Source organism: Lissotriton vulgaris, chromosome 4_1 (genome assembly GCF_964263255.1).
Source record: "Lissotriton vulgaris chromosome 4_1, aLisVul1.2, whole genome shotgun sequence".
NCBI lineage: Eukaryota > Metazoa > Chordata > Amphibia > Caudata > Salamandridae > Lissotriton > Lissotriton vulgaris.
The window spans coordinates 1,609,013,736-1,609,157,914 of NC_141691.1; positions in this window are offsets into that span (position 1 = coordinate 1,609,013,736).

Here is a 144,179-nt window from a genome sequence, read left to right on the forward strand (position 1 = left end):
TGAAACAAATAGGGAATGCATTGACGAAACCTAGGATCTTCTGCATACAATCGTAAAGTCCGGTATTCAGACGCAGGAATTTGATGAGGCTGCTCATCATATCTTCCTCCTTGACCTGTTGGAAATAGCTGTGGGAAACACCGAGCTTCTAAACTTTCCTCCCAAACACTAATGGGACTCCCTTTGGCTTGTTTCATTTGAAACAACTCAATTGCATTCCCCATGACTTCCTTGGAATGCAAAGGATGAACACTATAATGTTCCTATATTTCTTCACTTTTAGAGGCCTCTACTTTCTCAATTTGGCCAGCACACAAATCGCTATCCTCTTCATCACTTACTTCCTCTTCTGCAACATATACATTTATATAGTACTTATTATTTTTCTTCAAATACAATGTTGCCTTTTTGACTTTCCTAACATCCACTAAATCTTGCCATATTTTCTTATTCTTTGTCGGAACCCCATTAACCAAGATAACCAGAGGTTCCTCTTCCACTTTTTCTACTCCAATTGTGTTAATGTTTTTGTTCAAATCTAGAGGCAAATAAACAACTCTTCCCTTTAATCCTCTCTGTAAATCTGATGGAGGCCACTTCCCTGTCTTTGGCTCCATTCTTACAATAGCCTGAAAGGGATGGATACTTTGAATCAAAATAGATTCATAAGTATTTAAATCCTTCAATTCAGAAGGAACCTCAACCAATTCCAGATTATTATGAACCGCCCTAGCAGGCATCTGGTTTTGGTTTAATTTGTTACAACAATAAGTACATACACGTTGATCCAATCCCAAATCAAAATAATTTTCTACCATCAAGTATGTGGCAAAATCCTTCCATTCACTATTATTTTCCCTTTCACTTTTTGCATATAAATCCACTAACTTAGTCTGATTCTTATAATAAGTGCGTCGACAACACACACAGGTGAAATTAGGCCTCTCACTTGATTTCATCTGAAACGTGGCAATTTCCTTCTGAAATTTATCTGTACTAGAAACCTGTACATTATCTTCAACATTACACTCTACTTCTGGGTCAATTTGAACATTCTCATCTTTACTACCAAAGTAACAAAACTCAATTTCTTCACAAATATTCTTGACATCTATTTCAGAACCATGCAAAAGAGCAGCACATAATTGTTTAAGCATAATTGCTGGACTCTTAGCATAATACAACATTCTCACTAATTTTCTCACTTTATTATGATGCACTGCTAGCAACCTGAAATGATGAAAAACACTCTGGCATACTCTCCTGGAAAGACAAGCCAGTGAATGACCACGCAAACCTGTCATTTGTCTCATTTGTCTCACTCTGCAAGGATCTAAATCTTGCAACAACTTCATTTTCTGCTTCAAACTTTTCTTATTAAATGTCCGTATAAAATCACAAAACACTGCAAATAGAACTACACTTCCAAATGTACACAGGACCCTTAGGACGTCTTCCTAAAACCTCATTACCTAACACCTCGTCTGTCTCTGTTGTCACAAGTTTTTCTTTTTCAACTGGACAACCATCCTTCACTTCATAAGCTCGACCACTGGTGTCAACTGCAAACACCAAATCATTATCCTGAAAATAACTCTCCTCATTAAAAAATGCCTCACAACTTGAACTATGCATCCATTCTCCGGAAAAAACTTCACAAAAGTTACTACGATTTACTACTCTCTTCCATCTACTATTTGATTTGAAATCAGAAATTACCTTGTTTAGTTTCCTAATTCTATTGATTATCAAAATAAACAACTTTCGCTTAATTTCAAAAGCATGATCAATTATTTTCTCTACATTTTTCTTCTTCTTATAAAATGCCACTTTCTGTTGGCCTTTCTTAATATTTTTTAATAAATTAACTATTATCCTGTTGCGGAACATTCGTTTTCGAATGTCCCTAAACTGTTGTTTCCTTCTACTATCATGCACAGAGTTATCTCTTCCTCTACCAGTAACATTTTTGATGGGTCTTTCCTTTCCATTTAAATTGCTATTCTTTTTCAGGACTGAAACATTTTTGGGAGAAATACTTTTTTTACTACAAATATTTCTTATGAATGATTTCGTGCTCTTACCCGGAGCTTTCTTGGTGATTTCACGAGTATTTTGGGTAGAGGACTGCTGCAATAATACATGATCTTGCTGTCTTTGACGTTTTCTCGCCTTTCTAATTCGATTCTTAGTTGGCATTTTTCAAATTTAAAAATGATGTGCAGTTGAATCTGTGGAAAAATATAATAAAAAATGTTATTAACCACTATTACCAAACAGTAAATGAATGACAGTCATCAAAAACTTAACACCCTACTTATTATATAACATAGCAAATCTTTTGCACCACCACTGCGTCACAAAAATGACACACAGTGGTATAAAACAGGCATACAACAATCATAAATCTCTCCCTAACATTTTAAATGATTTATTCAGGTTGACGATAAAGTGTGGCCTATCTAGAGGTTTGTTTGGGCCCAGATCTTTGGACTGGGGTAAATGGGTGTCATTGATCCGCATTCGGTCCATCACCTGTTTTGTTTCTTTGAGGTGAGGCCAACACATGGTTGCAGATGAGATTTTCACTTGTTTAAGAAAACAAAGGAGATAATACATGTGAAGGCCTAGCAATGAAGTAAGTCATGTCCACTTCACTCTTGAACAAAGGGCAGACATCTTTTGAATCTGTGGTCACACCTAAACTTCATCTGCACAATGTCATTCATAAACTTAGGAAACACTAGTGATGTAATTGAAAAATGTGAAGTTTCTTTTCCTCATTTCAGAATTACATCACCTGTGTTTCCTTATTGACTTAAAATGTCCTTAATGCACATGAAACCGTTTTTTAGATTGCCCTTGCACCATTTTAGGGTCATTTTGAACATGGCTATGTTACTCCCATAATCAAAATCTAAATTTGCCAACCACAGGTGGGAGCGAATTTACAAGAAACTTGCCCCATGAGGAACGCTTTCCATTTAAAAAGGGAAAAATAACATCATAGACACTCAAATGCCTTATAAATATGACCCAAAACAACATATGAAGCTCTAGCAGTACATATCTAGAAATGTAATTGATTTCAAAAAATCGTTTTTAAACACAGCATATAAATCAATTGTATACCTGCATTCAAGAGGAAATGACTGAAAATGTCCTTGAGACACATGAAAGCGTTTTATTGAATGCCCTTGCACCATTTTTGGGACATTATTAACATGGCTATGTAACTCCCATAATCAAAATCTAAATTTGCCAAGCACAGGTGGGATCGTATTTACAACAAACTTGCCCCATGAAGAACGCTTTCCATTTAAAAAGGGAAAAATAACATCATAGACACTCAAATGCCTTATAAATATGACCCAAACAACCTATGAAGCCCTAGCAGTACATATCCAGAAATGTAATTGATTTCAAAAAAATCATTTTTAAACACAGCAAATAAATCAATTGTATACCTACATTCAAGAGGAAATGATTAAAAATGTCCTTGAAACACACGAAAGCATTTTTAGGAATGCCCTTGCACCATTTTTGGGACATTATTAACATGGCTATGTTACTCCCATAATCAAAATCTAAATTTGCCAACCACAGGTGGAAGCGTATTTACAAGAAACTTGCCCCATGAGGAACGCTTTCCATTTAAAAAGGGAAAAATAACATCATAGACACTCAAATGCCTTATAAATATGACCCAAAACAACCTATGAAGCTCTAGCAGTACATATCCAGAAATGTAATTGATTTCAAAAAAACGTTTTTAAACACAGCATATAAATCAATTGTATACCTGCATTCAAGAGGAAATGACTGAAAATGTCCTTGAGACACATGAAAGCGTTTTATTGAATGCCCTTGCACCATTTTTGGGACATTATTAACATGGCTATGTAACTCCCATAATCAAAATCTAAATTTGCCAAGCACAGGTGGGAGCGTATTTACAACAAACTTGCCCCATGAGGAACGCTTTCCATTTAAAAAGGGAAAAATAACATCATAGACACTCAAATGCCTTATAAATATGACCCAAAACAACCTATGAAGCTCTAGCAGTACATATCCAGAAATGTAATTGATTTCAAAAAATCGTTTTTAAACACAGCATATAAATCAATTGTATACCTGCATTCAAGAGGAAATGACTGAAAATGTCCTTGAGACACATGAAAGCGTTTTATTGAATGCCCTTGCACCATTTTTGGGACATTATTAACATGGCTATGTAACTCCCATAATCAAAATCTAAATTTGCAAAGCACAGGTGGGAGCGTATTTACAACAAACTTGCCCCATGAAGAACGCTTTCCATTTAAAAAGGGAAAAATAACATCATAGACACTCAAATGCCTTATAAATATGACCCAAACAACCTATGAAGCTCTAGCAGAACATATCCAGAAATGTAATTGTTTTCAAAAATCGTTTTTAAACACAACATATCTGTTTCAGCTTACATGAGAGACCATGGAATGGGCTCCATGTACAACAATAACTTGTGTTACTGCATGCCAGATTGCTACACAAAATATGCAATTAAAATTTCTCAAAGAAACAAAATCTATTTGTATATCACTTGAGACAAAGCCACATTTTAAAAACACAGCTTTCTTCATCATTTTCTCCTTAAATCATACTACTCTCTATCTACATTAAATAAATCTTTTCTCACCTTAGCAAATACTTTTTGAGTTTCAAAACAGTCTCAGAAATACACCAAATTGTCTTCAGCAGAACAAAGAGGATGCACTCCAGAGGCTGCAGCTATTGAAAGCACAGAAATACAGATATTCATTACACATATCTCTCATATTAGCCAATCATAACTCTTCCCTCACTTTTTTCAAATCAAAACCCTTCCCCCCTCTGCCCTCTCTGCCTTTTTTGCTTAGCAACCACCTCCTGAAAGACCTCTCATGTTTGCAAGTTCACACAACAATGTTTCAATTGAACTCTGAACTCTCAGTGCACCTGCGTATCCAGTGCAATCTTTCATTAAATGTTTTTTCCTTGACCATTCAAATTACATCTTTCAAAGAACACATCCATGCACCCTAACTTTCTGTTTTCAGAAATGGAAATCCACCAATCACTGCTAATGAATCATTAGCACTGAAACTCCACAGTTTTTTTTCTTTACAAACTCCTACTGTTTCAATTGCCCTTTCATTACCACACTTCATCTGACTGCAGCACAACCTTCTCTCACCATGTTTAAAGTCTGGATTGTTGGACATAGTTACATCCACTGGGCTCAAAGGTATGCTGAGAACAGAAATTTACCTAACCTCAATTTACAAGATGTGGAAATTAAGTGGTTGGGCCAAAGAGGATTAAAATGTCACCAATTGATACCATTGGTGAAAACCTTTATGCATTTGCCAAAACCTGACCTGTTAATTGTGCACTGTGGAGGTAATGATTTGGGCACTTTGACTGGGGTAGGTCTGGAAATGCTTTTAAAGGACACCTTTGAGCAATTAATGGCACTTTTTCCTCAAACTGCCTTGGTATATTCCAATATATGCCAAAGACAGAAATGGAGGTGGTCCAACCAATTTTGTCCACAAATTGAGAAAGCGAGGAAGCATGTAAACAAATCTGTTTCAGCTTACATGAGAGACCATGGAATGGGCTCCTTGTACAACAATAACTTGCATTACTACATGCAAGATATCTACAGAGGAGATGGAGTTCACTTCTCAGATGAGGGCAACAGAATTTTCATTCTGAATTTAAGACTGTGCATTGGTACCTACTTATAAGTACCTAAATGTACCATAAACCCAAAAGCTCTTCTCAGAGCTACCCTTCATCTGATCACTCACAATTATTATTTTTTTCTAACTTTTTTCACTAATTTTCCACAAAATACGCTCCCCGGGGCGCTACCCGGTTTGCGAACCGAAAGCTAACCTCGCGGAATTTTTTAAAAAAATGTTTTTTTCCGCACATATAAGCCTCCTCAGCCACCCTCAGAAAACCTAGGGGGTCAAGATAAGTCTACCATGACCCCTTCTACCCATTCTAAACATTATTTGCCCTCCATCTTGTATCTTAATGCGACGAAACACAAAATGGTGGACTCCCGTGACGCTTAAAGTTCGCGAACCGAGCCGCTTCCCGGGAAGCGGTCCAAAAAAAGGTGGGAAAGTAATTTACAGAAAAACGACCAGAGACACTCTCACCAAATATAGATTAGCTCATACTACATAACAATCCCTTTCATTTTCACAAATTTGATTGAAATTCCATTTAGCCATTTAGCCTGTAGACCTCTCTAAGTACCGTGAGGTAAATTACTTCACAAAACACATCTGAAGTGTTGGAATTGACAACCAATGAAAATGTTACTTTCATTTTCTACTTTTATTACCTGACATTTGATTGGTTATATACCTGAATATATATAAAGGAAGAGAAGGAAACACAGCCATTTTGACTACTACTTCTTGTTGTATATATCATTTGGAATATCAGTAATCACTTCAACTTGTTTCTAAAGGTAAGTTGTTATTTTTAAAACTGAAGTATATTGTGCACTATAAGTAAATATGGTAAACTTTTTCAGATAGTTATATACTATCCCTCTGTAGTAGTTATAGATTTAGATAGACTTCTCTGTTATAGTTATGGATGGACTTAGACTTCTCTTGTATAAATATAAATTTACTTACGTTAAATCACATACACTTTTTTATATTCCTACTTCCACTCTGATACTATACACTGCCCAAAGATAAATTCACTGATAAAAAATGCCTATCTAAAATTATTCCCAACAGTGCCCTATCTCTACTAATATATATTTTTTTAATCCAATTTTCAGGCAAAATGGAAGGCGAAAACCAAGTTTCTTTTGAAATGGACCTGCAATTGACATGGAATTTATGGATGATACTTTGGATAAAGAACTGCTGCAATGTGTCCAAGCAGTAGATGACCTCCTTGAAAATGAGGACATTTTACAACCTCACAGATTGCAAACAATATTCCAAGAAAATAATGACATTTCAGACACTGAAATGTTAGAAAGTTTAATAAATTATGAAAAACAATCAAAATAAAAAAAATACTTTAAAAATAAAGAAAACAACAAAAACAACAAAAACAACAAACAATTAACATACAGTATTAGAAAAGTCTATCATTCTTTTATCCTTATGGTACGCTGCCCAGAACACTTCCCGGTTCGCGAACTTGCCGCTCACCACTCCTGGGCCCTTTTAAAACCTCCACATAAAACCTAGGGGGTCAACGAGGATCTACTATGCCCCCTTATGGTAATTTCCCCCTTTGTTTTGGCCTCCTCTTGTCTCTCGATCCTACCGAGAGACAAGATGGCGGCCGCTCCGGACTGTTTAGAATGTTGACAGACACCGGAGAGCCAATCAGCTTCGCTTCGCAAAGTTCCGATACGCGAAAAGTTTGCGAACCGGAGTGCTGCCCGGAGCGCTGTTACAGATATATATCTTGTTTTAAACGTTAATTTCTCAAAATCCACTGAAGCACATATATTGAGACCTAGCAAAGGCACATCGGGCTAACATTCCCTACAATTTTGCCAAGTTTCGTGGAAATCCATTCAGCCGTTCGGGCTAAAAGTGAGGCCAACCGCCCTATGGAAATTAACATGGGAAAAACGCGTTTTGGGACCCCCCTTTTATCTCAGCCCCCCCTTGCCGAACACCCCCCAAATTTCCAGGAGCTGCTCAGAAACAAAATGTGCCATTTTCCTGAACATTTCAGCCGATTCCGTCCACAAACGCCAAAGTTATTAGACATAGAATTTTCAGAAATCCCATAGGGAAAAAATCCTAACTATATATACCTACTGGCGACCGCCAGTAGGTAATATATATATATATATATATATATATATATATATATATATATATATATATATATATATTCACAGAAAAAACCATAGGTTATAGTGGATATATAGTTAGGAATTTGCATTTACAAAACCTTGAAAATTCAATGAAAAAACCATTGGTTTTAGGCCATATATAGTTAGGGATTTGCATTTACAAAACCTTATTTTACTCGCATAAAACCATTGAAATTCCATATATAGTTAGATGCGCTAACTATATATCGCGCACCCGCAATCCACTGCTGATGATGTCACATATTACATCATTCATGACATGGTCAGTGACATCACTGATGACATCACCGATGACAACTCAAATGACATCACTGATCACAACATCCAGTGACTGTATGTTTCTGTAAAGTTAAAATATGTCTTACATATTGAAGAATGAGTGGATGTATAAGTGTCTGGATGAAGGATTTAGTAGGTGCATGACTGACTGTATGAGTAAGTGATTAAATGTGTCTCACTGAGTGCATAGGTTAGTGATTAAACTGTATTAATTTGTGTATCATTATATCTGTTGTTCTGTAAACTGCTGCATGTGTTGATCAGTAGCTATATAAATAACTATATGGGTTATTCATTGGTTGCTCAAGTATTTGTATGGGAGACTGAGTATGTGTGTGGGTGGCTGGGAGGTGTGTGATTCTGTGCATAGATGTGTAAGCAGTTGATTCACTAGGTGTATCAGTTCAAGAGTGCATGTGGAAACAGCTATATGGGCGGTTGACTGTGTGCATGAGTGTATTGGTGAGTGAATGGATATCTCAGTGCTACATGTCAAAGTAAGTACATATGTAAAACACAGTACATGTGAGAGTTAACATATATAAATAACTGTGCATAACAGCCAGTGAATGTGTGAGTGGCTGTATGGATCATTGTGAACATGTATCAAGGATTGTATAAGAGAGTAAATATGTATTAGAATATGTTTCAATAAGTAAGGTGTGTATAACTGTATAGTTGAGGAATTGGAGGTGTGTTTGATTCTTTGCATGACTGTCTAGGTGTATGAGTAACTCCATGGATGAGTGACAGTCTGTGAGTGTCTGTTTTCACTGAGTGTATCTAAGGATATATCAGAGTCTGTAGAGGTTCATCGTATTAACACATGAATGATGTCATCTGTGATGTTGTCAGTGATGTCATTTGAGTTGTCATCAGTGATGTCATCAGTGATGTCATTTGAGATGTCATCAGTGATGTCATTTGAGTTGTCATCAGTGATGTCATCAGTGATGTCACTGACCATGTCATGAATGATGTAATATGTGACATCATCAGCAGTGGATTGCGGGTGCGCGATATATAGTTAGCACATCTAACTATATATGGAATTTCAATAGTTTTATGCGAGTAAAATAAGGTTTTGTAAATGCAAATCCCTAACTATATATGGCCTAAAACCAATGGTTTTTTCATTGAATTTTCAAGGTTTTGTAAATGCAAATTCCTAACTATATATCCACTATAACCTATGTTTTTTTCTGTGAATTTCATTGGTTTTTTAATAGCAAATATGAAAAGCTTTAAAATGTCAAGTACGTAATAGATAAAAACATTTTCGTATTTATGCACGCTGATGTGCTTTGAACGCTGCACCCCCCCCCTCCCCTCTTTTCTCTTAGTAGTACTCTCTCTTTGCAGATAGTGAACGGTAGTTAACGCAGGCCTTTGCCCCCGTTGTAATCCGTCGTGCCTGCTTGTCTCTCCATTTGATTGATTGTTATCCAAGCATTTACTGTTTTAGAATTGGTTCTCTTTGGATCATTCTCTATTTACAAACAAGCACAAAGTCGCAATACTCTGTTTAGTCTTTGCAGATAGTGAAAAATCATGTAAAAAAATAAAAGTAATCGAGCAAAATCAGTAGGCCACTAATTGGATCTCTTTTTGACCTCGCTAAAATAGAAATATTAGGAACAACCCTTCATGAGAAATACGAAAATAGTGAGATGAACTGAGCTCCACACCATGAGGGCTGCAAGACAGCTCGTCTCCGTCACCCACCCCGCCCAAAATAACGACAAACCCTATGCAAATATTAAAAATATAGACAACACACCAGCAAAGAAACAGGGTAAAACATTTTATTAAATAACTATTTACATAACTATTTTATACTTTTTATTGCCCGATCCGGCTAGCTCAATCGATCGAGCATGAAACTCATGCACTCTGATAGCAAGCGTTGCTACTGATGCTATGCAGACCAAAACTGGTTTTCAGTTTGTACATTTTTCTAGATTTTTCAATCCAAGGTTGGTTCACTTTGTAGAACAATGGCTTCAGATTTTCAACATACGGTGTGGTGGCGCGGACTGGGAGGGGGCGCTTCGCTCCTGCCCCCTCCCCAAGTAAGATTTTCATACGTGAAAGTACGTTAATGGTTTTGGTCCCTGAGTTGCTTCAATGTCACTGCCATTCTCAAATGGCATAAGTTCTGGATGTTGGGTGCCATAGTTAAGAGTTCTGAGCAGTGCTTCTAACACTGTCTGAAGCTTATTTCCACCTACTGCAGCTTCACTATTCTCAAAGTAAGTGAGTGTCGTTTGTGGACCTGACTGCATTAGAAAACAATGTGATATGTTACCTTCCTAAACAGCTTGACGGAGGCCCCTGAGGGGCGGTGTGATGGCCATGGACTCGGAGAAGACGCTTGGCTCTGACACCCTCCCTAAGTCTTATAGCACTGGTGTAGCCTGAGATCGCCCCTGACGTAGGCGGCCGGCTCCCGGGGTCCGGCGGAACTTTTTGCCTTTTGATGACTCTTCAATTCTGGACCTTGTCCCACAATCCGTTTGACCTGAAGACACGCTGTAGTGGGGCGCCCCTTTACCGTTTCAGTTGCCATTCCGCCCGCTTTTGCTACACTGTGCCTCTTCCGCCATTCAGCTGTTTACCGCCCGCTCTTACGACTACAGCGTCTCGCTCATCATGTAGTTGAGTTGCTCCCGCTCTTGCGGTGCAGCGATAGGCGGCTGCCAGAGGACTCTCAAAATGGCGGCCGGCTCTTCGGTTTTGGGCCTGGTCCACTAAAATGGCCCTGGGACACCTTTGAACTCGGACGCTTCCCTGATAGGGCTTGGGTCCCATTCTCGAAAGCGTCCCCTCAGCCGTGAAGATTCTACAAAAGTCTTGGGGGCCTCCGACTCCCGCAGGCTTCTGGTGGGGAGCGGCTGCCATGATTGCTCGTGGAATGGCCACGACGGAGCTACGAGATGGTAGTGCTCTCATGCTGACGCCAGCTTTAGTCTGAAACATCCAGACACACTGTAGACTACCAATTCGATCAGTTCCGGTAGCGCCCCAACATGACCCGGAAGAGAAGAACTTGCCCTCCCCTCTTTGACTGATGGTTCTTGTTGCCTGTCCCCTCTCTTATCATTTAACAGAACTTTTTGGACTGCTGAAAGGGGTTGTGTTCCGAACGCTGGTTGGTGGAGACATTTTGACTATATTCTTGACCTACGTTGTCGCGTAATGCGTTATATGACACGCCGCGTTAGCGCACCGGAAGTGATCCGAGGCGCGGCGCGCAGCGCGTAACGTAAGCATAACAGGTCATGTGACTTGTTAATAAAACTTTTCATTGGTTCATTTTACTTTTGTTATTTTAATGATGAAAAGCTTGGTCATATGACCTAAAAATTACGCTTTTTATTGTTTTCGAACATTATGTTTTTTTTAAACATATGTTATAATATTCCAGGCTAATGTACTTTCCCGGAAAATTTACAACTGTCCTGCAAGTAAAATATATTCCTTTTTCGAGAAAAAGGGCGTTTCTTCCTTCCATGACGGAGCCGTTGAGTAAAAGAGATTCGGCCTGCTGTCTTAGTCGCCGATACGCCTGATTATCAGATTCTTATCGATCACTTTATGTTGCAGAAATGAAAAACACAACTGCCCTTGACCATTTATCTTTACTGCGTTCCTACATATTATACCTTTTATCCGTCATGTAATTGGACTGCTTTATTTCACTTGCCTTTTACTGATTCGAAAACAGTGACTAAAAGTAAAAACTTTACCAATGTAAATACTACTACCGTGTATTGTTTTAAAAACCTTTATTGTGAAAATGTCAGTATACAAATACGGGCCTATAACCACGTGGGCCGGCCACGGAGCAAACTGAAATCGTATATGATGAGGAGACATGTACACTGTAGAGGAACGTAACGAGCGGGCCATTAGGTTGCAAGAACAAAGGTGTCTAACAGTTGCGGAATCGGTGGACGTACATTTTGTAATTAAAATACGACATGGCCACGTACAATAACATTTTCTAGATATACATTTGCGGGCAAGGAGTTACGAGTCCCATTTATACCGGCGCCATTTTGGGCGAGGCCGGGCAGGTCCAAGATATAGTCAAAATGTCTCCACCAACCATCGGCCAGACCAGAACCCCTTTCGGCCCTTTATGCTACAAGATGGTGACTTCCATTCAGAAAATATTGTTGGCAGCATTTTGAAAGGAAACAGAAACAGCCGTTCTCCTAGTGAGTTTCACATTGTTTCATTTAGGAAGAATGTTGAAGAGTAGTATGTGGAAAATCTGAAGCCATTTTTCTACAAACTCTCAATCAGACTTGGATAGAAAAAAAAATCCTGAAGAATGTACAAACTGAAAACCAATTTTTGTCTGTATAGCATCAACAGCAACGCTTGAGTCAGCTTTGTGTCAAGCCGCCATTTTCATTCAATCAATAGCGTCCCCCTGCACACATTCAGGGACCTGGTCGTGTCTTCAGATGAAACGGATTGTAGGAAAAGAAGCAGAAAGGAAAAGGAAAAAAGTTCCGCCGGACCTCGGGAGCCGGCCGCCTATGTCATGTGCGACCTGTCGCCACACCAGGGCAATAGTGAAGCTGCAGCAGGTGCAAATAAGCTTCAGACAGTCTTACAAGCACTGCTCAGAACTCTCAACTGAGGCACTCAACATCCAGGACTTGCCATTCGGATCTTGGCGCCTTGTGCTGGTTCCGACCTATTCACACATCGGTCCACTACTGACATCACCTCATAAGCCAACGGGGCACCCCACGCCGACTTTCGGCGCAGCATTGTAGGATGGCCACACCAGTGCGGCAACTTGCTGGACACAACCTCGGTGCCATCCGGATCTCGGCACGTTCGACTCACTGTACCGCAAGAGTGACCGCAACTCAGCTGGACACGCCACGCCGTCTTTCGGCGCAGCATTGTAGGATGGCCAAACCAGTGCGGCAATTTGCTGGACACCACCTCGGTGCCATCCGGATCTCGGCGCGTTCGAGTCACTGTACCGCAAGAGTGACCGCAACTCAGCTGGACACGCCGTCTTTCGGCGCAGCATTGTAGGATGGCCACACCAGTGCGGCAATTTGCTGGACACCACCTCGGTGCCATCCGGATCTCGGCGCGTTCGAGTCACTGTACCGCAAGAGTGACCGCAACTCACAACTCAGCTGGACACGCCGTCTTTCGGCGCAGCATTGTAGGATAGCCACACCAGTGCAGCAACTTGCTGGACACTAACTCGGTGCCATCCGGATCTCGGCGCGTTGTGCTGCCTTCGGCCTATTCGCACATCGGTCCGCTACTGACGCCGCCTCACGTGCCAACGGATTTTCTACGCTTTTTGTAGCCCTATGCCGCATAACAGGTCATGTGACTTGTTTATAAAACTTTTCATTGGATCATTTTACTTTTGGTTTCCTAAAGATGGAAGGCTTGGTCATATGACCTAAAAATAACACTTTTCATTGGTTTAGAACATTTTTTTTTCCCAAACGATGAAAGCCCCACCTTGTTTCTGGATCATTCAGACTGAAGCTGGCGTCAGCATGAGAGCACCACCATCTCGTGGCTCCGTCGTGGTCATTCCGCGAGCAATCATGGCAGCCGCTCCCCACCGGAAGCCTGCGGGAGTCGGGGGCCCCCAAGACTTTTGTAGAATCTTCACGGCTGAGGGGACGCTTTTCGAGAATGGAGCCCAAGCCCTAGCAGGCAAGCGTCCGAGTTCCAAGGTGTCCCAGGGCCATTTCAGTGGACCAGGCCCAAAACCGAAGAGCCGTCCGCCATTTTGAGAGTCATGTGGCAGGCGCCTATCGCTGCACTGCAAGAGTGGGAGCAACTCAACAACATGGTGAGCGAGACGCTGTAGCCGCAAGAGCGGGCGCAACTCAGCTGGATGGCCGCCACCTGGGGAGGCCCGTTCACGCCGCCTCCCCCACACCCCCCCCCCCGGGCCGCCGCACGCAAATTTTCGGAGCAGCATTGTAGGATACCAAAACCAGTGCGGCAGTTTACTGGACATCACCTGGGTGCCATCAACATCTCAGCGCGTTCTGCTGCCTTGGGACTATTCGCACAACAGACCGCTACTGACGAGGCCTCCCCCCGCCCCACCCGGGACGCCCCACGCCAATTTTCGGAGCAGCATTGTAGGATCCCAAAACCAGTGCGGCACCCAGGCAACATCACCTGGGTGCCGTCCAGAACTCTGCACGTTGTGCTGCCTTGGGACTATTCGCACAAAAGACAGCTTCTGACCATTGTTGCTTTTTTGGGTGAAAAATGTTTAAATGTTTTTACAGTTTTTGTTCCGTTCATTATAGTTAAATGTTAATAAAGTTTTAAAATCTAACTTTGTTGGAGTGCTACATATGTTTAAAAAATCGGGTGAATGGGGCCTTGAATCGGGTTATTGTCATGTGTGGGCTTTGCAAGTGTACTGCTACAAGATCGGACATTTCAAACTCAAATGCACGTTCTTTTTCTTACCTTTCCGAAGCATGGAGCGCAATAGCAGGCAGAGAAAGGGTGATGCACGTTTTTGAACACTGCCTGGCCTGGCAAGTTGCTGGCAGTGCCCCCCCCGCCCGCTCCTGAAAGAGGGCACACACACACCGCCGCCCCGAGTACTTCACAAATCTTTAAAAGACCATGCGCTTGTTCATGAGGCTTAAATGGTTTATCACCCCTTCTAGAACCCCTGCATCGACCCTCTGACGTTTCCTGGAAAAATTAGCAGTTAACACAATACCAAGCCCTGTCAGCTGAAACCCCCGAGAAATCATGGGGCATATTATCAAGGGGGTTTATTTCCGCTTTTTGGGCTTTAAAAGCCCAAAAAACAAGAGATAAAATTATCTCCCTATTACCAAGCTGTCGCTAACACCAGTTAGTGACAGCTAAAAGGAGATAGCGACCATCTTGGGCCCCGCTTTGCATATCAGTGATATTTATCACTAATGACATGCAAAGTGGGCGTGCCAAGATTTTAGCGACTGGAAACAGTCCCTAACCATCGCTATCTCCTATTACCAACTTTTGGAGATATTCGCGCTAAGCGCGAATATCTCCAAAACCTAACACCTGCCCTAAGCAGTTTTAGCCATGTTATCCAATGGGAAGTGGATAACATGGCTAAGAGCATTTGCTGGATAATGCATGAATATCGCGGACTTTTCAACGATATTCATGCATTGCGGCCGTTTTTTTATCGCATTTGCGATAAACCTTGCTAATAGCAAGGTTTATGTGCGATAAAATTCGCCGATGTGCGGCGATAATTTTTGTCTCTAAACAAGTTAGAGACAAAAATTATCGCTAGTTGTTGGTAATATGCCCCCGGGTTTTTGCTTGCAGGAATCGGGAGGCGGGAGACTAGCACTGAAATCAGTAGTCTCACGCCTGAATCGGGAGGGTTGGCATGTCTGGATACTCTACAGCTGGGGCCATAAACTACATCCGCAGGGCTAGGTGATAGCCTAGGTCCGGCCTGGACAATCGGACACAGAGGAAGAGGAGTGTCAGAGGGTGCGGTAGTGAATAGGGTGAAAGGGAGGTGTCGGGCGGGCACAGGGTGTGATTCTCAGAGAAGAGCAGCGCAGATGGGGGGAAGTATATAGCCATGTTATCCAATGGGAAGTGGATAACATGGCTAAGAGCATTTGCTGGATAATGCATGAATATCGCTGACTTTTCAACGATATTCATGCATTGCGACCGTTTTTTATCGCATTTGCGATAAACCTTGCTAATAGCAAAGTTTATGTGCGATAAAATTCGCCGATGTGCGGCGATAATTTTGGTCTCTAAACAAGTTAGAGACAAAAATTATCGCTAGTTGTTGGTAATATGCCCCCGGGTTTTTGCTTGCAGGAATCGGAAGGCAGGAGACTAGCACTGAAATCAGTAGTCTCACCCTTGAATCGGGAGGGTTGGCATGTCTGGATACTCTACAGCTGGGGCCATAAACTACATCCGCAGGGCTAGGTGATAGCCTAGGTCCGACCTGGACAATCGGACACAGAGGAAGAGGAGTGTCAGAGGGTGCGGTAGTGAATAGGGTGAAAGGGAGGTGTCGGGCAGGCACAGGGTGTGATTCTCAGAGAAGAGCAGCGCAGATGGGGGGAAGTATATGGCCCATGCATGAGAGAAAGAGCGGGGGTGACCAGTGCGTGGGGGAGATGCTTGCGAGGGTGGGGAGCCATGCTGAGGATCGGCGGCGTGCAGAGAGTGGCCCTGGTCAAGGCATCTAAAATGGCTGCCGTGCACGACAAAATTGTGGCATTGGACAAAAACGCAAGATGGCGCAGACAATGTTTATCAATAAGGATTCATTTATAACAAAATATTTACTCGCAGTGACAAAATGGTGGTCAACACTTCCTGATTTCCATCGAATCGAACGTTAACACACGTCACGCAGCAAAAAAAAAAAAAAAATCACGCACAGAGCAGTTTTTAGCCATGTTATCCAATGGAAGGTGGATAACATGGCTAAGAGCATTTGCTGGATAATGCATGAATATCGCTGACTTTTCAGCGATATTCATGCATTGTGGCCGATGTGCGGCGATAATTTTTGTCTCTAAACAATTAAAACGAAGCACAAAATGGCGAATTCTCGTTTCGCTACCAGTTTGCGGCCCAGTTCGCGGCCCGTGAAGCGCTTCTACCGTGAAAAATCATTTTTTTTTTATTTTCCCCACGGGACCCTTTAATAACCCCAACAACATTCCTAGGGGGTCAAGGGGGGTATACCTTGCCCCCTTTCAATAAATTCCCCCTTCGTTTTTCACCTCTTCTTCTCTCTCGATCCTACCGAGAGATAAGATGGCGGCCGCTCCGGACTGTTTAGAATGTTGACAGACACCGGAGAGCCAATCAGCTTTCTGCTCGCAAAGTTCCGTTTCGCGAAAAGTAAGCGGACCGGATCGCTGCCCGGAGCGCTGTTACAGATATATATCTTGTTTTGAACGTTAATTTCTCAAAAACTACTGGAGCACATATATTGAGACCTAGCAAAGGCACATCGGGCTAACAGTCCCTACAATTTTGCCAAGTTTCGTGCAAATCCATTCAGCCGTTCGAGCTAAAAGTGAGTCCAACCGCCCTATGGAAAAATGAATGGGAAAAACGCGTTTGGCACCCCCCTTTTTTCTCGGCCCCCCCTTGACGAAACCCCACCAAATTTTCAGGGGCTGCTCAGAAACAAAATGTGCCATTTTCCTGAATTTCAGCCGATTCCGTCCACAAACGCCAAAGTTATTAGACATAGAATTTTCAAAAATCCCATAGGGAAAAAATCCTAACTATATATACCTACTGGCGAACGCCAGTAGGTAATATATATATATATATATAAATTCAGGTCCACATCCTTCGCAACGCCAGGACACCAAGACCGCGGTGCAGTTCAGGGGCAAAGGTAACCCTGTGTAAATATTATGGGTCCACAATGCGTAGCAGCGCTACGCTTCTGCACTCCCCTCGAGAAACCAAAGATCACAAATTCATTCCAAAGTGCGCTTTTCCAACTTCATTTATTCAATCAATTGCAGCATCGTGATGGAACACGGATAGTTTCAAAAACAATGAGCAAACAATAAATAAAGTTTCACGTGATTAATTGACAAAATAAACAACAGACTCAATGCTTAGCTTTCGCGGCCATCTTGGAGTGGAGTATGCTTACATAGAACAAATGGCCACGAATGTTCATAAGTGCATTTCAACCTGTTTTTAGCATATTTAAACTTATACATTCATTGCGTTTTTTAACGTTCACCCGTTGTGTCAAAGAAACTTTAACCAAAATTAACGCTAAACTAGCGTTTCAAATTCAAATAGCATTATAGCTCAATCAGATACTTGGAACACATTGCATTTTGCTCCCTCAAGTGAGTTGTCATTTCTTATGGTCAGAAATTGACATTTGTATCTAACCCCAGTGAGAATATATATTGTCTCATGTCACATAATGCTGTTCCCATCTCAAGTGAGTATGGTTACATGAAACTGAAACATCTGGGTAAATAGAGTCTTTCAATAAATCAAGGTATAAGTTATAAAATTATAAGGTGTAGAGTCCCAAGTGAGATTATGGAAGAGTGCGTATTCTCGAACCATTCCAAATGTCAATGCCTCAGTAGGATTTCTTCCTGTGCACCTTTACAATACCTATAGTTGAAAAACAAAGAATAGGCCCATCAAAATCATGGAAAATTAAAGCAAACCAAGAGGTTTAGCAAAAAATTATAGCAATGAGTCAACAACTACTGAAATAAATAGTGAAACAAAATTGAACAATTCATACGAATTACTTTAAAAACAGCAGTAGGCACAGTATAGACTTAGACCTCAATACATGATAATTTACTGAATTAACAAGATCACATCTTGAACAGATTTCTAGAACTATACGAGGAGTACAACCTGTATACTAGTCGCCTAGGTGCCATTTCATTTCTTCCTCAGAGTTCAAGCCTCTGGGAATCAGGGTATCTAGCTCTAGAATGTACCTGTTCTCCATCTGTCTTAGCTTGCAGATTTTGTCACCACCTCTTTTCATGGCAGGGAGTTTGTCAATTACGAAAAACTTCAACAAATTTCTATTGAATTTGTGATCTTTGGTTTCTCGAGGGGAGTGCAGAAGCGTAGCGCTGCTACGCATTGTGGACCCATAATATATATATATATAAGGGGGCCACGAGGGAGAAGTCACGAACCCTCGAGATGGAGATGGGATGCAGGATGAGGACCCGTTCACGTGCTGGGGCTCATTCTGAGCCTTGAAACAACAGAAAGCAAGTGCGCCATAACATGGTTACAGAATACGAACACTTCAACTCCCAGAATGCCTCACATTGTCTTATTCGAGCAGCCCCATAGTGGGCGTGTCAAGAAGCATATTAATCGAGGAGAATGTTCGCTGGAGCACATACCTTGCGCATAGCCTCTGAGGAAAATTAAATTCGAAATGCATCAGGCTACAACAAGGCTGTTTTAATCACTGGCTAACTGAACTGGTCTATACCTTTAACGAAGGCTGGTAACCTTCCATCCTACCTCGTGTGCGACTCACAATGGGTTACCACTCACAACGGAAACTATAGGCGGCTGCCCAGCTGCCGAGCAACGCACCACCCCTTAATCGAAGGGGGCCACGAGGGAGAAGTCACGAACCCTCGAGATGGAGATGGGATGCAGGATGAGGACCCGTTCACGTGCTGGGGCTCATTCTGAGCCTTGAAACAACAGAAAGCAAGTGCGCCATAACATGGTTACAGAATACGAACACTTCAACTCCCAGAATGCCTCACATTGTCTCATTCGAGCAGCCCCATAGTGGGCGTGTCAAGAAGCATATTAATCGAGGAGAATGTTCGCTGGAGCACATACCTTGCGCATAGCCTCTGAGGAAGATTAAATTCGAAATGCATCAGGCTACAACAAGGCTGTTTTAATCACTGGCTAACTGAACTGGTCTATACCTTTAACGAAGGCTGGTAACCTTCCATCCTACCTCGTGTGCGACTCACAATGGGTTACCACTCACAACGGAAACTATAGGCGGCTGCCCAGCTGCCGAGCAACGCACCACCCCTTAATCGAAGGGGGCCACGAGGGAGAAGTCACGAACCCTCGAGATGGAGATGGCATGCAGGATGAGGACCCGTTCACGTGCTGGGGCTCATTCTGAGCCTTGAAACAACAGAAAGCAAGTGCGCCATAACATGTTTACAGAATACGAACACTTCAACTCCCAGAATGCCTCACATTGTCTCATTCGAGCAGCCCCATAGTGGGCGTGTCAAGAAGCATATTAATTGAGGAGAATGTTCGCTGGAGCACATACCTTGCGCATAGCCTCTGAGGAAGATTACATTCGAAATGCATCAGGCTACAACAAGGCTGTTTTAATCACTGGCTAACTGAACTGGTCTATACCTTTAACGAAGGCTGGTAACCTTCCATCCTACCTCGTGTGCGACTCACAATGGGTTACCACTCACAACGGAAACTATAGGCGGCTGCCCAGCTGCCGAGCAACGCACCACCCCTTAATCGAAGGGGGCCACGAGGGAGAAGTCACGAACCCTCGAGATGGAGATGGGATGCAGGATGAGGACCCGTTCACGTGCTGGGGCTCATTCTGAGCCTTGAAACAACAGAAAGCAAGTGCGCCATAACATGGTTACAGAATACGAACACTTCAACTCCCAGAATGCCTCACATTGTCTCATTCGAGCAGCCCCATAGTGGGCGTGTCAAGAAGCATATTAATTGAGGAGAATGTTCGCTGGAGCACATACCTTGCGCATAGCCTCTGAGGAAGATTAAATTCGAAATGCATCAGGCTACAACAAGGCTGTTTTAATCACTGGCTAACTGAACTGGTCTATACCTTTAACGAAGGCTGGTAACCTTCCATCCTACCTCGTGTGCGACTCACAATGGGTTACCACTCACAACGGAAACTATAGGCGGCTGCCCAGCTGCCGAGCAACGCACCACCCCTTAATCGAAGGGGGCCACGAGGGAGAAGTCACGAACCCTCGAGATGGAGATGGGATGCAGGATGAGGACCCGTTCACGTGCTGGGGCTCATTCTGAGCCTTGAAACAACAGAAGGCAAGTGCGCCATAACATGGTTACAGAATACGAACACTTCAACTCCCAGAATGCCTCACATTGTCTCATTCGAGCAGCCCCATAGTGGGCGTGTCAAGAAGCATATTAATCGAGGAGAATGTTCGCTGGAGCACATACCTTGCGCATAGCCTCTGAGGAAGATTAAATTCGAAATGCATCAGGCTACAACAAGGCTGTTTTAATCACTGGCTAACTGAACTGGTCTATACCTTTAACGAAGGCTGGTAACCTTCCATCCTACCTCGTGTGCGACTCACAATGGGTTACCACTCACAACGGAAACTATAGGCGGCTGCCCAGCTGCCGAGCAACGCACCACCCCTTAATCGAAGGGAGCCACGAGGGAGAAGTCACGAACCCTCGAGATGGAGATGGGATGCAGGATGAGGACCCGTTCACGTGCTGGGGCTCATTCTGAGCCTTGAAACAACAGAAAGCAAGTGCGCCATAACATGGTTACAGAATACGAACACTTCAACTCCCAGAATGCCTCACATTGTCTCATTCGAGCAGCCCCATAGTGGGCGTGTCAAGAAGCATATTAATCGAGGAGAATGTTCGCTGGAGCACATACCTTGCGCATAGCCTCTGAGGAAGATTAAATTCGAAATGCATCAGGCTACAACAAGGCTGTTTTAATCACTGGCTAACTGAACTGGTCTATACCTTTAACGAAGGCTGGTAACCTTCCATCCTACCTCGTGTGCGACTCACAATGGGTTACCACTCACAACGGAAACTATAGGCGGCTGCCCAGCTGCCGAGCAACGCACCACCCCTTAATCGAAGGGGGCCACGAGGGAGAAGTCACGAACCCTCGAGATGGAGATGGGATGCAGGATGAGGACCCGTTCACGTGCTGGGGCTCATTCTGAGCCTTGAAACAACAGAAAGCAAGTGCGCCATAACATGGTTACAGAATACGAACACTTCAACTCCCAGAATGCCTCACATTGTCTCATTCGAGCAGCCCCATAGTGGGCGTGTCAAGAAGCATATTAATCGAGGAGAATGTTCGCTGGAGCACATACCTTGCGCATAGCCTCTGAGGAAGATTAAATTCGAAATGCATCAGGCTACAACAAGGCTGTTTTAATCACTGGCTAACTGAACTGGTCTATACCTTTAACGAAGGCTGGTAACCTTCCATCCTACCTCGTGTGCGACTCACAATGGGTTACCACTCACAACGGAAACTATAGGCGGCTGCCCAGCTGCCGAGCAACGCACCACCCCTTAATCGAAGGGGGCCACGAGGGAGAAGTCACGAACCCTCGAGATGGAGATGGGATGCAGGATGAGGACCCGTTCACGTGCTGGGGCTCATTCTGAGCCTTGAAACAACAGAAAGCAAGTGCGCCATAACATGGTTACAGAATACGAACACTTCAACTCCCAGAATGCCTCACATTGTCTCATTCGAGCAGCCCCATAGTGGGCGTGTCAAGAAGCATATTAATCGAGGAGAATGTTCGCTGGAGCACATACCTTGCGCATAGCCTCTGAGGAAGATTAAATTCAAAATGCATCAGGCTACAACAAGGCTGTTTTAATCACTGGCTAACTGAACTGGTCTATACCTTTAACGAAGGCTGGTAACCTTCCATCCTACCTCGTGTGCGACTCACAATGGGTTACCACTCACAACGGAAACTATAGGCGGCTGCCCAGCTGCCGAGCAACGCACCACCCCTTAATCGAAGGGGGCCACGAGGGAGAAGTCACGAACCCTCGAGATGGAGATGGGATGCAGAATGAGGACCCGTTCACGTGCTGGGGCTCATTCTGAGCCTTGAAACAACAGAAAGCAAGTGCGCCATAACATGGTTACAGAATACGAACACTTCAACTCCCAGAATGCCTCACATTGTCTCATTCGAGCAGCCCCATAGTGGGCGTGTCAAGAAGCATATTAATCGAGGAGAATGTTCGCTGGAGCACATACCTTGCGCATAGCCTCTGAGGAAGATTAAATTCAAAATGCATCAGGCTACAACAAGGCTGTTTTAATCACTGGCTAACTGAACTGGTCTATACCTTTAACGAAGGCTGGTAACCTTCCATCCTACCTCGTGTGCGACTCACAATGGGTTACCACTCACAACGGAAACTATAGGCGGCTGCCCAGCTGCCGAGCAACGCACCACCCCTTAATCGAAGGGGGCCACGAGGGAGAAGTCACGAACCCTCGAGATGGAGATGGGATGCAGGATGAGGACCCGTTCACGTGCTGGGGCTCATTCTGAGCCTTGAAACAACAGAAAGCAAGTGCGCCATAACATGGTTACAGAATACGAACACTTCAACTCCCAGAATGCCTCACATTGTCTCATTCGAGCAGCCCCATAGTGGGCGTGTCAAGAAGCATATTAATCGAGGAGAATGTTCGCTGGAGCACATACCTTGCGCATAGCCTCTGAGGAAGATTAAATTCGAAATGCATCAGGCTACAACAAGGCTGTTTTAATCACTGGCTAACTGAACTGGTCTATACCTTTAACGAAGGCTGGTAACCTTCCATCCTACCTCGTGTGCGACTCACAATGGGTTACCACTCACAACGGAAACTATAGGCGGCTGCCCAGCTGCCGAGCAACGCACCACCCCTTAATCGAAGGGGGCCACGAGGGAGAAGTCACGAACCCTCGAGATGGAGATGGGATGCAGGATGAGGACCCGTTCACGTGCTGGGGCTCATTCTGAGCCTTGAAACAACAGAAAGCAAGTGCGCCATAACATGGTTACAGAATACGAACACTTCAACTCCCAGAATGCCTCACATTGTCTCATTCGAGCAGCCCCATAGTGGGCGTGTCAAGAAGCATATTAATCGAGGAGAATGTTCACTGGAGCACATACCTTGCGCATAGCCTCTGAGGAAGATTAAATTCGAAATGCATCAGGCTACAACAAGGCTGTTTTAATCACTGGCTAACTGAACTGGTCTATACCTTTAACGAAGGCTGGTAACCTTCCATCCTACCTCGTGTGCGACTCACAATGGGTTACCACTCACAACGGAAACTATAGGCGGCTGCCCAGCTGCCGAGCAACACACCACCCCTTAATCGAAGGGGGCCACGAGGGAGAAGTCACGAACCCTCGAGATGGAGATGGGATGCAGGATGAGGACCCGTTCACGTGCTGGGGCTCATTCTGAGCCTTGAAACAACAGAAAGCAAGTGCGCCATAACATGGTTACAGAATACGAACACTTCAACTCCCAGAATGCCTCACATTGTCTCATTCGAGCAGCCCCATAGTGGGCGTGTCAAGAAGCATATTAATCGAGGAGAATGTTCGCTGGAGCACATACCTTGCGCATAGCCTCTGAGGAAGATTAAATTCGAAATGCATCAGGCTACAACAAGGCTGTTTTAATCACTGGCTAACTGAACTGGTCTATACCTTTAACGAAGGCTGGTAACCTTCCATCCTACCTCGTGTGCGACTAACAATGGGTTACCACTCACAACGGAAACTATAGGCGGCTGCCCAGCTGCCGAGCAACGCACCACCCCTTAATCGAAGGGGGCCACGAGGGAGAAGTCACGAACCCTCGAGATGGAGATGGGATGCAGGATGAGGACCCGTTCACGTGCTGGGGCTCATTCTGAGCCTTGAAACAACAGAAAGCAAGTGCGCCATAACATGGTTACAGAATACGAACACTTCAACTCCCAGAATGCCTCACATTGTCTCATTCGAGCAGCCCCATAGTGGGCGTGTCAAGAAGCATATTAATCGAGGAGAATGTTCGCTGGAGCACATACCTTGCGCATAGCCTCTGAGGAAGATTAAATTCGAAATGCATCAGGCTACAACAAGGCTGTTTTAATCACTGGCTAACTGAACTGGTCTATACCTTTAACGAAGGCTGGTAACCTTCCATCCTACCTCGTGTGCGACTCACAATGGGTTACCACTCACAACGGAAACTATAGGCGGCTGCCCAGCTGCCGATCAACGCACCACCCCTTAATCGAAGGGGGCCACGAGGGAGAAGTCACGAACCCTCGAGATGGAGATGGGATGCAGGATGAGGACCCGTTCACGTGCTGGGGCTCATTCTGAGCCTTGAAACAACAGAAAGCAAGTGCGCCATAACATGGTTACAGAATACGAACACTTCAACTCCCAGAATGCCTCACATTGTCTCATTCGAGCAGCCCCATAGTGGGCGTGTCAAGAAGCATATTAATTGAGGAGAATGTTCGCTGGAGCACATACCTTGCGCATAGCCTCTGAGGAAGATTAAATGCGAAATGCATCAGGCTACAACAAGGCTGTTTTAATCACTGGCTAACTGAACTGGTCTATACCTTTAACGAAGGCTGGTAACCTTCCATCCTACCTCGTGTGCGACTCACAATGGGTTACCACTCACAACGGAAACTATAGGCGGCTGCCCAGCTGCCGAGCAACGCACCACCCCTTAATCGAAGGGGGCCACGAGGGAGAAGTCACAAACCCTCGAGATGGAGATGGGATGCAGGATGAGGACCCGTTCACGTGCTGGGGCTCATTCTGAGCCTTGAAACAACAGAAAGCAAGTGCGCCATAACATGGTTACAGAATACGAACACTTCAACTCCCAGAATGCCTCACATTGTCTCATTCGAGCAGCCCCATAGTCGGCGTGTCAAGAAGCATATTAATCGAGGAGAATGTTCGCTGGAGCACATACCTTGCGCATAGCCTCTGAGGAAGATTAAATTCGAAATGCATCAGGCTACAACAAGGCTGTTTTAATCACTGGCTAACTGAACTGGTCTATACCTTTAACGAAGGCTGGTAACCTTCCATCCTACCTCGTGTGCGACTCACAATGGGTTACCACTCACAACGGAAACTATAGGCAGCTGCCGAGCAACGCACCACCCCTTAATCGAAGGGGGCCACGAGGGAGAAGTCACGAACCCTCGAGATGGAGATGGGATGCAGGATGAGGACCCGTTCACGTGCTGGGGCTCATTCTGAGCCTTGAAACAACAGAAAGCAAGTGCGCCATAACATGGTTACAGAATACGAACACTTCAACTCCCAGAATGCCTCACATTGTCTCATTCGAGCAGCCCCATAGTGGGCGTGTCAAGAAGCATATTAATCTAGGAGAATGTTAGCTGGAGCACATACCTTGCGCATAGCCTCTGAGGAAGATTAAATTCGAAATGCATCAGGCTACAACAAGGCTGTTTTAATCACTGGCTAACTGAACTGGTCTATACCTTTAACGAAGGCTGGTAACCTTCCATCCTACCGCGTGTGCGACTCACAATGGGTTACCACTCACAACGGAAACTATAGGCGGCTGCCCAGCTGCCGAGCAACGCACCACCCCTTAATCGAAGGGGGCCACGAGGGAGAAGTCACGAACCCTCGAGATGGAGATGGGATGCAGGATGAGGACCCGTTCACGTGCTGGGGCTCATTCTGAGCCTTGAAACAACAGAAAGCAAGTGCGCCATAACATGGTTACAGAATACGAACACTTCAACTCCCAGAATGCCTCACATTGTCTCATTCGAGCAGCCCCATAGTGGGCGTGTCAAGAAGCATATTAATCGAGGAGAATGTTCGCTGGAGCACATACCTTGCGCATAGCCTCTGAGGAAGATTAAATTCGAAATGCATCAGGCTACAACAAGGCTGTTTTAATCACTGGCTAACTGAACTGGTCTATACCTTTAACGAAGGCTGGTAACCTTCCATCCTACCTCGTGTGCGACTCACAATGGGTTACCACTCACAACGGAAACTATAGGCGGCTGCCCAGCTGCCGATCAACGCACCACCCCTTAATCGAAGGGGGCCCTGAGGGAGAAGTCACGAACCCTCGAGATGGAGATGGGATGCAGGATGAGGACCCGTTCACGTGCTGGGGCTCATTCTGAGCCTTGAAACAACAGAAAGCAAGTGCGCCATAACATGGTTACAGAATACGAACACTTCAACTCCCAGAATGCCTCACATTGTCTCATTCGAGCAGCCCCATAGTGGGCGTGTCAAGAAGCATATTAATTGAGGAGAATGTTCGCTGGAGCACATACCTTGCGCATAGCCTCTGAGGAAGATTAAATGCGAAATGCATCAGGCTACAACAAGGCTGTTTTAATCACTGGCTAACTGAACTGGTCTATACCTTTAACGAAGGCTGGTAACCTTCCATCCTACCTCGTGTGCGACTCACAATGGGTTACCACTCACAACGGAAACTATAGGCGGCTGCCCAGCTGCCGAGCAACGCACCACCCCTTAATCGAAGGGGGCCACGAGGGAGAAGTCACAAACCCTCGAGATGGAGATGGGATGCAGGATGAGGACCCGTTCACGTGCTGGGGCTCATTCTGAGCCTTGAAACAACAGAAAGCAAGTGCGCCATAACATGGTTACAGAATACGAACACTTCAACTCCCAGAATGCCTCACATTGTCTCATTCGAGCAGCCCCATAGTCGGCGTGTCAAGAAGCATATTAATCGAGGAGAATGTTCGCTGGAGCACATACCTTGCGCATAGCCTCTGAGGAAGATTAAATTCGAAATGCATCAGGCTACAACAAGGCTGTTTTAATCACTGGCTAACTGAACTGGTCTATACCTTTAACGAAGGCTGGTAACCTTCCATCCTACCTCGTGTGCGACTCACAATGGGTTACCACTCACAACGGAAACTATAGGCAGCTGCCGAGCAACGCACCACCCCTTAATCGAAGGGGGCCACGAGGGAGAAGTCACGAACCCTCGAGATGGAGATGGGATGCAGGATGAGGACCCGTTCACGTGCTGGGGCTCATTCTGAGCCTTGAAACAACAGAAAGCAAGTGCGCCATAACATGGTTACAGAATACGAACACTTCAACTCCCAGAATGCCTCACATTGTCTCATTCGAGCAGCCCCATAGTGGGCGTGTCAAGAAGCATATTAATTGAGGAGAATGTTCGCTGGAGCACATACCTTGCGCATAGCCTCTGAGGAAGATTAAATTCGAAATGCATCAGGCTACAACAAGGCTGTTTTAATCACTGGCTAACTGAACTGGTCTATACCTTTAACGAAGGCTGGTAACCTTCCATCCTACCGCGTGTGCGACTCACAATGGGTTACCACTCACAACGGAAACTATAGGCGGCTGCCCAGCTGCCGAGCAACGCACCACCCCTTAATCGAAGGGGGCCACGAGGGAGAAGTCACGAACCCTCGAGATGGAGATGGGATGCAGGATGAGGACCCGTTCACGTGCTGGGGCTCATTCTGAGCCTTGAAACAACAGAAAGCAAGTGCGCCATAACATGGTTACAGAATACGAACACTTCAACTCCCAGAATGCCTCACATTGTCTCATTCGAGCAGCCCCATAGTGGGCGTGTCAAGAAGCATATTAATCGAGGAGAATGTTCGCTGGAGCACATACCTTGCGCATAGCCTCTGAGGAAGATTAAATTCGAAATGCATCAGGCTACAACAAGGCTGTTTTAATCACTGGCTAACTGAACTGGTCTATACCTTTAGCGAAGGCTGGTAACCTTCCATCCTACCTCGTGTGCGACTCACAATGGGTTACCACTCACAACGGAAAATATATATATATATATATATATATATATATATATATATATATATATATATATATATATATATATATATATATATATATATATATATATATATATATATATATATATATAAAAACAATGTTCCTGTTTCACCAATCCACTGTGAAAAAAGATCCGGTAAGGACCTCTTGACGTGACTTTTCCTTTTAAATCAGGCAAAAAGAAGCAGCAACGATGTTATCCAGTGAAAAGTAAGTATTTATTTCACACAGATGAAATAAAGAGACATGGTGTTGTCCATGACGCATTTCACTCCTAAAAGGAGCTTGTTCACATAACACCCCCGGGGAGTGACCACAATTTATATTAAGTGCACTGGTGATTCGATTTAGACAGAAAAAGTGCAGGTATAAAAATAAAGGAAAGACTAAAGTGAACGCCATATTGCATAAGTCACAGTAATGCCTAAAACAATTTACCCTTATGGACTCAAAGAGTGCTGTACATTAATTTGCTCGATATCAAAAGACATTTTCGACAAGTGTCATAATCTAAATACATTAAAGAGTCTGTAGAGAATGGGCTGAAATTCGACCAATGTCTAAATCTTATCTACAATTAGTAATGTCCATCCTCAATAAATTTAATTAATACAAAAATATATACAATATATATAGATTGAATTCATGACTCATATAAATGTAGAGAATGAGTGTCAGAAAATGATTGACAAGTGTCAAAATCAAAAGGACATTATGATAAAATACAACAAGTGGGCAAATACTCAATAAGTATTATAAGTCTTATCCACATTGGGAATGTTCATCATCAATAATTCTCATTATAATCCAAATATCAATGTAGTCCAAAGGGAATTTTTCTTTAGAACAGATAATGTTGGTTGGCAGTAGAAAATCATGTTGCAAAATATGGCCTAAAATTAAACAAAATATACAAATATAAAAAAGACATGATTTAAACGTGCTGAATCATAAATAAACAGTGTGTTCTTAAAAATAATTATCAAGAGTAGCAGCAGAGAAACTTTGAAAACAAAACCTTAATGTTGCTAATTAATAGATTAACACTAAATTGCAAAATACTGAACACTGCAAAACTGGAGTGCAACTCAATGCGTCAAAAACAGTTCAAATTTAAGAATGTAAATAGATAAAAATACCCAATGTACAACCGCAACAAACAATGGTCATAAAAATAAATTGAGAGCTCTAGATTAATAAACAGACGGTTTATTGCGGTTATTTAAAGATATGATTGAACACAGATTCAAATAGGATGCCCATAGATTACAGTATTAGATGATTTATAAAAAAGACATGTAAATCATCTGTAAGATTCAGACCATTGGGAGCTCTGGTATCGAGTAAGAGAATAAAGTGTCATTCTTTCTGTCTTAACAAACGCTCACGATCACCGCCCCGGCCAGGGACTGGTACTGAGCATAAGACAGTGTATTAGATGATTTATAAAAAGACATGTAAATCTTCTGTAAGATTCAGACCATTGGGAGCTCTGGTATCGAGTAAGAGAATAAAGTGTGATTCTTTCTTTCTTAACAAACGCTCATGATCACCGCCCCGGCCGGGGACTGGTACTGAGCATAAGACAGTGTACTCTAGATCTTTGTGATTCCATGACTTGTCACGATGCTGCACTTTAAATAAATATTAAATTTTGGAAAAGCGCACTTTGCTGAGGATATCTTGATTCCTGGTCTTTCAAGGGGAGTGCATTTTTATGTAGTTTTGCTACGTTCTGTGGACCTGCATACAACGAAGGGGGACCTTTGCCCCTAAATGCACCGCTGTCACGGTGTCCCGGCGTTACAAAGGATGTGGATCTTATATATATATATATATATATATATACATATATGTAAATAGAACAAAGCAATCCTACATGCGCCGCCAACATAAATGAGGCACGGACTACAAAGATATGTGCTTCATCATATAGAGTTTATTTATGTACACATGGCGATATGATGCGTTTCGGCGACAGTGAAGTGGACTTGATCACATAACATAACGCGCTGCGAGCAAAGCTATTTGACTCTTCAACACACCACGTGATGCCTGGAAAATGGGGACATGGAAAGCAGACTAGTCCAAAATGGAACTCGTGAAACTTTACAATTCAAATTTTAAAGAGGAAATAAATGCAGGGACATATTTTAAACATTCGATAATAAAAGGGGGTCTTGTTCAAATATTAAAAATGCAATTCGCTCAAATGCAAAGAATCTGTGCAGTGATTTGTTATTTTTGCTCTCAACAAGCAACTTGCAATATCATAGAGACTAATATATATATATACATATATATATATATATATATATATATATGGCGAGAATGAGACAAGGCGTCTGTGCATAAATATCACGATTGATGCTTACAGTCATGGTGAACATAAAAACTCACCTTTGGAGTAGTAATTTTATTTCCTGAGCTCCCCGGCAGCTGGTATGAGCAAAGCAAGCTGCGCGAGGTTTACATTGAGCAAGTGTCCAGTAGTGGTGTGGCAGCAAATTGTGCGGCCCTTAAGAATCTGCCAAAATATTAAGGCAGAGAAACATGTCGGTGTTAGGTAATGGTTTGCTAGAATAGATACCAGCCTTTTTAATTCAACAGATAACACCCATTTTTCAACAAACTTGCGGAGGGGTGTACCTGTTGATTTTAAGCACTTTTGTTTGTCACAAGCAGATTTCCTCTGCTTCCACGTTTTCTTGCACTTCTTGGTCTGTTGTTTTGGACACATTTTCTTTTGAACCGAATGATGACCAATGATGAGATAGGGGCCCAGTCTGGAGTTTATATACCAGTTGCCCCATTGGTGGTGCTCCCATGAGGTATTTTTCGGCTCATCGCACATTTTTTGATCCCTATGTGTTGCACACTTGGCATTTATTTGGGTTCCAGACAGATGTTTGGGTTGGCTCTATGTGACTGTCAAATAATTTTTGGCCATTAGGTTTCCCTTTTATGATTCATAAATCTGGACGCTGTGCAGTACAATATCCCCGTATAAAATATAAAACATAGGAGAGCATAACGGTGATCAGGACTTTTTGACTGTTCCGTTATAAATATTACTGACATAACCCACGTCCGTAAGACAGGGTTTCTGTTGTTGATGAGTTTCTCGAGTGGGGGGCTGCCCTGTCCGTTTTTCCCTCTAAGCTCCGTTTTGTTATAGACCCTTGATATGTCAGCCAGTCTGTCCCACCACTTGGACGGACATGAGACTGGTCAAAAATTCCCGCACCATGGCAGGGGCTATGTGTTCGCCCAATATTAAGACCCGGTCAGCTAGTAATGCCAAGGCGGGGTTGTCCCAACAATCTCAGGGTCTGACAACTAAACGGAAACGCACTGGTGCACAAGCACAAACATCTGGGAAGAAGTCAAAAACTGGGAAAGCAAATTTGCCTAATAACTCCTTGATCCAAAGCCCTCCTCATAACTCTGTAAGTACACAACTAGTCAACGAGGAAGATATCCTTCAACCATGTGACGGAGATAAAGCACTGAGTGAGATGGGACCATCATTTTGGGCAAAGCTGGAACGCCTCCTTAAGAAGGCCTGCATCCCACTATGTGATAGACTGGACTCAATTGAACCTAGACTCGTGTGCCTTGAACTGTCATTTGCCTCATCGCAGGCTAGGGAGGGAAAGCGAGCCACTGGGCCAATTAGCAAGCAAACAGGTGACCCAGGGCCAATTGCAATTGTAGTAGATACTGACTCTAATGTATTTCGTAAAGAGAGTGACAGTGGTAACCTGACAGGTCCACATGCACATTGCCCTGTACCTGCCCCCATTAACCTGATAACGGCAGAATGATCCATAGAAAAGGATAGGACACTGCAAAGAGACACCAGTAGGCCTGTAACTCACCAGCAAGTTTTGCACAAAAACCCCTCTACCCAAAGTGTAGCTAGTCTACCAACCATAGAACTCCCTCCAGAATCATCCCCTTATGTGGTGGTTTTGGCGGGGGTTCCTCCACTAAGCCAGGGCATGGGGGAAACGTACATAGAGTTAAAGAATAAGTGTATTTTCTGGCTCAACAACAACCGTCCATTGCCATCCCATGTATGTGCGGAAATCCTCTTTGCCAGAAGAGTGGGATGGGTGGGGAAAAAGCCAAAGTCGGTGGTGGGGGACTGCATAGTTTCAATTTTAGGAATAGGAGGGCTGTTGAATATATTTGTGACTGGCCCCAAGGGGACTCATCATCTGCAATCCAATCGCTACCCCTGTCTTATTTTTATGTGACAGCACATTCTTGGTGTGGGGAAAAACTCCCAAATGGGGGGCTAAAGAAATGATGCATACCAGGGAACATAATGCTATCTAATAGGTTCGATGGGCTATCTGGCTTGGAAGATTGCGATTGACAGCAATCAGTCAGTCAGTCAGTCAGTCAATCACTTTTATTCGATTTTTTAAAAATCACAAAAAGACACAAGATGCAGATCATCAAAAAGGCAATAGAATACAACAATAAAATATATACAAAGATATATCATGTTTAAAATAAACATATTTCATAGGTTCAATAAAAGCAGTACATGTAAACATTTCTTACATCGTCAAAAAATTATCATGATGACAATTATTTATCATAATCTTAAAATATAAAGCACCGGCATTTGCTAAAATAATTCAGTGAAAATGTGTCCTTGCCGTGCTTTATTATGCTTGTTGTTTATGCGGACTCCTGCCACTAAAAAGTTTGCTACATGGAAGGTTATGCGTGCACTAGGCAAAAGTTGTAAAAACAAGAGTGCTGGCCTGACCTGTAAGAAGCCAGCCTCTCGAAGAATTGGTAGTAGATATTTTTTCCTGATTAGTGCATAATGATCGCAAAACATAATAAAATGTAAAGTGTCCTGTAACGAAAAATTATCGCAATCACAAGGACTTGCGTTAACAGGAGTATCCCATGTAGCATAGGAGCCCAACAAAAAGTGTATCAAATTTAAACAAAATCTGGTTAAAAGAAAACGATGAAATGGTTTGGTAACAAAAACCAGGTAGGGTTCAAGGCCTGGGACGGTGATGAGGGCATAATTTCTTCTGACAAGCGTTTTTTTCATCTCTATCTCCTCCCGCTCTGCCATAAATGAGTTTGTCAATGTGGATTTTATCATCGTGACATTCTCTTTTTTAATATTATCAGGAGAATAAAAAAGATCTATGCGCCCCACATATGATAACATAGATTTTACATAGGCCAGCCATGGGATTTTTTGGGCTCCGTCCAGGGCCAGACAATCTTTAAGGATCTGATGGTTTAAAGAAATGTCCTCGTTAAGCCAGGTTTTTAGCCAACAGATAACAGGGGCAGATTTTATTTGATCTATGACGAACCCAATGCCTAACTCTGAATGAATGGAGAAGGTGGGAGTGGACTGGGGGACAGAGAGCAGTGATCTAAGGAATCTATTCTCCGCCTTTTGGATGGTATCTGGTTTTGTATATCCCCAGATTGAGGATCCATAGGTGGCTATTGCCAGACATTTGGCTTTGTACACTTTAAGAATAGCCTCCATTGGTCGTGACCCCATTCTTTTAATGAAACTCAGAAGGGCTGCAGCGGATCTAGCAACTGCATTTGTTTAAGACTTATGTTGAGCGCCCCAGGTTCCTTTATCATCGAAAATCACGCCCAAGTAGGTAAAAGAGGAGACCCTCAGTACTTCTTTCCCTATGCAAGAGAAGGTTATAGGTTTTCTTTTTCCTGCCCTTTAGTCCCACAATCATGACCTGGGATTTTTGGGTGTTTATTTTCAGGTCTAATGAGGTCATGAAATCACCAAAAGAGGCCAGTAATTTATCAAGGGCCACACCCGTTCGGGCCAAAAGGACTGCGTCATCCGCGTACAGGAGGACCAGGATGCTGGTCTCTCCTGCACGCGGGACGTCAACTGCCGAGGTGGTAAGCGCAGGCTCAAGTGCATTTATGTATAAAGTGAATAGGAGAGGGGCAAGGATACACCCTTGCCTCACCCCCTTCTCAGATTTAAAAGAGCTGGTGCATCTTCCCTCTTGGGTGACTCTAACAGATGCCTGTAACCCTTGATGGAGATCTGCCAAGAACCCACCAACGCTTGCTCGATTCCCATATCCAAAAGGACTCCCCATAGCCTTGACCTGTTAACCAGGTCAAATGCTGAGGAGAGGTCCATAAAGGCCATATACAGGGCCCCTTCTTTCACTATGGTATATTTGCTAATGATCAAGTGCAAATTTAAACATTGATCCAGAGTGCTCCTTTTGGACCTAAAACCATACTGGGTATTCAACAGGGTTCCTCTACCTTCTAACCAAGTTGTTATCCTGCCCAAAATGACTCTGCCCAGGATCTTAACAGCAGAGTCTATTAGGGAAATAGGTCTATAACAAGTTGGGTCGCCCCTTTGACCATTTTTAAAAATTGGTATGATTATAGACCTTGCCCAGGATTGAGGAAAGTTGTTTTCTCTTGCACAGTTAAAAACATTTGTCAAAATCTTGGCCCAAAATTTAGGTGCGGATTTATATAGGTCCGCAGGGACCCCATCAGGGCCCGGCGCCTTATTCTTGAGTGTTTCATTTATGGCTTTTTCTACATTCTCCTCCTCAAATGCTTGAATTAGCTCTGAGCGAGGATGGGGAAGAAGCTCCTGTAAATAGCCAGAGGTAGGCTGGCTGTAGATGTTACCAAAGTGGGATAACCACTGCTCATCCGGGATGACACATTCTACGCCGTGGTTCTCCACCCCTGAGAAATAGGGCTGATTAATCACCTCCCAGAATTTGGAACTATCCCGTAAAACTTCATCCAATTGCAGGTCATTCCAAGCTTGATCTTTAATCTGTTTTTTCCGGGCGTAGATTGCCTGTTTGTAATTCTTCCTGAGTTGGGCTATATGTATTTTATTTCTTGGTGTCTCCTTTAGTCCCTTTAAAAGGGCGGAGTGAGCCTTGGAGCAGTTAGTGTCAAACCACCGTTTTCCTCTCTGCCCCCCTGGTTTTACTTTAAGCATTAAGTCATTATTTACTTGTTCGATTCACAAAAGGGGGTGGTGATGAACAGAGTGTCTGAATTGAGCAGACCACTCTTACCCAGTCCAAAGATCAGGGCTTGATCATCACCGTTATTTATCACACTGCCCCATCCCAGCTCAGAACCTGGCTATATGCAAATCAGTCTGTCCCTGGCCCAGTGCATCATGGGAACAGGGCAGACTAAACTACCAAGCCAATTCTTTACCAGAAAGGAGACAAGCTACCGGGGACCGGTTTCTGGCATTTCAGCCGTCTTCGGCCCGGCTTGCTTGAATCCTGATGGAGCAGTGAGAAAGGGACTCATGTCTGAGTATACCCTGCCACACCTTTAGTGGCCAAAATCGATTCACAAAAGGGGGTGGTGATGAACAGAGTGTCTGAATTGAGCAGACCACTCTTACCCAGTCCAAAGATCAGGGCTTGATCCATCACCGTTATTTATCTCACTGCCCCATCCCAGCTCAGAACCTGGCTATATGCAAATCAGTCTGTCCCTGGCCCAGTGCATCATGGGAACAGGGCAGACTAAACTACCAAGCCAATTCTTTACCAGAAAGGAGACAAGCTACCGGGGACCGGTTTCTGGCATTTCAGCCGTCTTCGGCCCGGCTTGCTTGAATCCTGATGGAGCAGTGAGAAAGGGACTCATGTCTGAGTATACCCTGCCACACCTATAGTGGCCAAAATCGATTCACAAAAGGGGGTGGTGATGAACAGAGTGTCTGAATTGAGCAGACCACTCTTACCCAGTCCAAAGATCAGGGCTTGATCCATCACCGTTATTTATCTCACTGCCCCATCCCAGCTCAGAACCTGGCTATATGCAAATCAGTCTGTCCCTGGCCCAGTGCATCATGGGAACAGGGCAGACTAAACTACCAAGCCAATTCTTTACCAGAAAGGAGACAAGCTACCGGGGACCGGTTTCTGGCATTTCAGCCGTCTTCGGCCCGGCTTGCTTGAATCCTGATGGAGCAGTGAGAAAGGGACTCATGTCTGAGTATACCCTGCCACACCTATAGTGGCCAAAATTGATTCACAAAAGGGGGTGGTGATGAACAGAGTGTCTGAATTGAGCAGACCACTCTTACCCAGTCCAAAGATCAGGGTTTGATCCATCACCGTTATTTATCTCACTGCCCCATCCCAGCTCAGAACCTGGCTATATGCAAATCAGTCTGTCCCTGGCCCAGTGCATCATGGGAACAGGGCAGACTAAACTACCAAGCCAATTCTTTACCAGAAAGGAGACAAGCTACCGGGGACCGGTTTCTGGCATTTCAGCCGTCTTCGGCCCGGCTTGGTGGAATCCTGATGGAGCAGTGAGAAAGGGACTCATGTCTGAGTATACCCTGCCACACCTATAGTGGCCAAAATCGATTCACAAAAGGGGGTGGTGATGAACAGAGTGTCTGAATTGAGCAGACCACTCTTACCCAGTCCAAAGATCAGGGCTTGATCCATCACCGTTATTTATCTCACTGCCCCATCCCAGCTCAGAACCTGGCTATATGCAAATCAGTCTGTCCCTGGCCCAGTGCATCATGGGAACAGGGCAGACTAAACTACCAAGCCAATTCTTTACCAGAAAGGAGACAAGCTACCGGGGACCGGTTTCTGGCATTTCAGCCGTCTTTGGCCCGGCTTGCTTGAATCCTGATGGAGCAGTGAGAAAGGGACTCATGTCTGAGTATACCCTGCCACACCTATAGTGGCCAAAATCGATTCACAAAAGGGGGTGGTGATGAACAGAGTGTCTGAATTGAGCAGACCACTCTTACCCAGTCCAAAGATCAGGGCTTGATCCATCACCGTTATTTATCTCACTGCCCCATCCCAGCTCAGAACCTGGCTATATGCAAATCAGTCTGTCCCTGGCCCAGTGCCTCATGGGAACAGGGCAGACTAAACTACCAAGCCAATTCTTTACCAGAAAGGAGACAAGCTACCGGGGACCGGTTTCTGGCATTTCAGCCGTCTTCGGCCCGGCTTGCTTGAATCCTGATGGAGCAGTGAGAAAGGGACTCATGTCTGAGTATACCCTGCCACACCTATAGTGGCCAAAATCGAAGACGGCTGTAATGCCAGAAACCGGTCCCCGGGAGCTTGTTTCCTTCCCAGTGTAAGAATTGGCTTTTGTAGTTTGGTTTGCCCTGTTCCCATCATGCACTGGGACAGGAATAGACTAATTTGCATACAGCCAGGTTCTGAAACTGGGATGGTGCAGTGAGCTAAAAAACGGTGTTGGATCTAGCCCTGATCTCTTGACTGGGTGAGAGCTTTCTGCTTAATTCAGAGACTCTGTCCCTCACCACCCCTTGTTGTAAATAATTTTGTCCACCCTAAGCGTGGAAGGGTATTCTCAGATGTGAGACCCTTGCTCATTGCACCATCAGGATTCAAGCAAACCGGGCCGAAGACGGCTGTAATGCCAGAAACCGGTCCCCGGGAGCTTGTTTCCTTCCCAGTGTAAGAATTGGCTTTTGTAGTTTGGTTTGCCCTGTTCCCATCATGCACTGGGACAGGAACAGACTAATTTGCATACAGCCAGGTTCTGAAACTGGGATGGTGCAGTGAGCTAAAAAACGGTGTTGGATCTAGCCCTGATCTCTTGACTGGGTGAGAGCTTTCTGCTTAATTCAGAGACTCTGTCCCTCACCACCCCTTGTTGTAAATAATTTTGTCCACCCTAAGCGTGGAAGGGTATTCTCAGATGTGAGACCCTTGCTCATTGCACCATCAGGATTCAAGCAAACCGGCCGAAGACGGCTGTAATGCCAGAAACCGGTCCCCGGGCGCTTGTTTCCTTCCCAGTGTAAGAATTGGCTTTTGTAGTTTGGTTTGCCCTGTTCCCATCATGCACTGGGACAGGAACAGACTAATTTGCATACAGCCAGGTTCTGAAACTGGGATGGTGCAGTGAGCTAAAAAACGGTGTTGGATCTAGCCCTGATCTCTTGACTGGGTGAGAGCTTTCTGCTTAATTCAGAGACTCTGTCCCTCACCACCCCTTGTTGTAAATTATTATTTACTTGTTGGCATATTGAATTAAAGGCCTCAACTATTCTACTGTTAGAGGCATCAGGGTCTAAGCAAATACCGACCTCCTCTTCAACCTTTGCTAGTACCTCTTTTAAGAAAGTGACCGGGGTCACTTTAGACCATTTCAGCCTTCTACCCTGATCTTTGGTTATCAAATCAGTCGCACATCGCGTCTCAAAATCTTTAAAATCTAGTAACCCCACCTGAGCAACCTCCAATATCACGGGGTTATGATCACTAAAAATAGAGTCTACTGCCCTATAACTTACAATGAAAGACAAAATAAAGGATGATACAAAAATAAAATCTATGACCAAACCTGTGCCTTTCCCTTTAAACGTTAGAGGTCTAGGGCCTACTGGGCAGCAACTTGATTCGTAAAGATTAAAGGAGGCCAAAAGGTTCTCCAGGGCTTCCCCATGTTTAGTGTGTTCAAAATGCAAGAGGAGCGAAAAGGGCGGCCCCCCTTTGTTTTCCAAGATGCAATCCAGGCGGCAGGGATGTATATTAAAATCGCCCATGAGGGTAACCTCGAAACTGTTGTTGATTATTCTATAATTATCTAGAAATTCCTCAAGGGAATCTATAAGTTGATTTGTACTGACAAATTCTGGGGAGTTATAAAAATTAATAAATAAAATAGTGAATGAGTTCGTCACTAACAGTTCTACTGCTAGACAGTGAGGGGAGCCCGTCTCTAGCTGTTTAGCTTTCCCTTTCAAATTGAGTGAAATTAGTATGGATAGTGTAGTAAAGGAAGATGCAGAGTCCACTGTAGATATAGGTTCCTTTAATGTAAGTTCCTTCCAAGATATAAAGTACAGAAGTTGGTAAGAAGAACCCTACCAGGAGCTAGCTGTTAGCAGCTCAGCCTAAGATGACTAACTGCCACAGTCAGGTAGATAGAGACACAGTGAGCCATAGAGTCACCCAGGCATTCTATTATGTCACAGATGACATAGGACAGTCTAACTAGTGAAGAGCATTAGAGAGGACATTTACTACACATCCTCTTCCCTTATGGAATAGAAACAGAACAGAGAACACAATTGGCAAAATACCTCAAATGCAACATCAGCAGAAAAGAACAAGAATGAACTAACGAGATGTACATAGCATGAGGTATCATTAGCAGAAATGTGTAAATTGTAAAACTATATGCCTCTTCTCACTCCCTTAACAAACCAGAGCAGCTAAGCAAAGTGGTCACACTCATAACCTCCCTACGCACATGGGTACACCCTGTAACAAAAATGAGTGTAGACGGTGACTCTAGAGACACATAGGGGTAAAAGTTCACTCCAGACAAAAAGAGAGCAAACCCCTTAAATCAGCAAAGAAACAGACTATGCAAAGGACTAGAGCCCCCCCTGATAAAGACGTGCTGACACAAAAGATATGATAAACTCACAGCACAAAGTCTAATCAACAAGAAACCCTGGCCACGAGTCACATGAAGATAGACTTAGACCAGAACATAGTGCACGAACAGTCTCCACCAAAAGTAGGGAACAACACAGAGTAGAAACCCTGAGATTAAAAAGAAATACAACCCCCCCTAAATAGGGTACACCACAGGAAAATAAACCTGGGAACAAAAATAAGGCTAAACGGGCGTGGACTACCCGCAAACACCACCACGTGGGGCATGGACTACCCACTAACACACAAACTCCCCTGTGAAGGTTACACCACAGGACAACACCTGGGAACCAAAATGGGACATGGGCTACACGCACACACCACTACCACAAAAAGCTAATAGAAATGGGCTTTGACTACCCACAGACACAACCTCCCCTATGTAGGGTACACCGCAGGACAATACCTGGGAACCAAAATGGGACATGGACTACCCACCCAGACAACCTCCCCTATGTAGGGTACACCACAGGACAATACCTGGGAACCAAAATTGGGCATGGACTACCCACACAGACAACCTCCCCTATGTAGGGTACACCACAGGACAATACCTGGAAACAAAATGGGGCATGGACTACCCACACAGACATCTTCCCCTATGTAGGGTACACCACAGGACAATACCTGGGAACCAAAATGGGGCATGGACTACCCACACAGACAACCTCCCCTAAGTAGGGTACACCACAGGACAAAAAAAACCAACTTCCCCTATGTAGGGTACACCACAGGACAATACCTGGGAACCAAAATGGGGCATGGACTACCCACACAGACCACCACCACAGGAATGGCATTGACAACCCACTCAAACACACAACCTCCCCTATGTAGGGTACACCACAGGACTACATTCCTGGGAACAAATGGGGCAAGGACTACCACCAAGCATATGACACAGACTTAAAGAACCCAAAAAGAGACAGGGGCATTGACTACCCACACACAGACCACCTAGGGTACAATTGAAGAAACCAACCTTAAAAATATGGATGAAAATTGACTACCCACAACTCAGCAAGATCCAACCAGGACATGACCTAACACAGAATACAGAGTTAGGATAAAAGCATCACAAATTCACCACACACCACTTTCAAAATAAAGCTATATTGAATAATGAGCAATGGCAAATTAGCTGCAAGAAACAAATAAATAACACTTGCTCCGGTGAGCGACCTCTCACCCGGGGTCATTGTACTCTGCTCCCTGCAGACGCTGTGGACTCACATCAGCCAAGAAGAATGTGAAGAAGTCCAAGAGTAAAGTCCCTTCCACTCCGTTGCTCCACACTTCCCTTAAACACAACATCATGGTCAGCACCATGAAGAGAATGCAGAGATTTTCAAATATACACAGGTGTGTATATCACCGAAGGAAAAACAAACGCGCTGAGTCTTGTGCATTGACTACAAACGCTAGGAGTTGTATAGCGCTACGAGTTGCTATAGCGACTTAAACAACCCAATGTGTATCGTCGTGGAAAAGCTACTCAAATTCCAAGGTTGAGAACAGCTGGGTCATAGTTCTGAAGCAGCAGACTTATTTAAACGCTCACGCAAAGAAATGCGTCACGGATCGGTTACTCTTCTTGAGCAGTGTAGTCATGGCAACCAAGAATGGCTTCTCGTGCGTTGCGCGCTGACGCGTGTATGAAAGCTGCCAGGAGACTGGTGAAAACAACTTGCGCGTCAGAAAAGAAGAGAAGCGCTGTAATTGGCTGTGGGCTGAAGCGTCACGAAGAAGTTCACCAACACCCTCTGTACGTTCCAGTACGTCATCAGAAGAAAGGAGGAGAGGGTAGAACAACACGGACAGAGGCACGAAGAGACTGGAGAAGAACGAGGTTCTCCAACGGAAACACAGAGTGACAGCTGAAGCGCTTGTAACGGGTAGGCTACAGAGATAGTAAAATAAAGTCACCTGTGAAGCTTGGCACGATCTTTACTGCGCACAGCAAATCAGTCTCTCAGCATCACGGCAATCATGTAAAACCGTGCACAAAACAGGTCTCTGTGTCACAATGTTGTTGGAGGCCCGAACCAATTAACACCCCGACTTGTAATACTTCCTCCACGTAATTGCTTGCCCAGACACACAGTAGACCAACTGAAACAGTTCACTCACTTGATGGTAATGTCCCACAGGTTGTAGGTTGACCATACAGGTGCAGATACCACATTAAACACACGTCCAGGGTGCAGGCTGTCCAGGTGTGATAAGACACTGGTGGGGTCGGCTGGGCGTTACCTTCTGTGTGAAAATGAAATGTCTTTGAAAGTGTTGAATTCTTGAGTTCCTTCCTCTAGCTTGTTTAGTTCCTTAAGTAGTCTTTATCTTTAGGTCACGCGTAGGTTCATCCTTCTAAGAATCGTCGCCAAAATGTAGTAAAGGAAGATGCAGAGTCCACTGTAGATATAGGTTCCTTTAATGTAAGTTCCTTCCAAGATATAAAGTACAGAAGTTGGTAAGAAGAACCCCACCAGGAGCTAGCTGTTAGCAGCTCAGCCTAAGATGACCAACTGCCACAGTCAGTTAGATAGAGACACAGTGAGCCAGAGAGTCACCCAGGCATTCTATTATGTCACAGATGACATAGGACAGTCTAACTAGTGAAGAGCATTAGAGAGGACATTTACTACAGATAGACCGCCCTTTGCTCTCCCTGCCACACTTGGTATAGCAGGAATACTGAAGTGGGCATACCCATCTAAGGCAAGAGCGTGGCTGTGTCCCAGGTTTCTTGAAAAGATATTATATCAACTGATGAAACAAAGCCCAGCCAATTCTCTTCTTCGATCTTAGATCTAAAACCGGCAATGTTCCAGCTGAGGATTCTACATGAATTCTTTCTGATCGGAAGAGACGTGTGATTAATATCTCATGGCTTATGAGGTCAATCAGAGTTGTCTAGATGTGTCAGTGGTGTAAAGCGATTAGATAATGAGACACCCCCAGTCTGTTTGTCATCAGAAATCAGTCTAGGTATCATGATTGGGGGTGGGTGCTGGAAGGTAGAAGTGGGGGCACCACTCTTGGGATACATGGCAAAGTGACATGGTCCTAATGTCGGTGTATGTCTTTTTCCTGATGCCCTTTGGGAGCAGGAGCGTGGCTTCTTGTTCCCCCACGGAGGATAGAAATACCCTAAAGGGAGGGGTCTAATATCGTTGTTTCCAATGGGGGACCCATCCCAGAGTAGTTTTTCGGCAACATCTCTCCCTGAGAAGTTGACAACGATACAGTCTCCATTAATATTCTTCGCCCCGTGTCCTACCCACCCCACCCTTCTAGCCATAATGATGGAGGGGGATATGTCATATTCGCCACTTGAGTATTGTTTGCACCATTCCCTAGTTTTGTCTAAGAGGTCCCTAGTGGACTCTCTCTCATTTTGGTGTAAGAGTGGGACCCCGGTTATTACTGCCACAAAAGGTGCCGCATCTGGAGGAAGGTGCAACCTAGGAGTACTAGGAGTACTAGAATTAGGTGTGGTGTGAGGGGGATTAGGACGTACAGCAATATTCTTGTGTGTTGCTAGGATGGGGTTTGATCGTGTTGATGGAATACTAGTACCGGGCCTGTCCACTTTCAGGGCTGGGGTTGGTAACACATGTTTGGGTGACGGGCTTACATTCCTGGGGCAGTCTTTCGTCCCTGAGCATTCCATAGACTCTATGTTATTGTTCTCGAGAGACTTGTAGTCAGTAGCAGAGAGTCGTTCTCGATTACGAAAATCATTGATAAATGAGTCTATTTTCTCGCACCTCTTTAGCAAGCCAGCCAAGCAAGTGTTCAAACAGTCAACAATGTCTTTGCCAATTTCTTCCAGGATTGGCTCTAGTCGGGCATTAATCAATTCTTCCAGTTTATCCCCCAGAAGTGAGCAAATGTCATGGACATGATCCTGATGGAGGGAGACATGATTAACTTTCCCCCCGCTTTTCTTAGGCTTCTGTTTAACCATATTTGTTGATGCATTTAAACTGTGACTCTCTATGCTATGTGCCGGAAGGTCATGAGTCACAGGTTCACGTATAGGTGGTGCCTCGATCAAAATACTTTCTGTCGTTGCCTCTGTGGGTACAGGTGGGAGATCTGGGATGGGTAGATCATTAGCCTTTCCCATTTCCAGTTCCTTTTCAGCAGTAGCTATTTTTTGATTAATAGCACCAATCGCTGATGTAAGGTAAGAAATGATTGTATCCGCTTTACAATGGACCTTAGCATCTTTAGCCCCTTGCCCTTCATTTCCCAAAAGTTTGCGCTTACCCATTAGTGTAATTAAGAGGGGTGGCCCTGCCCGGCCTCTTCTGGCCCCTGATGGCCACAGATGGCCCGCCCTCTGCCCGGGCTCAGCCCGGTGTCGCCCGCGCGCGTCTGTGACGCGGAGGAAGCTGTCTGAATTTGAGCGCCTCCAGTCACGCTCTACAGGAAGTGGGCGGTGTCCTCCCAAAGCAGGCTGGGAGATGTAGTCTCAACCCTGCTCCGCTGCTGAGCGTTGCCACCAGCTCGGTGTCGGGGGAAACCACAGCGTCAGGGACCCAGCGTTGTTGGACTGCCCAAGATGGTCCAGTAGGGCAGGTAAGCTTTCTCGCCTCTCGTTGTGTGCTCACTCGCGTTAATCAACGACCCCCGCTCCACCGAGGGAGCTGTCTGAATTTGAGTGCCTCCAGTCACGCTCTACAGGAAGTGGGGGGTGTCCTCCCAAAGCAGGCTGGGAGCTGTAGTCTCAACCCCGCTCCGCTGCCGAGCGTTGCCACCAGCTCGGCATCGGGGGGAACCACAGCGTCAGGGACCCAGTGTTGTTGGACTGCCCAAGATGGTCCAGTAGGGCAGTTAAGCTTTCTCGCCTCTCGTTCTGTGCTCACTCGCGTTAATCAACGACCATACGATTGCGATCAGAAGGCTAGTAAAATAGTTCATAATGAGGGTGACGAAGTTAAGAGCAAAGATATGAACAGACATAAATATTGAGTCTCAAGTACAAACATGTAGAATTATGAGCTGGAATATAGCTGGATAGAGAAGTAAATGTAGGAATATGATCTGGCTGGGGGAGATAAAGTCATATGACATAATGGCATTTCAAGAAACCTGGGACATACAAAATAACTTTAATATAGATGGGTATTCGCACTTTTGCATTCCAGCTAAACAGGGCCCGGCAGGCAGAGCTAAGGGAGGCCTAGCATTTTTTTTTTCCCTGAAATTGAACGGCTCTCTAAAACAGCTTGATGCGGGTTGTCATAACTGTCTGGTAGTGGAGCTATCACTGCCACAAACAGCGAAATTGTTATTTCTTAACTTTTATAATTCATTTGAGAGCGATTTTTTAAATCCATTTCTAACCTGCTTAGAGGATTTTTTAGTATCATATAGAGCTAAATATCCGAGCTCTGAGGTCATTCTCATGGGTGATTTTAACATTCAATAATGAGGTCAAGCGTGTGTTTTTGATAATTCTGAAGGACCCCCGTGTTCAGTTCACACGCATTTTGAAAACACCAAGCAAGGGGAGGCCCTGGATAATCTTCTGGCCACCAAAAATCTCTTTGAATTTGGATGTGCCTTGGGAGGTCCAAGGGCCCCTACTTTTAAAGGAAAAGATTTGGGTACAGTTATAGATTACATATTCATGTCAGTTCTAGTTTTGACCAGAGTGCTAATATATAAGGTGGGGACCTCTGTTTTCAGCGATCATAACCCTGTGATATTAGAGGTGGTCCTGGGGGCCCACCTAAGATTTAAAGAAACAAAGATCGTGGGTGTGAGGTGATACCAAATGATCAGGGCAGGAAACTAAAATGGACAAAAGTTGTCCCAGAAACCTTTATGGTGGAAGTCCTGTCTAAAGTAGAAAGTGAGGTTGCTATTTGTATGGATACTGCTGCGCCAAGTACAATGATAGTGGGGGCTTTTGATGCTATCTGTAACCAAATTAACATCAATCTGACGACTAAAAATCGCCCTATAATTAATAAAGAAAAAAGATGGTTTGACAGCTCTTGTTCTAAGGCACACTCAGCTCTGCTTAAAGCCCTGAAAGTATGCCCTAGGAATAGGGAGCAGATTGAAAAATTAAGGAAGACCTACAAACGGGCAATTATGGACAGGAAAAACCAGATCAAAGAAGATGCCTGGGATAAACCTCTGTCTCCGGAGGTTCAGAGGGATAGTGGGAAATTTTGGTTGACTATTAATGAGTCCTTTTTCTCTGGTGAGGAGAATTCCCCACTTGACTGTAACATCCCTGATGACCGGTGGATAGCTCACTTTGAGAACATTTATGATCTTCAGATTGTAGAGAGTTTGCAAGAGGCGATTTTGAATTTAGAATTAGCCCCCGCAGTGGTGTTTCAAGAGATAGAAGTGGAAAGAGCAATTGAGGGGACTAGGAAGAATAAGGCGCCGGGCCCGGATGGGGTCCCAGCAGACCTTTTTAAAAGTTTCCCTAAATTCTGGGCCAAGATACTGACAAACGTTTTTAATGCCTCAGGTGCGAATTTATCCCCGGCATTCTGGTCTAAATCAATTATTATTCCGGTTTTTAAAAAGGAACAAAGAGGAGATCCATCATGTTACAGGCCTATCTCCCTGATAGACTCCGCTGTGAAAATCTTAGGCAGAGTAATCCTGGTGAAAATGACAGAGTGGTTACAGGGGAGAGGGGTCTTGTCTAACGCCCAGTACGGTTTTAGAACTAAAAGAAGTACATTGAATCAATGTCTTAATTTGCAGCTTCTTATTAGCAAATACGCTATAGCTAAAAAGGGATCCCTCTATATGGGATTTATGGATCTCTCAACAGCTTTCGACCTGGTAAACAGGTCGAAGCTGTGGCAAATTTTACTGAACATAGGCATTGACCCTGCTTTAGTTAAATTTTTAGCTGACCTTCACTGCGGCCTATTAGCCACTGTTAGAGTCACCCAGGAAGGGAGATGCACTAGTTATTTTAAATCTGAACGAGGGGTCAGGCAGGGGTGCATATTAGCACCCCTCCTTTTCACGCTTTGCATAAATGCATTAGAACCTGCCCTGAAGGGAGCAACACTAGACGTCCAGCGTGTAGGAGAAACTGTTATCCCAGTTCTTCTTTACACGGATGACGCTGTTTTATTGGCTCGCACTGGTGTTGGATTAAATAAATTGCTAGATATGTTCGGCAAATTTATGGAGTCATTAGATCTGAAAATAAATGCTAAAAAATCCCATGTAATGATAGTGGGGGAACAAAGCAGAAAGAAAAAAATTAAAACCTTTTTCTGTGGTAGAGATGAGGTTAAAAGGGTCCCCATTTTTACCTATCTAGGGCTCCTATTTGATGATAAAGGGTCCTGGGGTCCACAACTGAAACACCGAAGAAATGTATTTGCTAGATCTACCTCCGCCCTTATGGGCTTTACAAAACGATTAGGGCCAGACCCATGGAAGCTATTTTGAAGATGTACAAGGCCAAGTGTCTAGCCATAGCGACTTATGGCTCAGAGATCTGGGGATATAGCTCACAAGATCATCATATTCAAGTGGTAGAAAATAAATTTCTAAGAACCTTATTATCTGTACCACAGTCTACCCCTACTTTTTCTATCCACGCGGAGATGGGGCTGGGTTATGTCTCTGACACATTGAAAATAGCCCCACTGACATGTTGGCTTAAGACCTGGCTTAACCAGGAGATCTCACTGAACCATATGATGCTAAAAGATTGTCTAGCTCTAGATAACCTTGGTAAAATTCCGTGGCTGGCATACATTGAAACTATATTAAAAAAATTTGTACGACCTGGCGTTTTTCTGGCCCCTGAAACTGTAAAGAAAGAAGACGTAGACCTGATTAAAACTGTCATGTAAATTTTCTTACAACCAAAAGGGAGGAACTAGAGTTGAGAAAACCTATGGTAAGAGTGAATGTTGGTTTAGTGAGCTCACCTGGTATTGAGCCTTATTAACACGCCCTTTTCCTAAATGCGGAACACCAGATAACGCCGACCCCTGTAAGTGCGACAATTTCTCCATACAAGATACCCTACATTTTGTTATGTTTTGCGGGTATTACGCAGACATCAGGAAAAAGTACTTGTTACCTGTGTTAAGGGAAGCAGGGTTTGCGCAGGTTAGGCCTGCACTTCTTTATTTGCAACTGTCAAGTAGTGCACTGATTATATTTCATGTCGCAAATTTTCTAGTGGCAGCAGAGCGGATTAATAAGATTAAGAAAAGAGTAGGTTTTACCGGTGCTGTAGTGTGTTTATGAATATATGCGTGGATCATTTTAAGATTATTATATGTAGAACTGTTAAGCTACTTTTATACACAGTATTAAGAAGGATCTATAAGGAAAGTTTAATGTACATATATGTGTGGAATTTTTCTTCTGTAATAACCGTACTGAGATGGATTTATAATGAAATTTTAATGTATACGAATGTGTGATTTTTTTTTTTTTGTAATGTAACTTATGCTGGATTTGCACAGATATGTAATAATTGTACCTGTGTCTTTTTATGATCTTAACTTATCGAATAAAAGTATCTGACTGACTGACTGTATGTGTGACTGTGAGAGTGGCTGTATGGATGAGTGTGTGCTTGTGTCAGTGACTGTATAAGTGAGTGAGTATGTGTTAGTATCTGTAAGAATAATTGAGTGGGTTTGTGCATAACTGTATAGGTGAGTAAATGGCTGTGCGATTGACTCCATAGGTGAGTGAGTAGATGTGTCAGTAGCTCTATGTGTGATTGACTGTGTGTGAGTGGCTGTATGAGTGGATATATCAGTGGCTGTGTTAGTGAGTGAGTTAGTGTATGTGTGCCTGTGTGGGTGATTGAGTAGATATGTGTGTGGTCTTATGAATAAGAGAGTGGGTGTGTAAGTACGGGTATGGATATGTCAATGTATTTGAGAATGTTAACATGGAAGTTAAAGTGGGTGTATGGAAGGTTATATTGGAGTGTGAGTGGGTATGTTAGAGATTCTGTTGATGATGTCATCAGTGATATCATTTGAGATGTCATCAGTGATATCGCTGACCATGTGTGGAGAAGTGTGGCTCGATGGTTAGAGCGGCAGACCTTGATGCAGAGGGCTGGCCAGGGACCAGGGTTCGATTCCCGCCTCGGCGAGATTGGGCTTAAATTCCTCTGACCGGATATTCTCGCCTCAGTGCCGAATCTAAGCATGGGCCCCACGCTGCAACTCTGGGCAATAGCTTGCTTAGTCTCCACAACGGCCCCCGATACACAAGGGATGCCTGGTTTCACCATGGGATGCCCAGGAGTGGACACCTCACAAGGAAAAGCCAGGAGGGGTTCCCTTGTGGTAGGAGTACAAGCGCCGGGATGCTTACGGGTTACTGTTCGCGCTATACAAATACAACACATTTACATTTACATTTACATGTCATGAGTGATGTAATATGTGAGGTCATCAGGAGTGCATTGTGGGGGAGTGAGTTATAGCTCAGATAACTATAACTGCTGGATTTCTCTGGTTTTGTGCATCTGAAATCTGAGCCGAATCCTTACATCCCTGTAACCTTTATTTTTTTCAGTGTCTATCTAATGTTTTTTATTCTATTTTCTAACTATAACAGCCCTGTAACCTTTCTTATTCCTAACTATAACTTACCAGTAACCTTTGTTATTTCCAGTGAATTTCTATGGTTTTTAAGTAGCAATGGTGTTTGTAGAATGTTGTGGAAAAGGGTTGTGGCCTCTGACCAGCTCTCAGGAATCCCATTGTGTAGAACCTACTGAAAGTACCAGGAGGACTTCTTGGTCCTCAAGGTCCCTTAGCATCCCAGAGAACTGTATTCCCCAACAAGTAGTGTGCCAGGATATTTGCTTGCAGAGTTGTGTAGAAATGGGGCGTGGCATCTGAAGACCTCTTAGCAAACTGGCTGTGTGTTACTTGCTGGAGGTAACAGGAGGAGGTAAACGCACCCCCAACCATTACAATGCCAGGGGGTGCGTTTGCAGAGTGGTGGAGAAAGGACGTCCTTGATGATTGCACAGGTAGTGCCTGTGGTATTCTATAAGTGCCATTGCCAAGAATACACTGCAAATACCGGATGTTTTGACAAAGTGTAAAACACATATATAGACATATTTTACATAAGGTTTCAGTGTAGCTATTTAGTAATATACTAATTTAACCGAATCGCTGCAGCGGCTTTTCCCGCTGTGTGCGGCAATTTACGAAAAGCCGCGTTACGTCACGAGCTCAGCTAGTCATCCGCACACGACTACCGTGGCTGATGACGAGCTGAGCTCGTCATCAGCAGAGAAGCGGTTAAATAGAACACCATAATAAGGCCTATGCATTTGCAAAAAGAAATAGGTAGTGGGGAATGTTTTCATGATTAACTGGCAAGGGAATGTGTCAAACAAAATGTATTTAATAGTATACCTCTCTAGGAGCAACGGATGTGGAACTTGCCCCATCTCTCCTTTTCCCCACTACCAGTCTGAAATGCTTCAACTAATTGTACTGTAAACTATGTGGTTTTTATGATTAATTAACAAAATTTGAATAAAGATAGTTATCTATCTACTAATTTAACTTTTCCCTTTGTATACATTTGTCAAAATAACGACATCAAAAATGCATTTTCCTTCTTCACAGCAACACCGAAGGTGGCAATGATATCAGTAGGCAAAAATACAAATGACAAAATGTAAAAAGAGATATTTAAAAATATTCTACACAACGTTTGAGGCTTGCTCTTTAGTAACATGTTTGTTTAACTTTATTTTAACAACACATTTAACAAAAACAACAATTTCAAAAAATAACTTTAAACATCTGATCTCACAAATAGAACATAATCAGAAAACACCCATAAACTACCCAATCTTCCCCAAACTCAAAAGGAATCAATAACTGCTCCAAAATTAGCACAATGCACACTCTGTGAAAACAACCACTCCAGAGAGCCAAATAAAAAATATTCATGTGGAATGACGTCCATGTTCTATCATCTTAAAACCTAACATAGAAAACATCTCTAACTGGCAATCAAGTAGAGGGAAGCTTGAGGACCATCAACATTTGTAGCACCAGCAACAACAATTTCTGGCCAGAAAGTCCCTTCGGAGGTTCAGACTACTGCAACATATATGGCTCCAGAGTTTTCATGAATGGCCATGTATTGCATGGACTGTAGTGTTGTTATAACTGCTGGTGAGCATTGTGTTACAGCTATTCACAATGCTGCAAAAAATCATACAAGCTAATTTTTTCCCCTTTTATATTTTGTGCACATTTCTCAGTGCACGTTTTTTAAATTATTCCTGTCCCAGTTGCCTTACCATAAATAAGAACAGAAAATATTTACAACTTACCAAAATCACTCAAAAATAACATTTCAAAAACAAAACAGAAAATCATGTCACCGGGAAATAAAGGAATGTCAGTAGGATAATACACTTTTCAACTAAAACAATAAGACCATGTCCATTTATCTATCTTGAACATTCTTTAAGAGGAATTCATAGTAAGCAGATTTGCGCAATGCACAGTATTTCATAAGATATTGTCAAGGGTTACAAATAAAAAATATTCTTGCAGGACTACGTCCATGATTTACCATCTAAAAACATACCAAAGCAATAGTGCAAAAGCACAGAGAAAGCAACGGACAGCTGACAGACCCTCCACTTCAATAGCAGCCACAACCAAACTGGTACAGAGAGTCCATTCAGAGGTCTAATCTCAATTACAGGATTTGGCTCCACAGTTCTTCTGGATGGCATCATACTGCATGGATTGTGGAGTTGTGGTGAGTGCTGGAGAGCAGTCTATAACATCCCTTTACAATGCTAAAAAGAATCATAAATGTTGATTTTTTTCATTTTTGTCCCTTCACAGTTTTTCTGCATTATCGGGTATTTTAATATCTTACAAAATTGGCATATAATATCTATGTATTGTTCATTTTATTATCTTCTAATTTATTGTTACACTACTTACATATAACTTGCCCTATAGACAAGTTAAAGTGTTCCTCTGCAAATAAATACATAGCTACATTTTGCCAGTTGTCATTATTTACTTTTACACTTTTTATATATAAGTCAACATTCTGTGTTTAAATCGTCTATTGAGTGCATCGACAACATACACAAACATACTCTGTTTTTTAGACCACACTGTGATACATTTTGAAATCTCTTCTTTAAAACTATCAACTGTAATATATGCGTCCTATTCTATACCTGCTCCTCTTAATACCTCTTCATTTCTCCAAGAATACTGCTCAGGACCAAAGAAACGAAACTGCACATCATCACAAACCTTTTCTATGTCTGCCACAGTACCATACAAAAGTGCCCTATTCATTTCTTTAAACATAAAGCAGGAGTTTTCACATAGTACAGCCTCCTAACTAAAGTTCACATTGCTGATTGGTGTTGCCTGTGTAGTTCAATGAGTAAATAATTAGTCCTTGCGTGATCGGAAGAGCGCATGTGTAGTGCCTGGTTGATTGAATAAGTCTAGTTATCAAACAACAATTCTCACCTTTTGAAAGCACAAAACCTTTTCCTAATGGCATACCTACATCATTTCGCAAATATTTCTTGTCTTTAAAACATATATTCAGAATTTCTAAAGGAAAGTTACATGCCAAGTGAAGCTAGCACATAAACTTTCAAAAGACATTCTTCACTATTACCCGTCCCCAATTATAAACAGAGCATGTTGAAAGAAATGCACCACTATATACATGAACTTTTCAACAGCCTTGAAAAACATAGATCATCATGCAATAATAATAATAATAACAATAATAATAATAATAATAATAATAATAATAATAATAATCTTTATTTGGATAAAAAGATATATCCTTAAAAGAGCGCAACCATAATTCAGACAACAGTACACATTATTAAGAAAAACCAAACCAAAACAACAACAATGGTTAAAAGAGAATCTTCCAAATAGCGTTGAGCGGATTCTTGTTGCATATGGGTGATTAAAAAGCGCAGTCAGCGTAGGTTTAAACGAGACATTAAAACAGAAGAGGAATGTGATACCAACAATTAGCAATGTTGGGCTTGTAAAAGCAATCAGATGTTCTGCAAATAGATAAAGATTATGACAAAATAAAATCAGACATAACTCAGCAGCAACATATCAATAGCAGCAGGTTGTGGCAGAATGCGGTCCAAAATAAAACGGATTTAGCAACTTGGAAATAAAGTGCAATATAATTTAAACTCTTGCTTAAATGGAAGAAGCATGCATAAAGATATGATATGCAGAGCGTATGTAGGTTGTGAGGCCTATGTTTAAAGCTATGTTTTCAGGGTTTAGTGCTGCAATGATTGCCTGTCTACAGGACCGAATACCCAACCTGTTCCACTCCGTTTTCAATTTGCGTCTGCGCTGTGGCATAATGGTGGGGCAGAGGCAGACCACGTGCTCCAAGGTTTCAGCCATCTTGCCGCACCCTCTACACAATAAAACTTCTGACGTACGACGCCAAGAGGGCAGGTCTTTTAAAAATTGCCAGTCACCCAGTCTAATAGCCATAAAGCTAAGTTTTAAATAGAGGGAGTAAGTACAGGACAGGTAGACAGCAGGAGATAGCCGCCCATAAGACTTCATAACTGCCCATGCATGTCTGCGTTTGGCAAAATGGGCTTTGTCAAAGATAAGAGAGCTTGTTCTGACACATCTCTTAATGCTGGTTTTAAATGCTGTTATGCTAGGGTTGAGGGCCTATAGGTCGCACGCTGACATTTCGCAGATGGAGTCCTTGAAAAGGCGACCGTACGAGCCCCCTGGGTTTCGCGGAGATGTCTAGCCAAACCAGTGACTCTAATGAGCCTGTGTGTGCTTGTCTAAGTTTGTGGAAGAGGTTTAAATACGAGCCGATGTTAGAGACTTGATAATTTAGTAAGCCCAATTCTAGTCTGATCTGGGCAGCAGATGCATTTTTTGGCAAATGGAGGACTTTTTTATAAATTTTAGTCACATGTTGGTTTAGGTTGGTGTTTAAATTACCCCTAAAAATCTCAATGCCATATGACAAGGACGGCCCAATTTTTGCTCTCCTGACCTCCAACAAAGGTGATAAACTTGGGCCGGCCAGGTTTTTTGAGAGCTTAAAGAGGGTCACCTGTAGGATCATGGCTTTTGCTGATATCTCACTACGCTGTTTGAAAAAGTTACCCCTAGAGTCAAAGTTAAACCCTAAGTACTTGTAGGTGCCACCTATCGCAAGGCTCGCATTGTTGTGCAACCAGCCAGTGTCGACTTTACGTTTTCTTCCAAAAATGACCACTTGGATTTTCTTTAGGTTAACCTCTAATTTGTTCGCGGTGGTGTAGTTATATAATTTGTCCAAGAGCCTTGGCAACCCCACCCGTGTGAGGCTAAAGAGAACCAGGTCGTCGGCATACAGGAGATTGCTTATTGGCGAACCACCCATCTCGGGTAGGTGACTGTTTATTTCATTTAGAGCCGCTGACAAGTCTGCTATGAACAGATTAAAAAGAAGAGGGGCCAGCACACATCCCTGTTTGACACCTCTAGTTGTCATGATTTTCCGAGAGAGATGTGTTCCGGACCTCAACTTCACTTGAACCCATGTGCCTGAGTGTAATTGAATGATTGCCTCCAAAAGTTTGTCTGGGATCCCCCATTTTTTAGCTTTTCCCATAGGACTTCCCTGGGAACCCGGTAGAAAACGGCTTTAAAATCAACAAAACAACAAAAAACAGCCCTAGATGTTGAACATGCTTTGTCAACAATTATGGACAATGTCAATAAGTTAGTTAGGGTGCCATATTTGGTTGTGAAACCGGTTTGATTCATTGGAATCAGGTTGTTCTGTTCCGCCCATGATCTCAGCTCCATCAAATGAATGCCTGCGTAATGCTTGGCCTCAATGTCTAAGAGAGCAATTAGTCTGTAATTGTTTGGGGAGGCGTGGGAGCCTGATTGGTAGATTGGATGGATTATTGCGCCACGCCAAGAATCCGGAATATTTGAAGTTCTTAATGCGAAGTTGAAGAGGTTAGATAGGTAACCCGAACAGAGAACAATATTTGATTTAACATGGTTCTCTGGTAGGACGTTTGGGCCCGGGCTCCATCTGATCTTTCTTTTAACAGTACTTTAGTAACCGTTTCTTGGGTGATCTGCATGACATCGCTATGGGGGGTCTAAACAGCCAATGGGCCTACTCCAGCTCTTACGCTGGCTTATTTCCATCGGGTTAGGAGAGCATGTTTCTAGAGACACTGTGCCCTCTGGGGACCTAAAGTGGTCTATAAGAAAGGCGGACCAGTCGGCTTCTTGAATGTTTGCTGGCCCAGAGCTAAGTGAGCTGGAGTTATGACGGTTGATTAAAGCCCAGAATTTTCTTGCGTTTTGGTTTTTACTCTCCTATATAAATTTGCACCAGAATTGACTTTGATGGAGTCGTTTATCTTTTTGTGTGGCCTGCCTAAATGATTTTTGGGCGGTTTTATACACATTTAGGTGCTCGTTGTTTCCTGGGGATTTCGTAAGAGCCCGCAAGGCGTTGTTTCAGGATTTCTTCAGCACCCTCGTTTGCTTTGAGATTGAGAACTGGCGAGTGGAAGAAGCCTTGTGGAGATGCTGTTTGGCTGGAAAAAGAGTTATCAGTTGTGAACAAAGCGTCGACCATGCAACAGCTGGAGAAAGCGCCGGGTCAATTCCGCTTGTTATGAGAGCCAGACTTGCCTTCATAACATTAGGGCTTATGTCTTCACTCCATTTTAGGCGCTTCACGTTTTCAGTGTATGTTCCTGTACATCTTGTTAAGGCTGGTTTATGGTACTCTGGCTTTACATGGAGGGTGACAGTCTCGGGCGGTTGTCGCTTTCCGTTCGAGGTAGAATAGTGAAGTCGCTCAGATGTTTGAGCAGGGCTAAATTACAGATGGTGTAATCTAAATAAGATTGTTTGCGACCATTTGTCCAGGTCCATTTTGGTGGAGTATCATTCGTTGATCTGCCATTCATTACCAGAAATCCAGCACTATAAATTTGCAGCACGCACAGTTCTCCCAGACCACAGTAGGCTTGTTTTGGTGGATTGGACTGTGCCTCTGCCACAGTGAATGTGAATGGAAAAAGCCCTTCGTGGCCTGCTGTGTTGCCCTGAAAGAGGTTAGTGTTAAAGTCCCCTGAGACTATACAATCAGAATAAGGCCTTCGTGGCCTGCTGTGTTGCCCTGAAAGAGGTTAGTGTTAAAGTCCCCTGAGACTATACAATCAGAATAAGGTTGATCCGCGGCCAGGTCGCACACAATTTTCATTAAGCGAGTTAGATGGACCTTTTTTGTACGCGTACTCGGGTTAATTATAGATGTTGAGGAGTAGAAGTGGACGTTGTTTGCTACATGAGTCAATTTTGACGCCAAGTAGCCAGTCTTCATCAAAGTTTAATGGCGCGATCGGGCCTTTTAAGTTGTTTGAGACATAGATCGACAAGCCCCCTTTAGGGTGCCCATAGGGGCAGTCTCGAATTGCTGGTTTCCAGAATTCAATGAAGCCGGTCACAGGCCAAAATTTCCAGTTGCCCATGTTTCTTGGAGAGCAATTACTGTGTGCCCAAATATGAAGGAGTGCGTCTCTGGGTTGATAATTTTATGTTGGAACCACTAATGTTCCATGAGCACAATGTGAAGGAAGGATCTCGCTCGGGGTTTGGGGGATTTGCAGGTGGGAATGCTTGAGATTTTGATTGGCGCAGGGCCTTACAGTTTGAGGGTGCAGGGGGTGATTCGCTTGTTCAATCTGTTTTCCTACAAGACAGGGTACCTGGAAGCCATCCCCAGTCTTGGATTTTGTCGGAGTTAAGGTCTGCACTCATGGAGTTTGTTGTCACCATGTAAACATATATGTGATGTTGGGGGCGCTAGGTGGTGCACGACCAAGATGGCAGCGCGCCTGTGAGGCTCTGGCAGCTTGGCAAGACAAATCTGTCATGAATCCTATCCCTACCGCATGAATCCAGACTGAAATGCCTGTAGATTACTACTGGATATATCCCGCAACGCTGTGGTGATTTTGGTGGCCCCCTGACACTACTGAAAGGCTCCAGATCTGCCTCTGTGTATCGAGGGTCGAGCATGCTACAACTCCTTTAAGCCGATGCAGCTACCACTGCTACGTGAGTCCCGCGGCTCCCACGTGGCGAAGGGCCTCCTTTGCCAGTGGCTACTGTTGATTCCCTACCCCTGCTGACAATTCCCCTGACTGTGGGCCCAGCTGCCACTGCCCTGTGGAGGCTGTGAAGAAAAGTTCCATCGGAGCCCCCGGAGACACATGGTGAGGTGCCTACTGTCCTGCAATAATCCCAGAGCCCCGATCGAGTGCCGCTACCCGCTCCTTACCTAGAATTTCCGCTGACCATTAAGAAAATGGGGTGACCCATAAGGCATGGACCTGGGTATATATTGATATAAACAGACAGCGGTCCTGAACCTTTAGATTCTAATGATTGACTTAATCAATTGTTAATCAATACTTCCTGTGGAGCAACACTGTCCAGTCTGCTCTATAATACTCAATTACTTAGTATAGTGAGAAAAACCTAACACCACGGTTAAAGAAAAATATTTTTCTGTTTTATTTTTAAATTTTCATTTCTATTAGTAGTTCATATTTTACAATATATTTTTCAAAAGTAGATAAAAACAAAGAGGTTGCCCCAAAGGGAGCGTGCAAAGAAAAGAGGTGATCAGAAAAATGAAACAAGTGAGCAGAAAAGAGATACACAGTGGTGGACAAGAAATTATTCACATTATTTTACAACCAATATCGGACATATAATTTACTGTATTGAGTACCTGGCCAAAGACTTTTTTATGTTATTGCAATCACAACATTGTAATACATGAGCCTATATATCCTAGATGTTTTGCACTATATACAATGATGTTAAACAATTGGTCCAAGGTTATGTAATAATGGTGTCGACGTTTCGACTCGTCTTATACCCAACGGTGATTTAGACCTGGGGATTGCGAGTCTTCATCAGGACTGTAAACACAAACAAGGGCAACCAAGGGATTCATTATTAACCCTAAAAGAGAAGAAATATGAAATTACTGACCGTGGTGAAGATTAAAGAACCTATAACCCACAAAGGGGTAAGGTAGTTTTTCTTACCCTTCAAAGTACAGCAAGCGATGGGAGGTGGTCCAAAATTTACAACTTCCCAACAGATATCCTGTAAGAACAAATTAGAATCTAGAATACATCTAGATCTGATTCTTGGCAATTTCCTTGACATTACCAATATTGAAGAGGGATTTATTTACCTTGAGCCCATATCCTCATCCATGTAGGGAAGGCGATACTTCATGCATGAGACATGGCGAATAGGTACCTACAGATAATTTAAGGTAGCATCAATATACCATAACCATGGACGGTATAATGGTTTAAAATAATTCACAATAAAGGTATTTACCTTGATATAAATGTGTTTTATCAAGATCAAGTGTTCCTGTTGATGATTTCAGGTAGCTGTGTAAGGAGACATAACGAGGTCTCACTAAGAATAAATCTTATACCATTTGTGCCATAAATTACCGTATAACATTAGTACTAGTTACCTTGTCAAAGGTGAGAACAATGCACCTAGATGGGTAGGTCCTAAATTCCGGACTCCTATTCCTGTATTCGGATAACTATAAAAAGAGGACATAAATAAATGAATTGTCATTTATTATATGCCGCTTATTCTAGCATGTTTGGAGTTACAATGTTTAATTTTTAAGGTCAAGAGCTTACCTAATTCCAATATACTGCTTCACGGGCAAGCCAATGATAAAAGGGGGGGGGCTCCTACTCGTAATTCCAATTGCTGTAATAAGGGAGACACAAAAAAATAAAAACAAAATAAAAATAAAAATCTTCACCACGGTCAGTAATTTCCTATTTCTTCTCTTTTAGGGTTAATAATAAATCCCTTGGTTGCCCTTGTTTGTGTTTACAGTCCTGATGAAGACTCGCAATCCCCAGGTCTAAATCACCGTTGAGTATAAGACGAGTCGAATCGTCGACACCATTATTACATAACCTTTGACCAATTGTTTAACATCATTGTATATAGTGCAAAACATCTAGGATATATAGGCTCATGTATTACAATGTTGTGATTGCAATAACATAAAAAAAGTCTTTGGCCAGGTACTTAACACCTTGGCTGCTATGGGTTTTCCCCCTGGGTGCTGCAATTCCATAAATCCCACTTTACATGACAAAGCCAGCTCGTCATAAGCACAGGGCAGGTAAAGCCCATGACGAGCTGGCTTTGTCATCAGCACTGAAGGGGTTAATACGGTAAATTATATGTCCGATATTGGTTGTAAAATAATGTGAATAATTTCTTGCCCACCACTGTGTATCTCTTTTCTGCTCACTTGTTTCATTTTTCTGATGATATCTTTTCTTTGCACGCTCCCTTTGGGGCAACCTCTTTGTTTTTATCTACTTTTGAAAAATATATTGTAAAATATGAACTACTAATAGAAATGAAAATTTAAAAATAAAACAGAAAAATATTTTCTTTAACCGTGGTGTTAGGTTTTTCTCACTATACTAAGTAATTGAGTATTATAGAGCAGACTGGACAGTGTTGCTCCACATGAAGTATTAATTAACAATTGATTAAGTCAATAAGTAGAATCTATAGGTTCAAGACCGCTGTCTAGAATTCCCGCTGGCTCACTCCAACGCTCCCCGGGAGCTTCATTAATGCTCTAGACTATAACACTTGTATGAGGCTTGACCTGAGTTTCTGGCGACTAATTTGTTATTAATCACAGCGGGTGCCATTCAGTATTAGTGGCGATGATTGATCTCTCTGACTTATGCTGGTGACGTTCACCACAACGGAGCTGACGCCATTGTTGATTCCGCCCGCACTGGACTCCTGCGGTGCACCAAGGTGATCCCCACTGCTTCCGTCTGCCACTGCAGTTGCCCGTGATCCCCAGCTGCTGCACTTGTCTGCCTGGTGCCCCCCACTGGGATTTGATCCGTACGCTGTCCGAGCACACCTTCGGAGGCCTTATCCCTGGTACTTCGGACAATACTGTGAACTTACACCCCTGGCCCATATTGGTTGTGCTTACTAATGGTAAGCCGCCAGTGGACGTTGTGTGGATTGGGAGACATTGGGCCTGCCCTGGTGTGTCGGTTGTGCCCGCATGGTGTCCTTCATGGCCTGACCCTGTACTTACTGCGCCGCCGTAGTTGGGCATGGACTCTTTTCCATCGCCTGGCACTCGCGCTTCAGGGCTCACTCCTACCCTGGTAACCATTGCTACTACCTGCTTGCTGACCATTTGTGGGGTCCGTATACTGGCCGTTTTTTTGTGCTTGTTGAAACTCTCTGCATTAAATCCCTACAACTTGTGGTTCCCCTGCAGTTAGGGTGTAGAATCCATCTCCGGCCATATTGGAGGCTGTTGCTGTGGTCCTCCCTTAATCCTCATTGTGACTGTGCCCTCTTCTCCTATATTGTCCACCTTGCCTCCGGAGCCTCACAGTCCATATACTGTCCCCTGTGGAGGTCCCTTGGGTGCACCAACCACCGGCCAGTCCTCCTACACAACTGCCTAATTACTCCTGTCAGCCCCCTGGCCCAAACAATGGGGAAGCCTGTTGGCTGCCAGCCTAAACTGGTCTTTGACTCCAAAAAGGTGGTTACACGGTCTAATGCAAATGACAATAGCCAAATAGGCTCTGAACAATTGCAGGAGACAGCCCTGGCAGATGAGGTCAAAACGCTACTATTAGCTATGCAACATAGCCTCAAAAATCTCCCCGGTAAGATGGACACCATGAAAAGCCGCCTTGACTTTCTCGTGCAGAAAGTGCACAAACACGATGAGCAGCTCAAAGTGGTGGAACAGCATATTTTAGACACAGAAGATGCAAGCTTCCAGATGCAGCATCAAATGAAGCAAATGGATAAACTCCAGAAAATCTTCGTGGCAAAAAATGAGGATCTCGAGACCTGCATCCGTTGCAATAATATCCGTGTGGTGGGAATACCTGAAAGCACGAACACAGGCCGTATGGAGGACTTTATTGAGTGCTTCTTGTTAGAGACCTTTAAATCTGAGTCTTTCTCAGCACAACTCATTGTGGAACGTGAGCATCGCTCCCTGGGTCCTCGCCCTCCTCCCGGTAGCCCACCACTCCCCATCGTGGCAAGACTCCTTAACTACTGGGACCGTGACACTGCCTAAAAATTACTTAGGAGAAAAGAAATTGCTGCATTTTGAGGGTAATGAGTTCACCATATAACCAGACTTCACTGTCAAGATCCAGGAAGCACGCCAGAAATTCCTGCAAGTCAAGCAAAAGCCCAAATTGACTATGCCTTGATGTACCCGGCACGGCTGTGGATCACCCATCAAGGAAAACCCATCATTTGTACTTATCCACAGAAAGCTGAGGACTTCCTTAAGTCTATTAAGTGTAGATCACCACGTCAAGATTCCACCAAACAGGATTTCAGATCTTCATGCCCTACAGGGAGCTAAACTGAAGGATTGACTCCTAAAATGTTGAGAATTACCAACAGCCCCGCTACCCTCACTACTGAACATTACGTTCAGCTTCACCTCAGTTGCTGTAATCAATGCCTGCACCCGCTGTGGGCACAATGAATGTGGTCAGGTGATTTTTTTTTATTGCTCTCTTATGTTTAGTCACTGACAGATACATATTCCCTTTGAATTATAAGCATTATATTACCCATCAGTGGGTTTTCTTGTTTCCTTTTGGTAGGTTTGTTCTGGACCTTACCAAGCACCCTCTCCCCGGAGTTCTCCCTTCTTCTGTCCCTATAGATCTGGAACACTGCTTTGCAGTTTTTGGGTTGGGAGACGGGAGGGTTTTGTGTTCCACAGGCCCCCCAAATGGGTGATCCCCCACACTTCCTGCTATTTTGTTTGACTCTTTTGTCTCTTTTGCTTGGGACTGTACAATCAGAAGGCATTTGGGGTAGGGGTGGGCAATCATGCAACAGCACGATTGGGGTGCTGTTGTGGGTTGGAGTGGTTTTGTCTTTGGGATCCCACTACGCTGTCGGCACAGTTGGAGTGCCATCGCGGGTGGAGAATCGTTTGGGATTGTTGTATTTTTTTGTTGAATTTTGGTCACATCTGCAGATAGACATGTCAGCACATACTATACACCCAGTAAGCTCACCACGCAATAAGACATAATTTCTTTGGCACAGTATAATCTGGTATGGTTCCACACTCTGATCAGCTGCGTTTAAAGTTACTTACATGGCAGGTCAGGGGCCTCGGTAACCAACGTAAACGTAGCATTACTTCAAGAAACACACACTGACCCCCGCCATCCCCAGTGCTTTGGTAGCAGGTGAGCCTTGGATCGGGTCTTTTCCTCCTACTCTATATATTCGCATGGCATGTTGATTTTAATAAAAAAAGAACACCCCCTTCATTTTTGGCAGTGCGTACAGCGATCCCTTGGTGAGAAGCTCCTTGCTCTGGGGCACACAATGTACGCAGTATGTTGTTACGGACCCAATACGAATGATCCAGATTTTTTCACTACCCTATGGGGGACACATTCTCACGGTGGAATCTAAACACATCTTAGGGGGGGTGATTTCAACACTACTTTATGTCCCTCAGCTGATAGGTCTAATCCCCTCCTGCATCACTACACCAAAACCCAAGACATGTTATCAGGTATGCTCCTTGACCACGGCCTCATTGATGCATGGTGCATGTTCGCCCACATGGGAGGGAAGGCACCTATTACACCACTGCACACTCATCATGGTCGCGCACGACTATTGGTTATGTGCCTGGGGGGTTGGCCCTTGGATCCTCTTGGCTGAGCATTTGGCTCGGACCTTTTCTGGCCATGCACCGGCCTGGTAACTATTGCGCCTCCCAATCTTCTTCTGACCCCATGCTGCTGGAGACTAATGCCTGAAGCATTGTTGGATATTGTTTTTCAAACAGAGCTTGGTGAGGATATTTCAGATTTTTTAAAGAGCAACAAAGGCACTGTCACACATGGAGGCACGGTCTCAGAGGCTTTCAACGTTACGATGCGTGGCACCTGGACGTCAAAAAGTTTTGGAGTCCTTTATGATATCCGCCATAATTTGCAACATCTGGAGGGTGAATTGAAACAACTCGAGAACGGTCTATGGAACGGGACATCGGGTGCCCAACGAGCATTACTCTGGGAAAAGCTCACTGACCACAACACCACGGCTGACCAAGAAGCCAAATTCCGGGACAAATATTTCATAGCCCGATGGTACGGCGAGGGGTCCAGACCTGGTAGGGCTCTGGCGACTGAGATTCGCCTACCCCGGTTTTCTAATTATGTAATAGAAATTGTAGATGGAACTGGTGTGCGTCACCGGGATTCTCTCTTCTCGTAGAACTGCTCCTCCAGATCTATCTCATTAACTTAAGGATATCGCTCCGGGCTGGTTGGTTGACAATCAGAGGGAGTTTTTGGCAGCCCCATTCGAGGATGATGAACTTTGTGCAGCTATTATGCAAATGAAATCAGGGAGGGCTCCAGGGTCCGACAAGCTACTTGTAGAGTTTAACAAAACATATCTTGACCAATTACTTCCCGTATTAAAAGAGGTATATCTTGAAGTGCAAGAGGCTCAAATTTTACCAGCAACAATGAGGGAAGCGCTCATTACTTTGCTTTTGAAACCCGGAAAACCTGCAGACCGATGCGACTCCTACAGCCCCCTCTCCCTTATCAACACTGACGCAAAAATACGTGCTAAACTATTGGCTAATAGTCTCAGTCTCCTGATGGAGAAACTGGTTTTGCCGGAGCAGGCTGGGTTTATACCTGAGAGAGTGACTTCTCATAATCTCCGGACCCTCTTTTCTATTCTTCAGAATGTCAACCCCCAATTAGCCCTTGTCGCGGTCTTCCTAGATGCCACCAAGGCATTTGATTTGCTTGAGTGGGATTACCTTTTTACTATTCTTCAGTGCATGGGTTTGCCTAACGTGTTTCTAACATATATTCTCCTCCATTACACTTCCCCGAAGGCAAAAGTTTTTATTAATGGACATACATGTCTCACCCACTCTGTCTCTTTCGCAAGGCACTCGGCAAGGATGTCTCCCCTCCTGTTTGCCCTCGCCATAGAACCTCTAGCCACCAAGATTCAACAACATCATCAGGAGAAGGGCCTTCATTGTTTCCTTCACCCAATTCTCATTTCCTTATACGCAGATGATGTTACCCTGTATGTGAAAGACCTCAAGCAGAACCTCAATCCGCTCCTGCAGGAATATGTCAAGTTTGGTGGGCTCTCCGGTATCCATATAAACTGGACTAAATCTCAGATTTTCCCACTAACTGCGTAAGTGACACCATTTGCTACTGACTATCCCATAGAATGGGCTCTACTGAGGTCAAATATCTGGGTATACATGTTACTGCGGATCACGACAAACTGATGCGGCTTAACTATGGGTGAACACTGGACTAAGTAAAGGGCTACATCACTAGATGGAACACACTTCCACTTAATATGACCGACCGTATCTCCCTTATTACAATGGTGATCCTTCCGAAATTTTTATACCTGTTTTTAAATATCCCGTACGACCCAAGTAGACATTTTTTCTCCATGCTCCGGACAGAGCTGCTTCAACTCATCTCAGGTGGCAGGCAGCCCCGCATTCAATGGGGCACGCTTGCAAGACCATACTCCCAAGGCACCTTCAATGTTCCCAATTTCGAATTGTATTATTTGTGTGCCCAGGCTCATTATGCCCACTACTGGTTCCGCCCTCCAAAATACACGTCTCATGTAGCAACCGAGCACTGGTTCACGAATCCAATCCCGCTGGACCGGTTTATATTGTCGACGGTACCATCCCGACCCCCTGACCGTCGTCCGTTGAATGCACAATTAAAGCATGGATTCGCATTGCTCACTGCCTCCACATTCCCATGTTATACTCCCCGTGGCTCCCACTCACTAACCTTCAGAAATTGTCCCTATTACAGGAAGGTGTGTTTAAAAGAGTTAAACTTCAGCGACATATACAGTGCTTGGGCGATCTCTACCAGAACAGCAAATTCCGCACGCTCCAACAACTATGCTCAGACCCCCCCACCCTCTGAAATGGAAACCCACCTATATGTTGCGTGTGCCAAGGGCTCAAAGACTGTACTCCTTCATACCCTCATGAACCCCCGACGGTTCCCCCCTTGCATCTCACACTGAGTTTGAGCACCTCCTCTCATTTAGTTTCTACACTCTACCATAATTTGTACAACGACGCTGAATCTCTCCCATGCGCTGCTCAGCATAAATGGTCAGCAGAGATCGGGCTGTACCTCACAGACCAGCAGTGGGTGTACTGCTGAAGGCAGATGGAGCAGATTTCCTCTAGTAGTCAGCTCCGTCTCATACATTATAAATTCCTGCACCACAACTACTACACCCCGGTTAAACTACACAAATTTGGGCTAAGAGACAATAACAGAAGTGACAGATGCCGGGCAGAAGGGGCTGATTTTCTACACTTGGCCTGGGAATGTAGCTCAGTTAATACGTATTGGCAACAGGTGTTTACAGCACTGGGTTTGATGACCTTCAGGTTACTGCAGACATCCCCACTACTGGCATTATTTGGGTATACAGAACAACTGCCCATAGCCTACTGTAAATTCGCATCATTCACCCTTCTACTGGCTCGACGGTGGGTGGCCTGCCGGTGGGGTCGTGGAAGGGCACCTAAATTCGAAGAATGGATTGAGGACCTGATACTCTGGCAAGAGCAAACAAACACATATGCAGAACTACTCCCAACCTCCTCACGCCTCCGAGATATTTAGGGTCCACTACAATCATATCTCCTTGAACACCCTGTTGAGAATTGGCATGATGCCTGATCTCTCCCCCAAGCCCTTTAGGGGGGGATCTGTGATTTGTCTGGTGCCCAATACCATACAATGACATGCATGGAATGGTCCCTGTCGCTCCCTCATGATTATTCTCATTTACTAATCCAAGCCTATCTTCTAGTAAAGTTGTCATAAGCATTATTCAATGTTTTGGACTACTGTATATTGCTGTTTTTCCTATTTTGAAATGATAATCCATTGCCGTTATACAATAGATTTGCTAGAGCTGTGCTGTATGTAACTCTAATTGAAACTTCGTTGTAATGCGGATTGTTTCTCATGTCTGCTGTGATTTAATTTGTGCAAAAAATCAATAAACAAAGTTTAAAAAAAACATATCTGTGATTTCATAAAAGATATACACCTTCAGGCCATCTTTCCAAATGTATCTAGTTCTCTGCATCTTTAAGTAACCTCAATAGTCTCATTGTACATATAACTATCTTCAACGAGAAAAATCATATCTCACCATCTAAACATATTTAAACCAATCATATAAGTTAAAAACTACACTGACAAACAACCCTAATACATACCTAACACGTATTACTACTTTTTAATTTATATACAGGCAAAGCACATTTTCTTATGTTTTATTCATGACTAAAGTACTCGTGATTTATAATATGACTAAAACTACCACAGCTCCCAGAATGCAAATAAGATAATGTAGATGTATCTATTCTGCACATAATGCTTAGACATTTAAAACACTGTCATTGTTAAACGCATTGCTCATGGTATTTTTCAACAGTACTAACATCTTAAACACATAAACTCTGTCAGATACTGTTCATCTGATATTTTTTTTTTCACATTACTTTTTTTTTGTTTTTAATATTTTTATTTCGTTTTCACCTGGTACGAGACAACAAGATATTCACAATTATTTCACATCATTCTGTGTTTTGATTTAGATGAACTTCATTTTAACAGAAAGTTTTGTTTAAATACAGAAATCATTATTAATAAGGTCAGGTAAGTCACATACATACACAGAAATTCATGATTCAAATAACATAATAAAAGAGGCTAAGATACATCAACATAATCCATTTGTCAGTCGAGGTTAGTCTTTACGTCATTCAGTTCAATCTAAGTCTCCACAAATTTTCTCAAATTTCTTAAGCGAGCGAGTACCTCTTAATTCTGCAAGAGTACACTCCATTGTTTTAATTTCAATGACTAAATACCACCAATCTATGACATTAGGTATATTAGGGCTAATCCAGGCCCTAGCTAGGATTAATTTGGCGCATGAAATTAGTATTGATGCCAAAGCAGGTCGTAGTTGATTAGTCAGATGTAGACCAAATAGTGCCATAGGCGCCGTTATCAGGGAGCTAAGGATATTTTTAGCAGCCATTATTTTTCCCACTTCTTCCCAGTATTTCCCGAGTGCTGGACAGGAAAACAACATGTGCACCAAATCCGGAGCATATTAGGCGCATTTCGGGCATTTAGTTTTATCTCCCAAAGCATTGTTTGTAAGCCATTTCGAGAATTTTTCTGGCGTATAATAGAGCATGTAGGTGGTTCTGTATTGATCTAAACAAATATAAATATTTGGGTATGATTTTCATTTTGATCAGATTCATTCTGCCAATTAGACTTAGTGGGAGTCGATGCCATTTTTTCAGAGTCGAGATGGTAGTTTTCGTTAGATCGTTATAGTTTATAGCATTAAGTTCTTTAATGTTTGAGGTGATTTTAACTCCGAGATAGGTAGCAGCCTTACAGATTTCTGGTACCGGTGCGGGGGGGTCGAAGTTAGCTAATTTTTGAGTTTTATGTGTATTCAATTTATAACCTGAGACTGTGCCAAATTTAAGTGCTTCGAGATTAATAGCGCTTAGAGACTCAATTATTTCAGACGTATAGATAGCAATGTCGTCTGCGTATGCAGTAATTTTTAGGCTATACAAGCCAGTCTTGAATGGTGTTATTCCTGGTTGGGTATCCAAGGCCTTTAGGAACGGTTCAAGTGAGAGGGCGAATAGCAGAGGTGATAAAGGGCACCCTTGGCGAGTGCCCCTCAAGATTGGAAAACACGACGAAGTAAGCCCTCCATAGCTAATGTATGCCGTTGGTTTGTTGTAAAGTGCACGGATCCCGTTTAGAAACCCCCCTTCAAAGCCCAAAGAACCCAGTGTATGTCCCATCCCACCCGGTCAAATGCCTTTTCGGCATCAAGCATTATCATAGCGAGGGGGATAGCCTCTACCTCTGCTATGTCAAATGCTGTTATTGCTGTATTACATGGGTTGATGTGTCCCTCCCTGCTATAAACCCGTGTTGTTGTATATTTACAATTCTGGGCATTAACGGTGCAAGTTTTTTGGCCAAGCATTTTGCGAAAATTTTTGCGTCTGAGTTAATCAGGGATATGGGTTTATATGAACCCATCTCCTCTTTAGGTTTGCCCTTTTTGGGGAAAAATATTATTTTAGCTTTATTCCAGGAGCTAGGGGCCAATCCTGTCCTGCCAATATGTATGATAACTTCTAAAAGAGGAGGTATTAGTTCATCTGAGCATAGTTTATATATTTCTAATGGAATGGTATCTTCCCCTGTGGCTTTCCCTATAGGCAATGATAGTATAGCCTCTTTTAGTTCCTTTCTCGTTATGCCTATGGCCAAAGCGTCTACTTCAGTCGCGGTTAGCTGATTCGTTGGATTTTCTCTTAAGTAATCCTCAATTACAGACCCGCTAGGCGTACAATCCGGGGTGTACAAATTTTCGTAATATTTAGCGAACTGTTGAGTGATATCCTTTGGTTGACTATATATCTTATTGTCAAGTCCCGTTATTTGAGTAATCGTGGAATCTACTCTATCTTCAGCCACTTTAAAGGCCAGAATTTTGCCTATTTTGTCTCCACCCTCATAATTAGAAAATGTATATTTATGTATCTTGGTGCTATTTTTTTTTTTTAAGTTTCTCTTTGGTCTTACATTTTAGCTGGGTAAGATTTGCGCAGATTTCCTAAGTAGGTAAGTTATCTCTTAAGGCTAGTGCTAACTGAATCTCTCCAGCAGCAATATCAGAAGTCAAGGCTGCGTCGTTTTTACGTCTTTCAGAGTTCTGTTTCAGGACATAGGATTGCGTGAACACTCGGATGCTTGCCTTACAAGCATCCCATACTATTAAACATGAAGCAGTGTTTTTGTTGATGTCTAGAAATTCTATTATATGAAGTTTTAACTGCAGAATATAGGTCGTGTCTGATATTAGATTCCTAGGGAACGTAAAAGGTCTGGGAGGTTTGCGATTCGATGAGATAGAAAGTTCCACCATGATGGGGTTATGATCGGATGAGATGCGGGGGTAGATGACTATTGATGCAGAATTCAACAGGAAATCTGAGGCAAAGGCCATGTCTAGTCGGGAGCATAATTTGTGAGGTGCTGAATAGTATGTGTAGCCTGGAGAGTTTGGATGTAAATAACGCAAATACATCTTTGACATTGTGCGTCTTGCATAAATCTAGAATAGAAGTTCTAGTTTTGGACATTCGTTTCTGATTACCTGGCCGAGTAGTGTCTATTTGGCAATTCAAGGTACAATTAAAATCTCCCATCACTATTAATTCTCCCTCCCAGTCTAATAGTGCTATATTTAGCTGATCAAATATTCTGGGTTCATCTATGTTAGGACCGTATACAACACAGGCTACAAACTTCATATTGTTGATGCAGAGTTGAGTAATCGCCCACCTTCCCCTTGTGTGGTGGATTGATTTAATTATTTCTGCTTTAAACCTTTTATCTTTCAGAATTGCAACCCCCCTGGTTAGTAAGACCACACTTGAGCTTACTATCAGGTCCAATCCCAGTTGATTCAGCAGTTTCTTGTCTTTATCTGTGATATGTGTTTCCGACAAGAATACTAAATGGGGGTTATAAAGTCTTAATTCTTCTGCAACTAACCGCCTTTTGCGTTTGTTATTCAGCCCTGAGACGTTCAATGCCAAGCATTTAATATTATGCATCACTAATATAAAGCAGAATGACAACAAACAACATCCATTCCATCATCTCTATTAAGCCATATAGGTTGTTCTTCAAATTCTGTCCTAAGAAAGAAAATGTTTTTTACAAAATCAAATATTACGTTCTGTCCCTCTACCAGGTTAAAAATATTTTTAATTTTTTTTTCCTCCACCCTCCCCTACCCTACCCTTTCCTTCCACACCCTCCCCTGATTGCGGAGACCCCCCCCCCACCCCCCCTCGCTATCTGCTGCCGTTGGTGAGGCAGTGCCTGCGGCAGAAAATCCGAGCCTCCCTCCTCCCTCCCCCTGAAGTTGCAGCTATTACTGGTGCTGTGTCGAAACCATGATGCCATAATGGTATATTTAACAGAATAATTTATAAGTTCACCACTATTTGGTAATACCTAATGATACCTTGTGATTAACACTTCAATCCCCCCCTTCAACCTTAAATTTCCCGTGTCCCTTCGCATCCCCATTACTTCTATCTGTCTAACATACTTATGTCAATTGTGAAAAATAGGGATAAGCCCCCCTCAAAAATAATTTTTTCCCCATTCTTTTCATTCCTTGCTTCTTTTGCTTCCTTTGATACTAGACAAAAAAGCCTGTGCCTCATGAACGTCACTAAAGAAATTTGTACGCCCATTCATGATAATTTTAAGTCTGGCTGGTTCCTGCAAATATGCTTGACCTCCCAACTTATTGACTGGATCGATTAGTTTTCGCATTTCCCATCTTTTGTCCATTGTAGCTTTGCTAAGATCTGAGCAAGCAAAGATGGAGAGATTGCCAATAGTTATTGGGGTGTTGGGTTTGGCTTTTTGCCATACGGCTTGTCGAAGCAGGAAATTGCCAAAGTGTAATAAAAACGGACGTGGAAATTTGTTGTACTGCTGTTTTAAGCCGAGTGGGAGTCGGTGTGCTCGTTGTATTTGGGAGTCCCAATCCCAGTCAGAGACTTCCGGGAAGGCTTGAGGTAGCAGTTTCACCAGAAATGTCCTAGGGTCAGACCCGTCTAGTCCTTCCGGAATTCCATACATTTTAAGGTTAGATCTCCTTTGTCGATTTTCCAAGTCCTCGATTTTCCCCTGTAGTTGGGCTATCTGAGCATCATGACGCTCCGCAGTGAGACCAATCCGTGATGTCTCCTCTTCTACTGCAACTGTGCGTTGCTGAAGCTCTGTTATCTCCTGTGTGATGCTAGTTAGGCTGGAAGTTAGATCTAATATGGAAGTTTGCAATCTTACATTGTCACTTTTCAATTGTTGATAATGCTCTTCCGAGTCTCCCCTTTGGCTAATCAAAAGTTTTAGTATAGTATCCAACTGGGAGTGACCAGTATCTCCCGTCCCGTTCCCCTCTATTGGATTCAATGTCTCATCAGATGGTTTAGTTGGGTTTGTATTTGTATTTATATTTACAGAAACCGGCTGAATAGAGCCTATAGCTGATGGCAATTGATCCTTCTCTCCTGTGGCAGTCTCAGAGGGAGCGCTCCTGGGGGTTTGCGCACTGCGTGGCCCCGGTATTGGGACCTGTGATGTCTCATTATCTGTGGGACTACCCCCTGAAAGTCTTAGCGCCATGTTATTAACTAGCCCTTTAGCCTCGATCCATCTCCTTAGTGGACTTTTGTCAGTAGCCAGTTTTTTCAGCAATTAGGGGCACTACTCCTGCAGGGCGCGTCAGGTTAGACAAAACTTTCCCCCGCTTCTTGTAGCTTGCTTTAGCTTTGCCTCTACGTCTTCGTGAGGACACCCTAGTCAAAGAGTTGTCTGTAGGCTTATCCTGCTCCTCCTCTGTCTCATCATCAAGGTCCTCAAAGGAGGGCTGCTCCTCAACCAATTCCAAAAAGGAATCGCCAGTTTGACTCACCCCATGTCCAGTATCTTCTTCCATTGGCGCTGAAGTTGTGGTGGTGGGCGTAGATATGTCAAACAAAGTCTCTCTAGAGCACCCTGAAGCACCGGGCAGCATTGTGGAAGTTTCTAACGAGGGTAGCCCCCCACTGCCTCATTAGCTCCTCCTGTTACCTCCGAGTCCTCTAGGATCTCCTGAGTCTCTTGAGTCTCAAAAATATCCGGCACTGGCCACTGAATCTGGACCAGGGGGTGGAGTCTAAGATGGCGGAGTGAGGGCTCTGCTCCGCAGCAGTTCGAGAGCTCTCCCCTTCCACTGGAGTCAGCAGATTGCTAGGCTAGCCCTAGTAGTAGCAGCTTAACCGGCATTGTAAAACGGAATTCTTAGGAAGCAAATGCAGATTCATTAGCGAGATTGACTACGCAAAAGCAACCGGCGTCTAGCATACTCTCGCTCGCTCGCTTGCTCCTTTCTCACCTGCAGGCTCTTTGACGGCAATACAACAGGCACGGTGGCCCCCTTTGGCTGTCTTTGAGAGCTGAAAATTGACTTCGAGGAAAACAAAAAGAGAGTGACATCTCGGCTTCTCTATCTTACTTGCAGGCTTCCCGGCGGCTTCCCGGCGGCTAAGTAACCGATGCAGCGCGGCTGCCTCAGGCTATACGACGAGCATTTGGAAACTGGCTCGCCAGACCTAGAATCGATTTGTTTGGGCTGTCTGGGGCATGGAAGGCGGCCAAATCGGCGTTTGCAAGCCTGCACAGAGCTATGTCGCCCAAACATCCATCACGTACTACACGGACAACAAAAAACTCCGCAACTGCAGCTGCAGCGGCCGCTCCCTCTATCCCTGTAGCCTCTACTTTCTTGGCTACTTTGACTCCTACGACAGCTGCATCAATGGCAGCATCTACAACTACAACTACAACCACGGGGGCAGCAGCAGCAGCAGCAGTGTTGGCCCAGGTGAACCTTGCTTCTACCATACAACCCCTACCCTCGCACAAAGCATCCCAAGACACAGCGATTCTGAAGGGGAGTGACAGGAAGGCGGCAGGTAAGACGATTCTGCGCCCTCCTGTACTAACTAATTGTGGAACAAAACCAAAAGTGCTTGTTCAGAAAGGTGCTAGTGCTGACACTGCTGATGGTTCAAAGACTGGGGGGGTTTCGGGGAAGAATTCAGCCCCCCCCGCTTAGTGTCAGGACACAAGACACTTCCATAACAATAAATAACATTGAAACACAGGCGCTATTGCATCCATCATTAGGATTGTCTAAGGATAGCACCGCCCCCATCATAGAAACAGGGCCAGCAGCGATAGCCCCCTCAACTGGGCCACTACTGGATAAAGTCAGCGGCGATGACTACGTCGCCTCTCCCAGGGGCAACGAGACTCAAGAGACTCAGGAGATCTTTTTTTTTCACATTACTGTTGTACTCTTTTAAATCAAACTCCCATATACACCTTCATTTCTAAAGTACATTTTTATATAATTAAAAAGTTATATACATACCAGTGAATTGAGTTTGTAGATTATATTGTTATTTTGTCTCTTTCTGGATAGTTATGACATTGTTAAGATTTGTGAAAAAACTAAGCACAAGAATGGTACACCATGCTCACAGAAAGCAACTCTAAAATGACCAGCTCTTCTCCACCGTATTATCATGAGAAAGGTAGCACATGAAATCATGTTTTTTATTTTAGACTACTGTATCTCCTCTTGTGAATGGTTAGCATCTGTTCACACTTTCCTTATCTTCGCGATGAGTTCAAACCTGTAGCTAGCTTCATTTTTATAAATTTAAATACCTAACAACAGTTTATTACACATTCTAGAAGGAACATTCTACTTCCATATAAGATAAAGAAGGTGTGCTTTACTCCACAGATTCAAAAGCATCACCATGTCTGTATTATACTTCTTTTTTTAAACAATAGTCAATAAAAAGACTTCTTACTAAGGCATCTAAAACGCTACCTAATTTTATTGACTTTCATGCTCACAGCACCCAATGAAATATAACTTTCTTTTTTTTTAACAAACACCTCCGTTTTAACGGCTTTTCCTTTGGAAATCTACCTCATCGCGTTTGCCTCATTACTATTGCTCCTTCACTTCAAAATGCTTAGAATATGGATTGTGGGCCAAAGGTATATCTATTGGGATAAAGAGGCTGCAAAAACGAGAGGTATTGACAGGGACTTGGGATTGCCAAATATGCAGATTACTTGGTTTGGCAAGAGAGGGTTAAAGTTTTCATCAGCTGTCAGCTTTGGTTAAATCCTTTGTGGATTCACAAGCTCCTCACCTCATGAATGTGCACTGTGGTGGCAATGGCCTAGGCACATTGACTTGAGCAGTGCTAGAAATCCTAATGAAAGAAACCTTTGCAAAACTGATGTCGCTTTTCCCTCACACTGTCTTGGTGTACTCTAACATATGGCAAAGACAGAAATGGAAGTGGTTAAACCAATTCTTTCCACAGATTGACAAAGCTAGGAAGTATGTGAATAAAACTTTCTGCATTCCTCAGAGACCCTTGCATGTGCTGTATCTATCACAACTATCTGCGTTTTGACATACATAGATGTAGGAACCAGGGTGTTTCTAAGTAACCTGAAACTCTGCATCCAGTCTTATGTGTAGCAGCCAAATACACTAACCAACACAACAGCTCTTGTCAGAGCAACCCTAGTACCCAAACTATTGTGCTTTTTTTCTAAAAGGTATGTTTTTCTTTAGTTTTTGGGGATCTCCTGCGTGCATGTCACAAAAACGGAAAACAAAAGCAGATTTTTAATGGCCACCAACACATTAAAAAATAATATGTAATGGTTGAGGGGGTGACTAGCAGTCAAGGAACATGGCAGCACCCTAATGGGGCTCCGGCAACCCGTGCCGCAAAATCCCCATCAATCCGTCCATTCATTTGTAGGCACCTGAGAACAATTAAACACAGCCATGTCTGGATCCGATGTGGGTAGCGACTGCTGAAACCTGAACCCACTGACCTGTGGGGCAGCCAACATGGGGTCCTGCCAAAACAAGGAGAAGGGCCTGAGGGAACTCAGATTCTGCTCTGGTAGGCAGAGGTGCTCCGCCAGCCTACAGCAAAGCCTGACCTTGGACGGTGTGGGAGACTGGCTCCCCCTCCCCGCTCCTCTCCGGAGAGATAAACCAGCATTGGCATGACGCAGCCTCCATGTGGCAGGGCTCAGTGAATGGAACCAAGTGGTCCTGCCTCCGAGGGGTGCGCTGAGGAGAGCCGCCCTCGTCGAATGCTGAGTTCTGGGGTCTGGGGGAAATGAAAAGTAAAAGGAGGAGGAGCCTTCCAACCGCTTCTCCCACAGCCAGGACAGAGCCGATACTCGCCTGAGGAGAGGTGGCAAATGTGAATGTGAAGGACCCATATCACCTGCGATGCTGGTGACCCTCTTGTGGACTACCAGGGGCCAGGTAGTGCCACAGAACAATCTGGCGACAGGAGGTGGTGCAGCCCATATAATAAGACACTTTGAGGTGGGCCCAACCACCATATAACCGGGCAGGGCTACACTCGAGCTGCTGAGACAGCAAAACTAGTCAACAACAAAGGAAATTAGCCATATATAAATAACTAATCCCACGTCACCTGGGTACTCTTCATTGTGAGGTCTGGAGATCCCCCCTCTGCATTGAGTGAGACCACTTAGGCGGCAAGGAGCAAGAATGCAGGGCCATAATCACAAAGGTCCACTGGAGGAAACCGACAGACCGATAGGGGAATATAGCCCTAGGCAGGCAGCGGCAAGTACCCGGTGGCCCACAGTGAAGTGAGCATAGAGGCCACAGCTCACTCACTAGCAAAATAATGGGTGGCAGAGGAGAGCGCATTTGCCACCTGCTCAATCTGGACGAATGCTTGTGGCAGAAGAACCAGGAGGTGGCAAACAACTAAACGGAACCTACATAACCGCAGTCTCAAACGGCGGCACAACAAGGTGACCTTACTCTACATGACATTATGCCAGCCATCCCCACTGTGCACACCTCTCTGGAATCGCTAATAGACTAAGTCTCAACAGAGGTTTCCCTTATACGAACAGACCTGTGAAACGTGCACACTTGAGTCAAAGAAGCTGAAGATACCACACATTCTCTTGTGACAAGCACCTCTGTACTTCAGAAACAAGTCCTTGAACTGCAAGCTACTAGTAAGCATCTCGTCACACAGCTTGATAACTATGAAGGCAGGTCGAGTCGGAACAGCATCCGAATTCTCGGAGATCCGGAAAGGGCGGAGGGCTGGCAGCAGAATTATATGTTGAAGACTTGATTTTTAATTACTTAAACTGCAGAATCTCTCCATCTATTTCTTAATTGAAAGAGCACACCTAGTTCTTGGAGAGCTACCCAAACTAGGTGCTCCAGAGAGACTGCAACTGGCCCGAGTCTTTAACTTCAGAGACAGAGATATCATATTACAGACTGCCCGCTGCGCTCCCCCAGTCAAATATGAGAACAATACCATCACCTTCTTCCCAGATTTCACCCTGTGAGTAACAAAACAGAGGTTCATCTTCCTGGAAGTTAAAAAGGCCCTCAGAGACAAAAACCTGAAATATGCCATGCTGTTTCCAGCCAAGCTAAGGGTAGAAGCAGAAGGAAAAACTTTGTTTTTTGATGCACCGAAGGAGGAGTGGGAATGGCTGGACAGATGGCGGAGAGTCAGAGAGAAAGGAGCCCATGACAGATGCAGGCAACAAATGTGGAAGCCACAGAAAGGTACAGACCCCAGTCTGGAAGAGGCGCAATCTGTAAATGGCGGAACCCATGACAGCTCAAAAATTACATGAACTCTAGTGGGTATTGTTTGGTAACTACTCCCCCAAAGGAATTTAGGTATTGGCCAGTCCGGTCGAACTACATCTGACAAGCAGACTATCTGAGATGCCTGTACTGCTGATGGCTGACCCATAGAAGGTGGTCAACATCTAAGTATTGCAATGGGATAACTTGCAAACCTTTTTTCTTACTCGATATGAAGTTTTGTTCAAGAGTAATCAATGTGTGATCATTGGTGCAACCCTGCGGTCCCTGACTAGCCCCTGTCAGTTGTACCAAATAGTCCTGATGGTCAGACACAAATGTGCTTGAGTGCTAGGGTGCACTGTTCAAATAGCCCTATAAGGTGCTTGTTCTCTTAAACATGTAATCGTTAAAACAAACTTTATATCATTTTTATCAAAAAACTTGCATTTATTCCAAACTTGAATACATGCTCAGTGAATCTTATTCTTTACAGTATCTAATTTCAACATCAAATCAAAATTCCATATGTATCAAAGAATAGCCCAATTTTTAGGGTAAAAAGAAAGTGCTTGGCAAAAAAACTAAGACTTCAGACAATTTGTACATTCCATTATCTGTATTCAGTTCTCCAAAATATGCATTTGTCCATAACAATGTTACAAATTTCACTTGTTCAATAGTGCTTCAAATGATTCCCAATGCATTTCGGTGCTTGCACCTTCATCAGGGGAACACTGTTAAAATCAAAGTAACAAACAACAATATAACAAAACAATTGTGACTGTATGTCTTCAAATTAAACCACATTTTGCTACAACGTATGCTAGTACATTAGTGATTCAATGCAGCATTAAGGTGATAATTACATCATTTTTAAATTAAATTTGATTTTCATTCCATCGGTTCCACCAGCTCCAACACCACCAGTGTATTGTTTGAGGATTGTGCACATAACCAAAGTGACTCTCCCTACGTGATTGTGAATCTAGACACTGCTGGAGTGATGCTAATTAGTGTCTTTCTATTGCCCCAGTGTGATAAACATGACGGGAGTACCCGTCACGTTTACCCACCAACTGTGTGTATAGGTACGGTAGCAGTCTTACCTAATGCAAGTGGCGACTTGCGTGAACACGTGTACACCGGAGAGAGAGTTTTAAAACCTGAAGAGTTCAAAAAAGAACTTAATATAATCCCTCTAGTCATAATATAAACTACAGAGTAACATACCAGAGCCAACTTACATGTGTTAACTGCGTGACGACCAGGACTCTATGTGAGCTAAAAATCGTGGCTGGATGAAGCGGTTTATGTTGTTTCGCGTGCTGTAAAAGATAAAGACAAAGGGACATGCCCCTTTACTTAACCATTCCGACCCCCCAACTCTATCCTGCCCTAGTGTTTATCACGTTCAGGCAAAAAACCTACCCGATCGTCCGCTCTATGGCGCCCGTCCTCTGCTCCTGTTCCTCGGCAAACGCCGGTCTCCGTATTATCGCATGATTACCTATTCTACTTCCCTCTTTGCATGTCGGTGAATGGACATCGAAAGAGGACTACGTAACGCGTGGTGAACAAGCTGCGAGTGCAATGCAACAAAAGACAGTTCTACCTCCGTGATCTACAGAAAATGAAAAACAGTCGGTTTCCAGCGTGATAGTACTATGTAAATTGTGTATGAGTCCTATAAGCCCAGTATGTCATTTTAGTTATGTGTGCAAACCCAAATATGGACAAGGATGGCATTTATTTTCTCCATATTATCATTATATTACAGAAAACATAGAAATTCGATTTTATCATTCAGACCATAGGGTTTAACCGTATTTAGAAACCTTATCCAGAAGGTTTCTCTTTGTGCCAATTGTTTATGTGGGTCCACATGTCGGTGTACCGACACCTGCTCAAGTATAGTATATCTGAGCTGGGGAATTGTGTGTTTACATTCAGTCCAGTGTCATGCCAAACTGGATTTCTCACTCAAAGTTCTGATAGTAGATTTATGCTCAGTAAGCCTTACTTTTACCTTTCTTGTAGTTCTGCCAACATATATCAACCCACAAGGACACTTAATGGCGTATATGACTAGACTAGAGTTACAGTCAGAGGTGTGTCGTAATTTTATGGGTTTACCTAGCTGTGGGTGCATGAATGTGTTTCCCACTATCACGTTGCTGCAGTGACCACAATTGTGCCTTTGCCGCATACCTCGCATAGTTTGATCTTTTTTCTCCTCAGAACTACGATTCAAAATCTCTCGTAAGCAAAAATGGGATTACCAGAAAAAATCTGTTCAAAATCTTCTTCCTGTTCAATTAATTCCCACCTTTTTAAGATGCATCTTTTGATACTGGTGGCTGATGTGGAATATTTCAAAACACAAACTTCCCTTTTCTGTGCTGTCTTTTCAGATTTTTTTAGCAATTTTGTTCTCTCAAGGGCTAGAGCCCTAGATTGAGCTGTTTCCAAAACTCCCTTGGGGTACCCCCTATTTTTATACTGTTCTGCCATTTCTTCAATGTCTCTTTGTGCCTGTGCCTGTGCCGAGTCTGAGCTAATCCTTTTGATTCTAATAAATTGAGACAGAGGCAAATGATTCTTCAAATTCATCGGATGAAAACTCGAATAGTGTAAAGCACTATTCCGATCTGTTTTTTTCTTGTACACTTTGGTTGTCAATCTGCTCTCAGTTTTTTCAATTTGAATGTCCAGAAAGTTAATGCTGGTAGCATTGATGCTGTGTGTGAACTTGATCTGTGCGTGACGTGTATTCAATTTTTTAATCACTTCCTCAAGTTGATGTCTTTCACCTTGCCAGACAATTAGAATATCGTCAATATACCGTAGCTAAAGTAGCAGATGGTCCGTCCAGTCGCAGTTGTGTAGAATATGGGTATTTTTTAACTTTGCCATGAAAATATTAGCGTAAGTTGGTGCCCCAGTAAAACCCATAGACGTGCCCGTCTTTTGAAGATAGAATTGTTACTTCCAGGCAAAGTAACTGTGGTAGAGACAAAACTGTAATATTTCAAGAAGAAAAATGTTGAGGGTCTCCTCATAATGATGATTTAGTCACATCCACTCTACGGCTTCAATACCTTCCCCATGAGGAATTGACGTATACAAGGCGCAAACGTCTATGGTGGCTAACCATGTTTCTGCATTGGCTGATATTGCGATGTCATTCAATTTATTTAGACAATCCATAGTGTCTTGCACATATGACACCCATTGCTGGACCAGTGGTTGAAGATGGTAGTCCAAAAATCTACCTATCGGTTCGTGAAGCGATCCACACCCTGCCACAATGGGGCGGAAGGGAGGGTCGATGGGATCTTTGTGCAGTTTCGGCAGCATGTACAAATGGGGTCGTTTAGGGTAATCGGTAATCAAGTATTTAAAAGTGCTGTCTATCCAAGCTAAATCCTTTGCTCTTTTGAGGATTTGGAGCAGCGTGGCTTGAAAAGTCAGTGTAGTGTCAGAGTCCAAAGGGATGTAGGTGTCGGTATCCTGAGCATGTGCCGTGACCTTCAAATCATAGTATGGAGTATCCATAACCACCAACGCCCCACCCTTGTCCGCGGGTTGGAACGTCAGTTCTTTTTTGGCACTCATGTCTTTTAGAGTTGAAATTTCTTTCTTAGACAAGTTTTGTCTCTTAAATTCCTTTTGATGTATGCTGGTTAAATTCTTTTTAACTAGTAGTTCAAACAAGTCAAGTGTTTTATGGAAAATCGGTGATGTAAAAGTGCTCTTGGGCTTAAAAACCTTTGTAGGTCTTAAAGAAGTTGGTTCTTGCGGTATGTGATGGAAAAACCATCGGAGTATGAGTTTGCGCATGAATTTAAACAATGCGATTTCTGATTCTAAAGCTTTAGTGTGGTAGGTAGGGACAAGGGACATGCCTTTGTTTAAAATATATTGTTCATTTGGTGATAGAGTAGTGCTTGATATGTTCATAACTAGATCTTCTAGGGGTTCCGACCCCTTGCTATTTGTTTTTTTTTTGCGCCATGTCCCCTTCTGACTCGTTTGTTTTTGCGCTGGCCGTTTCCTCCAGAGGGTGATTGCTCATCTGGCCCGTCTCTAAAAAAGCCTGCTTTGCTGTTCCGCTGGTGGTAGCTTCCTCCCGAGTCCCTGACTGGACCATTATAGGAGACCTGGTCGGTAAAGTATCCTGTTCGGTTGCAATGCTTTCTTCAGAAGTTGAGCCTTGCGGTTTCTTGTAGGGTCGCCTTTGCGCATAGACCTCCGCCCATGTATAAACCTCATCTAGTTTATAATCAATCGTATCTCTACGAAATTTACGCAATTTGCGTTCATGCACTTCTTTTTCATGTTCCAATGTTTCGTTCACTTCTTTAAGGGTTTTATCTAGTTCTTCAGCTGTCATCTTAGCGCTTAGATTGGTTTTTAAATCTTGAATTTCTGTTGCCAGTTCTTTTAGTATGTCGGACAATTCCTCAATTATGAGGAGTATCAGATCTAATGAACACTTGTTCAAGATAGCATACCATTTGGTCATGAATGGTTTGTTGAATTTAAATAGCATTGGCTTTAATGCTATCCGTAATCCTCGAGGAATGCGTTTAACCCTATGGTACTGAATGAGAGTGGAGGCATGTAGCCGTTGGTTAACTTCTTTTCTGAGTGTATATTGTAGCTGTTTGATTAATTGGCTGGTGGAACCCGGTGCCGCTTGAAAGGCCCTAGTTTCTTTGATTAGCGAGTATATGCTCTCTGCTTCCTCTTGAGTATACCCTTTTGTTTCAGCTTGATTGTCTGTTAAATGTGATATCTCTTCGAAACATCTAAGTATCACATAAGAATGAAGAAGGACTAATGACAAGAAGAAAATGGACTGTAAACTATAATGTATAGCAGTGTGCCTTATCATTATACATAGACGGGGATTGAGGGCGGGATAACTAGAACCACACTCCAAGCGACAGTAGGGGAGGGTGACAGGTACTCTGCAATGTTGGGGGGGCAGGAAGTTCACACACCATCATGCAGGGAGGCAGGTTGGGGGGGGTTGTTATGTTTTTCAAAATAGTCATAGTTGTGGTTGGGTCGACAAGGAGTCACAACTAGATATCTTCGTTTCTAAATATCTTCGTTTACAAACCACAGGTAGAGCAGCACTCATACCCAAATTTGCTATCTTCTACCAGCCGGCAAAAATAATCCAATCAAACAAGCACCACAGCTCACCCCAATAAGAACCATGTCAAATCAAAGTACACATGATAGGAAGATGGAAAAATCACTTAAATTGCTCTCCTGAAATGTCAATAGGCTGGGAGATAAAATCAAAAGGGGAATAGTGCTCCAACATATCAATAGACACCAGCCCGATGTTGTCCTCCTACAGGAAAGTCACTTAATTGGGCATACATACATGCAACACACTTAACAGATGGGGTATAGATTCTGGGTCCAGAGGAACAAGCAACCTCCTCCACAATAGCTTCCCCTTGCTAGAAGACAAAACCCACATAGACGAACATGGCCTCTTCGCAGCCGAATCAGACTGCTGGGAGGGCAGGGTTTCAACATTGCGTCAGTCTATGTCCCCTCAGGGTTGTATGATGACACCACGCATGCATTTACCATGCATGCCAGTTCCACACAGGCTGAACAACAAAATTACTAACCACGAATATGTGTTTACCATGCATGCCTTAACAATGAGTAATACATTGTTAAGTCATATATGGTAAACACATATTCGAGGTTAAGACTTTACAGGTAAGTCTTAACCCCCGGCCTGAGTTCCTAAACTACCCTACTACCCCCTCAACCCAAGTAACTTTTTCTTCCCCGCCCTCCCCATATCCCTTAAAACTTGTCCCGAAGCACTAAAAACTTCCCTACCTCCCTAAGTTTTAAGAAGAATTATCATCCCTGCCCCCAGCCCTAAAACTGCCCTCCAACCCTGTAAACTACCCCGAACTCCCAGTCCTGAATACTAACCTGAACCCCCTCAGCCTTGAAAACTATCCCAAAACTAACTGTGGGTGTAGTTCAAGGAATTGCATTACGCTGAGCTACACAAAGTAAAAAAACCTCTGTTGCACTACGGAGAGCTCTGAAAGAGGCGGAGTATGGTAGAAGAATGCCATTCGCGTGATTGCACAGTGCCGGATGCTTGCTTGTCCGCATTGTGCATTCATTGCGAACTGCACCATGCACAGCACAAGCTTACCTTTTCTACAGCTTGAGTAGATTTTTACTCGAGCGGCAGCTTTCTCAACACGAACGGACAGTTTCTCAATGAAAGCGGTCGTGAGCATACGCGACCCCTCGCAATGAGAAACCTGAATCTCGCACGTTAAGAAATCTCTCGGTGAGGTTTATTTTCCATGCTCTTGCTTGCCAATTTGATGTTGACGATCGCGAATGAGGAAAAATCTCACCGGGAGGTGGATTTTCCTTGCTCGCGCTTGCCAACTTGGCTCTGGTGAAAACGAGCGAGGAAAACAACTCCGCTCCTCTGCGTGAAGTGGAGTTTTTCGGAACTCCGCGAGCTCCGTGTAATGCGGAATCTCCACAAACTACGAGCAGAGCGGAGTTCATCGACCAGGGTTATCCAAAACCCCAAGTCCTGAAAACTAACCCAAACTACCCACAGCTCTGAAAACTTCCTTGACCCACCTATCCAGGCAAAAAACTTTCTTGACCCACCCACAAACCCAGAAATCTACTCCCGACTCACCCCCAGCCCAGAAATCTACCCCGACCCAACCTCAGCTCGCAAAACAACCCAGACCCATTCCCCACCCCACTTAAAATTCCTCGACTCACCCTCAAGCCCACAAAACTGTCCTGAAGTACCCCCAGCCCATAAAACAACACCGACCCACCACCAGCCCCACTTAAATCAACCCCGAACTACCCTCAGCCCACAAAACAAACCAACCCCCTCTAGCCCCACTTAAAATAACCCCAACCCCCAGCCCAACTTACCTCTCTGTGATCTCTTCTTGCTTCCACCCGTCTGCAAGCCCGACCGCGCATATGCCTTAACCACGCACTTGCCTGGTTAATGTATATGCACGGTAGTGCTTGCATAGTTCAGCCTTCATTGTTAAGGCTGTTCATTGTTCGGCCTCTGTGGTAAAGGCTGTTTCCCTCCCCCCAGCACTTCATAAGACTGTACTAGCAGACATGAGCACAATGATAATGAATTTCACAGCGGGAAGCATGGTCCTTGGAGGGAACTTCAATAGGACGCTTTGTGATCAAGATGACCGATTACCTCCTAGAAGCACACCTCACCCCTGATCTTTGTATGCATTTGGGATGGTAGATGTATGAAGCAAAAATAATCCCCTCACACAGCAATACACATTCTACACTGGGGCCCATAATAGCCATTCTCGAATAGACCACATTATTGTACCGGCCGACCAGTTACCAAATTTCAAGGAGGTAACACACTTAGCAAGAGGTATTTCAGACCACTCCCTGATCTGGACACGCTACTCTCTGGGGATAGCACCCTTGCGAAGATAATTGCGCTTAACCCATGTTACCTCAAGGTCCTTCATTTTAAAACCGGCCTCACTAGATCCACAGACAATTATTTAAAAAAAATGTGGGAAGAGTGGACTCTCCTCAGATACACTAGGAGGTGTTTAAAATGGTGATAAAGGGACAATCACTCTCATTAATAGCAGGCCATGAAAAAGAAAAGAGGAAACAGCCAGAAGTGCTTGAGAGAGTTCTACTTCTCTGTAAACTGAATTTTACGCTCACTCCAGATGATTTAACCAAACACGCACTCAAGGTTAAGAGACAACAATACACTACCCTAGACTCAGAGATGGCCAGAGCTCAGCACCTAACTATGAGACACAAAATGTATGAACATGGGGATAAGGCCGGGAAACTCCTTGCATGACTAGACCAGCGGGAAAGGGCAAACTGCTGGGTAAACACACTAAAGATAGATAGCTCGACAATATCTGAGCCACAGGAAATAGCTGAGGCCTTTGCTGCCTATTTCAGAAATCTATATTCCCCTTCTGCACCGGCTACAGCAGAGGATGCCAAAGATTTCTTAATTGATCCCCCATACCGATGCTCTCTCTGGAGGAGCTGCAACAACTTGATGCTGACCTCACTGAAGACTATATTGAAATAGCAATCTGAAGTATACAATCAGGGAAAGCAATGAGGCCTAATGGCCTACCAATAGAATTTTATAAATTAACAACCTCTAACATAACCCCATACCTATGACAAATGTGTCTAGAAAGACAGCAACGGGACATACTACCCAGCGACCAGAGACTAGCATCTATAGTAGTCATACATAAAAGGGGTAAGCCAGCAGAAGGCACAAGCTCCTACAGTCCCATTCCACTGCTCAACGTGGAGATGAAACTGTTGGCAAAAATACTTGCAACGTGGTTGCTTCAGGTAGTGACCATGCTGGTGTACCCTGACCAGTCGGGGATCATGCAAGGATGCAACACGGCCCTCATTTTACGCCAACTTCATGGGGTGGTGGGGCAAAGGGGCATGATTGAAAAGATACCGTAATATTGTCTTTGGATGCCCACATGGCCTTCAACACCATTGAATGGCCCTATATGTTCGCAGTGCTAGAATGAATAGGAATTTGCTGCCAGTTTATGGCCTGGATATGCCCGTTATATGTAGGTCCACTGGCGCAGGTAGTGGTCAATGGACATATATCCCAGAGGTTTTCTCTCTGGCATGGCACGAGGCAGGAATGCCCCTTTTCACCCATTTTGTGTGCCATCATCCTGGAGCGCTTAGCAGTCTGGATACGTGGGGACCCATTGATCCGTGGTCTGAAATAGACGGAGGGATGGGAAGACAAAATTTCCCTATATGCAGATGACGTTCTTGCATTATCACTGGTGTCAATCAATAGAACACTCCAAATTTGCAGCAACTTTGGAAAATATTCAGGATAAACTACTCAAAATCCGCTATATACTTATTAAGTGCTCCCGCAAACCTCCCCCCCCCCCCAAATTGTGAAGCAAAAGTAGTGACAGGGGGCGTCCGATATATAGGGATATTTGTAATGGCCGACACTGACCTTTTCTATGTACACCATCCCATGGGTCCGATTAAATTTCTGCAAATTGACCTGCCTCACTCGAGGTCCCTGCCTCTGTCCCTGCTTGAATGAACTGCCCTCTTCAAAACGATGGCACTACTTAGGTTCCTCTATATACTACAAAATACACCATTCAAGGTCCCAGAGACCTATTTCAACATGATAGAAGGGGAAATTAGGACATTATAATGGTATGGTCGGCCATCACAGATATCGGTTCACAAGGTGACCCAGGGATGATATCATGGTGGAATAGCACTGCCCGATGTCAGAGCATACTATTCTGTGGTCAAGTTAATGGTTATAATTCATTGGTACACATGACGACCCAGCACATCAGATGGATAGGTGGATTGTGGGCTCGGGGCTACAAAACCTCTCTATATAACAATCCAGAACACCAGCTTCTGAAAGGCCTGACAGAGCAGACAGTCTCCCTGTGGCATCAAGTGACAAAGAAATTAGGGTGGCATAACAGACTGAAATAGGCCACTCCACTCTGAGAAACAGTGGTTCATGTGGTCTAATGCGAATGATTCAAGCAATAGATAAGCACAATGGCAATTTAAAGGGTACAGTAATGTCAGAGAGCAAGAAACCATTTACACTGGAGGTTCAATATACCATATTTTATGATTTTATGTACACTTTTTACTATTCAAAGAAACTGACATTTGTGCATTGTGTCCCCATGTGAAAAGTGGAACCTAAATGTGAGTTACAAGGTGAACAATTATATACAAGGTTTCCATGAGTTCTAAGAACGACCATTCATATATCAGTTTTTCACAGCATGAATTTACAATGATACACTCTGGGTAGTGGCTCGGTATTTGTGCTTGTCGACGGCGTTTCGACCCTTCTATCAATGCGGGGTCTCCTCAGGACTAGTGATGCAGGAACATCTATAACAAAATAATGAAAGCATAAGGCCCATGTACCGGCACAAATGTGAGAAATTACTGGAAAAGGGATTACAATATAGGGGTTACCTGAATCGGTAAAAGCGCAGCCTAGGTGAAAGTGATGTGCCACAGTGAAGAGTGAAGAAAATTAAATTGACTCACATGAGGACCCAGCTGGGTTCTGCCGTGATGGGGTAAGGAAAGGGAAAGAGTCAATACGATGTATACTATAACACGCTCCATCATACAGTGTGTTGGTTGGAAATGAACTTACCTCTATGTGAGGGAAGGCGTGCACTGTTTATATTAATGGTCCACAGACTCCTCCAAAAGCACGCTACAGCCGTAGCGGTGTGTATGTTCCCTGATAAGTTCTAGGTACATTAGTGGTATACTGTATTACCTGAGGGTTAGAAATGGGAGCATGGAGTTGATCTCAAGAAGGTGCAGAATAAGGAAGAGTGGAGGGGTGGGGGGGTACTGGGACTCTGTCTTACCCGGATCGTGATAAATCCAGAGCGGTCTCTGTATCTTGAAACTGAATCTTCTACACCTTGGGCATGGTTATGATATCAGGTTTGCAATTTTTTGGGAAGTCCAAGAGACTCTATTGAAAGTAAAAAAGTGGTTTCTGGCTTGACGATCATGTATAACCATTTTAGGGATTTATTTCATATTGGTTGCATGTCCACCCTCTGAAAAATATCCTCCCAGATCACGCTGATGGCAACACATTTTTAACCTCAGTGTCCAGGAGCTTCCAATACCAGAGGGCAACTTCCTTACTTCTGGGTCTCCCATCCTGAATATAGGACTCAAATTCCCAGGCTTCTCTTACCTGTGAGATTGAAGATGCAAACCCAGAAGGAAAGCTGCACATATTTAAACCTGGAGACTGTGCCTCGGGTTTTAACTCTGAAGACCTCCCACAGAAATTTTCCTTTCTCTGTGATCAAATCACTCGATGACTCTATCTGCACCCGCCTTAATGGAAGACTCAGCCCATCCTTCATGCATTCTGGGGTACCAGGAGATTCCCAAATGGGGGCAAAATTAGACTAATACCATATATTGAGTGTCTTTCTCATCTTACACCAGAGGTTTAATGCCATCTATAAGACCTTTAACCAAACCTTCTTAAAAAATGTAGGGACTACAAACTTATACAGGAAACCACCCTCATCATTTCCCCCAGATGCATCCCCATGAAGAGCTGTCTTTTTTTCCGAATAGCATCCGAAAGTTTTTAAACTGAAATGCTACACAATAAAGGTTTAAGTCTATTAAAGCCAAGCCTCCCTTCACAAGCCTTTGCCTCAACTTCTTCCAGGCCAGCCTTACCCCACAGGAGGCCCATATAAACCTGGATATTTTCACCTGAATCTTGTTGATAATTGATTTTGATAAATACGTGAATTTGGGTAAAATTGCCATCTTAATGAGGTTCACCCATCCATAAATTGTCAGTGGCAAGTTCTTCCATCTTAACAACATGGTATCACCTCCTTAGCATCTTTCCTCAAATTATGGGCTTGTATTTCCTCAATGACAATGACTACTCCAAGAAATGTTAACTCTGCTGATGCTTTTCCCCTCCACACGTCTAGGTTCCAGCATATTATTTCCGTCATAAAATTATTCATCCAATACCCTGAAAAGATGCCAAACTCAGCAACAAGCCTCTCCACCCTAGGTAGGGTTTGGGCAGGGTTGTGTATATAAACTAACAGGTAATCGGCATACAGCACAATCTTATTGCTGAAAGGAGAATTAAAAGGGATAACAAGCTGAAGCCCTGGGACTGCCACCTCTCTGGGGGCTCATAGTTTGAAATGCGAGAGAGGCATTCAGCCCCCGCACAACTGGGGACCACCACCTCCCCAGGGCTCTGTCTAAAAATAATATGTGGGGGGCTCCAGCCCCCCATACAGCCACAGGGACCACCACCTCCCTGGGGCTATTTCAAAGATGGGAGGGGGGCTGAGCAGAGCCCCGGCTCCAGCAATGGCCTGGGTGCCTACCCCTGGGACATTGAAGTTTGCTATGGCTTGGCGGGTGCACTGCTTCTGACAAGCGATAGCAAACACTGCTTCGTTTCATGGAAGCAAGAGCATTGAAAAATTCTCTTGCTTCCATGAACCGGAGCAGAATGGCTTTTGGGCAGACGGAGCTGCATGGTTGCAGCTCCTGATATCCAAAAGCAATTCCAGCTTCCGCAGGAGGCAGGGAGCCTGCAGTGACCACGGGAGCCTTGAGGCTCCCCCTGCAGTCCCCAACAACCTGACTAAGCCCCGGGGGATGGTGTCTCTGGGGACGAGGGTAGCCTTGGGAGGACGTCCACACGGTCCCCCTCTTTTTTTAATTTAATAAAAAGAAAGGGGCGTGTCCTGGGACCACCTCTCAGCAATGACACTGTGTGGGATTACTGGAGGTAACAGGTGGACTAGTTGGCCCCTAAGAACCCTCAGCAGCTAAGGGGGCTTCATCCTCCAACCAAGAGCACACCAGGAGGCTTGTTTGCAGAGTGGTGGAGAAAGGGGGTGTGGCCTCCTATCAGAACTCAACAATCCTCCTGTGTGGGACTTACTGGGGGTCATAGCAGGGGTAGTTGGCCCCAAAGGACGTCCTTGGGGGAGGGCAACTACCCCTCCTCTTACCGCCAGTAGGTCCCAAACACGATTGCTGAGAAGTTGTCTGAGTCCACACCCCCTTTTTCCACCACTCTACAAATGTGCTTCCCTGTGCCCTACGAGTTGGGGGATAAAATCACCCTGGCTCCAGAGGGACCTTGGGGCCCAAGAAGCCCTCCTGGTACCTTCTGTGAGTCCTATGCAGCAGAATCCCCGAGAACTGGTTGGTGGCCCAGCCCCATTTCTCCACCACTCTGCAAACATGACTGCTAGTTAAAAAACCGATATATAGGGATATTTGTAATGGCCGACACTGACCTTTTCTATGTACACCATCCCATGGGTCCGATTAAATTTCTGCAAATTGACCTGCCTCACTCGAGGTCCCTGCCTCTGTCCCTGCTTGAATGAACGGCCCTCTTCAAAACGATGGCACTACTTAGGTTCCTCTATATACTACAAAATACACCATTCAAGGTCCCAGAGACCTATTTCAACATGATAGAAGGGGAAATTAGGACATTATAATGGTATGGTCGGCCATCACAGATATCGGTTCACAAGGTGACCCAGGGATGATATCATGGTGGAATAGCACTGCCCGATGTCAGAGCATACTATTCTGTGGTCAAGTTAATGGTTATAATTCATTGGTACACATGACGACCCAGCACATCAGATGGATAGGTGGATTGTGGGCTCGGGGCTACAAAACCTCTCTATATAACAATCCAGAACACCAGCTTCTGAAAGGCCTGACAGAGCAGACAGTCTCCCTGTGGCATCAAGTGACAAAGAAATTAGGGTGGCATAACAGACTGAAATAGGCCACTCCACTCTGAGAAACAGTGGTTCATGTGGTCTAATGCGAATGATTCAAGCAATAGATAAGCACAATGGCAATTTAAAGGGTACAGTAATGTCAGAGAGCAAGAAACCATTTACACTGGAGGTTCAATATACCATATTTTATGATTTTATGTACACTTTTTACTATTCAAAGAAACTGACATTTGTGCATTGTGTCCCCATGTGAAAAGTGGAACCTAAATGTGAGTTACAAGGTGAACAATTATATACAAGGTTTCCATGAGTTCTAAGAACGACCATTCATATATCAGTTTTTCACAGCATGAATTTACAATGATACACTCTGGGTAGTGGCTCGGTATTTGTGCTTGTCGACGGCGTTTCGACCCTTCTATCAATGCGGGGTCTCCTCAGGACTAGTGATGCAGGAACATCTATAACAAAATAATGAAAGCATAAGGCCCATGTACCGGCACAAATGTGAGAAATTACTGGAAAAGGGATTACAATATAGGGGTTACCTGAATCGGTAAAAGCGCAGCCTAGGTGAAAGTGATGTGCCACAGTGAAGAGTGAAGAAAATTAAATTGACTCACATGAGGACCCAGCTGGGTTCTGCCGTGATGGGGTAAGGAAAGGGAAAGAGTCAATACGATGTATACTATAACACGCTCCATCATACAGTGTGTTGGTTGGAAATGAACTTACCTCTATGTGAGGGAAGGCGTGCACTGTTTATATTAATGGTCCACAGACTCCTCCAAAAGCACGCTACAGCCGTAGCGGTGTGTATGTTCCCTGGTAAGTTCTAGGTACATTAGTGGTATACTGTATTACCTGAGGGTTAGAAATGGGAGCATGGAGTTGATCTCAAGAAGGTGCAGAATAAGGAAGAGTGGAGGGGTGGGGGGGTACTGGGACTCTGTCTTACCCGGATCGTGATAAATCCAGAGCGGTCTCTGTATCTTGAAACTGAATCTTCTACACCTTGGGCATGGTTATGATATCAGGTTTGCAATTTTTTGGGAAGTCCAAGAGACTCTATTGAAAGTAAAAAAGTGGTTTCTGGCTTGACGATCATGTATAACCATTTTAGGGATTTATTTCATATTGGTTGCATGTCCACCCTCTGAAAAATATCCTCCCAGATCACGCTGATGGCAACACATTTTTAACCTCAGTGTCCAGGAGCTTCCAATACCAGAGGGCAACTTCCTTACTTCTGGGTCTCCCATCCTGAATATAGGACTCAAATTCCCAGGCTTCTCTTACCTGTGAGATTGAAGATGCAAACCCAGAAGGAAAGCTGCACATATTTAAACCTGGAGACTGTGCCTCGGGTTTTAACTCTGAAGACTTCCCACAGAAATTTTCCTTTCTCTGTGATCAAATCACTCGATGACTCTATCTGCACCCGCCTTAATGGAAGACTCAGCCCATCCTTCATGCATTCTGGGGTACCAGGAGATTCCCAAATGGGGGCAAAATTAGACTAATACCATATATTGAGTGTCTTTCTCATCTTACACCAGAGGTTTAATGCCATCTATAAGACCTTTAACCAAACCTTCTTAAAAAATGTAGGGACTACAAACTTATACAGGAAACCACCCTCATCATTTCCCCCAGATGCATCCCCATGAAGAGCTGTCTTTTTTTCCGAATAGCATCCGAAAGTTTTTAAACTGAAATGCTACACAATAAAGGTTTAAGTCTATTAAAGCCAAGCCTCCCTTCACAAGCCTTTGCCTCAACTTCTTCCAGGCCAGCCTTACCCCACAGGAGGCCCATATAAACCTGGATATTTTCACCTGAATCTTGTTGATAATTGATTTTGATAAATACGTGAATTTGGGTAAAATTGCCATCTTAATGAGGTTCACCCATCCATAAATTGTCAGTGGCAAGTTCTTCCATCTTAACAACATGGTATCACCTCCTTAGCATCTTTCCTCAAATTATGGGCTTGTATTTCCTCAATGACAATGACTACTCCAAGAAATGTTAACTCTGCTGATGCTTTTCCCCTCCACACGTCTAGGTTCCAGCATATTATTTCCGTCATAAAATTATTCATCCAATACCCTGAAAAGATGCCAAACTCAGCAACAAGCCTCTCCACCCTAGGTAGGGTTTGGGCAGGGTTGTGTATATAAACTAACAGGTAATCGGCATACAGCACAATCTTATTGCTGAAAGGAGAATTAAAAGGGATAACAAGCTGAAGCCCTGGGACTGCCACCTCTCTGGGGGCTCATAGTTTGAAATGCGAGAGAGGCATTCAGCCCCCGCACAACTGGGGACCACCACCTCCCCAGGGCTCTGTCTAAAAATAATATGTGGGGGGCTCCAGCCCCCCATACAGCCACAGGGACCACCACCTCCCTGGGGCTATTTCAAAGATGGGAGGGGGGCTGAGCAGCGCCCCGGCTCCAGCAATGGCCTGGGTGCCCACCCCTGGGACATTGAAGTTTGCTATGGCTTGGCGGGTGCACTGCTTCTGACAAGCGATAGCAAACACTGCTTCGTTTCATGGAAGCAAGAGCATTGAAAAATTCTCTTGCTTCCATGAACCGGAGCAGAATGGCTTTTGGGCAGACGGAGCTGCATGGTTGCAGCTCCTGATATCCAAAAGCAATTCCAGCTTCCGCAGGAGGCAGGGAGCCTGCAGTGACCACGGGAGCCTTGAGGCTCCCCCTGCAGTCCCCAACAACCTGACTAAGCCCCGGGGGATGGTGTCTCTGGGGATGAGGGTAGCCTTGGGAGGACGTCCACACGGTCCCCCTCTTTTTTTAATTTAATAAAAAGAAAGGGGCGTGTCCTGGGACCACCTCTCAGCAATGACACTGTGTGGGATTACTGGAGGTAACAGGTGGACTAGTTGGCCCCTAAGAACCCTCAGCAGCTAAGGGGGCTTCATCCTCCAACCAAGAGCACACCAGGAGGCTTGTTTGCAGAGTGGTGGAGAAAGGGGGTGTGGCCTGCTATCAGAACTCAACAATCCTCCTGTGTGGGACTTACTGGGGGTCATAGCAGGGGTAGTTGCCCCCAAAGGACGTCCTTGGGGGGGGGGGCAACTACCCCTCCTCTTACCGCCAGTAGGTCCCAAACACGATTGCTGAGAAGTTGTCTGAGTCCACACCCCCTTTTTCCACCACTCTACAAATGTGCTTCCCTGTGCCCTACGAGTTCGGGGATAAAATCACCCTGGCTCCAGAGGGACCTTGGGGCCCAAGAAGCCCTCCTGGTACCTTCTGTGAGTCCTATGCAGCAGAATCCCCGAGAACTGGTTGGTGGCCCAGCCCCCTTTCTCCACCACTCTGCAAACATGACTGCTAGTTAAAAAACCTTAGATGTTTGCTAAAAAAACAAAGGTTACAGGGAAATTATAGCTAGAAAATAGAATTTAAAAAACCTTAGACATTCACAAAAACAAAAACAAAGGATATAGAGACGTTATAGTTAGGGTAAGATTTTACTCATACAAAACCAGAGAAATTCAGCTGTTATATTTAGCTGAGTTAACTATAACTTGTGCCCCCACAATGAACTGCTTATGACCTCAAATATTACATCACTCATGACATGATCAGTGACATCACTGATGACATCTCAAATGTCATCCCTCTTGTTCCTCCTCTGGGCCCCCACTCCACCAACCTCCAGCAAAAAAATAATGCCTCTTGGCATTACTTTCGCCCAGTCACTGAAAGTGAAGTCCTCAACATCATCACCAAGCTTAAACCTTCCTTCCATATTGGACCTCGATCATCAACTCATCCTTTGCCTCTGGTTGTGCCCCTGTCTCCTTTCAGCTTGGACAAATCACCCCTACCCTCAAAAACCCCACAGTCGACCCCAATGGCTCAAACAATCTTCGACCTATCTCTAATCTTCTGCTTCTATCCAAAGCCCTGGAAAAATGCGCCCTACTCCAGTTGGACAAACATATTGATACATTCAACCTCCTGGACTCATTTCAGCGTGGCTTCAGAAACGGTTGCAATACAGAAACTGCCATGCTTAACATAATAGATGACCTTCATCACTCCCTCGATCAGGGGGAGTCCACTCTTATCATTCTCCTTGACCTCTCTGCAGCTTTTGATACTGTCAACCACGCCGCTTTGCTTAACACTCTGAAAGATCAGTTTGGCTTTAATAGTTTAGTCCTCAAATTGTTCTCAACAAATTAAAATACTTGACTGCCTTTCTAAACCCTTGCTGGTCTTCTTAGGTGTCCCCCAGTGATCTATTCTCTCTTCTCCTTCTCTATTCAACCTTTTCATAGAACCCCTCGCCCTCACCCCTTAAGCAAGCAGGAATCAATTACCACTTTTATGCAGATGACACCCAACTTTATTACAAGATTAAATCCTGTGTGGACGTTCTTCACCTCAATGAGACCCTGGCCAAGATTCAATCCTGGTTTCATCACAACTACCTTAAACTCAACCCTAAAAAAACTGAAGTCATTCTTTTCTCCCCTAAAAATAACCCACTCTCAATTCAACTCTGGATCACTGACCTTATAGCCCTCAACTGTTCTCTCACCATATCCAACTCAGTCAAATCCCTCAGAAACAGTATTGACCAGAACCTCAGTCTTACTTCCCACATCAAAAATGTGGCTAGAGGCTAAAGGCGCACTCTACACTCTCGATCACCTTAAGAAAATCAAACCATTCATTCCTACAGATGACTTTAAATTAGTGGTTCAATCTCTGGTCTTGTCCTGAATTAAATATGGTAACACCAACCCCCCCCCCCCCCCAAGCGCCTTGAGACCCTCTGGGTGAGTAGTGCGCTATATAAATTCCTGAACTTGAACTTGAACTCTTTCTGGAACACCGAAAGTCCACTTAGCCCCAATAAAGTCTGTCCTTAACCTCGCTGCCAGGCTCATAACGGACTGCAAGTGAACTGAACACATTTGCCCCGGTCTCAAAATCCTCAAATGGCTTCCCATTGAAGGCAGATCCATCTACAAGACTGCTTGCATTACGCACAAAGCACTCCATCAAAACACCTCTCAGTACCTCTCAGATAAACTCCACAAAGCCGGCTGCTCCAGAGTATTAAGGAGAACGAACACTCTTGTTCTAGTAAATAAATAAATAAATGATATAACTGTTGCACATGAACGTGCTGGCCTATGTAATAGCTTATGGAGAAAATGGTGTGCAAATGTATGTAGGAAAGCACGTCGTGCCATACAGCAACAGAAACTCATAGAAAGTAGTACTTACAGACTTAAGACTATGTACAATGTAACAAACAAAGCAAAGGGGCCAGTAGCCAAAGGAAGTTACAAATTAAGACAATGCGGTACTGTCATGTTTTCTAGGATAGTCCCAACATGTATACCCCATTTCTACATACATTATCCCATCCACATGACTATAACAATTCTAAACAGGTGACCTTTTACCAAATAGCTTGCTCCTGTCTCTTTGACACCAGGCTCTTAGTCTTCTATCAGAAACACTGTACCTGACGTACTTAAACATGTCCCCAGGCACGGACTATTTATTCTGTACAATGGTCACCACTATTTTTCATCCCTGGCCAACAACTAGCTGTGCATGATGGCACTTGTTTAGAAAAGCATTGGTGATTATTTTCAAAACATTTATGATTGTTTTCTAAAAAACATATTGATTCTAGAAAAAAACCCTGGAGTGACCACTTTTGTATAAAAGACTCTCCCTCCCACCTACAAATTAGAGGAGAATTCATTCAAAGCTCTGACGGGTTTCCTGCATGCTGAATCTTTGACACACATTAGGCTGACATCCCTTGCGGGTTGCCTTCCTCGATGCAAGATGGGGACCTTTGTTCGGAACCATCAGGTGAGGGGCTAGTTCTTCCCTAGGGGTTTCTTGGCTACAGATACACATAGCTATACACACATACACCTACACATCCAGGTTAGGTATATTTTAGAATATTACTTAGGGCGCACATTTTAGGAATACACAAGTGCTACTGTTTTTGGTTCATCTTATAAGCACTATGGTAGAAATGTATCTACTATTCAATATGGGCCATATGTAGTAATCCAAATTTACAGATTCTAAAATACTGAATTTTACCAATTTCTGAATCGTGAAATGGTAAGTAGGTATTGATTCTGTAAATTTTACCAAATCGGTAAAATTCGGTAAATACCAACTCAATATTTACCGATTCAGTAATTCCTATTCATTCCTATGTGCCTGGAGGCCCATAGGAATGAATGGGATGCAAATGACTATTACTGATTCGGTAGATACCGAATCGGTAATAGGGGGTGCATATTCAAGGGTGGCAGGGAGTCATATTGACACCCTGTTGCACCCCTGAATCGTGCATGTGTGCACATGTGGCACACATACATGTCCTAAGGGCATGTATGTCTGCCACATGGCACTTTTGGAAAAGCACAAATTTGCTTTTCCTAAGGTTTTCGATATTTACCACCAACTTTTAATTGGTGGTAAATACCGAATCCTTTACTCAGAAATGCACTCACTTAAGTGATCCCTACATTATGGATTCGGTAATTTACCAAATCAGTATTTTAAGGATTCAGTAATTTACCGATTCCTTAAATTATCGATTCGGTAAATTACCAAATCCTTAAATTTGGCCCCTACATCTCAAATGCCTAATACCGGTCGGTAACGGCCGAAATTTGGTCATTTCGACCGTTACCGACCGGTATTGGGCTACCTACAAATGGCCCTATATTGGTTCTAGCAATCTCTTTCATATGCTTCTGTCTCCTGATTGTTGCTGCACATATGTTTTACACCAGTCTTTCACTGGACCAATAAATTCCTATTGAAAAAGTCCTAATTGCCCTCCTGTGTATTTTCTGAGAGAAAGCAAGCATGAGTGTCTGAGCAAAATGTACTGTACTGTTTTCCACAAACCCTTCGGAATCAGGGTTGTCATGTTCAGTGGTTGCCAGAGACTACCTACACCACTGTAGAATACAGGGGGGTAGTAGTGGCACTGTAGAGCTAGCTGGTCTAACGGCTGACAAAGCCCTCAGTTTAGGTCATCCAAAATACGCAGGTTCTGGTGTACTCCTAGGAACTACGCGATATGGCACTGACAACATTGGTTTGGTTCTTATATTAACAGTAAAAATCTGAGTAGTTCAGTCATGCTTCTCAGTAGACCCTATTCACACCTTTTCAGAGACGTCTGAAGTGGGAAGGGGAAATTTGCCTCAGCTCAGCAGATATACTCTGTGTATTGGCTGATGGTTTAGCAAGCTTGTAAAGATAAACAGTTCCTCACATTGTACAAAACCCTAACTCTTAACCTTACTCTTCTCTTTTAACAATGACTGATCCTGCAAGTAGCTCGGGGAAAGACAAAGTTGCAAACCTCTTAACATCACAGAAAACTGCAGACATGCAGTTACTGTGAAATTGTTAGAACACAGCATACCAGCAACTGGTGGCTGTGTTACCTTTGTGATCAAGGCACACAAGGTATTCAGATAAGAGATATTCTATTCTTGGGTTCAATTCCCACCGGTAGATCCGGTGACTAAATTGCTGCACACATACATTTTAGTTGAACCATCAGAAGAATACATTCCATACGAAGACATTGAAGTCCTGTTAACTTACTAGCAGCATAAAGCTGGTTCAAAGGCGTCCTCCCACATACAGCATCTGTTGTGAGACTCGGACAGCTCATCATAGAAGGAGCAACCTGGCCGGTCTCAGCAACATACACTCCACATATTGAGATAGATACATTACCAGTGGATGAAGTACGTCAAATATACAAAGACATAGTCAAGCTATACAGACACATAGTCCAGTTTGTCATGCGAACATTTACAGTCCATCCTGCGAGAATTGCTCCAGCTGGTCGACCTCAAACCACACCTACAATTAACCCACAGACACCGAAATCAGTAATAGGGACAATTCCTTACAAACGGGAGCAAATTCCGTTCTGGATAGCACAAAAAACTGCACAGCTGGAAGCAGTATGTCCCCATACAGGTCAGCAGGAAAAACATAGAATGCTAACCATTTGCTTGCCAATGGGGATGGTTCCCTCGATCGAAGATTGTACCACTTGGGGAACAAGCTTTGCTGCTGTTTACATCAGAATACATGGTACTCCTTCCTTAGCAGTTGCTCCAGAAGTATTGAAACAAATACAGATCGAGTATGGGGCTGGACCTGCCCTGGACTTGGGAATGAATCTTATGGGTAATTTTGCCCAAGTCTCTGCAATCATGCTGAACAATATAAAGGGGAAGGCAGCAACAGTGGCCATAAACAGTGGCCTAAGGAAAATATCACCTAGAAATAGGGAGCGAGAATTACCAAAAATTATCGAAGAAACATATGCTGAATTAGGTAGAGATAATTTGCGAACCAAAGCAGGAAACCCGCAAATGGCAGGTATTCCCGACAAAGACAATTCAAAGCAAGCACCCACTTCTTCTAAAAAGATATGGAAAACCCCAATAAATTCAATATTAATTCAGAAAGAATGCACGACCAAGGGGTTTGTCTGCCCAATGGGAGTCCTCCGAAAGGAGGTACAACTTTAGGAATCAGGACAACATTAGAAATCCTAATAGGTGGCAGGACTCTGCTACATTTTCCTTTCGTTCCTTCCAGGATTCATCTAAACACTCAGAGAGGGACGGCTGATCAGAACAAAAGACTGAAGATCGACCAAAGACAAACAGAGAAACACATTGCACATCAGATTACATTATCAAAAAGGAAGAGCAACCTAAAGCAAAGCCTCAATTCAAAAAGAGAAAGTAGCTGGCTTAAAGATTGGAAATGCCCAGGTTACTGAGGACTGAGCTTCTGAACGGGAATGGGCTCTGACGATGCTAGACAGCGCGGCAGAAGTAACAATAACTAGCCAGAAACTGAAAGATTTTCTGGTGATGGCAGTTTTGAATGAGCATATCACGGTGGAAGCACCTGATACCAGAGTGAGTGTCCCCCATAAACTGTATGAAATTACACTTCAAACAGAGAGGGACATCTCAAGGAAGGTTAAAGTTCTCTTTTTGGAACATTTGACATTTGGATATGACATACTGTTAGCAGAAAGAGATTGGCTGCCTGAATTTGTGATGAGTACCCAAAGGTGAAAGCGTCATTTTCCCTGCTTTCTCCGACCTCGTTCAAGAATCTTCAAAACATTCATAAAGGCAGGAGTGAGTACTAGCTCCGGCATTATACTGCAAACATGTAGGGTGGGACGTGGAGTCAACTCACCATGAAATCCCATTAAATTCTACTCCAAATCCACAGAGACAGAACCCTGTATAAAATTATGCAAAAAGACTGGTCAAAGAAATCTTAGATCAACTTAAATACCAAGGTGTGATTGAGATTCGAACCTCCCCAATGAATAATCCTTTGTTTCCAGTAATAACACCTGACAATACCTGTTGTCTAGTTTTAGATTACTGACATTTAAACACATGCATGCAAACATTTGCAGTTCAAAACGCACATAGTGCTGCATTGATGAATAACATTGTGTGGGAAAAATCCAAAACAACATTAGATATCTCGAATGGATTCTTCTGCCAAAATATAGGTCAAGAAAGCAGATATTTTACAGCATTTTTCACGCTAGGGCACTCAGGGAAATTTTTGGCGTTTGCCTCAAGGGTATAAGAATGGCCCAGAGCTATTCTCTGCAAGAGTGTCACAAATATTACAGACTTGCGATGAGGAGGCAGTGTCCTATGTAGATGACATCTATCTGACGGACGATTAATTACTTGAACACTTAAGCAGGCTGAACAACATATTTGTGGGCTACAAATTTAATTTCAAGAAATCTAAAATTGCTCATCTCAATGTCCTGTTTTTGGGATATGAGCTATCAAACAAAAGCCTGGCAGCCAACTTCTTAGAAAAGTGTGTGCTGCTCCAGCCTCCAAAAAATCGAAAGGGTTTGCAATCCATTTTAGGATTTCAACATTTTGCCAGAACATACATTCTAGCTTACGCAGAAAGAGCAAAACTCTTCTATGACCTAATCAGCCCTGATTTCACGCCACATCAGTGGACACAGCAACACACAGATACTCTCTTTTCAGTTCAGGTTGACATGATAGCATCTTAACACTTACACACAGATGTAAATTCTACAAACTTAGTGATACGGGTCGTCCCTCGTTTATCACAATATACTTACCACACGTTCAATGAAGGTGAGACAGTTCCAATTGCAAACAAATCACATTTATACACAAATGCTGAACTTCGATTTGCGGCAACAGATGAAATACTGACCGCAGTACAGACTACTGTAGTGAGAGAAAGAGCACTAGCACAGGGGAAATGCATTATCGTTGTTACTCCGGTACCAACTTTAGAAGCTGTTACCAAAACAAGCATTCCAAATGTAAAAGCACTACATCTGCGATTAATACAATGGGCTAATTCTCTCACTGCAACAGATGTAGATAACAAATAGGATTCTACCTTAAAAACACAAGCATTCCTGCAGTACGAACAAGAATACCCTCTGCCGAATGAAATCTTACCTCTAGAAAAATATGAATACATCATTTACACTGATGGATCTGATCAGCCTGCCATAGGAAGAAAACAGCAACATAGCGTTGCATGTGCTATATTGAAGGGAAGTATGTGGGATGGTAAGCTCCATCCCAGCAATACGACTGCACAATTTCTAGGAGATTGTACAGCACAGTTGACAGAGCTGAAAACCCTGATATTGGCACTACAGTACATAGATCGGGAATTTCCCACACTGATAGTGTGCAATTCGTTTTACTGCATGCAATCTTACAATAAATATCTTCATTCCTGGGGCCAGAATGGGTTTAGAGATTCCAAGGGTTGCACAATTAAACATAAATTGTTATGGGAACAAGTGGCAAAGCTGAAAACATGCCTGCCACAGGTTCAAGTTATTCACACATTGAGTCACCAGCGTGTTGGCGTACACATTGAAGGGAATTCAATGGCTGATAAGCCGTCACAGCGACATTGCAAACTGCTGCCGTTGCAGCAATCACTCGTTCTAGCATGAGGATAGGCGGAGACACACTGATAGCCGTCAATACCTCTAAGAACGGCTCTGCAGTTCTGCAAGGCTTTCCAATCTAACATTCCTATAAATTAGATGCGCGTAACACACCGTATGCTCCAATTCCAGGAGAGGGGGAAGAGTTATACCAAACACAGATCGCAGATTAGGTTTCATTGTAACTGCACACGAGGGTCTGGGCTCTGCACAGGCAGGAGTCATTGCTACAGTTTCATTACTAAAACTGTGATTCTGGTGGCCAAATCTGTCTAAACAAACAAAGGCTTATGGCTTAAAATGTGACATCTGTCAGCAGAATAAAGGTTCCACCGTAGCATGGCCACCACAAACACCATTACTCATTTCAGAAAGACCCCTCACATCCGTCTCTTTGGATCACTGTAGCCCCTTATATTTAGATGGGGCTTACAAGTACATCTTAGTGGCAGTGGATTCATGCTCTAGATTTCTATGGGTATGGCCTCAGCGCTCAACTGATGCTTGAACTGTTGTAAAGGATTTGCGAGTCTTCATCGGGACATACGCAATTGGCATGTTACATTCCGACCAAGGCCCTGAGTTTAGCTCTCAGCCTTACAAGGAAGCAATGGAAAGTATGGGCATTGCCTTGCGGTACTCCTCCCCCTACAATCCTGAGGGAAATTCAGTGGTAGAGAGGAAGAACCGGGACCTAAAGCAATCCATAACAGCAAGGGTATTAGGTGTGGGCGGTTCTTGGGTCACTCATTTATATGGGATCCAGAGGGCACTGAACAATATGCCAAGAAAATCCTTGGGAGGACGTACCCCCTATGAGATCCTGTTTGTGACAAGAATGTGGGTACCGGACCTCGATTGTGCCAGCACAGTGGGGGGATGTAAAATCATTTGAATTGAATGATCGTTTGGCTGTTTTACAGAAACTCAATGAACTCCAGGCATTACAAAGCAACGTTCAAGTAAAATGCACCTCCACTGGGGAAGTAAAACCGGTTCCTGCAAATCCTGTCTAGGTCCCAAAGGTTGGGGACCTGGTCAGAGGAAAGATTGTGGAAAAGAAGGAGTTTGGGGCATCTTACAGAACACCTATACCTGTCCTGGTGGTTCAATGAATAAGAACAGTACTTCTTCCGCCCCTTGCCAGCCGAAAAGAAAAAAACATTTGTCTCCATTGATCTGATCAAACCACACTATATGGACGATTCTCAACAACAGGCCGCGTGGAGTCCTGAGTAGCCGCAGATCTCCTCTGATGGAAAGACTAATAATGTTTCAAGACTCCTCTGTGCACAATGCCGGAGTAGCAAATAACGGAGTACGAATTACACCTGTTGAAACAGAACAACACCAAAATTCTACTGAAACACAAATTGCAATTCGGCCCAACAATGAACTTTACATCAACGGTTTTTCACGAGAAGCAATTGCCAATTCTGCAAGCACGGCTGAGCTCCCGAGGATAAATCGAACTGCGTCTGGCTACTTCATCAACTTCAAAGACTTTTCTTCAGATCCAAGTGAACCTTAACAAACGCCACCCATTTCCAAGAAGGAACAATTTCAACAATTCTATCTCTAGCTGAAAAAAACGTATTTAGTGTACGCTTGATTGCATCTTTGGTTTTCATTAGGGATTATTTTCCTTCCATTTGGATTAGTGTAGTAACTCTCTTTTTCCAACTACTGAATGGACATTACCTCCCACAATGCTTTGTAGTCCAACCTGTGAACTTGGTTTTGAAACTACATACGTCATCACACCGTGAACAAAGAGACTTGTCCCTAGTGAACATTTCAGCACGTCCAGTGCTGGATGGTATAGTTTGGGATAGGGTTTCATATGAAGTATATGGTCCCACTGAACATTTAAAAATTCAACAGGTGTTCAAAATTTCAATGAATGATTTCATTACCCCTAGTACACACTCTGATGATTGTGACATTGAGACTCTAAATACTACGATCTCTGATTTAGAAAAATTTGCTGCATTTTCTTACAGGGAATTGTATGAAGATACACCTGTCTATGAGTGCATGTTTTGTTATCAGCATTCTGGTCATCACTTTTTGCACAGAGCTAGTGTTTCACGCACTGTAAACACTTACCACCAATGGGAACATTGCCCAACACCATCTAAAGGAAGTTCTGCTACATTTGCACAGAAATGTGCATGCTTTTCAAGGTTCAATACATCAGACCAAATGTGATACTACTATAAGCTAGTACAGACAAATGCAACTGCGAAGAAAATGATGCTGACTAACACACAGCTCCACCTCAAACAGATAACATCAATCCCCATCTTCGCAAGAAACCTCAAAACCTAGCTCTTTAAGAGACCCCCTCCTTGATGGTCTGGATCCGGTGACCCCCACCCCCCAGCACCTTGAGACCCTTATGGGTGAGTAGCTGCGCTTAACAAACACCTGATTGATTGAATGAAAGCTCATATATTCAGCACCTTTCATCTCCCAACTGTCTATACAAGGTTTCGACTATTGGAGGGACATGATAGACACAAAATCCATCTGGGGATGAAAGATTGGCAGATTCAGGGAACAGAGGCTTTATTTAGAGCTTGCCTCATACCGTTACAGATAATATTCCTGAACAGAACAGTGCAATAAACTATCTGCTACCAGTTTGCAAAAATCAAAGACCTGAAAATACCATGCATCCCCATACCAACACCCACTAAAGGGTTTCTGAATAACACACTGATTAGTGAGGAGGTACTGGGTGCATTGCTACAGAATGGTACATACCATTCTTCAGCTCCCAATTGGAAGGGATGGTTGATTTTGCCTATCGACACAAATAGGTGTCAAGCGAGATTCAAGGGTAACACCAAAAGGTTTAATATCCATAGGCCTGACCCACGTTATGTACCCACAGATGACCCAGGGGTAGTGACTTCTTATAGTGTTGGGAATTTGTGCCTAGAATGTCTAAAACTTCAACACTACATCAGGCGAAACGACACTTGTCCCTTCTAGCAGACAACATGGATCTTAGAGATTTCTAGTTAGGTCACAAAAACAGCATAAATAACGCTTCTTATATGCCATCTACAATGAACTGTGAAAAGTTTCCCAACAGGAAGCTGCTTAAAGACCATGTGAGATTGATAGGATTAACCTTGAAAAGGCCCTGGCTGTGGTAGACAATGGTATGACCACACTTTCTTCATGGATTCATTCACTGGGCAACATTGTGTCCTCAGCAATTGACATAATGGAACAAGATTTCTCTATTCTAGAACATGGGCAATCTCAATTGCGCTCCAGAATGCTTTTAAGTTGGATGCTGCAATCATTGCATGGCTTACAATCTGAACGACAGAGAGTACACTATGGCACGCAGAGATGCAAAGTACACCATAGCAGAGTCACCATCTACTGAATAGTTAATTCCTGGCAAAATCACACTGCCAATCACAACATTTCAGGTCCAATACTGCCTTAGATACATCCAAGCAGGCAGGTATGAAGCGTTGGGTGAAGGGTTCATACAAGAAACCTGGGAGTTACCGTATAGATATAGGTGCAGAAATAAGGACACTGAAGTTTTCTTAAGTGGTAAACACTGCAGTAAGGCTTTAAGTGAGTCTTTAGTGTGCAAAGAATTGTTGCTTTATGGAACGTGTAATGCGTCGAAAGCAAACTTATCTTGCTACTTGAAAGGCTCCCCAGCTGCCGTGATTCAGCTGTTTTTTTTATTACTTTCGAATGAAAGTTATTTAGTGCGGAATGATCAAGGCTGTTGTGGAATGACGCCAGGAATTGCATATCTAGTCACAGTAAACTTCAGGGTTGTTTGCTGTAAGGAAGTATTGTTTCCCCCGGCTCACACAGTTAGTAAGGCACCACAGTGGCCTTTATTGAATGTTTCCAGTATAAGGTTTGATTTGCTGAGCAGACTGAAAGCCATGTTGTTTGAACGAAATGTGGCCTTAACTTCAGCCCGAGAGACTTTTGATTTCCAGGTTGCAAGGTCTTCAGCAGAGATAAAGGCCCTGGTCCATACAAACTTCCAGATCCATTTCAGAGAAATGGTTCATCGTATCTTTACCATGTCTGATACGAGTGGGATCATACACTTATTTAAGTGAGTTGAAACAGGTCTCTTACTCACCTTTCAGACCATCTTTGGAGTAATTCCAGCATTCATACACTCCTTACTTGGAAGCGTTTTTGGAGAACTTCCTTTGGTCCAGCGTTCTTCAACACTTTTGCTTCGCAATGGATGTCGCAATCCCTCAAGAAATGGAAAGAACACTGCTGGAACAACGTTGTTGTGAGCGCATGGTGTTCTACCTAACTACACCTCAGCTGCAAGAGGAGCGTGAGCTTTGATTCCTGTCTTTCGGACCAGTCTGGCTAGATTGTGTCCTGCCTGTGTTCTGTTGCCTCTTCTGCGGATTCGGCTGCGTGTTGGACCTGTGTCTGACACTTCCATCAGTTGCGCTGCTGGACATAGAAGAGCTACTGGCACCTTTACGGGCCCACAGGTGCAGGTGTCCATAGCGTATTTCCATGTTGTTGACAGCATTTCTAGAGGCTCCAAGCGATGCTTCCACTCTTCTTGGAAGGGATATCGGCTCTGGCCTCTGCTCTAACTGAGCTTCATGGTTTTCAAGGTGCTCAGGGCAATAATCATAATATATACAAGTTTAGGGGACCTTTTGAACGCTTTTTTTAGGCAAAAATTACTTTCACTAGGGACCTTTTTTAACGCTTTTAAGTACCTTTTAGTATATTTTATTGAAAATTATTTGATGCCTTTTATAAGCATTAGCTTTATCATTCCCTAGCTGACCTTGTTGACCTTTTGATGAGGAGTGAATGTCATATCTTTTAGGAAAGTCCCATCATGTATACCCCATGTATACCCCATTTCTACATACATTATCCCATCCACACAACTATAACGATTCTAAACAGGTGACCTTGTACCTAATAGATTGCTCCTGTCTCTTTGACACCAGGATCTTAGTCTTCTATTAGGATTCCTGCACCTGACGTACAGAATCATGTCCCCAGGCACGTCCGAGTTATTCTGTATAAGGGTCATCACTTTAGTTCATCCTTGGCCAACAGCCAGCTGTGCATGATTGCACTTGTTTAGAAAAGCATTGATGATTGTTTTCAAAACATCCATGGTTGTTTTAAAAACATATAAATTCTAGAAAAAACCCTGGAGTGACCATGTTAGTGTGAAAGACTCTCGCTCCCCACTACAAATTAGAAGAGAATTCCTTCCAATCTGAGAATGGGGTCCTGCATGCCGAATCTTTGACATAGAGCGGGCTGACATCCCTTGCAGGTTGTCATCCTCGACGCAGAGATGGGGTCCTTCATTCTAAACCATCAGGTGAGGGGCTGGTTCTTCCCTATGGGTTTCTTGGCTACAGATACACATATTTATACGCACATACACCTACACCTCCAGGTTAGGCTAGGTATATTTTAGAAACGTACTTAGGGCACGCATTTTAGGAATATGTAAGTGCTACTGTTTTTATCTGAACTGTTTTGGTTCATCCTATTAGCACTATGGTAGAAATGTATCTACTATTCACTATATTGGTACTAGCAATCTCTTTCGTATGCTTCTGTCTCCTGATTGTCGTAGCACATATGTTTTACACCAGGCTGTCACTGGACCAATAAATTCTTATTGAAAAAGTCCTAATTGCTATCCTGAGTATTTTCGGAGAGGAAGCAAGCAAGAGTGTTTGAGCAAAACGTACTGAACTGTTTTCCACGATCCCTGAGGAATCAAGGTTGTCATGTTCAGTGGTTGCCAGAGACTATCTACACCACTGTAGAATACAGGGGGTGGTAGTGGCGCTGTAAAGCTAGCTGGTCTAATGGCTGACATATCCTGTGGGGGTGTCCAAACGCGGTTGGGACACCAAGACCTCAGTTTAGGTCATCCAAAACGCGCTAGTCCTGGGGGACTCCTAGGAACTACATGACAATACTAAGGAGGGACTAACAAGCCTATAAACCAATCGGAAGCCAACATTTACGAAAGACAAAGACACAAGCCAATGAAAATTATGGGCGGTGAGTGGGCGGGGCTTCTCCTCCATACTCTACTACAGCAGATCACAAGAGCAGCGCATACTCGCTAGCTAAGGCCCGACCTAAAAAGGGGTCAGAAAAAGGTCGAAAATCTTTGATGAGCTTGCAGAAAAGGTGGTTCATGACATGGTGAAAAAAAAGCATGTGTGTACTGGTATGTTTATAGCTTGAGCTTTGGGTGAATCAGAAAAACACAGTGGTTGTTTACATCTTTGAAGTACATTGCACTTCACAATTGTATTTCTCATATTTTCCATTATTAGGCATAGGAAAATGATAAGCTGATGTACTAACTCCTGTTCGTAAATGAGTATGTAAAAATTGCACTCCAACTGGCTTGTGCAAAGTGATGAAATTTACAATACAACCTTTCTAATAAAAAAGCTGCATTCCAAATTGCTCATTTGCAGAGCGTAACAACATGACCTGCATATTAATTATGCAGGTTACTAAATGCAATCTTTGTTGATTGGCTACAAATGCAGGGATGGTGATCCACAAGGAACATTTGACCTCCTTGCTACTCTATATTTTCATTCCGAAACGTGAATTATGTACACTGGTTTTGCTTAATTTTTTTTAAAAAGCCCATTTTGGGAAGACATCGGGGGAGACAGGGCTCCAACCCCTTGATGAACACACTTGGAGGGGGTGAGCCTAGAACCTATATTACCCACCAGCCTTGGGTTCAGAGGCTTCGACGGTGAACATTGGTTTCGCCATGTGTCAGTAGACACTGCTTCCATTCGATCTGGGCCATTCACTTTATCTTTGACGGTTATTTTGCTGAAGGCATTTGCCATTTGCATACATGCCAATAGATCGGATTCAGACGGACGACTCCGGATTCGTGAGACAAAAAAATGTCTTTGTTTATTTTGGCAGTTCCGCCTTAGATTGCTTTACTTGAATAGAAGTTAAAGAGGAAATACATACTCCCGATAATTTTTTGTTTTTAAATCTCACTTTCCTCTTCTTTAAACGCTTGCATATATGTATTAGCTAGCGCCTAGCGTCAGGATGCAGGCATGCGTGATGCATGTGACGTCATTGCTTGACAGACTACAGCCCCTCCCCCCCCCCCCCCTTTCAAGGTGGGCAGTTTACTCACTCGGCATGCTTTATCCCTAGTAAGCACGTAAAACATGCATTGCCAAATCGCCTTCAGCCTATTTCTGAAATAGTAGACAATGGCACATCAAGTCAATTCAGTTTCAGTCGTCTCTTCGACGTATAGTTCTAACAACCGCACGTTTTATACGACCAGTGCTCTAACGGCTATTAGCTTTCTGGCAGGACCCACAATTCATCTTGATTCCATTAGGCAGCAATAAACTATAAATGCGTGTGTAATGTAAATGGCAAGCGGGCCCAGGTCGTAGCTAGATCGCAGACGATTACAAAGCGGCGCATTAGCAGGGTCTATTGTGGCTGGCGACCCCAGTACTCAGCGTGAGTCAGAGATAACCATGGCTGTCCACACTTCGAGAACTACAACGCGATGAGATAATAGAATAAAAGCAAAGAGGCTGAATATCAACCATATCTTAGAAAAAGAAAATTTAGGAGAGAGACTGTCAAACGGTGTAACTGCACCAAACACGTCACAAGAACTTGCTGGCAAATTAAAATGATTTACAGAAAAGTCCAAAGTATTGATGCTAATGTATAAGTGGATGTTTGCTTCAATTATTTCGGTTGTAATTAATTTTTCACAATACAAAAACTATGCGTTATTAATTTTCCTTGAGACTGTGCTAAATTGTCCTACTAGCCTGGCTCGTTGCGTTGTACTCCTTGCCTTCAACTCCCAGAATGCTTTCTCTTGTCAATCACAGTCTCAATCGCGCACAATTAGTTCCAGGAGGAGCCTTCTGATGCGCGGGCCTCGGGCTTGATTGCGGTGAGTGCTGGGTATTTCCTGAGTTTGAGCCCACATATGGATCGAGTAAGTCAGTGGCACTGGGACTACTGTTTCCCTTCACCACGACTTCTACATTTTTTTCTCAGCCTAAGCCATTTCATGTTATTCCTGGCAGTTGTGTCAAAATTCCGAGCAGACTTTTTGGCTCAGTGTGTTGATCTTTGGTGCCAAAGCAATTCTCTGAAACAACGCCTGTCAACATTCTATTCCTTACGTAATTACCAGTGATGGAAACGCGTTTCGTACTCGCAGCACTCTTCTTGTTCACTGAACGCGGATCCTCCTCCCTGACATGTTTGCTAGGCACGCTCGTTAGAAAGAGGTTTATGGACGTGTAGCTTGTGCTTGGTGTTGACCTCTCGTACTACGTCCAGCCTGCCAAGTGCCACGCATCATGGGTCAGACTCATGAACTTAAATTCACCAAAATGCCATGGGTAGCGGAAATGAGACCACACACACTTTGAATTTCAATTTAATTCACACATGTGCTTACACATTCACCCTCACACACACTTTCTATCACATGAACACACTCTCACTCGTAAGTACACACATAACATTTATTTAAAGGCATTTTAGTTTACTTACCTCAGCTCAGTGCCTCAGCCCAAGCCCCGGCTCTCCCTACAACACTGGCTCAGAGCCGGCAAATGAGAAATAAGACAATGATAGAACATTGTTTATTTTTCATTTGCTGGCTCTGACCCATCCAGTGGGGCGGTGCCATTGCGGAGGAAAGGCCGCTGCCTCAGCTGCCAGGAACGGTCATATTTCAGCTAATTGTACTTCTGTTTTTATTACAATAATTTTGAATAATAAAACATTATTCAATGTTCGTGTAATAAAAAAGGAGGAAAAAAACGAAGAAAGGCAATCTCCAACTAAATTAAATTGAGGCAAAACAAAGAGAATGGAGCCCCAAACGTGTCCATAACAACAAGCTGTCACTGTGTTCCTGGCAATGATTTTGCCACCTCTGAGTCCAGGGGTCACAAAAGCAGTACCAGGGGTCGCAAGGGGTAAGCCAAGGTCATAGCATGACTCTTGATGACCCCAACATGTCGACCATGGTCAAACTAACGCAAATCGTTAGTCATTTCAGCACTGGAACATTTTGTCATGCAATTTGGAGAGTTGCTCTGTGCTCACCAGCAGTTGTTCTTTTTGTGCCCCAAGCGTGAAAAGCTATTTGTCAGCACGCTGAGAAAGATGCTGAAACTCAGCATTTACCTGCTACCAGTCTGCAGCCAGGACAGATGATAAGGTGGTCAAGGAAAGATTACCGGCTGTCACGGTTACACCTCGGGACAGTGTGCACTGTTTTACAAGGCTGTTGGTGGGTGGTCCCTGCTCTTAGCAGACACAGCTAACTTTAAATGCAATGGCATTATGCCAACCTTGAGCGGTACTCCCTCAGTGAAAGTACATTTGAAAAAAACATGGCACTTCTAGTGCTTCAAATGCCACGCAGTGGGGTCATTTCTGATATATCACTTTACAGGGACTTTTCTGCATGGTTTTAATCGCAGTTAAGTTTCACACATAGTGTCACACATAAAGTATGGAATGTCGCCCATAAGCGCACTTAAATCATGGTAATGTCACACATTAGCAGTCTTAAACTTGGCATCTATGTACGTCACATTGTGTGCTTTGCCTCTTAATCAGGTACAGAACATGATGTATTCATTCAGCACCGAGACTTGGACAAGGCAACGGATTACGAGTACAGAACACACTTTTGGCTACCTAATGCTGCACTGGAGAGATAAGATTAAGGAAAACTGAGGTAAATAAAGAGCATTGGAAAAAATAACTACAACTGGTTAAATAGGCGACAGTAAGCAATTGATTATGAAATATGAATCGCCCCTTTTTTTGAAATTATGTTTAGGAACACTTTCCGAATATGTTTTTGTGCTTTGCTGGTTTGTTTATGTAAAGTAAAACAACTCACCATAATACATTAATGTATTTGTATTTTTTTGGCAGTTTTATATAGCACGAACCCGACCCATAGGTATTGCAGCGCATTACATGAGCACCACTTACATTAAACAAGGACACATACATTTTTGCTTTGATTAGGGATGGGGGGGATAAAGGGGCCTCTACTTAAAAGTCATGCAGTGCAGCACAGCAAGCCGCTCTGCACTGTTGCACTGCAGCAAGATTAGGTAGTAGTGTTCACAAAGGAAACGTCCGCACAATTCATTAAAGTACAGTGTTATTAAACATACAAGTAAATACGCAATATGTATAGATACAATAAGGCTGAATTGGACATGAAGGGGTGCTAAAGAAACTCAAGGCACCTACTACCTCAAGGTGCTATAGGGAAACACAAATTGTGAGACCAAACATAGAACTATAGATAAATGAGATTCTAATTACAGCACACCTGACAATCAAAGATAATTTAGTCTTGGCTTATGTATTACATCCTCAGCAAAAAACTCTGTCATAGAGAGTAAGATTGAAAACGTAACACAGATGTAGACGGTAAAGGGGTCCAAATAATCCAATGTGAATTCAAAGAGAGTCCTTTTCAGATTTCATCAATTTCATTCTTTATTAATATTCAAATTTCATATAACAATTTTTCTCCCAGCACGTCAATCGCCTAGGGATGGGGGGGATTAAGGGGCCTCTTTACCTAAAAGTCATACAGTGCAGCACAGCAAGCTGCTCTGCACTGCTGCACTGCGTGACAGAGAAAGGGCAGGAATGTGCTGTATTTAAGGCAATATGGCACATTTCTGCATTTTCCCATGCTCTGGCGCCCTTTTGGCAGTCTAGCACCGATGCAGGATCCCTTGCACCATGGTGCAAGGGGGTCTGCATTGCATGCAGGATTGTGTTTGTGAAGCACGGGCAACCTTCATACACAAAAATAATCCTGAGAGGCATATTCCTCTTGCTATTTGTGCTGCAGAATGCAGCACATGTAGAAAGAGAAAGTAACGAAGAGAAATAAAGATATTTCTCTTGTTAATCCTTTCCTCGGAAGGCGTATGTTTTTGCTGCATTCATAGGTGTACCCTTTCTGGTAAATCTGGGAATGCATCGAAAACCATGGGAGTTGCGTGGGAACACCCACGCAACACCAATGGAACGCCTCCCTTCGGCATAGTAAGGCTGCACAGCGATTTGCGCTGAATTGCTTTACTCCAGATTTATGTAGCTACTCGGGCCCACGCAAAGTGACCTTGTGTGCATCATAAATCTAACTTAAGATTTGCGTCATACATGCACCATGTTGTGTGGAGCAAACATGATGTAAACTGTGCATAAATAGCCCCCCAAGTGATTTGCCCGGAATCACAGGATGTTGAGGTAATGCTTAGACTAGAACCAACCTGGTTTCCAAGTTGCAAAGTCGGCATTTCTGGCTGTTATGCCACACCCTCTCCCCTGTGTATGTGGCCCATCAAATCTTTTTTATTGACATGTAATATTCGTATTGCTAGACAAATCACTTTGGACACTGTCTGATGTACCTACGTTTCAATAGATTAGTTTCAGCAGAGTTTGTGTGTTTGTGGGTGATCCCTAGAATTTTTGTGGCTAAGAAGCTGTAACTTTCTGTACATCTGTGAACAATTTAGTGACTGAAGGATCGGCCGGTAGTGTCTGGCAGGTTCACAGCTGTAACATGAACAAGATTTTAGTCCAGTACAAGAGGCACCATGTAGATGTCGCTCTCCTTCACTGAGAGTGGCGTGGAGCTTCGCTTTTTAAAAAACGTAGTTATTAACATTGTGGTAACAAAAATCACTTAGCTTAAGGATGCTAAATTTAATTTCTTAATTTTACACTGTGATACCTGGACAAACATGCCTATAGAAGCAACCCTTAATAAAAGAAGGGCAAGGGCCAAGTCATGAACAACTTTAGAAATCATGCCACAGGCCTAGAAGGATTTCATGCACAGGTGTTTCTGAAACTATTCTGCCTTCAAGTGCAACATTATCTCCGGAAACGTACAAGTTGGGGTATGAGCTACAGAAAGTGCAGCTCAGAAATATGAAGAGGGAGCCACTCCTCTGTTGTGGAAATTAGCAAAATTAATGTACCTAAGCGGCGTTCATTTGCCTCTTCCCATTCCCCTCCCTGTAAGCACCATGAATACCGTGAAATATTGACTGCATCATTCCGCCAGTAAAAGCCCGTGCCCATATGTACATGACAGCCATTTTAGGCACCATGGCCTTTTTGCCTGCTCATTGGAATCCCCGGCTTCCCTCCTGCGCGTATTTGAACACCCCCCCCTCTCACATGCATAGACCATAAAACCCTCTCCCTCTGCGCGACCCTGCTCTGAAAAGCAACCCTCCTGCTTGACCCACGCAAACCCCCCCATTTCCTCCCGAAGAAGCATCCTTCGCCTCAGCTGACCTACCCCCCCCCAGCTGTACCTGACTGCCCCCGTTCTCTCATGTACGGGTCATAAGACCTCTCTCTCTGTGCGACTCTGTCCCTGGGCATCACACCTCGTGCCTGACCATCACCTCCCTTCTTCCTATGAATACCCCTCCCTTGATGACCCCTCCACTGAGCCCGATTGTCCGCACGGACCACTGGTCATCCCCTTCGCCTGAGGATACAGTTCATTGCCCACCACTGTATGCACTCGTCCCTCTTCAAAAGAGCTACTATTGATCATGACCTCCCCACCCCTCCGAGAATCGATCAGGCGCACACATTCCAAAGAAATCGGCGGAACACTCAGCTGAGCAATAGCCCCCTCCCATTGTATGGTGTGAGGACCTGTACTGTAGCCACGTGTTGGATTGCGCCAGAACGGGGAGGGGACGGGGATGTCTTTTCCTTGCCTCTCAATGTTATTATTGTAATAAGGAATGTTTGTGATGTATAAAAAGCGATGTCTCAGAGAACTTTTTAGAGCACCTCCCGAAAGACACTGTGTTTCGTGTCCGAAATGACAGGCTCTCCTCATGAGAAATAAAACTCTGTTCTTGTGTTCCTACTTCCAGCGCCCGTCTCTTTATTTGGTAACTATTCAGAATGGGAACTAAGAGGTGTCTTGAGCTAGCAGCCTGGGCATCGGTTGTAAATTGGGCTGACTTTCCACAATTGGCGTCCCAACGCGGGGTCCATCAGTGACATAAGGTCCAGTAAGAGAGATCCAGACGATGAGGTGAACATCTAAATGATTGGAGTATACCTGCCTTGAGAGGGCCCTCGTCCGGCTGCCGATTGAACGAATTTCACCGATTCTGAACGGACCTCTCTCGAGTGACCTATTGTCCTGACTGGAATCCCACAGGAATGCTGCATGGAGTAAGAGAACGATCGGGCGCTGGAGGGGGAAGACGAAGAACTGTCCACATGGTCCGGTCCGGGTAAGATTAAGTAGGGCGTTTTTACGCCTGATTGGTAGGATGGTTTTATCCATCTGATTGATTGATTGATTGTATCGGAATCGGTATTTAAATACTGATATTGTTTGTTTATTGGTTCATTTAGCTTTGGTTGCTACTTGAAATATTGGTTCTCTTCTTGAGAACGAGACATTCTCTGTTTGCAAACAGCGGCGAATAGGAACGTTCGTCTCTCTTTGCAGATAGAGAAGGGTAGGTAATGCCCCTTTATGATTCGTCATGCCTACCTTTCTCCCCACTGATTGTTTGATATCGATTTATATCGATTGTTGCTCTTTGAGATCTTCCCTGTCTACAAACAGAGAAGAATAGGAATATTCTGTCTCCTTTTGCAGATAGCGAAGGGCAGGTAATGCAGACGTTTGTCCCCGTTGTAATCCGTCATGCCTGTTTTTCTCCCCACTGATTGATTGATTGACTGGACATTTATTGTTCAAGGAATTGTTCGTTTGAGGTATTTTCTGTTTGCAAATAACGTGGAATAGAAATATTCTGTCTAGTCTTTGCAGATAGAGAAGGGTAGTTAATGCCCCTTTATGATTCGTCAGGCCTACTCACTCCCCACTGATTGATTATTTATTGGAGGTAGACCATCTGGTCCGTCCAGGTGGACACCCTAACGAAGGGACATGTGCTCCACACTCATTGGAGGTGATCATCCGGTCCGTCCAGGTACCTTAATGAAAGGACATATGCTCCTCACTGATTGATAATCTAGTTCCACCCGGACCATTTATTGGAGGTAACTCATCTGGTCCGTCCAGGAGTACCCCTAATGAAAGGACATGTAAAAATATGAAGTGATCACCGTACCCTGTTAACAGAAACTTTAGCATGAAACAAACTGGAAAGGAAGGAAAAACAAACTAAAAAGAGAAAAAGAGGAAAGACATAGGAAAACGAAATCAGTAGGCCACTGATGAACTTTTATTTAAATAACGAACAAAGAAACGATAACAATACGTAATGATAAAACCTATTATTGTCCTAGAAACAAGAAACGTTAGAAATAAGCCCATAATAAGAATCCAGAGAACAGTAAGAAAAACCAAGTGTGACATTGCAACGGCCACGAGGCAACGAGGCTTCATCGCCCCTCACTGCCCCAAACGTGCCTGTCCCACCGCCTGCCATGCCCAAATAACGGCAAAATGGGAAAGATACAAGTCACCAGACATCCGCCCCTTTTTCTGGAAACTTCCAAAATGCAACAGGCTTACGGCTACGCCCAGCAGGAAACAGCATATATAGGGCGGGTCCTGCTGCCAACCGTCGGCCAGGAGATCATCACGTAGGGTGTACCCGGAGGAGAGGCCGAGGCCAGCGGAACCCGGCCAGGGGGATTGCTACGACAACACAGGAGAGTTGCAGGGGGGGGAATGTCTGTGTCCTCGACCCTTCTCTCTCTCTCCCAGTCCGGCCAGAGGCCGAGGCCAACGGGGTCCGGCCGCAGTAACACTGGAGAGTTGCAGGTTTCCCCCCCCCCTCTCTCTCCCAGTCTGGACCAGCGTCCATGGGAGGCCTGGGGTGGAGAGGCCACTCCGCTAGCAGCCCGAAGGAGGCGCCGCACGCCAAGGTCTGTCCCAAGGATGGACTAAGGGACCCGTTCCTGGACCCGTGGCAAAGAGCGTCCGGCCACCCTCAACCAGAGGCCCGGCCCAGAGACGGACGGGACGTTTCTTCTTTCTACTATAATTCCTGCGGGCCACGGGGGGGGATGTCTTGCCTCAGCCACCGACCCCCCCCCCCTCTCTATCGCCTGCTCCGGCCGTCAGTAAAACCGGAGCCAAAGCAGGTAGCCCCGCCAGCGATAACACTGGAGAGTTGCAGGTAGCCCCTTCAGCGGCAACGCTTCAGAGTTGCAGGTAGTCCCGCCTGGTCTGGCCGCTCTTCATTGCCTGGTACGGCCATACCAAAGTGGTGGAGCCAAGAAACGGCGCGGGGTCGCTGGAAGGGGGAGGCGGCGCGAACGAGCCTCCCTCACCCCCCTCCAGGTGGAGGCTTCCAGCGACACCCCAACGCTCCTGCTCAAAGAGGGTCCATATCAAAAAGGTGGGTTTTTTGCCCAGAACTGACGCGCGCCCTGTGCTCCTCGACCTTGAAGATTCTAAAAGAGCCGGGGGGGGGCGACCTCTCCACGAGGCGCCCCCCCGCCCCCGTCCTCCGATGAAGCCACGAGACGTCGGCGCACTCCTACCGGCGCCAGCCTCAGTTTGGAAATGACTAAAAATCCTGCAAAGATACAGATTTGTTCAGTTCCGGTGGAACACCAGAATGACCCGGTAGGAAAGATTGTTGCATCCCTCCCCACTTTTTGACTGATGGCTCATATCGCTAGTCTGTTACCCTATTACGAAAAACTTTTTGAACTGCCAAAAGAAGGTTCTGGTCCAACCACGAGTCAGTAGAGACAATCTGACTGTACTGGGACTTGCCTGACCTCGCCCAAAATGGCGCCGATACAAATGAAACTTTCAGCTCTTTGTTGTACCCTGATCGCTCAAGCCTTGATGTTCTGAGATATGTATGTAGTTTTTGGACAAAGAAAGTAGATAAGATGGATATTGATAATGTGTTCAGAAAAGGAAGTGATCTAGGATGGATATTGATTATTTGTTGGGACAATGAACTGATATGGGGTGGGTACTGATTATGTGGATGGATAATGAACAGATATGAGATGGGTATTGATCATGTATTTCAACAATGAATTCAGCATAAGATGAATACTGGTTACGTGATTTTTCAATGGATTGATGCACGATAGGTACTGAGGGAATAGTTGGACAATGAGATGATGTAAAGTTTGAAACCAATGGTTATTTGAAAGTTCGAATTTTCGACATTTATGATGCTTGCTCCCAATGAATTTCGATACGATTTTACTACACTGCTGCACTTTATATTATGAAATAAATGGCCACCGACTTCGTTCCTCTTATGCACAGTTCCAGTCTGCTCCGTAGCCGGCCCACTGGGTTGTAGGCCCGTATTTGTGCGCCAACATTTTTATTAAAGGGTTTTTTGAACAGGCAGATATAATTGTAGCGTTTGGATTGATAAGTTTCGAAATGTATGGCTACTGTCACCGATATAAGTAAAATACATGCAGCATGATTAAGGTTGAAGGTTAAAAAGGCCCGATACTTAGCAGCTACATTATGTGTCACAGGCAGCCGGAAAAGTGTTTTAGAAGCCCTTAAGCGATATCGAAGAAATGCCACCTGACCACCACCCTTGCACATGACCTAAAAGGCCACGATCAAGTGATTCATGTAGATACGCAGACCATCGATGATTATCTATCTAACAATACTGGTCCCTCTGGGCTTAAAACGCCGAGATGGTAGAGAATGTACCCCGTGGAGATGGGTCGAGTATGTGGTAGGTAAAAACATTTTCGGAATATTGCGCGCTGATGTGTTTTGAATGCTGCCCCCACCCCCTTCTTTCCCTCCCTTCTGCAGGTCGCGCCGGAACATCGGCTGAAGTATGGAAGAGCGATGATCGAGCGACCGACAGAATTGGAAAAAGGGTATCTGAGCATAGTACTTATGCTAACGAGCTTTGAAAGGTGTAGACTTAGATATGACTGTTCCTCCTTAGAACGTAGCGACTGGGAGGATGGACTGACATAGAAACTTGACGGGTTAGTACTGTATGACAGAATTTGACTCGAACCAGCACGCCAGATAGTGCAACTTTGACGTTTTACTAGATAGGGAAAGGACAAGGAAAGTCCCGGGGTAAGGTTTACCTAGGCACCACCCGTCTGGGAAAGTAGGAATGATGTTGATGTTCAAAAATGTACCACCTCCTTCTCGCACTCTTATAGATATAGCCAAGCTGTCCGACTGTTCTCCCGATTAATGCCCTCCGTTGCCTCAGCCTGGAAAACTTCTTGCCAAAAGAAGAAACAAAAAAGGTGGTTCAAGATCCAACCGTGGGCAATAGCCCGACCAGGTTAATTCCTGACCAACTGACCGAGGTGTAAGTATTAGCGATCGAGAACGCTCGCAAAGATAGCAAACGAAAGAAAAAGGAGGAAAAGGTAAAAAGAGCTCAGCACGTAGACAAATAGGATACTAAAGATACGCAGCATGCAGAAAGAGATCTTTTTGGCCAATAACTGTTTTATGTTTTGTCATGAACCTATTTTGTATGTAATACATGTACTGTCTTCCTTTGACTGAGTTTGTGTGTATGTAATGTATGGGTTTATGTCTCCCCTCTGTTCGCGTCTCTGTGTTACCTGACCCCTGCTGTTCTGTGTTGTGAGCGCACTAAATGACCCATTACTGTACACGTCTCTCTCTCTCTCCCTCTCTATCTCCCTATCTCCCTCTCTCTCTCTCTCTCTCTCTACATGTCATACGTGTACCGAATGGCTCGTTTAGGTTGCAGACGACTCTCACTCTCTATGAGAGTCTCCCTATTCCCTCTTCCCTTTCATGGTAAAATTGTGCCCCGTCGGCACCAGCCTAATTGGGTTCCTTTTTTTTGAACGCAAAGGTGTTCAGCAAAATTGACAGAAACTAAAACGATTGTGACTTGCCATATTACTACCTCTCCTTTCTGCAAAATAAATGAACTTGAATTGGCTAAGAAAGAAAGGGCAGGTAAGACGACTGATATCCCCCAATCTGGCCTTTTATAGGGGGGACTATATGTCAATGGCTTCCTATTCTTCAGTTTGTTAGAAATACGATCCCCGATGCCCAGATTGATCCCCAATGTCCAGGTTGCCCCACCCTTATGTACTCAAGCGCGAATGTTCAAAGCGTCCCCGCTTCTCCCATTGACCCCTGCACCATATCAGAACTGGTGGCCTTGATTAACTGTCGCTCCTCGATAAAAGTCTGTTTCACCCCCGCCCTGTTTGAAAGGGTTAACCCGCTCTGAAGGGAAATGTTAGACTGTTAAGGCTCGGGTTAGAAAGACAAGTCTCCGCTGGAGGTTCTGAAATGTTGAATTTGATGAAATGCGCAGTTGATAGGAGTCTGATTTCTCTCCATTTGTGTCATGAATAGACGATGAATAAACTTGGCATGAACTCAGTAGGAATGCTGACATATACACTGCATGGTAATAGACTTCTGACTGTGACCGATGAACGTATCTCCCAAGTGCGTAGGATTGAAGGAGGAATTCACATGCATAAATGTCTTCTCCTGCCAGTTCTCTAAAGCTTGTTTTGTACCTATTCAAAGATATACGATCACCGGAGGAGAAGGGTCGGACGTGAAGCACAGCCTGGCTCCAGATCTTGAGACACATGTGACCTCGACCAAAGGTGGAACTGCAGAGCAACAAGATACGGGACGAGACAGCAATCTCAAACGTGGAAAATGAAAAGTTGACGGGCTGCCCTGAAGCCCTCAGTCTGCTAACCCACGTGTGCCTGAAGTCTTCGTCCCCTTTTTGGGCCCGATTGATGGGCCTGCCTGCTCGTTATCCTTTGCTCCCTTGGTCCCTTGGAAGTGTCCGAAAGTATCTGACCCCACTCCGCCCTCTCTTCCCTCGACTATCCAACAACCCCCTCTTTTCCCACATGACTTTTTGACTCAGAAAGAAGAAACAGCATTTAGGTGGAAATAAGGTTTGCAAACGGAAGTAAAAAGAAATATAGGTGCCGAGCATAAGGCACCACCAAAAGGATTGGTTAGGGAACAGGACTATGGACTAATAGCAGAGTACTGACCGCACTATGCAACGCGTAAGGATAGATCCGAGCTGGACCTATAGCTCCACCGCCGGTGCTCAACAGCGCCAACGAAAAGATACGGACGAGAGCCTACCAGTGATGGCTCACTGCTAAAAAGACACTGTGACGAAGATATATTGGACTGAATTCCTCCCTCAACCACTTGGTATTGTTTTCAAAATGTTTGTCGGTCACCTTTAGAGCTGTACATTGATGAGAAAGTCAGAAGCATTTATACTGTGTAGTATGCTGCACCCTAGGCTTGTAGTAACCCAACAAATGTAAATTTCTATGTATTGCATTCTGCCAATCACATCGACTGCTCATCATTATATGCAATCTGCTAGTATTGATAAGTTTTCATCAACCATACATGTTTATATGTACCCCCGTTAATTAGGAAATGAACTAGCTTATGGTAAAAGCGGTGACTGTGGAAATTAGCAAAATTAATGTACCTAAGCGGCGTTCATTTGCCTCTTCCCATTCCCCTCCCTGTAAGCACCATGAATACCGTGAAATATTGACCGCATCATTCCGCCAGTAAAAGCCCGTGCCCATATGTACATGACAGCCATTTTAGGCACCATGGCCTTTTTGCCTGCTCATTGGAATCCCCGGCTTCCCTCCTGCGCGTATTTGAACACCCTCCCCCCTCTCACATGCATAGACCATAAAACCCTCTCCCTCTGCGCGACCCTGCTCTGAAAAGCAACCCTCCTACTTGACCCACGCAAACCCCCCCCATTTCCTCCCGAAGAAGCATCCTTCGCCTCAGCTGACATACCCCCCCAGCTGTACCTGACTGCCCCCGTTCTCTCATGTACGGGTCATAAGACCTCTCTCTCTGTGCGACTCTGTCCCTGGGCATCACACCTCGTGCCTGACCATCACCTCCCTTCTTCCTATGAATACCCCTCCCTTGATGACCCCTCCACTGAGCCCGATTGTCCGCACGGACCACTGGTCATCCCCTTCGCCTGAGGATACAGTTCATTGCCCACCACTGTATGCACTCGTCCCTCTTCAGAAGAGCTACTATTGATCATGACCTCCCCACCCCCCCGAGAATCGATCAGGCGCACACATTCCAAAGAAATCGGCGGAACACTCAGCTGAGCAATAGCCCCCTCCCATTGTATGGTGTGAGGACCTGTACTGTAGCCACGTGTTGGATTGCGCCAGAACGGGGAGGGGACGGGGATGTCTTTTCCTTGCCTCACAATGTTATTATTGTAATAAGGAATGTTTGTGATGTATAAAAGGCGATGTCTCAGAGAACTTTTTAGAGCACCTCCCGAAAGACACTGTGTTTCGTGTCGAAATGACAGGCTCTCCTCATGAGAAATAAAACTCTGTTCTTGTGTTCCTACTTCCAGCGCCCGTCTCTTTATTTGGTAACTATTCAGAATGGGAACTAAGAGGTGTCTTGAGCTAGCAGCCTGGGCATCGGTTGTAAATTGGGCTGACTTTCCACAATTGGCGTCCCAACGCGGGGTCCATCAGTGACATAAGGTCCAGTAAGAGAGATCCAGACGATGAGGTGAACATCTAAATGATTGGAGTATACCTGCCTTGAGAGGGCCCTCGTCCGGCTGCCGATTGAACGAACTTCACCGATTCTGAATGGACCTCTCTCGAGTGACCTATTGTCCTGACTGGAATCCCACAGGAATGCTGCATGGAGTAAGAGAACGATCGGGCGCTGGAGGGGGAAGACGAAGAACTGTCCACATGGTCCGGTCCGGGTAAGATTAAGTAGGGCGTTTTTACGCCTGATTGGTAGGATGGTTTTATCCATCTGATTGATTGATTGATTGTATCGGAATCGGTATTTAAATACTGATATTGTTTGTTTATTGGTTCATTTAGCTTTGGTTGCTACTTGAAATATTGGTTCTCTTCTTGAGAACGAGACATTCTCTGTTTGCAAACAGCGGCGAATAGGAACGTTCGTCTCTCTTTGCAGATAGAGAAGGGTAGGTAATGCCCCTTTATGATTCGTCATGCCTACCTTTCTCCCCACTGATTGTTTGATATCGATTTATATCGATTGTTGCTCTTTGAGATCTTCCCTGTCTACAAACAGAGAAGAATAGGAATATTCTGTCTCCTTTTGCAGATAGCGAAGGGCAGGTAATGCAGACATTTGTCCCCATTGTAATCCGTCGTGCCTGTTTTTCTCCCCACTGATTGATTGATTGACTGGACATTTATTGTTCAAGGAATTGTTCGTTTGAGGTATTTTCTGTTTGCAAATAACGTGGAATAGAAATATTCTGTCTAGTCTTTGCAGATAGAGAAGGGTAGGTAATGCCCCTTTATGATTCGTCAGGCCTACTCACTCCCCACTGATTGATTATTTATTGGAGGTAGACCATCTGGTCCGTCCAGGTGGATACCCTAACGAAGGGACATGTGCTCCACACTCATTGGAGGTGATCATCCGGTCCGTCCAGGTACCTTAATGAAAGGACATATGCTCCTCACTGATTGATAATCTAGTTCCACCCGGACCATTTATTGGAGGTAACTCATCTGGTCCGTCCAGGAGTACCCCTAATGAAAGGACATGTAAAAATATGAAGTGATCACCGTACCCTGTTAACAGAAACTTTAGCATGAAACAAACTGGAAAGGAAGGAAAAACAAACTAAAAAGAGAAAAAGAGGAAAGACATAGGAAAACGAAATCAGTAGGCCACTGATGAACTTTTATTTAAATAACGAACAAAGAAACGATAACAATACGTAATGATAAAACCTATTATTGTCCTAGAAACAAGAAACGTTAGAAATAAGCCCATAATAAGAATCCAGAGAACAGTAAGAAAAACCAAGCGTGACATTGCAACGGCCACGAGGCAACGAGGCTTCATCGCCCCTCACTGCCCAAACGTGCCTGTCCCACCGCCTGCCACGCCCAAATAACGGCAAAATGGGAAAGATACAAGTCACCAGACATCCGCCCCTTTTTCTGGAAACTTCCAAAATGCAACAGGCTTACGGCTACGCCCAGCAGGAAACAGCATATATAGGGCGGGTCCTGCTGCCAACCGTCAGCCAGGAGATCATCACGTAGGGTGTAGCCGGAGGAGAGGCCGAGGCCAGTGGAACCCGGCCAGGGGGATTGCTACGACAACACAGGAGAGTTGCAGGGGGGGGGAATGTCTATGTCCTCGACCCTTCTCTCTCTCTCTCCCAGTCCGGCCCGAGGCCGAGGCCAACGGGGTCCGGCCGCGGTAACACTGGAGAGTTGCAGGTTTCCCCCCCCCTCTCTCTCCCAGTCTGGACCAGCGTCCATGGGAGGCCTGGGGTGGAGAGGCCACTCCGCTAGCAGCCCGAAGGAGGCGCTGCACGCCAAGGTCTGTCCCAAGGATGGACTAAGGGACCCGTTCCTGGAGCCGTGGCAAAGAGCGTCCGGCCACCCTCAACCAGAGGCCCGGCCCAGAGACGGACGGGACGTTTCTTCTTTCTTCTATAATTCCTGCGGGCCACGGGGGGGGGATGTCTTGCCTCAGCCACGACCCCCCCCCTCTCTATCGCCTGCTCCGGCCGTCAGGAAAACCGGAGCCAAAGCAGGTAGCCCCGCCAGCGATAACACTGGAGAGTTGCAGGTAGCCCCTTCAGCGGCAACGCTTCAGAGTTGCAGGTAGTCCCGCCTGGTCTGGCCGCTCTTCATTGCCTGGTACGGCCATACCAAAGTGGTGGAGCCAAGAAACGGCGCGGGGTCGCTGGAAGGGGGAGGCGGCGCGAACGAGCCTCCCCCACTCCCCTCCAGGTGGAGGCTTCCAGCGACACCCCAACGCTCCTGCTCAAAGAGGGTCCATATCAAAAAGGTGGGTTTTTTGCCCAGAACTGATGCGCGCCCTGTGCTCCTCGACCTTGAAGATTCTAAAAGAGCCGGGGTGGGGGGCCGACCTCTCCACGAGGCGCCCCCCTGCCCCCGTCCTCCGATGGAGCCACGAGACGTCGGCGCACTCCTACCGGCGCCAGCCTCAGTTTGGAAATGACTAAAAATCCTGCAAAGATACAGATTTGTTCAGTTCCGGTGGAACACCAGAATGACCCGGTAGGAAAGATTGTTGCATCCCTCCCCACTTTTTGACTGATGGCTCATATCGCTAGTCTGTTACCCTATTACGAAAAACTTTTTGAACTGCCAAAAGAAGGTTCTGGTCCAACCACGAGTCAGTAGAGACAATCTGACTGTACTGGGACTTGCCTGACCTCGCCCAAAATGGCGCCGATACAAATGAAACTTTCAGCTCTTTGTTGTACCCTGATCGCTCAAGCCTTGATGTTCTGAGATATGTATGTAGTTTTTGGACAAAGAAAGTAGATAAGATAGATATTGATAATGTGTTCAGAAAAGGAAGTGATCTAGGATGGATATTGATTATTTGTTGGGACAATGAACTGATATGGGGTGGGTACTGATTATGTGGATGGATAATGAACAGATATGAGATGGGTATTGATCATGTATTTCAACAATGAATTCAGCATAAGATGAATACTGGTTACGTGATTTTTCAATGGATTGATGCACGATAGGTACTGAGTGAATAGTTGGACAATGAGATGATGTAAAGTTTGAAACCAATGGTTATTTGAAAGTTCGAATTTTCGACATTCATGATGCTTGCTCCCAATGAATTTCGATACGATTTTACTACACTGCTGCACTTTATATTATGAAATAAATGGCCACCGACTTCGTTCCTCTTATACACAGTTCCAGTCTGCTCCAGTCTGGTTGTAGGCCCGTATTTGTGCGACAACATTTTTATTAAAGGGTTTTTTGAACAGGCAGATATAATTGTAGCGTTTGGATTGATAAGTTTCGAAATGTATGGCTACTGTCACCGATATAAGTAAAATACATGCAGCATGATTAAGGTTGAAAGTTAAAAAGGCCCGATACTTAGCAGCTACATTATGTGTCACAGGCAGCCGGAAAAGTGTTTTAGAAGCCCTTAAGCGATATCGAAGAAATGCCACCTGACCACCACCCTTGCGCATGACCTAAAAGGCCACGATCAAGTGATTCATGTAGATACGCAGACCATTGATGATTATCTATCTAACAATACTGGTCCCTCTGGGCTTAAAACGCCGAGATGGTAGAGAATGCACCCCGTGGAGATGGGTCGAGTATGTGGTAGGTAAAAACATTTTTGGATTATTGCGCGCTGATGTGTTTTGAATGCTGCCCCCACCCCCTTCTTTCTCCTCCCTTCTGCAGGTCGCGCCGGAACATCGGCTGAAGTATGGAAGAGCGATGATCGAGCGACCGACAGAAGGGGAAAAAGGGGATCTGAGCATAGTACTTATGCTAACGAGCTTTGAAAGGTGTAGACTTAGATATGACTGTTCCTCCTTAGAACGTAGCGACTGGGAGGATGGACTGACATAGAAACTTGACGGGTTAGTACTGTATGACAGAATTTGACTCGAACCAGCACGCCAGATAGTGCAACTATGACGTTTTACTAGATAGGGAAAGGACAAGGAAAGTCCCGGGGTAAGGTTTACCTAGGCACCACCCGTCTGGGAAAGTAGGAATGATGTTGATGTTCAAAAATGTACCACCTCCTTCTCGCACTCTTATAGATATAGCCAAGCTGTCCGACTGTTCTCCCGATTAATGCCCTCCGTTGCCTCAGCCTGGAAAACTTCTTGCCAAAAGAAGAAACAAAAAAGGTGGTTCAAGATCCAACCGTGGGCAATAGCCCGACCAGGTTAATTCCTGACCAACTGACCGAGGTGTAAGTATTAGCGATCGAGAACGCTCGCAAAGATAGCAAACGAAAGAAAAAGGAGGAAAAGGTAAAAAGAGCTCAGCACGTAGACAAATAGGATACTAAAGATACGCAGCATGCAGAAAGAGATCTTTTTGGCCAATAACTGTTTTATGTTTTGTCATGAACCTTTTTTGTATGTAATACATGTACTGTCTTCCTTTGACTGAGTTTGTGTGTATGTAATGTATGGGTTTATGTCTCCCCTCTGTTCGCGTCTCTGTGTTACCTGACCCCTGCTGTTCTGTGTTGTGAGCGCACTAAATGACCCATTACTGTACACGTCTCTCTCTCTCTCCCTCTCTATCTCCCTATCTCCCTCTCTCTCTCTCTCTCTCTCTACATGTCATACGTGTACCAATGGCTCGTTTAGGTTGCAGACGACTCTCACTCTCTATGAGAGTCTCCCTATTCCCTCTTCCCTTTCGTGGTAAAATTGTGCCCCGTCGGCCCCAGCCTAATTGGGTTCCTTTTTTATGAACGCAAAGGTGTTCAGCAAAATTGACAGAAACTAAAACGATTGTGACTTGCCATATTACTACCTCTCCTTTCTGCAAAATAAATGAACTTGAATTGGCTAAGAAAGAAAGGGCAGGTAAGACGACTGATATCCCCCAATCTGGCCTTTTATAGGGGGGACTATATGTCAATGGCTTCCTATTCTTCAGTTCGTTAGAAATACGATCCCCGATGCCCAGATTGATCCCCAATGTCCAGGTTGCCCCACTCTTATGTACTCAAGCGCGAATGTTCAAAGCGTCCCCGCTTCTCCCATTGACCCCTGCACCATATCAGAACTGATGGCCTTGATTAACTGTCGCTCCTCGATGAAAGTCTGTTTCACCCCCGCCCTGTTTGAAAGGGTTAACCCGCTCTGAAGGGAAATGTTAGACTGTTAAGGCTCGGGTTAGAAAGACAAGTCTCCGCTGGAGGTTCTGAAATGTTGAATTTGATGAAATGCGCAGTTGATAGGAGTCTGATTTCTCTCCATTTGTGTCATGAATAGACGATGAATAAACTTGGCATGAACTCAGTAGGAATGCCGACATATACACTGCATGGTAATAGACTTCTGACTGTGACCGATGAACGTATCTCCCAAGTGCGTAGGATTGAAGGAGGAATTCACATGCATAAATGTCTTCTCCTGCCAGTTCTCTAAAGCTTGTTTTGTACCTATTCAAAGATATACGATCACCGGAGGAGAAGGGTCGGACGTGAAGCACAGCCTGGCTGCAGATCTTGAGACACATGTGACCTCGACCAAAGGTGGAGCTGCAGAGCAACAAGATACGGGACGAGACAGCAATCTCAAACGTGGAAAATGAAAAGTTGACGGGCTGCCCTGAAGCCCTCAGTCTGCTAACCCACGTGTGCCTGAAGTCTTCGTCCCCTTTTTGGGCCCGATTGATGGGCCTGCCTGCTCGTTATCCTTTGCTCCCTTGGTCCCTTGGAAGTGTCCGAAAGGATCTGACCCCACTCCGCCCTCTCTTCCCTCGACTATCCAACAACCCCCTCTTTTCCCACATGACTTTTTGACTCAGAAAGAAGAAACAGCATTTAGGTGGAAATAAGGTTTGCAAACGGAAGTAAAAAGAAATATAGGTGCCGAGCATAAGGCACCACCAAAAGGATTGGTTAGGGAACAGGACTGTGGTCTAACAGCAGAGGACTGACCGCACCCTGCAACGCGTAAGGATAGATCCGAGCTGGACCTATAGCTCCACCGCCGGTGCTCAACAGCGCCAACGAAAAGATACGGACGAGAGCCTACCAGTGATGGCTCACTGCTAAAAAGACACTGTGACGAAGATATATTGGACTGAATTCCTCCCTCAACCACTTGGTATTGTTTTCAAAATGTTTGTCGGTCACCTTTAGAGCTGTACATTGATGAGAAAGTCAGAAGCATTTATACTGTGTAGTATGCTGCACCCTAGGCTTGTAGTAACCCAACAAATGTAAATTTCTATGTATTGCATTCTGCCAATCACATCGACTGCTCATGATTATATGCAATCTGCTAGTATTGATAAGTTTTCATCAACCATACATGTTTATATGTACCCCCGTTAATTAGGAAATGAACTAGCTTATGGTAAAAGCGGCGACTGTGGAAATTAGCAAAATTAATGTACCTAAGCGGCGTTCATTTGCCTCTTCCCATTCCCCTCCCTGTAAGCACCATGAATACCGTGAAATATTGACCGCATCATTCCGCCAGTAAAAGCCCGTGCCCATATGTACATGACAGCCATTTTAGGCACCATGGCCTTTTTGCCTGCTCATTGGAGTCCCCGGCTTCCCTCCTGCGCGTATTTGAACACCCCCCCCTCTCACATGCATAGACCATAAAACCCTCTCCCTCTGCGCGACCCTGCTCTGAAAAGCAACCCTCCTGCTTGACCCAGGCAAACCCCCCCATTTCCTCCCGAAGAAGCATCCTTCGCCTCAGCTGACATAACCCCCCCCAGCTGTACCTGACTGCCCCGTTCTCTCATGTACGGGTCATAAGACCTCTCTCTCTGTGCGACTCTGTCCCTGGGTGTAGCGATTGCGGTGCCCGGGGGACGAGGGATGGTTCTACTGTCTAGATCCCGGAGATGGTATGCGTGTGGGGATGTGTGTAGGAGAGGACGAGTGAACTACATTGACCAGCATTCCAAGAGGCAAGCAGGAAGAGTCATGGGACCTAAGGCATATTAGCACCTCCCATCCTCACGAACGGTGCTTGTCAATTTGAATCCAGAGAAGGTCGGAGTGGCGGAAGGTGTTCCCCGCCGGATTCCAGCGAGAAGCCAGAAGATTCCAGGAGTGAGAAGCCGTTTATCACCCCGCGTTGTGGCATACCCGTCGCTCTTTGGATAAGTACACAAAGCACGAAAGCGGGCTCGCTTTCGTTGTTTACATTATTGTTTTGGTCGTCCCTAGCTAGATAGATTAGCATAGTCCCGGGACGCATCGCCTGTTCTATTACCTGATACAAGGGAGACTCTTTAGAGGGAGCGTTCTGCAGAAAGACGCGCTGTGCTGAAATTCCTTGTCTGTTCTCCCGAGAGGGTTTATGGGAGACGTAGTTTCGGAATTGTTTTCTTTGTTTCAACGGGAATTTCCTGCCACAAGGGACAGAGACATTATTCCAGTGATTTTCCTTGTTGGTTCCTTGACTTACCTTCGTGGCTGACACTTGAGAGCGGTTTGTGCATTTTGAACAACCGTTATCCTTATTATTCTTTTGTATACTGCATGCCGCAGTCCTGAACTCCTGACTAGAACGATTCATTGATCTTGCAGGATTGCTGTGGTGCTTTTCTTCACTGCCTGGGTTTTGTATGATTCCGGTGAGTGAGGTGCCTAAGAGTTGAATGGTATATTGTCCGAAACACATGAAGTGTGGTGTTAATGGTGTTCATTACTCTTCCCTAATCAGGTGGGCCCTCTCCTGCTATCCTACGCATCTTGGTGACCAGACTCCCGGGGATCCCAAGGAATCATCGCTACCTTCCCGGCTAGGTACGTGTGCGCACAGTGAGTTTCACTTCCACTGTGGGTTCCGTGGCTGGCGGGGGGAGGAGAGCTTAGCATCCGAAGTCGTTTCTGCCGGACACCCTGAGCAAAGGTTAGTGGCGTGTGTGAGCTTGCGCTGCTGCCAGTCCATGACAGATTGACAAGCCCAAGTTGACACACCGGCCCGAACGATGAATGTTGAGGCAGTCTTGGCTTCCCTGGTGGAAGGCATGGCCGCTTTACAACAGGAAGTAGCTACTTCTAGAGTCGAAAACCAGACCCTGTATAAGGAAGTGGGTACCTTAAGAAGGGAGGTCGCAGGACTAGTCCAGAAAGGAACCGGAGGGAGTCCATATATTAAACCAGCTACATTACCTCCCCCTGGCTCTAAAAAACCCTTGGAAGCGGAAGGGGGTGGGTTCTCTGTTCCCCCTCAAATAGCCACCTCTAGTGCCCCCTCGGCTGAAGCTGCTCATACCGTTCATGTGGTACAGACCGTTGGCGTTCCTTTAGCTTCCCCTGAACGCTTTTACGGAGACCCCCGCAAATTTGAAACATTCCTGAATCAGTGCAGGTTACATTTTTTATGTAAACCCGGGGTTTTCCAGGATGATTCAGCGAAGACAGCATTTATGATGTCTTATATGGGGGGTAATGCTGCCAGCTGGAATATCCCATTGCTGGAGAAGAACGACCCAGTGCTGCACGATTATTCTGCTTTTTGTGTTGAGTTGCGCAAGCTTTTTGATCGCAAATCCCATATGTTGACCCTGGATAGGGAACTGCTCACCATACGTCAAGGTTCTCAGGACTTGTTGTCTTATATCACCTCATTCAACAGGTTGGTGGTAGAGACCGATTGGCCCCCTGCAAAACGCATCTCCTTGTTTTATCAAGGCCTTCGTGGAGAGTTAAAGGACGTCCTTGCACAAGTGGTGCAGTTACCCGATACCTGTGAAGAATTCATTGATTTGACAGTCCAGTTGGATCACAGGATCCTAGAGAGAAGAGGAGACAGATCAAGAGGAGACAATCGCCCTTTCTACCCTCGCTTTAGGGGACCTATTGAAGAACGTGCCAAATCCTCCGAAGGCCCTGAACCCATGCAAATCGGTGGTATCCGTGGACCTCTGACACAGGAAGAGAAGGAGAAAATACGTCGTCTTAAGCAATGCCTCTATTGCGGGAAAGGAGGTCACTTCATTAAGGATTGTAGAGCCAGGAATACCGTCCCAGCCAGAAACCCCGTTCCAAGGGTGCAAGCCCTAGTACAGTCCGATCAACCGACGGAAAACTGAAGAACCCAAACCAGGAAGAGGTCTCTGTCTTGGGTTGTTTGCCACAAATGATCTCCCCCTGTCTTGCAAACACATTACATCATGCAGTGGCGCATATGAACCTTCAAATCATCCTCTGGGTCACCCCTCAGAAATCATTGAATATAGACGCATTAGTAGATTCAGGAGTCACCGGAAACTACATTGATCAGGAATTCGCCATGAAGATCGGGATCGCCTGTGAGAAAAAAGAAAAACCGGAGTTGGTGAAAGCAGTGGATGGAACGGTTTTATCATCGGGTCCAGTGGCCTACCACACCTGTCCTATGCTAATGCAAACTGGCCACAATCATCAGGAATACATCCAGTTCGATCTCATTGATGCACCCCAATTTCGGCTCATCTTAGGAATGCCCTGGTTAACCCTCCATGATCCAAAGGTCTGTTGGGCAGCACGCACTATCACCTTGTCATCTGAATATTGTCAGGAACATTGTACTCAGGTTTCTTCTGTTACCAGCATTACAGAAATCTCGTCTTCTCATTGTCTGGCGGCTGCATGTTCTCCTGAGCGATACTGTTGTGCCACCATACTCCCTTTGGAGTATCAGTCGTTCTCCCCTGTGTTTGACAAACAACAGGCTACCCATTTGCCGCCGCACAGGGTATACGACTGCAGAATCGACCTCATACCAGGAGCAGATATTCCATGTAGTAGGGTCTATGCCATGACCGAGAAGGAGACAGATTATCTGAAGACGTACATTGAAGAGAACTTAGCATCGGGATTCATCAGACACTCAACATCTCCTGCCTCATCCCCTATGTTTTTCATTCCCAAGAAGGATTGCGCAGAATTAAGGCCCTGTATAGACTACCGAGCCATTAACCGTGTGACCATCAAAAACCGGTACCCTCTCCCCTTGATACCAGTGCTCATGGACCAACTCAAAGGAGCCAGATATTTCACTAAACTCGATCTTCGTGGAGCCTATCATCTGGTGCGTGTCAAAAAAGGGGATGAATGGAAGACTGCGTTTCGAACAAAGCTGGGCCTGTTCGAATACAGGGTAATGCCCTTTGGGCTGTGCAATGCCCCCGCCGCATTTCAGTTTTTCATGGATGAGGTTCTGCGGGGATGCCTGGAAACCTATTGCATTGTTTACATCGATGACATCCTGGTGTATTCCTCCACTCTTTCGGAACATGTCATGCATGTGAAGTCCGTGCTAGACCGATTACAACAAAACTCGCTATACGCCAAGTTGGAGAAATGCTTATTCCACGTCCAGGAAGTGTCTTTCCTTGGGTACATAATCAACGCGAAGGGTTTTCAAATGGACTCGAGTAAAGTGGAAGCAATACTCAATTGGACCACACCGAAGACCGTGAAAGCTGTACAAAGCTTTCTCGGTTTTGCAAACTACTATCAATCAATCAATCAGTGACACTTATAAAGCGCGCTACATACCCGTAGGGTCTCAAGGCGCTGGGGAGGGGGGGTGCCGCTACTGCTCGAACAGCCAGGTCTTCAGCTTCTTCCTGAAGGAGAGGTGGTCTTGGGTCAGGCGCAGGTCGGACGGGAGGGAGTTCCAGGTCTTGGCGGCCAGGTAGGAGAAGGACCTTCCTCCTGTAGTCGCTCTTCGGATGCGGGGGACGGCGGCGAGGGCGTGGTTGGCTGATCGGAGGTGGCGTTTGGGAGCGTAGAAGTTGACTCGGCTGTTGAGGTAGCTCGGGCCTTGGTCGTGTAGGGCTTTGTGTGCGTGGGTGAGGAGGCGGAAGGTGATTCTCTTGTTGATGGGGAGCCAGTGAAGGTCTCTCAGATGACCGGAGATGTGGCTGGATCGTGGGATGTCGAGGATGAGTCTGGCTGAGGCGTTTTGGATCCGCTGGAGTCTCTTCTGGAGCTTGGCGGTGGTCCCGGCGTAGAGGGCGTTGCCGTAGTCCAGTCGGCTGGTGACGAGGGCCTGGGTGACGGTCTTCCTGGTCTCTGAGGGGATCCACCAAAAGATCTTTCGTAGCATGCGTAGGATGTTGAAGCACGCCGAGGAGACGCTGTTGACTTGCCTGGTCATGGAGAGGGAGGAGTCCAGGATGAAGCCCAGGTTTCGTGCATGGTCTGTCGGTTTGGGCGCGGTGCCCAGGGCGGGAGGCCACCAGGAGTCGTCCCAGGCGGAGGGTGAAGAGCCCAGGATGAGGACCTCCGTCTTGTCCGAGTTCAGTTTCAGGCGGCTGGTCGTCATCCACTCGGCTACCTCTTTCATCCCTTCGTGCAGGTTGGCTCTGGCGGCGGCGGGGTTGTTGGTCAGGGAGAGGATCAGCTGGGTGTCGTCGGCGTAGGAGATGATGCTGAGGTGGTGTTTGCGTACGATGGCCGCGAGGGGGCTCATGTAGACGTTGAAGAGGGTGGGGCTCAGTGATGATCCTTGGGGGACGCCGCAGATGACTTCGGAGGCCTCTGACTTGTACGGTGGTAGGCGGACTCGCTGTGTTCTTCCGTCGAGGAAGGAGATGATCCATTCCAGCGCCTTGTCCTGGATACCGATGTTGCTGAGGCGCCGTGTTAGGGTGCGGTGGCAGACCGTGTCGAATGCCGCGGAGAGGTCTAGGAGGATGAGGGCCGCTGTTTCTCCCTTGTCCATCAGGGCTCGGATGTCATCGGTGGCGGCGATGAGGGCGGTCTCGGTGCTGTGTTTGGCTCGGAAGCCGGACTGTGAGGGGTCGAGGGATCCGTTCGTCTCGAGGAAGGCGGCCATCTGCTTGTTGACGGTCTTCTCGATGACTTTGGCTGGAAACGGTAGGTTCATAAAGGACTTCTCCAAAATCATACATCCGATTTCTTGTTTGTTAAGAAAAAATATGCCTTTTGTTTGGAGTAAGGATGCTGATACGTCCTTTCAGTACCTGAAGAAGCAGTTTACCCAAGCTCCCATTCTTCGTCACCCTGACCCCCAACTACCGTTTATACTGGAGACCGATGCTTCACAATATGCTGTGGGAGGAGTGCTTTCTCAAAGACACCCTAGTACAGGCCAAGTACATCCTATTGCCTTCTTTTCCAAGAAGCTCACGCCCTGTGAGGTGAACTATGCCATAACAGACAAAGAACTTTTAGCCATCAAAAGGGCATGTGAGGAATGGCGTCATTATCTACTAGGGGCGGTACATACAGTTGAGATCTATACTGATCACCGGAATTTGTTATTCTTGAAGACAGCTAAGGCCCTCACTCCCAGACAGTTACGATGGTCTCTGTTCTTCTCTGACTATGATTTCATCATCAAATACAAACCCGGACCCCAAAATGGGAAGGCAGATGCACTGTCGCGTTTGGAGGATGGAGAACAGAGAAAGACCGAAGAATTAGAAACACCTTTGATTCTTCAGGAAGTAACTGCAAGCGTAGGATCTGTAGCTCTCCTGTCGTCAGTCAACTTTCTTGAGGACGTGAAAATAGCCCTTGCAGATATGAACATACCTGAATGGATACAAGAGGATCCAGAGCATCGCACAGAAAAGGATGATCTCGCCTACCAGGATACTGCGTTATTCATCCCCACCGAAGCCCTACGGCAACGAGTATTGGTTTGGTCTCATGATTCGGTTCTGGGGGGACATATGGGAATGTACAAAACCATTGCTATTGTGGAACGTTCCTTCTGGTGGCCCCAACTAAGAGATGAGGTCCGGTCTTATGTGAGGAATTGTGCCATCTGTACGCAAGGAAAAGCTGTGCATGCTCGACCGGTGGGACTGCTGAGACCCTTGCCCATACCTCCTCAACCTTGGCACACTCTCTCCATGGATTTTATCGTTGAGATGCCCCCGTGTAATGGAATGACAGTGATACTGGTTGTCGTTGATCACTTGACGAAGATGGGCCATTTCATACCTCTGGAGGAAGTACCCACGTCTGCGGAACTAGCAAAAGTGTTTCTTCAACATATAGTCAGGGCCCACGGTCTTCCTTGTGTATTGATCACCGACAGGGGTTCTCAGTTCACTTCTCGGTTCTGGAAAGCGTTATGTACCACATTGAACATCGATGCCCGTCTATCTTCCAGCTACCACCCTCAGACGGATGGCAAGACGGAACGCCTGAACCAGACCCTAGAGCAATATCTTCGTTGTTTCTCTCTGAGGAATGATATGGACTGGACTGTGTTACTTTGGCTGGCCGAATTCGCATACAACAATGCTGTGCACTCAACGCTGGGTTGTTCACCTTTTTTTTGCCTCCATGGGTATCATCCAAACATCCTTCCTTTTGAGTGGCCTGTCCATTACCCTGTTCCTAGCATCCACGAACACCACGCCCATCTCAGAGCGGTGTTGTTGGACGCACGAAACAACCTGGCCGATGCCCAGTCCGCGCAGAAACGCTTCGCTGACAGGAAAAGGAGGGCCGAACCGACATATGGGGTGGGAGACAAGGTGTGGCTCTCCACCAAGAACCTCCACATTAAAGGGAATACCAAATTGACGCCCAAATACGTGGGACCCTACAGTATAGTAGAAGTGATTAACCCTGTTGCTGTGAAACTCTTGCTTCCGGTGGGTTGGAAGATACATCCAGTGTTCCATGTCTCCCTCCTAGTTCCTTGCCCTCCCAGTATGAGACTCCCGGTAGCTCCACTTCCTATTGATGTGGATGGTCAGGAGGAATATGAAGTGCAGTCCATTCTAGATTCCCGTATGGTGAGGGGCAGAATCCAGTATTTGGTGGAGTGGAAGGGTTATGGCCCGCATGACCGATCCTGGGAGCCTCTGGGGAATCTGCACTGTCCAGAGCTAGTTGACCGTTTCCATACCCTGCATCCGGGTAAGCCGGGTCGACCGCCGAGTCGGCAGTCCTCGAGAGGGGGTTCTGTAGCGATTGCGGTGCCCGGGGGACGAGGGATGGTTCTACTGTCTAGATCCCGGAGATGGTATGCGTGTGGGGATGTGTGTAGGAGAGGACGAGTGAACTACATTGACCAGCATTCCAAGGGGCAAGCAGGAAGAGTCATGGGACCTAAGGCATATTAGCACCTCCCATCCTCACGAACGGTGCTTGTCAATTTGAATCCAGAGAAGGTCGGAGTGGCGGAAGGTGTTCCCCGCCGGATTCCAGCGAGAAGCCAGAAGATTCCAGGAGTGAGAAGCCGTTTATCACCCCGCGTTGTGGCATACCCGTCGATCTTCGGATAAGTACACAAAGCACGAAAGCGGGCTCGCTTTCGTTGTTTACATTATTGTTTTGGTCGTCCCTAGCTAGATAGATTAGCATAGTCCCGGGACGCATCGCCTGTTCTATTACCTGATACAAGGGAGACTCTGTAGAGGGAGCGTTCTGCAAAAAGACGCGCTGTGCTGAAATTCCTTGTCTGTTCTCCCGAGAGGGTTTATGGGAGACGTAGTTTCGGAATTGTTTTCTTTGTTTCAACGGGAATTTCCTGCCACAAGGGACAGAGACATTATTCCAGTGATTTTCCTTGTTGGTTCCTTGACTTACCTTCGTGGCTGACACTTGAGATCGGTTTGTGCATTTTGAACAACCGTTATCCTTATTATTCTTTTGTATACTGCATGCCGCAGTCCTGAACTCCTGAATAGAACGATTCATTGATCTTGCAGGATTGCTGTGGTGCTTTTCTTCACTGCCTGGGTTTTGTATGATTCCGGTGAGTGAGGTGCCTAAGAGTTGAATGGTATATTGTCCGAAACACATGAAGTGTAGTGTTAATGGTGTTCATTACTCTTCCCTAATCAGGTGGGCCCTCTCCTGCTATCCTACGCATCTTGGTGACCAGACTCCCGGGGATCCCAAGGAATCATCGCTACCCATTTATTATTTTATCCACTTCCCCTTTCCCGGCTAGGTACGTGTGCGCACAGTGAGTTTCACTTCCACTGTGGGTTCCGTGGCTGGCGGGGGGAGGAGAGCTTAGCATCCGAAGTCGTTTCTGCCGGACACCCTGAGCAAAGGTTAGTGGCGTGTGTGAGCTTGCGCTGCTGCCAGTCCATGACACTGGGCATCACACCTCATGCCTGACCATCACCTCCCTTCTTCCTATGAATACCCCTCCCTTGATGACCCCTCCACTGAGCCCGATTGTCCGCATGGACCACTGGTCATCCCCTTCGCCTGAGGATACAGTTCATTGCCCACCACTGTATGCACTCGTCCCTCTTCAAAAGAGCTACTATTGATCATGACCTCCCCACCCCTCCGAGAATCGATCAGGCGCACACATTCCAAAGAAATCGGCGGAACACTCAGCTGAGCAATAGCCCCCTCCCATTGTATGGTGTGAGGACCTGTACTGTAGCCACGTGTTGGATTGCGCCAGAACGGGGAGGGGTCGGGGATGTCTTTTCCTTGCCTCACAATGTTATTATTGTAATAAGGAATGTTTGTGATGTATAAAAGGCGATGTCTCAGAGAACTTTTTAGAGCACCTCCCGAAAGACACTGTGTTTCGTGTCCGAAATGACAGGCTCTCCTCATGAGAAATAAAACTCTGTTCTTGTGTTCCTACTTCCAGCGCCCGTCTCTTTATTTGGTAACTATTCAGAATGGGAACTAAGAGGCGTCTTGAGCTAGCAGCCTGGGCATCGGTTGTAAATTGGGCTGACTTTCCACACTGTTTCCTAGTATTGCTGCATGTAGTACAAGTTGACCAAAACTTGTTGATTTACCCTTTTCTGAGCCAGCAGATAGACCTAGTACATGTTCATGTTTCAGCCCCAGAACCAACAAGTTCAGCTTTCATTCCTACTGCCTCCATGTAAAAATGAAGCTGGGAACTTATGGTGCCGAACAGGATCTCTGACATTCAAATAAACTTTGTTCGGCTAAAGGCTATAAAAGACAAGTTATAAACAAACAGAGTAAAACAGTTTTGAATCACATCATAAAACACAATTATATAGTGTTAAAAACAACATTCCGATATGAGACAGACTATGAAGGTATCGTAAAGTATTTTCTTCCTAAGACACAGAAGAGTATCAGCATGACACATTCAAAGATAATCAGGAAAAGGATACATTAAGATTCTACACAAATTTGACAAATAAAAGCATGAAGAAAATAATTTTTGTCTGCATAAAACATGAATGTTACTTTTCACACCAAATGTCCTATGTTTAAAAACATGCTGTACATAGCTCACTATGGTCAAGCAGACACTTAAAGATTAAAGTGATTGTAAATAATACATAGATGACTTATAGTCTCTAATATTAATACCCTTTAAAAGTGGGAATAAAATAATTTTCCTAAAAGTACAGTATCATTTCTAGAATAGCATTAAGTGCAACATGGATTTTGCATACATGTTATTGCATGGACACGGAACGAGGGTCATAGGGTGTCTAACAGGATCAGGAAAGGCCACCATGTCGTGCAAGATACTTAGGAGTCTATTAGGATGGCACCCTAGCGATGAAGGTACTGGCCGCCAGTGGTGCGGCGGTCCCGCACTGGCAATTAGGATGCCACCGCCATGCTGGCATCCCCTATCCACATCATTGTGGCAAGCCATGCACATAGCACCTCACGCCACAATGCTGTGGCTGCACACTGTGCATTTGCGGTGCCTGCCACGTTGTGCATGCAAATGCAGGGGGGTACCATGGGTACCCCGATGTGCACCCTCCACCCCCCAAACATCCTGGGGGCCCACAACGGGCCCCCAACTGCACACACCGCATGCCTTTCCCCGCCTCCATGGAAAGGCTCCTTCCCGCCTGCATTGTAATATGGATTGTTAAACTTTTTTCCGCCCAGGTGACTCATCGACCGCACAGAAAAGTGGTGGACGGTCTTCCCGTCCGCCGCGGTACCCCTGCCATCATAATATGGCGGGGGAAATGGGAGGCGGGCGGGAGATAATGTCGGGCGGATTGCCACCGCCATGCGAGCGGTGGCGATCCGCCTGACATTATAATAGACACCTATGTCTCAATTTCTGCCCCTAAGAATTCTACCAAAGTAGCCAAAGGTGTGAGATAGATATTAAACAAGGTCGGGCTAAGGGCAGAGCCCTGAGGGACCTCAACCTTTAGCTTGTGGGACATGGCCGAATGGGGATGACACCATACGTCCTGTCCCCACTTTGAGGAAAGATGCCAGCCATTTCCAGACCAATCCCCCACAATGCCAATAAAGTGGAGACTGGTCAGGAGACCATCTGTACCCTGTTCCCCTCTTCCAGACCAAGTAGGATGGAGTCAACTAAGTCTAGCAGTGCTGTTTTGGTACTGTAATCTCGTCAAAACCCCGACTGGCTGGGATGTAATAGGCTGTTCATTTCAAGATATGATGATAGCTGCTGGTTCCCATGTTTCTCTAGAAGTTTAGAGAAGGCAGTACAAGGGAAATCAGCCTATAGTTGGATGGATCCGAGGGGTCTGCCAGGGCTTTTTTTAGGCAGCGGGATATCCTTTGCTTGGTTCCGTTTGAAAGGTACTGTAGCTGGCAAGAGGAAGGTATTCATTATATGATTCATCAGTGGGTTAATAGCCTCTGCCTCCAAAGCAAGAATAAAGTAGGGGGCCGGGTTCAGCGGGGTACCTGATTTTGAGGCATTTTAAGGCACGCAATAAATCATACAAGGGGATTGGAGAGAAAAAGTTCAGAGAGCACACTTCCACATTGATGTTTGGGGCATTTTCTGGCTCTTCCTGATTTCCTACCAGCCCTAGAGCGAGATACTTCATGCAATGTTCTCGTTTGATGTTACCCATACTGGGAGGTGGAAGACTAGCCTAAATGGTATCTATTTCTTCACAAAAGGATGAGGCGAGTTTCTCACACCATCCCACTGGCGGAAGTTTCTGATTAAAGCCTCCTTCGGGAGCAGAAAAGTATTTAACAATTGTAAAGATTTCTCTGGAGTGGTTTCCTGCCTTTAGAATTTTAGACTCAAAGTAGGAATTTTAAGCTAATTTAATTTCTTTATAATACTTCCCTAATTCTACTTTATAGTCAACTTTGCCTTCTTGACAGTAGTTTACCCTTCATAGCCTCTCTTTACGTTTGCAGGCTAATTTTTTTTTTTAGGGAGGGGGTGAACCAAAGGTTAGGCACTTTTGAGCGATGTTGGGTGCTACTTTCCATTGCAAGGGTTTGGCAGGAAGACTCAATCTAGCTATCAATCTGGTCTACATCTTCATTGATATTGCCAGTGAGAGAGGGCTTAGCAGAATCAAGCCTGTTGCTTCATAATTCCGATTTGATTTTGCAAAAAGCTCTTGCCATGCGGGGTAAGTATCTTTCCTTAGGGGGGACATTACTAAGTTTAGGCCATCTAAACCTGAGGTTATAGTGGTCAGTCCAGACCAGAGGAATAGGAGAATCAGCTTCAAAAGGTATTGAAGTGAAGATTTGGTCTAGCTTGTGAACAGCCAGGTGAGTATGGGCAAGGGTGGTTTGCATAAGCCCATAGCTGTTAAGTTCTCCAGGAGTTTCTGGCTTTCTTTACATAATTGCATTGCATATGCAAGTTAAAATCCGGCAACAGAACACAAAGCCCATATCTAAGGGTTAGTGGGGAGAAGGCTTCACAAAGGGAGGATACAAACCCTCCAGTAGGACCAGTAGGTCTTTATATAAGCCCCCGGATATCGATTGTTTAGATGAAAGGGAGAGGGTGAACCCTAATATCTCCTCCATGAGGGGCAACTGGGTCAGAGAATATCAATCCTCAAAGATAATAACAAGCCCTCCCCCTCTGCCCTTATTTCAGTCTTTCCTTATGATACTAAACCCCTTCGGAACTGCTGACCAAATGTCAGGACCTGAGGAATCAGTAATCCATGTCTCTGTTACAAACAATGCATCCAAACATTCATCACATAGTAAGTCATGTATGTTATTAGCATATTTTGGTGGGGAACGGGCATTAATCAACACTGCTTTAAAGGAGGGTGCAGCTCAGAATGATGTGAGGAGGCTTGCTCACTACATTTAGTGCTAAAATTACAAGAAGAGCACTTGTTTCCTTGCGGGCCTAGAGTATAAGGGCTAAAAGGAATACATCTAGGAATAGTTGCCAGATCATGGAATTGTGTAGAACTGAAGGAGAGACAGTGCATACCGTTTGGGCTGGCTCCGACATAGTGGCTTGCGCTGGATGCTTCCGGGATGCTGACGGGCGCAGATGAGCTTGCCTCTGTGTGCCTTCGGCATGTCTTTGGCTTGTCCGCGAAGTGACCCTATTTAAGTGTAGTTTTCCTACAGGTACAGTGATTTAAAATGAATGTATAGCAGTCGCACAAGCGTACAAGCGTAATTAAAAACAAGAAATGAGCAGAGGTTCAAAACAAGGAAAATAAGCCAGTGTGAGGACAGCTCACCACTAACCTTACCGCAGTTGATTATAATTGATTCTCATGCCAGCACTTATTACACTTGTTGGAAACTATCCATGTGCCTGCAATCAAGTATTATCTCACTGCCCAGCCTCAAACTTCATCTTATACAGGCTGTGGTGAGACAAGCCCTAAATAGAATTCTAGCTGCGAGACTACACCCTATCCCTCTCAAAGAACTATATCCAACCGGGAAAGTAAGGTCAGCCATCACAGAGTGCCACCTTTGCAACTACAAACGTGAGTCCTTGGGCCATATTTTACTCTGCTGCCCGACGCTGCATCTAGCCCGCAGAATCTACATTAGGCTAATCCTCCTCCAACTGGGCACTCACACAGCTATTGGCGGCAGTCCATCGCCTCTACACGTATGGCCAACTTTGGCAAATTTGTCAATTTTACCCGCATTAAATTGATGGACACCTCGCCCTAGGCTGCCAGGCAGGCACTGCTGGGGCTGCTCTTTGGCCACTTTTTCAAAACAGACTTATTTAATATAAAAGACTGATTATTACTTGATTGTTTTTATCTAAGAAAGCAAAAGCGAATTTTAACATTGTGTTGCACACACACTTGCTCTTTTAGATTTTTATGCTGTCACTATATAAACTGTATTTTTGTAATTGTTTTAAGTAACCACACAAATAAAGAATTCATTCATTCAAGTATTTTCTGAAAACTGTGAGTCACAGTTCAACTATTCTGTGTTCTAGAAGGGCACGTGTTTAACTATAATTAACCATGTGCTCTTCCAGAATAGTTGAGCTGCATGTAAATATTCCAGTTAATCCCCCTTTGGGCACTCTTTATTCCTTTCAGGAAGAACCATTCTCTTATTGCCCTGTAGTCCGAATCCCTCCCTCCTCCCTCATCTAGGTTCCTGCCTGGCCAGCGACATCTGCTCCCTTGCAGACATCCCTGAGATGCTAATTGGAACTCCCCAATCATGGCACCTCAACAAAAAGATCTACTGTTGAGCAACAAGGGCAATCCCTTCTGCACTGGCAGGATACTTTTTTCCACGACTGTACCACCAAACCAAAAGAGACTCAGAAAAAGTTATCAGTGTTCACAGAGGGTAATCAGCAAAACTAGTAAGCTTAGCTATCACTAAGGGCAACTGGTCGAGTAGGTCTAATATGCTAACCTCACAATAACTGGCTCATACCATAGGTAAAATTCAACAACACCTAACCATTTCAGTCACCATGATAATTTCCCAGCAACAACGAAAACAGTTGCCCATGCATCAGGGGCTACCAGAATTTCTTGTGTTTAACTTTGGCCAGTTCCTTTAATGTCCCTCAAGTAAAGGAACAAGAACCAGAAATAATAGGGGCAGTTGATGGATCTGATTTGCCATCAGGATTGATTACTTACCATAACCTTTATTTGTGAGAATGGACATACAGAAACCATGTCTTTCGATCTAATAGACATGCCTACTTTTGGTGCTATCCTAGGAGTACCGTGGCTGCAACTCCATAATATTATTGATTGCTCTGCACGCTGGGTGACAATAGGGTCCCAATACTGCTGTTACAGTTGCTATACCACATCGCAAGACCTGAGTCTACCCCAAACGTGTGCAGCAGTGGCACCGGAACTTTCAAACATCCTTCTGAAGGAATACTTGGATTTTCAGGATGTGTTTGATGAACAGATAACCATTAAGCTGCCCCCTCATAGGGAGGTTGACTGTTGCACTGATTTAGTTCCAGGAGCCAGCCTACCATGTAGTTGCATTTATGCTTTATCCAAAACTGAGAGTACGTATCTAAGGCAATGTCTGGACAAATTGTTACCTTTAGGCTTCATTCGTCATTCCACTGCTCCTGTTTCCTCTTACCTCTTCTTTCTCCCAAAGAAGAATGATGATTTACACACATGCAAAAACTACAGGGTCCTCAATAAGGTTATGGTTAAGAACAGATACCCTTTACTACTAATCCCAGTTTTTTTGGATTAGGTGCGGAAGTCCACAGTATACCCAAAATTAGACCTACATGGAGCCTACCATTTAATTAGGGTTAGGGATGGAGACAAATGGAAGACGACCATCCGAACCCAGGGGGTGATTACGATGGCGTAACGATCGCCACTGCCGTGCCGGTAGTTGCGACTTCATGCCATCGTAACGTGAATTAACGTGAATTACCCACCGCCATATCACAATGGCAGTGGGTACTGCGGCAGATGGAAAGTCTGTTTGCTGCTTTTCCGCCGGTCGTCAATCGTTATGATTGCCGGCTGGTCGGAGCTGGGGCTCATATATGGTGGCGGTGCCTAGCAGGCACTGTCATCCATATTTTGATGCTTGGATTTTAAGGGCCAGGCAGGTGGGGACTTGCTTTGGGGGCCCGTTGTGGGCCGCTGGGGGATTGCACTTGGGGGATACCTATGGTACCCCCCTACATGTCCATGCATAAGGTGGCAGGCACCACAAAGTGCCTGCCACATTGTGCATGGAAATGCACAACATGGCATTTTACCATTGCGGCAGATGCTGCAGCCAGCAGCACCCGCAGCAATATTAAAATGTCAGATGCGACCGCCGCGGTGGCGGTCGCTTCATGATCAGGGGTGCGGGACTGCCGCATGGCAGGCGGGTGGTCGCATTCCCGCTAGGATGGCGGACGGACTCAGGTCCACCAGCAATCCTAACAGGCCCCTAAGTTCAGACTCTTCAAATCTACCATCATGCCCTTTGGTGTTTGCAACGCCCATGTAGCATTCCAATTTTTTATAAACAAAGGCGTGCACACATTTCTTGAAGTATTAGTCATATTTCATAGAGGCCGACACCTTGCAAGTGGCTGTAGGAGGAATAATCTCTCAATGAGATCACACTACAGGGTGCATTTATCCCATTGCATATTTTTCAAGGAAGCTACTGCCCGCTGAACAAAATGGCACTGTACCAGAGAGGGAATTACTCACCATAAAAGTATTGTTTCAGGAGTGGTGCCACTATCTACTGGGTGCAGTACAAAGAGCTGCAGTTTCCACAGATCATAAAAATGTGCGATTTCTTTGATCCCTCAAGGCCCTGACACCC